General features: G+C 38.6%; 4 protein-coding genes across 6 annotated transcripts; 2 read left to right on the forward strand and 2 right to left on the reverse strand.

The window, feature by feature from the left end:
- Positions 1 to 25,124: 25,124 nt before the first annotated feature.
- LOC121900113 (cystathionine gamma-lyase-like) lies at positions 25,125 to 38,178 on the reverse strand. Its single transcript, XM_042416091.1, has 12 exons — positions 37,887 to 38,178; positions 35,253 to 35,334; positions 35,027 to 35,122; positions 34,745 to 34,854; positions 34,275 to 34,409; positions 34,088 to 34,145; positions 33,504 to 33,581; positions 32,565 to 32,717; positions 30,564 to 30,685; positions 29,795 to 29,847; positions 29,366 to 29,504; positions 25,125 to 26,410 (listed from the first exon to the last, which is right to left on the reverse strand). Exons 1-12 carry the CDS (start codon positions 38,154 to 38,156, stop codon positions 26,393 to 26,395), a joined length of 1,314 nt encoding a protein of 437 aa, XP_042272025.1. The 5' UTR covers positions 38,157 to 38,178; the 3' UTR covers positions 25,125 to 26,392.
- A 3,159-nt stretch (positions 38,179 to 41,337) lies between these two features.
- Positions 41,338 to 70,738, forward strand: ankrd13c (ankyrin repeat domain 13C). The gene is made up of 13 exons (XM_042416090.1): positions 41,338 to 42,064; positions 44,493 to 44,534; positions 51,131 to 51,235; positions 55,642 to 55,727; positions 57,539 to 57,584; positions 59,479 to 59,545; positions 60,831 to 60,975; positions 62,454 to 62,585; positions 63,473 to 63,634; positions 68,414 to 68,493; positions 68,844 to 68,942; positions 69,149 to 69,249; positions 69,401 to 70,738. Exons 1-13 carry the CDS (start codon positions 41,662 to 41,664, stop codon positions 69,529 to 69,531), a joined length of 1,599 nt encoding a protein of 532 aa, XP_042272024.1. The 5' UTR covers positions 41,338 to 41,661; the 3' UTR covers positions 69,532 to 70,738.
- Positions 70,739 to 72,695: 1,957 nt separating this feature from the next.
- srsf11 (serine and arginine rich splicing factor 11) lies at positions 72,696 to 81,239 on the reverse strand. 3 transcript variants are annotated; one of them, XM_042417091.1, is made up of 12 exons: positions 80,874 to 81,239; positions 79,447 to 79,580; positions 76,770 to 76,879; positions 75,690 to 75,779; positions 75,553 to 75,599; positions 75,332 to 75,465; positions 74,764 to 74,845; positions 74,513 to 74,626; positions 74,159 to 74,248; positions 73,887 to 73,958; positions 73,607 to 73,784; positions 72,696 to 73,489 (listed from the first exon to the last, which is right to left on the reverse strand). In XM_042417091.1, the coding sequence occupies exons 1-12, from the start codon at positions 80,993 to 80,995 to the stop codon at positions 73,283 to 73,285; spliced, it is 1,380 nt and encodes a 459-aa protein (XP_042273025.1). In that variant the 5' UTR covers positions 80,996 to 81,239; the 3' UTR covers positions 72,696 to 73,282. The 3 variants fall into 3 exon arrangements, with proteins under 3 accessions (XP_042273025.1, XP_042273026.1, XP_042273027.1); XM_042417092.1 differs by having other exon boundaries at positions 79,447 to 79,537; positions 80,874 to 80,962; XM_042417093.1 differs by lacking the exons at positions 79,447 to 79,580; positions 80,874 to 81,239 and adding an exon at positions 77,132 to 77,240.
- Positions 81,240 to 82,101: 862 nt separating this feature from the next.
- Positions 82,102 to 116,492, forward strand: xxylt1 (xyloside xylosyltransferase 1). The gene is made up of 6 exons (XM_042417207.1): positions 82,102 to 82,838; positions 82,928 to 83,010; positions 84,204 to 84,829; positions 93,242 to 93,389; positions 104,459 to 104,591; positions 115,712 to 116,492. Exons 3-6 carry the CDS (start codon positions 84,308 to 84,310, stop codon positions 116,106 to 116,108), a joined length of 1,200 nt encoding a protein of 399 aa, XP_042273141.1. The 5' UTR covers positions 82,102 to 82,838; positions 82,928 to 83,010; positions 84,204 to 84,307; the 3' UTR covers positions 116,109 to 116,492.
- Positions 116,493 to 144,179: the final 27,687 nt, after the last annotated feature.

Raw genomic sequence — 144,179 nt, forward strand, 5'->3', positions numbered from 1 at the left:
GTGTTTCAGCTGAGGTGTTTAACTTGGCCTTTGTCGACTAATTAATCTGCCATGCTTTCCAGTGAAGTGTGAATCATTTTTCATCTGACCATGATAATGTCAGACACTGTATTTTATGAATTACGTAACCTTAATAGATACAAAGATAATTAACTGATTACATTTTATATAAAACTCCAACCTCTTATTTTTCATTATTTCATCAGATAGTTTGTCATTTTACTACTGTTTTCCTCTGGTTCCTCCCCTACAGGTCACACCTCACATTGCTACTTAATTAACAACACACACTGATAATACATACAGATGAAGATTTATAATGAAAAACCTTTATTATCAACATTCACTTGCAGAAAAAAAACGTCTCCTGCAGCCATATTTTCTAACTTCTAACTGTCAAACTGCGGAAATAAAAAAAGACGCAAAGAAGCATGTAGATTTAGACTGAGTGTTAAATGATCACAGTTGATGCTTGAAGTGTCTTCTGGCAAATTGTCAACCACTACTGTGACACTAATAATCATTATGCTGTAATCTGCTGAGATGGAAAATGTGATTGAAAAGTGAGATTAGATGTCTTAATTCAGTCTGAGTGAACTTATAGAAAAACTGGGCAGCCAGAGCAAAAATAAAGCAACAGAATGCAACTGACTTTATGGAGCTGTAAGGAGTTGAATGTATTGCTCAGGATGCTCACTTCAAGAGGGCGGATGTTTGCCAACATGGGGGCTTGAACCCTGCTGCTCTTGTTGAAGGATTGTTGCACTACTTTCCTCTCTTCCCTGCTGCCATGTAAGAATGTTGGCAACTGTTCAAACAATGAATTACTACTGAGCACAGCTAGTCCTCTCCTGACAGCATGCTGAAGCCAATATGAAATGTGGACAGAAAAATCAGAAATGTAATGCTCCCTGGACCTGCAACAACAGCCCTGAGGAATAATAATAACATGAAGGAGCAGGCTGACTAAATCAAAATGTAATAAGATAGTCGGATGTTTGTGACAGTGCAGATGGGCAGTGACAGGTCAGAGAAAACAGCTGTATAAACATGATAGCCGTAACTCATCACTGATGCAACAGATCAGCTCAGATCTCAGAGGACCAGATAGCTTTGTCATGAACTTGAAAAAAGGCTAAAGTCAGACCACAAAAAAAAAAAAAAATGCTGTAGCCCTCAATTTGGTGTTTGGGCAGCAGGATGAGCAGAAACTACTTATTTAAAACATCCAAATTTAAGTCTCAGTATCACCCACTGCAATACTGGATTGGGTTTCTCCAGCTATTTGAAGTGTGTGTGTAAAACCCTTCCTTACTAAGAGCTTCTTAGTAAGTACCAGCTAGTTTAAAACTAGAGATTTACTAAATTTGGTTGCATCGTTAAAAAATGAGTAATGTTTTAGCGAGTAAATGTGTGAATCTGTCGCGAGGAAACATCTGTAGCACCATCAAATCAAAAGCAACAACAATTCATTAAAAAAGAGGCCAAATAATGTCTTAAACTTAACTGGCAATCCTGTGTAAATGTGTATATGAGGTTATACAAGGCTACATTTAAACTCAAGAACAGCTGGCGCGCCTTTGACAGAAGAAGCACTGAGTCCCTGAAACCAGGGGACTGCAACTGACCTCTGAGGGGGAAGAATAAAGAGAATATCTGTTCCGGGGATCAACAAACAGTCACATAAACATTATTTTTCCATGAGACTCAGTGTGTGGGATTTGCATGTTCTATTTCAGAAACAATATTTCATATTTAAACAGACACACACCAAGTCAGAGCTGCCAAAAACAGGCTTCAGTCTGACATAAATCCCTAACAGAGGACAATTAGCAGAACTTGTTAAGCAATAAGGAAGTGTTACTCATTTACTTTTCAAGCCAGTGTGGAGATTAAAACCATTCATCATCCACTAATAATTGACCTAAATATGTGGGACTGGCTTAAAACTTAAAACAGAATCATTTGAATTTCTCTGCACAGATGGTTCAATAAAGTCATCTAAAATTTTACTGCCTTTCATCAGTTTTTATGAGTCAAAACCTTTCACTGGACATGAAAATGCCTGCATGCCACTGAAGCCCTGATGTCACAAAGTGACAAGCTGCTTTCTAATTGCTTCATAGGGGGAGAAGTCATGGTCCCCAGTCAGCGGGGCCCTGGTCCAGGTTCAATTCTTGTCAACCAATCAGTTTGGGTAACTGACTAAACGTACTTTGTTGTGCTGCGGTTTCTATGGAAACTCGAGAATTATCTTCTCTGCACACCCAGGGTGGTTCCGATAAACCAGCTGCAACCCAGAGTTAATGCTATTTCCCCTCATTTGCAGCATGTTCTTTTCACAACTGCAATGAATGATTCACTGTTTGTGAAAGGGATTCTTATCTTCAGATTAAGCAACGCACTTTGCGGCTCTTTCAGCAGTCAAGAAAAGTCTGGCAACAGGGAACATTTGACAGATTCCACAGAGCGAGCAGTAAGATTTGACTATGAATGTTCCCATTTATTGCAGTAACAGCAGCATCATTGTAGTACCATTTACTGATATTCATCTATACAGTCAATAGAAACCATCCTGAGCTTAATGGAGGATGCTTATTCATTGTTGGACTTGAGCCCTGCATAGCAACTTCGCCTTGGCAACAAATGTTATGAGGACACAGCTCAGCCTTAGAGACGCTTAACACTTTGCAGCTTGTCAAAGCACACAGGGATGTGTGCCGGCTTCTTTAAAAATGGACCTGGGGTTTAATGGCGTGGCTAGTGCGATACATCCATAAAAGGTTGATATAGAAACTATCCACCCAAGTTGTAATAAAATGGCTTTCACACATCAAAGTTGACCGCCGTGCTGAATGGAGGGCAGGGTTTTCGATTACAGGGCATCAGGTATAAGGCTGTTAGTGACTCACCAGTTTCAGTAAATCATAAACCAATTACATTAAAACAGACGGCCAGCTCGGTGCAAGCAGGTCATTGGCTTTGGTTATTGTGTAACCATTAGCGGTCGACCACTGCTACTCTAGCCCCAGCAATCTCATCCTGTCTGAGCCTGTCACTGCAGTTACATGAAAGCTAAAATCAATACTAAGCGAGTCTATAGGACATAAATAAATAAATAGGAAAAATAAATAAATAAGCAGCACTGTAATTACACTGTCTACAACAGATGGGATTCATGTGGCATTTAAAAACAAAAGAGAATAGTTGCACACTCATCCATGACCAGTTCAATACAAATAAAACAGGAACTTTCTGATCTTTCATGAATGTGTGTAGCTCTTGATATTTCCAGGCATCTCTTTATTTTCTATCAGAGTTTTTCACAGTAAGTCAGTAAAAGGTCTCATGCTCCGAAACCTGAGACTGAACCGAATCCCAATGAGCCAATACTGGACCAAATGGAGGCTATAATTGCTTAAACTTGCCCATGACAGCAGAATCAGATAATTGCACAATGTGATGTATGACAAAAGGCTGCTTTGATTGATGAATATATATATATTGGACCACCTCCAATAGAAGCAAATTGTCCATGTTGGACACTGTAGTTAGGAGTTGTCGGCTTGTTTATACTCAATCCACTGTAGCTCTGGACCCAAATATTCCCTTTAGAGACTCTGATAAATTTCTTTAATTTTGTACTAAAAAATTGATGATATTTAGAATCAAATAATCTCGCCCTCACAACGCCTGGCTTTCAGTAGTATCTATCATCCAAATATGAAAGCAATTGCATTATCACTCATTAGCTCATCTTCCTGTTCCCTAAATATTGTCCCCGCAAAACAGCTCAAAGATGTTCCCTGGTGAAGGATTTATACCAAAACGTGTCAGTGGATGTGGGAAAACAAAACAAAATGTAGTTCTTTTCTTTTTTTTTAGCAGGATATTCACTGAAGGAGAAGCAAATGTGTTTCCTCCGATGTCTTAAATTCAGTTTTCCCTTGTATCTTATCACATGTAGAGCTGCAAGTTTGGCAAGAGTGTTGATTGATTAGCAACTACTCAGAACTATTTGGATAATAGATTAATAATTTAGGTAACATTCTCTTGTTTCAGCTTCTACAATGTGAGGATTTGATGCTTTCTTCTTTTTTATATAATTGTGAACTGAATATCTTTGGATTTTGGACTGTTGGGCAGGAAAAACAAGACATGATATAACGTTATCATGGACTTGTTACCTGTAGCTGTATTCCTAATCACTTTACTTTATTCATTTATTTGTCAGGAACAACACACATTACCATTAATATGATTTAGCAATCAGACTTAGAAACATCATGAAAAAAACTGATGTTTTACATCAAAAGAAACAAACAAGATGTGCAAAAAGCAGATAAAACAACATCAAAGTACACCTAAGGAGGAGTACACCATAAATGAATGGAAACCTGATAAAAAACCATTACAGAGCAAACACATAAAATCACATGAAACAATCTGAACACACACCCACGTACACTCCTAAAAGAACAAAACAAGCACACGTGGAAGCCAACATTAGACATCACATATGGCACACAGACTTCAGACACTGGATGGACACTGATGGACAGAGCAGGATGAAAATGTATAAAAATGTCATATCAGCACTGTTGCCTCTCCAGTAGCCAGATTTCCAACTTTCTAGCAAAAATACCACACGTTGTTAAGTCTGTCGAATCAGCTGGAACCACATGATGCTCAGAAAGAAAAGGCTGAATGGCCAAATGAACTTCACCACTATCGGTAGCTCTAGTGCGTCTCACAAATTCAGTCAAAATGTGTGTATGTATTAAGGTGTATGAGTATTTGTAGTGGTAGTATGCAGTCAATTATGTGTTCTTACTGATTCTACAGTAGTCATAAAGAGATTAGAGAAAAGTTTTATGGAGACCATCAGATAATTGGTATTCAACATTTTGCATTTGACTGATTTGTCCTTGAATTTAAATGTAAGACATTAATATGCTTGAAAGCTGCTTTTCTGCTGTAAATGTAAATGAGAACAAACATTTCAATGGACACGGCTGAAAGATCACAGAACTCAAGTAAACTAACAAACATGCAAATTTGATCGTCAATGATAGAGATTTTGCTCAAGGCTTATAGCTGATCAGCTAAACTGTGCAAGTTAGTTTGGCAAGAGTGCATTTTTCTTCCTCTTCTATTGATTGCGTTTGGCTTCACACCAATAACTCCACTCTTTACCACTTGCATTTTTCACATTTTAATTTCTCTCTTCACCATTTTTAAGATTCCTTGCTTCAAAAAAGAAATTTCTGTTAAATTCAGATTTAATACATTTTTATAAAAAAAAATGAATTTATTTATTTGTTTGCACATAAAAAATATTATAAAATATTATATTTGATTTGTACACAAAGATATCCACATATTATAAAATGACACTTAAATAAACTCAGGTATACATGAATTCAAACATGTCCTACCTCTTTCCTAAAAATCAAGGCAAGATAAACAGAATTACAGTAAATAATCCCGCTCTGTGTATAGTAACATAAACCCCCATGTTGAGGTTTACTAACTGCTTACTGCTCAGTTAAAGTCGTGCTGGGCCGAAGCACATGCTGCAGATCCATAATCAATTCTGACTCTAATGACTGTGAATGTTGTGGTGATTAGTGCTTTCCCCAAGACATTACCTGCCCACATAACAGATGGAGCTACTACAGCCATGAAAGTTCGAGCTCTTGTTTAAACAAATTAGACAAAGGCAAAACCTTGAATATTTTACTGTTCGTTGCACAGACGTGTTCATAAAATCATCCATATCAATGTTCCTGAGCCTGAGCTGGCCTACAGTTTCTACCAGATGGCTACAATCAGTCAAGGCAGGACCACATGAATGCAGCTGGAGTTTTATTGGCTTAACTGATGGGGGATAATAGTTGTTTTTGCTCAGTAAAAGGTTCCTGTTAATACTGTGGCTATTTATAGAGGAAAGATTTCAATAAACTGCAAGTCAGTAAGCAAACATGTTTTTATACAGTATCACCCTTCATTGATTTCACCAGTGAGCTTTACAGCTGCTTACACAAAGAGGGGAGCTGACATGTTTACACTGGCGATGAGTTAGTTTTTCATTTGGCCTTAGAATATTATATGATACTGGTGACAGCCTCGGGCCCTTTTCTATCACCATTTATTCTTTGGTGGGAAAAAAGTGTTTTGACAAAGCACACCAGTATAATTATGTGTAAACGGAGGACCAAAATTTAAGTTTAATAACATCTGTCAGTAGGTGAAATCTGAATTGTCTTGTGGAAATGAGCCATATTTCTGACATTAAATAAGAAATGGTTCAAAAGCAGTTTGAAAGAAGTGAGAAATCTTTTTAAACTTTTAGCTGTTCAACAGTTTTCATGCCAATTTCATGATGAAACTGCCTATTTAACATTTCGGATCATATAAAGCTTTTGTTAGTTAATTTACAGTAACCAACAAGTAGCTAATAAAAATCATATCTAGTGTTAGAATATAGATTTTTGACATTGCAATTGTCCATGAAAAGCTTGCCTGGTTGCTTTCTTCTTCTTGTCTCTTTATAAAATAGCTTTTCAAGTAAATTTCCAAATTTTTGACAAATACTAAGTTTGAAAAGCAACTTTGGAGCAAGTTGATCTGGCATTTCAGGAACTAAATAATAGCCCAATATATTATCTATATATTATATATTAATTATCATTTTCTATATCTGATGATATTTTTTTACACAACAAAAGACTGAAGATTAGAATTTAGTTTGTCAAAATGCACAGTGGATTGGCTTTGTATGTCACATCCACTGAAAAAATGTCAGTTTATGAGTTAACACACTTAACATTTTTGACACAATGTTCCACTATTGTGACTGATGGTGATGTTGACAACAGCAGCCTCTGTGTTATTAATGTGATAGTCACAGTGTCAGTGCCAGAAGAAGATTAATCTTGATACAGACCAGACACTTAAATGTCCTAATCTGGATGAATAGTCTATATTTATACATTTAAACAATTAAATAATGAGAACAAATAGACTTCACAGTTTTAACAGTTTTTACTTGAAATAAACTTTCTATAAATTAGTCTCCTTGACATTAAGAACATATTTTTCAAAGGGAACTCTAACCAGCAACATGCAAAGTCTGAATAGAGTCAGAATCACATAAAATAAGCATCACAAAAGCCACAAACCAAAGAGGAAGTTTAACTCCTGTTAAGTATTCTGTAGTTAACCAGATAAATATCAAATCAGCAGTTTCACCAGTTCGATTTCTATTTACATTTCCACCAAATTAAGTATCACTAACATCAGCCAAGTTCAGAAACCATACAGGACTTTCCACAAACAATTCAGTAATTAATTAATCGTGAACACCGTGGTACTCTTTTGTGAAATGCAAGTTTAAAAGATCAGAAATGTTAAACACAGCAAAATGTGCATTTGTGTTGGAGTCAATTGCATTTGTGTTGGAGTCAAATACTGTTACTGTATCATTTTTTAGGAAATAATGACAGAGATGCTGACTGATGTAGCCGAGGCTCCGCAGCAGCATAGTAATTTTGGGGGGAAATCTGCATCAGTCATCAGTTAATAAAATCTCTGCAGTTATTAAAAAAGAGTTTTGTCTAAAAAGTGACTTCCATATTCTCAGAAATCAATGTCAATAGAAAAGATGCAGACTGTGAATGTTTTTATGAGTCCCGAGTCTGATGAAAGCTTCTGTGGAGTCATAAAGCAGTAAGAGATAAATCTCACTGACTGACTGAATACAATGAACAATAGTTTGTAAAACTCCGAGTTAATTTTTACCCACCTGTGTTTAGATGACAAGGAGCATAAGGACACTATTAATTATCTCCAAACAATAATCCTCAGCTGACAATCACTTTCATTCAGTTAAGTGTGAGCTTCCCCAAAGAACATGTAGATCTTTTTAAGTGGATAATAAACAGATGGTTGTTATTTTGGTCGGGATGAGTCTCTGGAGGATAGCAGCTCAGAGTTTTAGTGAAACATTTCTCAGAAGCGGAGCTGTTTGCCAGATATAATCTCAGAGGTAAACTTGAACACACTGAGACTAACAACTGTAGTGTTTTAGAGAAGCGTAACCCTCATAATCCCTCACATCTGTGCATCACATTCAGATGGAGTCTGCTGGAGGTGGTTAGAGGACGGGCTGTGTTGCAGGTGCAGGTAATTGAGAGGATCTGACTCAAATTTGATTGCTCAGAGGAAGTTATGAATGAAGGAGGAGAGGAGAGAGCTTCATCGTGCATCTTCACACCTGATAGAAAGCACTCGGCTTTTTATTATATTAGCTGTCTCCTCTTAACAGCTTTTATTCAGGGATTTAGTTTGATATATTTCATTCAGAAAAAAAAACATTTGACTTCAACCAGGAATCACTTACAAGATTTGTGTCAGACAAAATTAGAGCAGCATGAGTTGGTGTTATTGAGCTACTCTTGGGGAAACTCCCTGCTGCAGTAATTGGATGTAACAGCATTTCAAATTCTGCTTTAATAGAATGAAGTTAGGAAATAAAGAGATGTGATATACACAGAGCACACTCAAAGGAGATGGAAGTAGGGCATTCAGTGAAATAATCAGCACAGTCAGAGCAGAAATGTCTGCTCATTAATGGATCTGCTGCTCTTGGTGTTTCTAGATAAGACATACACAAGAAATTATTTTTAGGCATATTGTAATAACTTGATTTTCACAGTTTAGACATTTTGCACATTGTTCAAAAAAAACAAAACAACTGAATTAATCAAATCAATTCAATATATTGCCAAGCCCTGAGTGGAACCAAATGAGTCTATATGAGTCCTGCATGTTGAAATTGGTGGTTGATGTTGTTTTAACAGCTGATAAATGTGTTGGCTGTATATATATACATATATATATCTGTGTATACTCCAGGTTTTATTCTATGCTGTCACTTGATTTTTATTTTTTTCTGAGTTTGTGTGGTGGTTTTGTACAAGGGTGGAACAAAGAATTCCTGCAAACCATCGATATCATGGCAGCAGGGTGTAATTATCGGATTTGCCGCTGGGTAGCATATGCCTACAGCTTGGTGAAACTAAAATTGGGACTGAAAGGGGGAGAAGATTCATGACTGTGGAAGAAATCCGGGAAGAAACGCAGGAGGCTCTGGACACGGTGACAAAAGATGACCACAGGAAATGTTTCTGGGAATGGAAGAAGTGTATTGCATCTCAAAGAGAGATGAAGGGATTAGGAAGGTATTACTGTGAGATTTATAATGACAGTTTTTTTAAAACAATTCCCCTCACATAGTTGCTGTCCTGTGAAATCATGTATCTTTAAACATTGACTTTTTAAGTGCTAAGAAAAGCAGCCCTGCTCTCCGCTTTGTGATTTTTTCAGGAAATCCAACAGGGTTTTAAATTGTTTATTTATCTTACAAAGGAAAATTTTATTACCTTGTGAGGCGGCTGGATTTGCAAGATCACGACATCATGAGATCACGCGAGAAGCCTTGTCAGGCTTCAAGTTGTGCACTTCAGAGGTTCAGACCAGTCAGCGTCCTATGAGGATTCTTGCGTGATCTCGTGATCTCACTAATCCAGCTGCCTCACAAGGTAAGACAATGACAGACAGATGGTTCATCCAATCACCTGCCAAGTATTTTGTGAAAGTCCCTGCCCTTTTCCAAACAGTTTGCAAGGACGACTTCTCAGATGGTTTTTACTATATGTTTTGTATTTAATGTTCAAACCTGTGTGTGTTCTGTTTCACCTGCCTGAAAGACAAATTTCCCCTTGAGGATAATAAATGTAATGTTTAGCTGAAAGAGAAAAATCTCCATTAAAACCTGTTCAGCATTAAAGAGAAATAATATGTAAAAAGTATATGAAAACAGTATCGATTCACTCAACACTTCACTCATGTCTTAGTTATCAAATTCAACCCAGAAGATGAAAAAACTAATATTTAAAAAGCATCATTCATCATCATCAGTCAGTTCACGGAGCATAAGGGAAAGATGTTTGCTTTTCACCCAGCATAAGCGCCAATCGGTACTCCTGGGCAAATTCAGCCATGTAACTTTAGTCAAAATATGAATAATTATGAATGTTGAATAATATGGACATCATAGGAGTTCCTTCAAAGGGAAGCCTGAAACTCAAAGGGGCTCCTCTATCTTCTCATTTCTTTATATCCCGCATGTCACAGTGTGAAAATTTTTATCAGGCTCTTCATGAGTCAGATTCGACAGGAACACCTCACCTCTTAATCCACAGCCGTGGTTAGTGGAGTGTCTTTGAAGTGTTGTTATATTCCCTGCACATCACATGCTCATCAAGGAGGAGCATTCCCCTGTGAAACACCAGAGTAGGGTCAGGCATGTTCATTCTCATCTATATGAAGTACAGGGGCTGCTTGGGTAAAATGTAATTACTGACTGAGTTCAATACGACACAGGAATGATGAAGAGCTGCTGATACTATGAGATCATGTATTTCTCACATAGTCTGAGTGACCAGAGGCCGGCTCAAGTCCTGAACAAAAATCAACTCCATGAAATGAAAGAATTCTCCAGTTTCCAATGAATTGCAGAGGCGGTGGTTGGTAAATCAGAATAAATTTATTTTCTGCCAGAAGACAAACATACAGCAGCTGCTTTCAAGCTCAGCACTTGGCCGGAGGTTGGACTCACTGGGGACTGTGGTGGAAAGATGCACACGGAGTAAGGTGCAGGCCATCCTGGACAACATCAGTGTCAGTCCCTCCACAACACCCTGGCAGGCCAGAGAAGCAGCTGCAGCGGACAGCTCATCTCGCTGCGCTGCAGGACTGAATGGTTCAAGAAATCCTTTGTCCCCACAGCCATCAGGCTTTACAACACCTCAGTCAATGCCAGGGGCTCATGAGATGGACTCTCTCCATAACCACCACCCTCACCCGCCATCCTTCAAGGACTATGTGGTTTTATTTATTTATTTATGACTCTTTGCTTTTAGATAATTTTGTTTTTAACTCTGTGCATGCTTCCTTACCTTCTTTAATTGTGTATCTATCTATCTATCTATCTATCTATCTATCTATCTATCTATCTATCTATCTATCTATCTATCTATTTATCTGTCTATCTTTTCTTCCATTTTAGCTGCGCATAACCTCGGTGCAGTCCCTCTGTGAATAAGAACAAATGCTATTTCACTGTTTAGTGCTTAAAAAGGGCTTATCAGTGAATAAGAGTCTACAGCCACTGAGGCTGTACTTGCTAGGTAAGAACCACATCTCGCAAGGACAAAGGAAGGCCTACATGTGGCCTTTGACCCCTTGACCTGTCCTGTTTACTCAAGATCCAGGATGTTATCTTATATGAGAATAAAAAGAAAGGAGTTGGCCTCCTAAAACACATTCTTTCTCTCAAGGACATGCACACATTCTCAACAGAGAAGATGATAATCCTTGCACATCTCTGCACATTAAAATGATAAGCCAATCCTTTGGTCTTTCATACTGCCTTTGGAAAAACGTCTTAGTAGTTGTCAACATGTTGTTGAATGCAACTTGTAGTTTGTGGTAATGCTATACTTGGTTACACAAAGTGTTTTCTAATATGTTGCCAATAATATGTGTTGGACAAAATATTAGAAACAACTTTCAGTATATTGCATTCCCAATCAAACAACAGCATAAAGAATGACTAAAAATGACCACAGAATTAAGTAAACAACAAAATCTTGTCATGGAAAATATCCATCAACTGGGCCAATAAGTCTTCTGTATCCCACAACACTTAAAAATCAAAATAATCCAACACTAAAAGAAACTCACTGAAACTGGCAAAATAGATTTACTGTGAACTGAGCAAAATGTAAGTAAACCAAGGCTGGTCCATGAAGTAGCACTGAAGCTCAGTCTCAATAACATTTACTTCTATACCCCATTCAACTCTACCTAGTGTGGAGCTCTTCCCATAAGCTCCTCTCACAATGTCGTCACTAACAACCTTGCAATATGTTACAGGATCAGTTTTATCTCAAAGAAGTGGTCACATAAGGATATTTATTTGGTAAGCTTCTGCTAATGAAGGCTGTGTTCATGGCCAGTCACATTGGCAACAGGTGCTGAAACCTTCAAGGATAAGTTCTGGCGTGTCATATGTCCCTGACTGACAATAATCTCCACATTGGTTAAAAAAAAAGCTACAGTGGTTACTAGTATGTGCTGTTCTCATGCGCTCAGAGTGGGGTGATACTGTTTAATCAAAGTTATGTGCACATGTTATATTCATACTCTCTTTGTATGGATGTCTATGACCTTTCCAAAAAACCAAACTGCTGCTTACTAAGTTTCTTTTCTACTGGGTCCTTTCACCATTATCAACTGTCAAGGCCTTCACACACAGCTGAACTCAGTCTCCATACATAGATTAAACACACGCAGTCACACAGTAGCATGATCAATGACTTGTATGATCATCTAATTATGACTGTCATGATTACTGACCTTTAATAGTTCATCATCATATGCATGTTAATCACTGTCATGATTGTTGACAAAAGAAAAATATTCCACAATCTGTAGTCTCAACACATTACACTATGTCTTGGCAGGGCTCTTTGTTTGCACTGAAAAACATCTTAGAGCGTTTTCTATTTTTTTGATACTTTCAGTGTTAATCTGTGCGGTGTGGGTGTAAAACATCTGCACCATGAAGCAGAGACAGTGTAGGCCACACAGTCAACTAGGTGGTTCATTACGTTTGTGAAAAAAATCCATCTGTTCTCAAGCCACCTGCCTGCGGAACAAGATTTTAATTAACAGCTAATTTATTTATTCGTCCGGGCTTTTTCTAGGAATAGTGACAATGTTTTATTACAGATGGCAATATGCTGTTTCCAAGCTTGACTCATAAACCTTTTGTAAAGTTTAAATGTGGTTAGTGACTCTGAGAGTACATGAAATTGTTTTACCTGGAAAAGGTCACACAGTGAGAATGCAAAGGGTAAAAATTGATGTGAAGGCCAAATATAAATGTGATATATAACGTTTAGGTTGTACAACACAGAGCTACTCACTGCAGCCGTAAGAAGAATTTACTACACAACCTGACTTAATGCACCCTACATTTTATGATATATTACTACATAAAGAGTATTATCTTTGACCTACAACAGAAAGTAAAAGACGAAGCAGGACGAGTTGGCAATTTATTACACCCTCACACTGTAATGGAAGAATTTGTGGAACAAATCATGTATAAACATGCTTCCTCTCGCCCGTAACAAACACTCCTCTCTGCTTCACTCGTGCACGGTCCAAGAGAATAAGCTGCACTCTTAATAGCATAGTAAATTGGTGTTGTCAAATGTTGTCAAGAATGCAAATTCAGCACTAATGGGGTGTGTCTTCCATCTTTGTAAAGTGGCCCTTTTTCATCATTATGCGCACGCAGTTAATAGCTCTTTGTGTAACAGAAATCGATCAAGATCTTAAAAGAGTCACTAGGTTAATGTGGAGGACGCATCATGTAAAACATTTATTATTCTGGTGAGCTAGGGTCAAAGAAAGTCCCAACATGATGATATCAATATCAACCTCCACCACCTCTTTAATATTCAAACCGTGTTTTTATATAGACACCACTTTCATGGCAAAGTATTGAATTGTTTGCTCACTCTTGTGTCCATAAACATCAAACCTATTTATTACAGTCATCAGTGCTGATTTCCTAAATTACTAAACTGAAATTACACTGATGCAGTCATTTAATTAAAGTGATTTGTTAATCTGCTCTTGTAAACAGCCATCTCTCTGAATACAGACGCACGTTTTCTTCGGTCTTAATGTAAATTCTGTGTTTACAGCTCTTTAGCGTCGCAGAATATCCATCTTCGCTGTTTGTCATGTTGCAAATCAACTGTTTCCAGTCGATTTTGTGTCCATTGATCTGGCAAGAGGGGACCACATTAACATAATCAATTATGCCATGTTCATTCATTACCTTAGGTTGGCTTTCATCCTTCAATATGACTTTGAAAAACTGTGACACCACCAAATAATCACCTGTGCAGTAGGCTTTTTTTAAAAATCTTATGATAGAAATATGTCAGTCTCACATCAGAGAGTGTCTACCGCTGTGCGAAATTATCTTGACTTCTATCAGAATAAATGAGAGTTATTCTAGTGCACTGCTTGCCTGCATATGAGACTGGTAAAAAAAAAAGAAAAAAAGGAAAACTGGAATATGCTTCTGTGATGTTGCAGAGCACTTTCATTTAGCCGCACCCTCTACAACAACAAATTCAACACCACTGCAGATCTGTCCGTTGTAGTAAAAGACCTCATAACTCAGATGTGCTCAGCAGGTCCAATTCTGCTCTATGATGCTGACTCGATTCCTGAAACTACCAGCCTGGCAGAGACATCGACCGTTTCACTTAACTTCAAATTATATATTATATTTACCGTAAAGAATGTCTATACTGAATGAACATGATTATATTCAATGCCAACATTTTTTATGCTCAGTGCCAACATTTTTAAAAGCATTTTTCTATATATCTGCACAGAAAGTATTGTGTTGCTGAGGCTGGGGAATAATTGCAGTTATGAAAAAACCATTGATTGTATGTCTGACATGATTTCAGAAGGTTGGTAATTGTCCAATATGAACATAACTCCTATACTGGGCTGAATGGAAACAGAATTTATTACTGTAAGACTTTTCAAGGTCTGCTGCCGCCCCCTCCATGTAAATATTAAAACATTTAAAGATAGAGTGGAGCAAAACAATCAATTTGGCGATAAAATCAGAAAAAGTATATAAAAGTAGCACTAAAGAGGAAATTAACAAGGAAATCTATATTTTATATATGAGGAATATACTGTTACACATACATCTATACCCACAAGTTTTTACAATATGTGCAAAATAAATGTAATACGCAAGTTATTGTGCAAAAAAGGAAAAACTTATGGTAGTAGTGGGAGTGCAGGTTGTTCAAAGGTATGTAATGTACATGAGCTTGAATGTGAAATCAGTAAACTGTACCGAGCTCATGTTAATCCACTTGCAGCCCCTCACTGCTGTTCAGAAGACTTTTATGACATAATATCATGTGCAGATAAATATTTTCTAACGATTGGGAACTTAGCTAGACGCTCTTCTCGGCTGCAGCAGCATGTCAAAACAAAGCACTATCCACCGTAGTCAATACATGTGTTAGAGCCAGTCAGTATGCACATGTCATTATTTGTCACCTGTATTGTTGTGCTTGTTGGGATCAGGACTCACATGTCCGAGGTCTGCTCTGACTCATGAGGCTGAAAGGTGTCTGCACGTTGTATTCAGGGGCTGTTTTCTTTCTTGCATTTCTGGATTCACTTTGAGTTGTGGGTTAATTTTATTCTCTTTGATGTTTTCTTTGGCTATTTTGATTTGCTGGGGATTCAATCATGTTGATGTGTGTCTTTACACATATAAATTTTATGGGACAAGACCCATCAAACGAGACTGTAGAGGACATAAGGCCACAATAAATCTACACCATCACTCACCAGCTGATGGAAATGTGACAGCATGAGTGTTTGACAGCAGGTTTATGTCTGATGGTATCGAGTACGCTTCTCATCTGCCAGCACAGATGTTTTTCCATGCAAACATTGCATAAATACAATTTTAAACTGTGACAAATTTTGAAGAATAAAGGCAAAGAAAATCAATAAAAAAAGAGAGAACATAAATTTGGACTGTTGCCGCAGCTACTTCAGTGCCAAAGCAAAACTATGACAATACTGGCTTTGAGTCAGATTCATTACTCTAAGTATGGAAAGACTGAAAAGCTGTGTCACTGTTTCAATCATCATTTTTTATCATTAGAGATGCAGCAGGGGGCATTTATTGATTCCCATTCCGATTCCTGTAATCACTAGCCCAAGACCAGCAGGATGAAATGTCTGAGCCTCATAAACATCAGTAGAGCTGATCCTCTTGTTCTCACTTAAAAGTGAAATGTGTGGAAACTCATTCGAGCAAACAGGTGAAGTCTGAGGCAGAGGGTGTCACTGTGTGCCAGTAAGCAGAGCCGTGAAGAGTGTCGTTCCAAGTGTTGGTTTGACTTTCCAAAAGTTTCATCACCTCCTTCCAAAATGTGTATCAGCTTTAAAGTGTAAACATCAGGAAACTATAATCATACATTGTATAAACTCTGCTAATATATAGTATAGTTTAATTTTATTTAATAAAATAGCAGATTGTCTGCTGCCTTGCCATGTGCTAAAATTAGAAAACGTCCTGAACACTGTAGATCATTGTTGTCAGTAGAAAAAGTGAACCACCAAAATGTCAGAAAGTGAGCATGTAGTTAAATCTGGCCTTTTCCTGTTAAGGCCTTGAATGCAAATGTTGAATTCTGAAAATTCAACAAATAATTTTTAAAGTCATCTGAGGCACAAAAATCAATCAGTAGCTGTTCTGTGTGCTGATGATCTGCCTCAGTAGACATGCAGGACGGACTGATGCAGGTTTCAAGATGAGCTATTCAGTGTCCTGAAAAACAGTCACAGTCAGTCAAAATACCATGTGACATATAGGGATGCTGCGGATGGGTGACAAATTACAGGAAAAACCCAACAAAGTGTCTCAGTTTACAGCCTCAGTGTGTCTTAGCATAGATTTTACGAGTCTCCGAACTCCACTGGTGGGATGAACACTAATTTTTAAAAAGATATTCCCTCATTTGGTCTATCACATCTGTCCAAAATCTCCCACAGGAGCCATATCATTCATGTCCTTTTCATACTCATCAAACCAACTTAACAACCAGTTCAGTGACCCCTTGTGAACGGAAGTGTTGACATTTGTTGTTTGTACAAGCATCTATTGAAGTTTTTCCTTTTTCACCATACTTTACCTTCACAACCCATTTGAAAGTTGTTGTTTTTTTCATTTTATTTCTAAAATTGTAGCAAAAGTATTATTTAACAACACATATTTAATACTGATAGGTTTAATCTTGGGCTTGATAATAACTAATTACAGTTAAAGAGGACAGAGGGAGAGAAGGAGAAGCTGCAGATGAAAAGAGAGTCTAAAAATATACTGTATATATTTCAGACTATTTAATCTCCAAGTACCTGCTGTTGTGGTAACTATAGTAACCTGAGCTATGCTGAAAATCTCTGCCAAGTTGCAGCTGTTGAAGGAATCGTTTTTCACTTTGGTTTTCTTGAAGGCTCAGATAGAGTGTGAAAGTTGAGTTTCCCTGTAGATCAGTGTGTATGTACCTTGACACCAGACAGCTGTTTTCACATGAATCTGCAGAAGAGAGGAAGTTTATCCGTGCTCATTGAAAATGTGAGTTTAAGGCGTGTGCATACATGTATGATTTTGTGACATCACAACTAGTTTGGAAGTCAATCATGGTCCAGTATGTAACTAACCCCAGTGGAAACTTGAAACCTCCAGTGCATAAACACTGAGAATGGACTTATTTGAGAATTGGGGGGGGGGGGTTAAGTGTTAACTAAGTAATTTAACTTTTATGTGGACAAACCATGTCAGACACAAATATTTATTTAAAGCAGAGTATTTCTATGTATCTTAAAAACATCTGGAGGGGATATTTAAGTTGTAGTGACCCAAACTGCTCATTTTATGTGCATGACCATCTGCAAATACACAATATGATTTTATTTTAGGAAATGTCGACATTATAAGATACAAGAAATGTAATTTTTACTGCACACCTGCACAGTTGATACTACATACCGAGTCTTGATACTTCTTTCACAGTGTACCAATACTTACAATACTAAACAGTAATAAAAATATGAGAATGACTTAAAGGATAAAAACGCCTCCATTCTGAGAAACCTGCCACTGTTGTTTCTGTTCCTATTTTTTCAATTCATTGTTTTTATTATTTATTTATCAATTTAATAATTTTTATTTATTTTCTTTTTCTTTTTCTTATATATTTTGTTCTATTTATTGCTATGACACAATTTTCATATACAACCATTTGGGTTTGTCATGTGCAGTATGAGTATGTGTTTGTATGTGTTTTCGGTCAGCCAGGTGCCTGGGTTTGCTCAGATTACAGGAAAAATCGAACACTTGTAAAATATGTATTTGTTCTGCTCCTCGTTCATATTCAGTAAAGAAAAACACAACCAATACACAGTGGAGTATCATTTCAATTTAATTCAATTATTTTGTAATCAAGGGGTTTAATTGACCTTTTTGGTGTACATACAATGACTCAACCTGCCTGAGTTGACCTGCTCTTATCCTCTAACACTGGTTTAATCAAGTTTTTCATTATGGTTTCAGCAGGTATAAAGTAGAAAGCAGCAGCACGCAACTTGCTGTGATGGGCTCCCAAATAAAAATGGCCATCAATGTGCTTGAGTCACAAAAACTATTTTTGTTACTAAAGCATATCCTCCCCCAAACATGAAGGCCCTTGGGTTTTTATCATTGTTTGGAAATGCCACAAACTGCATTCTTTTGGTTTTTCGTCATGTACTCAAAGTAGTTTCAGAGGAAGCATTGAAGAATTACACAGAATTTGGCTCCCGTGTCCCTGGCAAAGAGTTCAGCTCAGCATCAAGGTGCTTTCCTTCATCACAACACAACATCGTCTAAAGAGTGAATGTGTCTCAGCAGTGCGATGAAGAATAAAAGGAGCCTGACACTAGCCTAATGTCACATGAGTTTGTGACATTAATCAACGCTCCAGAAGCCAAAATAAATTTCTGCTTCATAAAAGACTTAAATGATTATTGGTCATCAAACAGCAACAGTCAAAGACAAGATGAGCTTAATTAATCACAGCAGAGACCAAAACATGCATTTGAGGAGTCAGAATGTTAATAGATGCAAGTAAAAATTATTTCGATTGACTGTTTCCCCGGATGGCAAAAAAAAAAATCAGTTTCAGCAGTTTCAGACTCCTGTGAGACAAGCTCAGCATGTTTTTGAGACTTGCAAAATGCCTGTGGGTGTACAACATAATCTAATACAATATAATATAATTACAATATAATAATCTCATTCCTTCTTCTTTTCTCTGCAGCTGTTGTTTTTTGTCCTCTCAATTTTCAGTTTAACTAATTTTGAAAAGGATACTTTCATATATTACCAAAATAACAGCGGTATTTTTATACTTTACACTTACATTTTTACAATATTTAAACTGTTGCAACTGTGATCAAAGAATGATCAAGTAGACATTTTGACTTATCGTAGTAGGAAAAGCACAAGTGTAACGCACAACATTAACAATGACTCTGTTATATTCAGGTGTCACTGTTAGCCATGACAGTGACCAGGACTCTGAAACTGAAGCAGCTAAATGGAAGTCACACATTGTTAATTTTATTATGTACACCTGTGCTTTTTCCACTGTGTCAAAATATCTGTAGTTCTGTTTTTGCTCTAATTGTATATTATAGTAGAGTTCCAGTTACATGTTTCTATATTTTCATCAATGGGAAGTTGAGGTTATTTTTGGGTCGTCCTCACACACCTCCACTCATTCGCGCCTGAGATGCCCTGTGCAGCCATCAATCCTTTGCTGTTAGCCTCTGTGGTAAGATGGCTGCTGAGAACAGGGCTCGACAGGCTCCACACCTCTTTCATTTTACTCTTCACACCACCGTCAGTGGTTTTAACCTGAATTTAACCAATTGCATTGTAGTGTAAATGTAGCTCCGTTCCTCTACACATGAAAAATAAATAATGTAAGCCAGTAAATGGGCGTTAACTGACATGCTCAAAGATGGAATCTGTCACATGCAGTCATCACAATTACCGAGATATTTTAAATATGGATTATAAGTGCAGATGTCATATTATATTGGTTATATTTACTGTACTCTCTCTATGTATTACATTTTAATATACTACTTGAGTGACATAATGCTGTTCTATTTATATAATTTCATGACGGAGTTCAGATCTTAGTTTGTCTTATTATAAACAGAACTTCATGCAGAGCTAAATTGAGCTGAAGTGTCATTATCAACAATTTTAAACAGTTGTCCATGTGTGCAGACTGTCCCCTTTTGAAAAACACTTAGAACTGTCATTTGTTCAACTAAACATTCATCACTATGTTTGTATTAGTGGCCTCAGTATCCAGTAACATGCTGCTTTTGTTGGCTGAGTCACAACAGTTTAAATGACTGAGGGTCAGACTCATCTGTGAGGACAGAGGGGGTGGGAGGCTGTGTGCTGCTGGCAACTTTTACTGTATATGATCCAGGTGGGATGTTTTTGTTCTTACAGGATGACGAATTTCGAACAGCGAAGACTTCTGGGAAACAAATGGAACATCGGATTGAGACTGATCCAGACTGTGAGGTGGAGAAGAAGCTCCTCTGTCTGTCCTATCAACAACACAACACACCACAGAGTGTGAATAATTGATACGATTCCTCACCTCGACAGGGTCAGGAGCAGGGAAAATATTCCCTCTAACTCAACCTACGGAGGCATCCATCTCCTCCATGTTAACACTGACAACTCATTTCCTTACAGAGGAGATACTTTACTCTACTCTCTAATTTGATGGACTCCTGACGGATCATGTACTCCCTGAGGAGGCAGCGTATGGCATATGGCATATTGATGACTCCTTAAAAAAATGCATAGATCCAATATATTCAGCAGACGGAGGGTAATCATGAGAATCAAGAGGCAATTTTCTGCTTGAGCTATTTCCATGCATGTATGCAGAGGACAGGGTGTCATGCTGTGCTGGTGCAGATTTTAGCCCGAAGTAAAAGAAACATGCAAATGTATTGACCTTTGCTTGACACAGTGAGAGTTTCAAAAGCCTCCACAACATTCATGGCTACAAAGCACCCTCACATAAATGCTCAGGGGTAAAAAGCTTACCAACACTAGCTACTTAAATAGACACAAAACCCCTGCATGCTCTTGTCATATAAATATGCATGACCCTTTATGAATTTTCAATATACAGTATCAAAAGTTTGGGAAAGGTACTGTCTATTGCCTTGCATGCTGTTGCAAAATCCTTCTCTTCTTTTTGTGTGTGGTGATTTCTTACTCCTGTGTCATTTCTACATTACATTTCCCAGAGAGTTTGCCCAGTACTATAATGAATGTGTATGATGTCTTAAAGGACAAAGCTGGTGATTCTTTCATATTTTTCTTATTGTCAACAAATCTCATATGAAGAGCCAAACCAGCGATGACTCAATCCTACTTACAAGTATTGTGCATGTATCCAAAGCCTGATATATCTTATTCCTCTGTCCGTTCGAAAACGATTAAAAACACAGCTGGTAAGCCACACAACTGCACTGGGTGACATGTTCCTTCACCCCGAAGACAATGATCATGTTAGTTTATTTAGAAACTGCTCCAAAGAGGAATAACAGCAATCATATTTTCACTCTCAGGAGAAAAGTTCCTTGTAAGGCAGAAGCCACTGTGCATTTGTTAAGAGTTTCATTAGCTTCATATCACAACCTCTTAACTTTGTCCTGAAGTTCTTAGAGAAATTTACAACGTAGCACAAAGTCAAGAGGTTGTGATATGTAGCATAAACAGCTAGCGAAGCTCTGTAAACTTTGCTTCTGAGTTAAAATGTGAATGTTATGATCTGTTACTAGTCTTTGGAGCCGTTTCTAAACAAACTACAGCAGCCATTGCCTTTGGGGCGAAGGAACATGTCACCCAGTGCAGCTGATTGATATGTTTTAATAGTTTTTCGAGACCTGAGCACAGAGGAATACCATATATCAGACTTTGGATACACACAATACTTAAGTAGGATCAATCATTGTTGGTTTTGGTAAATCCATTTGAACAGCCCTTGTAGTTCTTGAGTTGTTGTTGACATGCAGTTTTTATTGTTGGTTACTCTCCTAGTTCTTTTTTACTGTCCTGTCTTTTATAATGCTAACTGTGTACAGTGTGTATATAACATCCCTTCATTGTCATACATAGGTCTAAGGAGACTGTGTATGCTGTATATACTCTACATACATGCACATAAACCCACCTCTGTAAACAGAGTAACTTATTATCCATACAATATTTATTCAATCATTCTTTGCACTACCTACACTCTTGCTTGTTGTCTAGCGCTTGCCTGTATAAAATAGCTATATGTTTAAGTTTGCTGTTAATTGTTTATTATCTTTGTTTAGATGTTTGTCTGTTTTTGTGTTATGTAATTTGTTTTCTCTGTGTGTGAGGGTACTGCGAGCTACTTAGAACCAGAGACAAGTTCCTTGTTGTCATACTCGGCCATTAATGTTGAGTCTGACAGTTACTAAGCATGACTTTGAAATGCAAAAGGTCATTTTTGACGCTCAGAGGAAACTCATGCCAAAAATGTTTGAACTCAGCGCCTAATATGGATAGATGCGTCCATTAAATGGTGCATAAACACAATAGGATTGTCTATGTATATCTGTCTCCTGCTAGCGTCACTTGTAACATTAAAACATTGTTTTCTGCCTTTCGATGAGTACATTTGATTATACGTTCTGCCATGCAGGTACTAAATGGTTTTTCCCTTCCTGCCTTAACATCATTATATGTAATAGAGGGGCTTAGCAGTGTTTATACAGACAAATCCTCAGAAAGGAGTGAGTCATTCTCCGACCAAACTTCACACAATACCCAAATGGATAATTCTTCTATTTAAGAGTAATCTGCAGATATGATGGCCATTGACAGTCCATATTCACTGTCTTAGAAATTTCTTGAGAACTTTCTTTGTTTTCTAGACATCAAATGTAAGTTATTGACAGCTATGCTCCTCCATGTGTTGAATCCAACCATGTGTGTGTCTTTTTAATTATCTGTGTTTAAATCTATGTTTACAGTGTCTCAATGTGTGAGCTGACAGGGCTGACATTCTAGGCTGCAGGGCCATTTACACCAGGCGGCGGACACACTATAAAAATGAACATCAATGTGGAGATCTGTTACTATTAAGCTATATAACATGACACTGGACATGAGGTGTAATAGTCTGAAGGTCAGCTGCACTGGAGTCATTTTTTGTTTGGTTCATTTGGCCGTCTTATTCAATCAACTGCTTCTGTATTTTTTAAGTTTAAGGGCAAAGACATTAATTACATTAAAATTAAAGGACAATATGTCCCATTCAACAATATTTGGCTTTTGTGACAACAAGAACACACAAAAAGATCTGTACAGACATTATGACTGCAGGTATTCTTCACTGTAACTCTTGAATGGCCTTAGACACAGATGGGACTTTAATCAACCACAAAACAGGTTTATGTACCCTCATGTTTGCCCGCAGTTATTTACATGGACAATAAAACACATAGTACACACACACGTCATACTGTTGCCTCTCAGTCCCAGCTCTCTCCTCTCTAAAACAAACAGGTTAATGTGGGGGAAAGTTAATGGGTTCAGGGATCACTCATCATCTTATCAGGCAAAAACATCAACTATTCACGCTTGAGCAGATTCAGATTTACTTCACCAAACCAACAACTCCTGTAATATAGATGATTTAATGTTGCCGTTGGGTAAGTGGTCTAGAGACGTGTTATAAAAATAAACCATAGACCAAGAAGAAGTAAGATTTCATTTGATGATTTGCAGGTCAAAAAACATCTAAACGTCTAGGTTATAACTGGACTAAATGTGAGAGAACAATCTCACCACCACAAGGTCCATTTAGTAGCTGTGCTGGAGTTTTTGTTCGTATCACATTCATCAGCAGATAGAGTTTGTCCAGTTGTAATGGGGTTGCAGACTAAGTTTGGTCATAAGGTTCATGTGTTTTAGTCAAGTTTTAACAGTTTGTTTACATTTAGCAATTGTTCCAAAAGCATTTAAGAGACTATATTTCAGTGCCAACAACACCCTACAATATATTAAGTGAAATGCTGTTAAAATAACATTTTATATGTAACAAAAAGGGTAAAAAAAAACAGCTTTTCAACAAAATTTAATCAAATTTTAACCTAGATATCTCAATGTCTTTTGACCAGCAACTGACCAATAAGTGCTTACTGAGTTATGCAACACAATGAACGTTCAAAAGGTCATTCAAAGTAACAATATTTGCATTTTCTAATAACAGAAAATGCACACAGCAATTTTCCCTCCACGCTCCAGACTTCTTATCTACAGATTTGCTTATATGAGTGTCATCTGTGACTTCAGATGTGATGGAGAGCAGAAGTGGGGGTTTTTTTTCAAACAATGATGCAACAGTTTGAAACACGCATTTGAAGTCGCAAAAGCCACTTTATGTTTATATTGAAGACTTTTTTTTGCTCCACATCATTTGGCAGCGAATGTAACGTCATAGTCATATCAGCTAAACAAACACCAAAACTCCAAGTAGCCACAACATGACTCCTCATTCTCCCACTCAGTCGTGTCATCAGAGTGACTTTTTGTTCGTGTTTGAGACTGATCTGATGGATACATGTTATCCAAAAAAGGCTATGGCTGAGTGAAGGAAGCTGAAAAACCTGCGCTGAATGACGTTTTCCAATTAGACACAAACTCAGTGACACGATACCACAGCATGAGTCAAATCTATGAGCTGAATCTGAAACACCTCAGTACCAGCTCCTCCGGTCTTGTTTCCATTTTGACCACTTATTACCCCCCAATCTACTAACTGGACATGTCAGGGTTCATAAAGTCCTGTGAGGCGGCATGGTGGCGCAAAATTAAGACATCAGCCTGAACTTGTAAATTCAAACAGCTTTGGCAGAGCTTTGAAGGATTCTGAGACTTACGCAAAATCTGAATGGCTGATGCAGAAGCTCCTCAGAGGTGTAAAATCCATTACATGGTCGTAGGTAACAGGAAATTAAAGTTGCACTCAACCAAAACTTTAAAGATGATAATTGGTCTTCTACAGAGAACTGAAACCTTCAGTCTCCATGTGGAAATGTTATTGATGGTTTGGTCATTAGGATGGCAACTAGCTCATTTGACCCATCAGCTAAAACCTCCCATGTGCAGCTCACCGCTATCCGGGCTAAATTGAATGTGGCGTATTGACTCGCCACGGTTACGGATGCCGACTCACAATTACTCTGCTTGTGTTTGTACAGGAGGATGGTTGAGAGGAAGTGAGAGACGTGGAGACATATACTGCAAACTGATTTTAATGGATTTGTCGGTTACATAAACGACATTGATCATGAGTGCTCTATCTCAAATGAAGCGTGTACTTGAGCAGTGATGTGATACGTGACTAAAAGCGAGGAAACAGAAGAAGGGAGTACCTGAGTAAAACCTCTTCTCTGCACAAATAAAATCATGAGAGTCCTGACCTGGGAGAAATGCAGAGTTTGTCATCAACTCAAAAGCTTTGAGTTGAGTTCAAGAACACACAAACATTTTGTTGTTACTATAAAAAAAACCCATCATCATTGCTGGAAAACTGTACTCCAAATAAGGCGAGAGCATGTGTGTAACAAACACTCCTTTATTCTTGGCAAATATCCTGATTAGTCTCAAACAAGAGGAATTGGATTCTTCTCCTCTTCTTAACGAAGCACACATATAATTCTAGTCAAACAAAAACTTGTGCTTCTGCATATAATTACACATATTCTACTCATAATTTTTGAATGTGAGGATTATTTGTTCTTCATGTTACAAGGATATTCATCTAATGCTTCGAGAAAGTCCATAAAATCTGTAAGCAGATGGTGACAGGAAAGACAGAGAAAATATTTCTGACTTTTGGACAGTAGGTGGCAGCGTGATCTCTGTCAGAGTCTGGTTAGTCAGTCTTCTTATGATGATATATTCTCATTAATACATTGATACAGTACATATTTTACAGAGCAAAATATGCCAGTAAGAATTAGGAAATAAGGCAAGTACACTACAGCTGCAGATGTACTGAGGACATAATAGTGATATAAAAGTTCTCATTTGGAAGGCAGGTTCTGTGAATCAAATGAGGATACAGCCTGAAATACATGGTTGTTGTTGCTAGATTATATGGAAAATATTGTGTTTGGTGTTTTTTTTTTTCTGTAGAACTTCATTCAGTATCAGTCTTGACAGAACAGGACTTTTGTATCAATTTGCTTCATTAAAGCCCTCCTAACAAAACACAAACAAACATAAAAACAAAGCAAAACCTGCATACGATAAATAAGATTACAACCGATGTTCTAGTAAAATATGCATCAATAAGATTCTCAAGTAAAAATCGTGTTAATAATTACAGATAGCATGATTTGTATTTTTCAAGAACAAGTTGTTCCCTGATAGGTGAATCTATGCTGTTCATGTGTTGAACTGAGGTGCCGTACGTTGATCTGTGATGATTTCAAGTACCTCCGGTCTTCATTCTGACTTCAACTGATTCAGCTTCAGCCTCGAGGATGCCCTGAAGACTTTTCAGTTCTTCTTTGGATGCTATTAAAAGAAAACAGGCAAAGATAAAATTGACTAATGGAATCAATACTCAGTACGATGCACATCCAGGGAGCAACCGACAAACATGAGGCAACAGTTAGTAACACGCTACAATTTGAAAGGACACAAAGAAAAAAATAAATAAAAGGAGCGCTATCGATATCATAATTCTTTCTTTCTTTGCTTGATGAGCTGAGGCAGGATGCCAAAATATCTGCCATAAAAGCAAGTCAAAAGCAGATTAATGGAGGGCCCACAACAGAGAAAACCGGCCAATAAAACACCATAAATGCAGCATTTTACAGCAACAACATTATAAAATGGCACCCACCCATTGGAGAGCTCCACATGATTAACCAGCAGCCGAGTTTGTGATTCAAAACTAACCTCAGGATGAGGACACTTGACCGGAAATTAAACCGGCTTCCCCATTCTAACCTGCCGTCCCATCCAATTAAACGCTTCACCCATCAGAGGTGCCTTTTCCCGGGACTACAGACAGTCATTAGAGATATTTGTCTCCATTAAATTGCCATTTGCTACAGATGGGCAGCAGAGGATTTCAGAGACATTATCTGGATCCTGAGGAGAGGAGGTGCAGGCTGCTCTATAGGATACTGCTGCATGAGGTGGCAAACCAGGTTTTAGGAAATTGAAATTCCCTCCTGACGGTAATGTAGTAGGTGGGAACTAGAAGTGAATCATCTAAAACCAGCAAACTGGAGTTCTGTTAAAATGGTTTTAAGTTGGGTCTTCAAAAGGAAAATAGTAGCTAAATGAGCTGTTGCATTCTGCATTTGTTTCGTTTGTTTTTTTGTTCCTCATAGTGCATTTATGCGTAACATAAAATCTACCAGGAATCCTGATGATAAATGTTTCAAACAAAGATTCAATCCAAATTCTCTGTTTGATAAAGCCGCCATGTGCGAGCAAAGCAGAGCAGAAAGAGAGATGTAATAAAACCTCAGATGTCGACACCAGTCATCCGAGAGGAGAGAGATGTGATGAAAATGCCTGCCAAATCTGAGAAGAAATGGTGCACAGCACTGCACGGAGGTGAGAAACGACAAAAACTTAAAAGTGGATTCTGGGAACACTGCAGTACTTCTGATGAGTCATCTGTTACTCTCATAAGCAGAAATGCTTTGAAATTTTTCCACAGCAAAAAGCCTAAGAAAAAGAAAGCAGCTAATAAATCAACTTCATGCATTTTTCACTGAAGACATGAGGCGGCGAGAGTGTTCGTGTGAGTCTATAAACATGTTTCCAAACTTTAATCGGGCAACAGAAAAAAGACTTTAGATGATTATATATTAACAGTGTAAAATATCTGGGATTTGCTGAGCAAGTGCAAACGGATGAATATCCCCAGTGAGCGGCTCAGAGAAGGACTTTAACCCAGACCACAGCACACATACAGAAACCTCTTTCCACCAAGCAATCACAGTCTATGATGGATCTGACCATGCAGCAGGGAGAGAGGGTTTATGGGATGGATAGATGCGTCACAGCCCTCTACAAAGTGCACGGCATGAAACCACTGCATACCTAACTCAATCCTGGTCTGCAACCCTTCCTGGCCTGGCTCTCCCTAAATGTTCCCAAGACATTTCTCACTTCTTCTCCAGATGATTTGTCTTCATTATGACAGACGTGCCCAATTCTGCACAATACAAGTCAAATAAATAAATACAAATCCAATGATTTTTCCATTTTTTACTTTTTCTTTTTTTTTTGCACCGCTTGGAAATGTGCCTTACTAAAGTAAATGAGTACAGTTGTTGTCAGATGTTACCCATTTCATCATCACTTCCAATTTTTCCAAAGATGTTTTTCTAAAATTGTGGGTTTTTTTTACATTACATCTACATCATGAGAGCAGGTTGTGACTCACGTGACGTCCTGCACAAATTTGAGATTAGATATAACTTTGTACTTGTACAAGTACACAAAGCCACGGGTCCATTTATTCTCTGATTAATCATTAGCCACACGTGTGCCGCCTGCATGTGTTCTGTGGTGTGATGAATTCAAATTTCTGTTTGCCAGCTTCTCTATTTAGTATAAATAACACAGAAATTAAAATGTGCCCTCAGTATATCATGTATTTATGTATGGAGTAAGTTATAGTTATTCGAAAGCTTTGCACTCTGACTGACTTAGCACGTCCACAAAACTAGATTCTGCGATCAATCAGTCAATTAAGCAATGTGTATTCTGTCTATAGAGGATGAATGTGCAGCCAGGGGTTAGAAAGATATTGACATGATACTATAGCAGCTTATCCGTGGACATTTTACAAATTTCTAAAATGCAGCAGAATGATTTGAAAAACAGCTGTGGTATGAAATTTAAGGGGATTCGGTGTATTCAAACAAAACCACTGATGTTAACCTTTACTGAGCCAAATTATTTATCAGCTGCAGGGGAAGATAAAATGAGACTCCGAGTACACTTGTTAATCACCGTCTACCTTACATCTGTTGTGATCTTAATCTAAAAATCATAAAACAGTGGTGCATTTTCAGTGCGAAGCCTCTGTTAAACCTGAAATACAGCTAACTGGCTGCTGTCACCAAGTCACACACTGAAGTCCTTCACAGCCTGACAAACACTTATCAATTAGCAAAGCATTGATCAGAGAGCCTGACAATCTGATGCTTTAAAAAAGCCATAAACAGAAGTAACAGGGTACTGGGCAGCAAATTCCACTGTGCTATTAAAATCCAAGGCTTATAAGGTTATTCCTTATATACCAAAAGAAAGAAAACAAGCACTCTCCCTGCTCATTCTTGACTAATAAGTGTGCAGTAGATAAGACTAACTTTCTCAGTCCACTTGGTTCCTTATTTGGGGACAAAAGGAGACATTTTGGAGTTGATTTTGGCTAATAACAAACCATATTGTTTTTTCAGGATCTTTCTAGCAATTCAGTGTTGTTTGTCTGATACTTACAGCAGCTGCCAGTGCTTGCTCCAGGTCTTGAATGATATCAGCCTCATCCTCCAGTCCGACAGAGAGTCGGATCAGTGTATCACTGATCCCCAGGACAGTCCTCTCCTTTTCTGGCACTGATGCATGAGTCATAATTGCCCTAAATTATGATAGAGGACACATATGAGCCTTATGCTGAAAAACATCGTGATGTTTTAAAAGAGATTAGAACAAAGACATCATTATGGAAATGAAGTGTCTCAATTTAAGTTTGAGAAAGACTGAGAGGAATTTCTTCTTGATCTCTGCTGCCCTCTTGTGATTTCATTTGTAGCATTACAGCTTAAGTTACAGTAAATGAAAGTCAGTTTTAGTGCTGTTAAAGACCAAACACTGTGGTAAAATAATTTATGTTTAATACTAATAATAAAATTCTTCAGGGATACTTACGGGTGTTCTGCTAAACTTTCGTAACCACCAAGACTCTCAGCTATCGCAAACAACTGAAATAAGAAGACAACAGGAGACATTAGGTGATAGTGCAGTAAAGTACATAAATAGTGTGTAAACAAAGTCAAAATAGTTGAGAGAAATGAAAAATTAAGTCACAATAAGAAGATAAACAACTAACTACAGAAACTACACAGGCCAAGGTAACATTTCTTTCTTTCATTTTGTGGTTTGGATGATTTTCAAACATCCTGACAGCGAACATATGGAAGCGTTTTATTGACAGCAAAATACAATCTGGTCTTTGTTAGGTAACGTGAGCCAATTATAAATAATGAGGCATGATTGAGTTCAATAAAAAGCTGTTCATATCAACATGAAACTAAAATGACTAATTTGTTTGTTAAGGACATTGTTGTAAAGGTGAACCACTCGAATGCTTTTGGCACACACTCAAAGGCTTTGTTTGAGTGTAACTTCTGTTTTATTTCGGTCATAAAATTTTATCAAAGGATTATTAGTAATGATTAGTAATATTATAACCATAGCACCTTGTCCTTAGTAGAATATTTTAATTGTCATGTCCTGGCGCTCTTTATCTGTAAGATTAAAATGCCCTGAAGTGGGACTTGACTGGTTTTCTAAAGCATTCTTGTAATCTGTCATTTTACATAAGCCCTTCTGATCACAAGACGATCATGCACTTGCTAAACTCAAACTACAGTTTGTGACGGTTCAGTTTCAATAAAAAACGTTGCTGCCAAATTACTTTGAGGCTACTGAGGAAGATGGTGGCGTGCTCGAGGTTCCCCTTAATGTAGAAGGTGATCATCCCTGGACATCCGGTGCATTGCTTCTTCATCACTTCATACTGAGGGTGAGAGGGCAGGCCTACAACAAGAGAGGGGGGAAAAACCAGAACAAACTAGTCAGTCTAGTTGACAAATCCTGTAATAACCACCTATACTGAATTCAACTAACAAAAGCCGGGACACATGGGAGGTGTGCAGGTTTGAGCATGATTTGGTTTGTTTTGTTTTGCTTTGCTTGTTATTTTTAATTTACATGTTCAGACTTTGACGCTTTTTTGAAAGTGTGTCAAAGTGCACATTCCTGGGTTCCAAGTTAATTCCAAGTTAAATTTAATGCTTTTTAAAAGGACCAATGTGTAAGATTTAGTGGCATCTAGTGGTGAGGTTGCAAATTGCAACCAACTGAATATCCCTCCCCTCACCATCCCCTTCCAAGTGTGTTGGAGAACCAATGGTGGCCACAAAATTTGCAAAACAAAATTTAAAAAAAATGCAAAAGACTCCCTCTAGTGCCAGTGTTTGGTTTGTCCATTCTGAGCTACTGTAGAAACATGGCAGTGCACGATAGCGGGCGCCGTGGAAGAGGACCCCCTCCCTATGTAGATAAAAAGGGCTCATTCTGAGGTAGCGAAAACATGATTCTTATTTTCAGGTGATTATACACTGATTAAAAACAGATTTATGAATATTATATTTCATTTCTACTCAAGTCTGTTCCACTAAATGCCACTGAATTCTGCACACTGCACCTTTAACACCTTTTTAATACCAGATGGAATGAAATGTAATACCCATTTCAGAATAATACTGGTCAAAGTATGAACGTATGATGAAAAAACAGAAGGAATGATGTGGTTTAGAAAATTATAGTATTAGTATTATATCACATTTTTAAGTACTTCTAAGAGGTATATACTAATAATTCCTGGTAATATAATTAATCCATTAACGTGACCTGGACACAGAAAATTGGTGGAAGAAAGGTTTTTGCTAAAATTGACACTTGTCCATTAGTAACGTTTGCTACCAGAAAAAAAGATTAATCAGTTTCCCGCTGCACAGTCCACTGTCTGTTTCACTTGTAGTTTATAGATGTAGAACATCTCCTGACAGCCCGCAACCACATACAAAAAAAGTTCTAACCAAGGTTACCGTCTACAGCAGGCAAGGAAAAACTATTCAAGATTTTAATTTTAATGCCTTTTCAGACTTTCTTTAAACTGAATTTAATGCTTTTTAAGACTTTTCAAGACCTGCAAATACCCTGTATTCATTCCAAACATGCTTTGAGAAGTTTTTTCAAACTCTGGAGGGTTTACAACCATTCAAATCGATGCAGGTGTAGATGTAAGGTGTAGCTGCAGATGTAATCAGAAGAAACTACAAGGAACAACCCCAAAATGCAAGGGCAGTTATGAATGATTAGCAAACTTAAAAAAAAGATGAAAGAGGAGAGGTCAAAGTCTGAACTGAATTGTGCATTTAAAACACCTCTTCTTCATGTGTTCTTTGTAGGTATGAACATCAGAGTAAACTAGACCAAAGAGTGCTGATCAGTTCATTATGTTGAGTTTTAAGTTCTTTTCCCCTTTGACTCCCTTAAAACATTTGCAGTGTGATACTTGTGATCAAACGTTTGCTTATGAGCTCTGATTTTGAAACATTGGAAAAGCATATTATAACTATTCTGAAATGGGTTTACAATACCTGGTAACTAGATACCACTTTACATCTTTATGTACAAATAAGCACGAGAGGCCTCTCTTAGGCAATGTGAACTTAAATAACCCACAATAAGAATTGGATCAGCAGCAACTCTGTTCTCAGAGCAGTTCATTATTTGTAACAGTTTTATAGGTTAGCAATCGAGAGATAACGGGCATTTACTGATAGTATGCTGGTATGATAGGAGTAGTAAATAACAGCTATGTATATCAGACGTGTCTTGTTTATATTGCCTGGGAAGATGACGCGCTCCACCCTGGGGTCAGCCTCCAAAAACTTGGCAGCAGCCATGGCATTCTTGAAGTGCCGCTCCATCCGCAGATGTAGCGTCTTCAGTCCACGGTTACACAGGAAGCAGTCGAAGGGAGACGGTACACCGCCCAGTGCTGAACCAAGGCAAAATCCCATGAAAGAAACAAAAGAGGTTACAAAGCCTCCCAAAACCCGATCAGGCGAACAACAAATGCATAAACAAATACTTCATTCTGAAAAGGTTTTAAATTGGCAGAGAACATTGGCCGCACGAACATGTTTTGGTTGTTTAATGAGTGAATGTAGGTCAATTTGATTTAACCATATTGTGGCAGAGCAAGACAGTAAATGAATGTCTGACACAAGTCTAAACTCTGTGTCCTTAAATCACTGGTCAAAAACACCTGTCTGATTTTAAAGTCTGTTATTTTTCCAGACTGTTTGATCTAGATTAAAGATTCATGTTTGACTTTTGGACGTTGATTTTGACCTTTATCTGATACTGAGGGGGAAAAAACAGGACAGACTGAAGAGCTGACGCAGAGATCAATAGCTTTTGTTGGCATCTCATTTGCAAATCCTCAAACTGTATTTGAGAAGCGGGAGTCAGCAAATGTTTGGCTTTTTTGCTTCATAAAAATCACAATAAATCAATAATAAAGATTGTTGCTGATTCATTTTCAGTCAGTTGACTAATCGATTCAGCACTTGTCTACCGTATAACTGATTAAGTCTATCAACGCCACCATTCTGACCGAAACTTGGAATAATATAATAAGACTGATGAGTCCAATAAGACTCACTGATTCAGTGTGCAATCTGACGGATGCTGTTTCGCTGACATATTGTGTACCAAAAAATACATTTGTAGTAAACATTGCATCATCCTTGAGTTTGAACATGTTGTTCTTTCTACTCACCGTTCTGCAGAAATTTCAGTCGCTCGTACAGATCGTCCCTGTTTACTGAGACCAGACCCATAACCACATCACTGTGACCTGCCAATCAAATGACAGGAATAAGAGAAAGGTTTATATCCAAATTACAAGTAAATGTTTTCATTAGTACAAAGAAATATTGGGGCCACTCGTGAAAAAAAGAGATTTTGAAAATTAAGTATACCTTAAGAAAAAATCATTATGAGAACATAATATGATGAGAAAAATGTTATATTTCAACTGAATATAACAAAATTAAATGAACATTATGATTAAATGGGGTAGATTGGAACATGTGTGCACATATCAGCATTGTCTGACCGTCCATATATACAATTAGTATTTTTTCTTGCAAAGATATTGAGGATGACCCACCTCATCCCTCATTTTGACACTTTTATCACCCGTTTCCTCACCTAATTTTTACCAACCGTGGCCCCAAATACTGTGTTGCATCTTTGTAAATTGTGTGGCTTTGCTTTAATCACATTTAAGTGAAAGTTTTATGACAATTTTATGCGAGTAAAATGGAAAAACAAATGTGCTTGTGTTTGCACAGAACCTACCGTTCATGTATTTGGTGGCTGAATACATGCAGATATCTGCTCCCAAAGCCAAGGGTCGCTAAGAGAGAGTACAAGCAAAAACAAGTCAGTAACTTGTTTCTACATGAACTGGAATTTGATTGCAGGAAACGATTAAACTGCTGTTTCACAATCAAAGTTGCATGAACTGCACATCTGTCACTCTCACCTGGAAATAAGCAGACATAAAGGTGTTGTCCACTACTACCACTATGTCTTTGTTGTGCTCGTGGACCAAATCAGCACAGGTCTTGATGTCAACGACCTTCATCGTTGGGTTGGTGGGTGTCTCGATCCACACCAGCTGCACCAGGAAAGAGAAGACATAGTTTCAGTGTAGCAGAAAGATGATGCAAACACACACACACGCTACATCATATTAAAGCTAATGAGAGACAGCTCATATAACAGTGTATTTCCACAATCATTACAAAGTGCTGATTCACGGTGACTGCTTTAAGGGATAAGGGCACACCCAGTCATGCAACATTCCAGTAAATCCAGACTAGAAGGACTTTTTTCTGAATGAATAAATTCCCTATAAAATTATTAAATCTGTTGGAAGAGAGACCAGACTACAAACACAAAAGCTGTAGACAAACAACAAAGGGCACTTTAAAATATTGGTCTTGGACTTACTTTGGTGTTGGCCTTCAGAGCGGCCTTGAGCAGCTCTGGTTTTGTACAATCAGCAAAAGACACCTCCAGACCCATTTCAGTGGCAATTCTTTGGAAGTAGCGGTTTGTGCCTTGAAACAAAGAAAGTGAAACTAAGTCAGTGATGATTAAAAAATAAAAGACCGTGTGCTCTCACTTTCACACCAACCACCATTTTGTTTGAGTCAGTCACTTTTAGTGCATTTTCCTCAAATGGTGAACACCTCATGGCATACAGAGGCATCTCACTGGAGGGCAACTCACCTCCGTACACGTCATCCATGCAGACGATTCCATCTCCTGACTTGAGCATATGAGTGATGGTCACTGTGGATGCCAGGCCTGAGGCAAGAGCCAGGCCTGCAGGGGGAAAGCAAAAAAAAAAGCCATCAAGACAAAAAAAAAAACAACATTTGCATATCATTGGGCCAGAGGATTCTTAGCTTGGAAATGCTCGGCTACGGTTTGCTTACATCTCAGTCTTACTTACAATACTTTGCTCCATCCAAAGCTGCCACAGCCTTCTCCAGACAGTTTCTTGTAGGGTTTCCACTCCGGCTGTATTCAAACCCCTACATAAAAATATAATTATTACATTTCAGCGGCAAAAATCCACATTTATAACATAGTGTACTGTATTCAAACAACTTGAAGATGCAGACAGGTCGTTCTAAACACAAGAGTACATGAGTCAGAGTTAAGTTGCTCAGGACAGGAACAGGGAAAACGCCCCCTTCATACACAAATTAACTTGCCACAAATACAAACAGTTGTTAAAGTTTGTGTAATATTGGATTATCTGTTACTACAGTATGGACATGCACAAGTCTAAAGTTACTGACACTGAAGACAGTGAGAACCACCAATAAGAAACCAGTGAATGTGACATCGGAGACTGTATGAATGCATGTTGAAAATAACAGAGAGCGGTGAGGAAAGGTGGCCTCACCCAGTAATTTAACTCTTCACTGATGTATACAGTCTACTGTTACATTAGCTCACTGGTGGGAAAAAAATAAAAAGATTTAAACTGCGGTGGCAAGTATTTTGTCAGCACAAAATAAAAATGTGTGTTTTCTACAACTATCAGAGAGTGATTCACTAATTTGAACATAATTAAACAGTTTTTATTCTATTAAAATATAAGTAGGCAGGACTTTGTTACTGACTGTTTTTAAATGATTTGAACTTAATGCTTACACAATTATTACAGACACTTGTGCAACTCTAATCACACACATAATCATTAAATCTAGATATGTTTGGATACATGACGTGGACATTGGAGGCTGTTGCCTGCAGTAATATGAGGAGCTTGAATGGCCTTGAACCAAAGGTTTGTGTAGTTCTCTCTCTGCGGAAAACAAGACCGGCTGTAAATATACAGTAGCAAAGCAAATATATTAGTTAGTTGTTACTCTTCTAGTTGGATATGTTTATTCTTCATTGTATAATTTAGATCTGAACCAACAGCAGCCACTGCTGTCTTCTATTCAACATAAAAAAGGTAAAATAGGTATTCTGAACTTTCTATGAACGGTCTGCTCTGTGTGAAATGGAGGCATTGTGAGCTCAATCAGAATATTGTGGGGCCAAGCATAGAAAACAGGGTCAAAAGGTCAGTAGATCAGCAGGGGCGGTGAGTTTGGCTGTTTCTATTAATTTGGTTATTTAATTGAGGGAGCAGTTTTAGCTGTAAATGCTATACATATAATTCAAAATTAGTCAAATCAAAAGTTCGAAGTTCCTGGACTTTGACTATGTGAGAAAAATAGACACAAGAAAACCTAAAAAGAAACAGTGTAGTTTTGTAATCATTTGTGATATTTAGTCTGTTGTTGTAGAGCTCTGGTTGCCATATGTGCTTGTATGTGTCAGTTCTATAAAGGCTTTGCTAGGTTTCCTCTCCATTTATGCTGAATCCCGTATATGTGACTTGTTGTTTTGCCTGATTTTTGTTTGTTTGTTTCCTTGTAAAAGATCAACCTGGACAGCAATTGCAAAATAGTCTCTTGGATAAATCTAACACATTTCCATCATATTGATGTTAATTAATGTGTGTCATCCCTGATAAATAAGTAAATAAAGTAAAAAATTACTTCTTCTATCAACCACTCCTTTTAAGTGTTATCTAAGTGTCTGTTTAACAAAGCAGTTAAGACTTGTGATCTGTAGGCCAACCTTAACTATAATCATTGACAGAGACAAATGGCAGAGTTGAGAAACGTGGACAGCAAATAACGCCTGATGCCAAATAACACCTGTGATAAAACACAGAGGATACGATAGTGAGGAGGGGGCGAAATCTGTGTAGGTATCCTGCAGTGGTGGGGGTCGTTTCCACACATCAAGGGAGAAAAGGGGAAACAGAGTCAAGCTGTCACACTTAAAAAAAGATTCACTTCTGACTGAGTAAAAGGGGAACAACTTTGGCTGTTATCATTTGTTTGATATGAAACAGGTAGTGCATGAATATGACACGTGCTCCATCACACACACACAAGAAAGACTTAAAAGAGACCTAACATATCATATTCGAATATTTTGAAGATACCTGCACATATATGCATGTATATTATATACCTCTACATAAATTCCTATATTTTACATACCTGAACATAACTGTTTGTATATACAATACAGATCACTGTATAGTTACAGTATAGCAGTAGAGTTGTATAGTACAGACAATATACAGTATATACTAGACCTGCATTGTATAGAATATTACCAAGCCCTATATATTTATAGTATGGTCCTACATTTTAGCTTTAGTTTCAGTCTCTAGTTAAGGTTATTTTTCATAATTCTGTTGTTGTTTATTTACTTATTTGTGTGTCCTTAGATCTGATTTGAATGCTTTAACGTTGCAGTATCCACTTGGGATTAATAAGGTAGGCCTATATCGACTTTTCCACAGTCTCTCTTAATAAATATATAATATACTGTTTATATATCTAAAATATCTTCAAACAACAAACCAGGACGTGCATTTTAATCTATAGCCCATTTTGATCCTCGTGCAGGACGCTGCTAAAGTCGTGAATAGGGTCTGTTTCACGCACGTGCACCCCTCCTCATCCCCCCCAAGCCTTAAATAACTAAGGCGTTTCAGGCCACTTACTGCGTGGTTTCCCGGTCCGTGCTGCTTGAACGTGGTAGAAAGAGAAATCGGCGGCACTACAGCCATTGACTTCCACTGTTCCGGCTCCTGGCCGACGTGAATCGCGTCTGTGGCGAACGATTTAAAAGCCGAGCGGAAGCCGGCGAACACGTCGCTCGGCTCGCCTTGTTTGTGCTTTTGATCCATGGCGAAGCGCTCAGCGGTATGTGACACAAAGTGTAGCCGGGTTGAGTATGCATTACCGCTGTATGGGTAAAAGGGGAAAACCATTTAATGGAGCTGTGCGCTGCGCTCGTCGCCGCGAGCCAATCAGCGCTCATCAACAAGGAGAGGACGGCGCTGATTGGAGGTTCGTCATGGGCGTCCATCCCACGTGAGCGTGCACGTTGTTTGGCGTTCTTTGTCTATGTGTGTGTGTGTGTGTGTGTGTGTATGTGTGTGTGTGTGTGTGCCATACTGATGCAACGCTTCCTGTTGTTTGAGTCAGGGTACATACACTCTTTATCCCTCTGATTTATTTTATTACAAATGTTATTTATGACGCGAAATTATTTCTACTGAGTGTACAACAGTGAGAACAGGATTACAATTGTCATTTATGTAGTGAAATAAAGTCGAAATCCCATTGAAGTAACACAAAATTCAAGCTAATCTCTCACAACTCAATACCATACTCTGTTCTCATAGTTTTCATCTACAGCCCAAAATATGTGTTTTAGTTTTTAAATGATACATTGAATTTTGTGTAATTTGTTCCTCGTGGCACGCACAAGAGTTTGTGTTTCCAGTCTTGCGCCATAGGGGGAGGAAGTGCTCTGCGATGACTCAGTGCTACGCCTATCTGCTGCTTCACCCTCCCCAAACTCGTCTGGACTGAATTAACAGGTTTGATTCCCACAACCATCATTGATTCCTGCCCTGTGTGTCCGTGAAAAATACAGTCAAGTGACATAAATCACAAATCAAATCAGATAAGAACACACATTGAGGGAAAAAACAAACACAAAAGCCATAAATAATAATAATCAAACAAAATGAAATAAGATCCTGGAGACTAATATAAAAAAAAAAAAAAAAACAAAACACCTGCTTCTTCTCTAATATGTATTGAATATACACTCTACAATGGTAGTGACACAGTTACACACTGTGCATTTGTTGTGTAAGTGCATAGTGTTGTGTACTGTAAGTGCTGGGTTGATTATGAATAGATTAAAATATAATAAGCAGCAGAAAAGAAAAAAATAAATACTTTAGAGTTGTAATTTTGTACAATCATGTACTTGTCTGCAGGATCTGAAAAGTGCAAGCGAGCAACATGACAGTATTGGACAGATGGAGAAATGACAACAGATGGATTAGTAATGTAATGATAATCAGAACATATGTCCAAGTCAGCAGTCTTCTTTAGTTACAGGACCAAAAAAACATTGCATCTCATTATCTTGCTGTGTCTTGTGGAGACAAAGACCATTTCAAACATCACAGTGGATGTAGTGGATGTGATGTAGAGGGAACAAAATAATAAACTGAGAGATTAAAGGCCATTATGTTTATTTATCTTGTCTGACTATACCTTACTATGCAACCAGAAGACAGTAATTATCCACTATGTCTGGGTCCTCAAAATGTAAATTGAACTTTTATCCTTTTTAGCAATTTTCCCTCAGACATTGGTGCAATGTATTTTAATGTATTTATTTATACATTTTAATGCCCGAGAGAATGAACATGCATCAGTAGGCTACAGATATACAATATATTTAAATAACAAACGACTTTAAGATTGTTAGTAGCAGTAAAAGTAGTTAGTATACAGTATACTGTTTGAAGTAGTGGAAAATACTCAAGTGCAGTTTTGACATACTTATGACTTGAATATTTTTACTTTATGGTACTTAATTTCAGATATTGTACTTTTTACTTCACTGCAATTATCTGACTGCTGGAGTTACTAGTTTCTTTGTAGATTCAGATTTTACATAAAAAAAATGTGACCAACCTATAAAATATGAAACATTGTTACAGATTAAACTACCCAGCAGTATGTTAATATGTTAAATTTTATAGCCGCTACAGTTTTAAAATACTGCTTTCTGGTAATAATGATATCACATCAAATGTGCAATTCTGCAAAATCAGCACATTTACTTTTTAAACTTTAAGTGCATTTTGTTGATAATACTTTTGTACTTTTACTTAAGTGATCAGAATACTTCTTCTAACATTGTTTTCTTTACTAATTACAACTTTACATTCAGAACATAGGATTAATTTACTGGATTAAACTGCCCAACAGTATATCATGGAGTTAAATTAGTTACACCTCGCCCAGCTATAACAGTAAAATGTTGCTTACATGTTAGTTAATCAATAGTATTAATAATCCAGTAATTTAATATATCATAATATAACACTCACAGGAGCCATTTTCTGCATTAATAGCACTTTTACTTTTGATACTTGGAGGAAATTTCACTGATAAAACCAGTGTACTTTTACTTAGAGTAAGTAATTCTTAAACCATTGCCAAACCATCGACTGTATAAACAGTCAGTGGTGAAAGAAGTATTCAGATCCTTCACTTAAATAAAAGTATACCATATACAAGTATACAATACCACTATGTAAAAATACTTGATTATATAGACAAAACGTATGCATTCAGACTTTTACTTTAAAGCAAAAGTACAGTATTAAGGTATACAAAGTAAAAGTACTAACTATGCAGCATGGCCCCTTTCAGAGTGTTACATTATTATACTGTATATATAGTACTTTTTGATGCTTTGGTTTTTAATGTTGTAACTAGCTGAGGTGGAGCTAGTTTTGACTGCTTTGTTGGGTCAACTATTAAAAATGTTTTATAAAATTATCATATTGTATGTTGGCAAAGTAAGTAGTTATTATATACTGACCTGCTGACTGACTACAGTCCAACCAGACCCCTTAGGTCATCTGGCAGTTGTCATCTAATGGTACCCAGAATAAGATCCAAGTCCTCAGAGGGAGCTTCAGTTACTTTGTGCATGTGTGTATGTGTGTGTGCAACTGGACAACAGTTGTCTTTCTATTTTTTAATTTTACTATTATTATTTATGTGTGTGTGGGTGTGTGTATGTGTGTGCTTGATATGGTGTTCATTTTAATTGTTATATTTCTGTATTCTTAAACTATTTTATCATGGTGATCAATGACTTTTATGCAAACGTGAAGCACCTTGAACTGCCATTGTATATGAAAAGTGCTATACAACTAACTAAAATTGACTTGACTTATAGCTGTGGAATAATTGTTAATGGGGGTAAAATGTACAATATTTAAGTATAAAATATGTGAGCACTTATTATTGAGTACCTCAATTCTGTACTTCAATAAAGTACTAGTACTGTGGGTTGTACGAGTGGTAGTTAATGACCGTTAATAACCTCCCCTGAACTCTCGCGATACTACGAGGCGGAAGACATCAGCCGAATCTTCCGTACTACTCAACGGGAGCTGCTTATGTTGTGCAGCAACGAGCGGCAGTTTGGGGCGATAGGAGGAAAGTGAGCAGTTTGTTTTTGTAATTAACCACTGAACGAGAGCTGGTAGTTGTTCGTCCAAGAACGAAGTGCCGTTTTTGCCTTGTCCGGTGGAGGATTAAGTGTTTTTCATGTTGTGCAATTCCCAGTGTTTGCGTGAAGACTTCCAACTGGCGAATCGCATCAGTTCGCCCGGAGGGTCATCGTCAGCGACGACACCCTCTGCTCCGGTAACGTCAGCTGTTTAGAAAATGACCGGAGAGAAGGTCCGCTCCCTGCGCAAGGACCACAGGCCGAGCAAGGACGAGGATTTACTGGAGCCGGACGAAGAGGCTGCAACCGGGACGTTCGCCGCCTCCAAGACGAACAACAAGAGCAGAGCGAGTAAAATCTTCAGCAACCACAAGTTAAACAAGTCGGCATCCACACAGCAGCAGCAGCAACAACAGCAACAACAGCAGCAGAACCAACAGTCGCAGATTAATGCCAACACGAACACACTGTCCACATCGGATGTCATCGATGACAACAACAAAAACCCCATTATCCGAACCGGGCAGGACTTTCCGGTACACGAATGTGTGTTTAAAGGAGATGTCCGACGCCTGTCTTCGCTCATACGGACGCAGAATATCGCTCAGAAAGACGTCCATGGTGAGTCTAGCAGCTGCTTATCACATTAGGATCCCTCCAAAACCCATCTTGATCTACCAATTTCAAGGTCCAGTGAAGCTTAGTTTGAGATAATAGGCCATCAGTCTCCAGCAGCACTGAAGATAGGCGAGGCTTCTCCCTGCCGAGGCCTGCACCCTAACTTAAAACTGATTCCCAAATGTTCACCCCCCCCTTCAATAACTTCAAAGCCTGCTCCTTCATGTCAACATTACAAAAGGTGTGTAAGATTGATTGTTGATCAGAAGCTTTAGTGCCTTTTCCCATCTACAGAGCAGTGAAATTGGTCACAAAAACCTGCTCAGGTATGTCATCTTGGGATAAACACTCGACATAGTTGATGTGATAAGAATCATCTTTATCTGTATTGGCCAAGTATGTTTACACATATAAGGAATTTGACTCTGGCTTAGTGGCTCTCAATGTATTCACACACAATACAACACAACAGTCGTCAGAAAGATACACAAGGAATGTCTATAAACCGTTTCCGTGAACTGTAAACAGGATACAAATAGTGCAAAGATGTGAATAGTGCATGGAGTGCTGAGGGCCCATTGCAAAACATTGGGACTCCCAGATTGATAGCACCTATTCTGCAGGGCAAAGTCTGCTCAGATAACAGCAGTGTTTCCAAAGAAACCCTCCCACACTCACAAAACAACCAGATTATTTTGTTCCGGTTCATGTGCCGAAACAAAAGACAGCCTGTATTTGTGCTCAGTGTCAGAGCTGGAATGCGGTCTGTCTTCAAATCAAAGTGTTGACAAGGTGTATTACTACAAGGGTCAGGCAGGACGTTTGCCTCTGGTGGTGGAACTTGAACCTGTATTTTTCAAAGGTTCTGCCTGCCTTGATAAGGGTTGTTATGGCTCAGTGGTAGCAGTTTGTGTTTACTCACACATTAGTTCAGCTACCACTGGATACAGGCTGAAGCCCAACTGTCACATGATGTCAGTTAAAAGCAGTTAACTTGTTTACTCTCGGATTAACAGCCAGTGCAAGAGCAATGATTTACAGCTCTGTTCTTCATATTATTATTTTCATTGGCCCTAACAATTAATGGTAAAAAAAGCACTGATGCGCTTTTAAGAGGTCAGTTCACAAATCACAGAAACAAACTTTGCTAAATACATGTAGTTGTATCAAACCATCCAGATAATACTGGTATTATGGTCTGATGTTTTGAGCCATCCAATGTACAAGAGCTGCAACTATTGATTCATATTATTATTGTTTTAATTGGACTTTTTCTTTTTTTAAATTAATCAGCATCTATAAAATGTTTTCTAAGTGCTTTTTTTTATCTGACCAACTGTCAAAAACCGTAAGATATTCCATTTTCAATGATATAAAATAGAGAAAAAGCATAAAGTCTCATATTTGAGAAGCTGGAACAAGCTTCCCTGACTTACAACAATTAATTTATTATCAAAGTTGTTGAATGACTAATTGATAAATCAAGAAATGGTTTCAGCACTACAACATTTTTACCACTTTCTACCAACAAAATATTCCCAATGAAAACTGTTTACACTGAGGTCTGTGGTAAGCAGGACATTATTTCTGGAAAGACGCTTTGCTGTTAAGTCAAAGCTTTGAGTAATAAAAAACATATTCTATTTATCTCCGTTGAATTGGGTTGACAGCAGAAACCTAAGAGATGCATATTTAAAAACGTCAACAGAGAAAACTATCTGCACGGCTGGATACCACCAGTGGAAGATGAGAGAATATTTAGTGATTTAAGTGAACTGGCCCATTCACTGCTCCAGGTAGAGATTCAGTCACTTAAACTTGAACTTGAGAACTGGCTGTTGGTGTCTATGACACTCTATCTTTGCAGTTTATCATTGCATCCAGTGGGACCGCTAGCCGATGTCCTGCTTGTATTTTCCCCATCATCAGGGCTTCTACGAGGCAGGCCCTCTTTACTCTGGATGCTTGCCCTCTCTTCCCCCTGGAAGAGGAGCTCGAAGGAGCTGACCGGGCAGTTTGTCCTCCTCTTGACGGATTCTCCATTGCTTATGAGGCACATTTCACATCCTGGGAAGAAAACTGGTGCTTCTCCACAGTTGACGCAAATATTATTTTCCCTGAATGCATTTCTAGTGTAGCAACCCTAATCATTCATATCTGTGAACAAGCCATGTGCCTGCCTGTTAAAAGCTTGTTTTGGAGGTGCAGTAGGTTAATAGCCTGTTATATTGCTTGTCATGCTAGGAGAACACACAATAGGCATATACTTACCATATCATTTGGAATTTAGTGGGTTAGTCCTCCCTATTTAAACACCTAATTAACCCAAAGTGCGACAGTCCAAAAGAAAAAGGTGCTTATCATGGACTCTAATTTCATATTGTGGTTACTAAACGCTGCCCACAAATTCTGTTTTTCTCCCTTTTTTCAGGAAACACACCGCTGCATCTCGCTGTTATGATGGGGCACAAAGGTGAGTAATGTTAAAAAATGCTTCTCCAAGTGGTTTATTTTTGGTGCCTGTCTCTTGGGCTTTCTAAATGAATCACTGTTTGGGGCCTGTATGTATTTTGTTTGTGTATATTTCAGTTTATTTGCCTGTCAAGATGCTCATGCATGAATAAAGAGGTTATGTTTATGGATCTTGCGCCCGGCTAATTATCTGGATTGAGCAGGAAAAATAATTTTCTGCCTTTCTTACGGACATGCTCTCCTTCGCAGAGAATATTACAACATATTTAATTAGTGGGGATTAGATAATGATGACACTGCAAGAAATAGGATCCTTTCAGCGGCTCAAGTCTCTTTTTCTGATTGATGCATTTCTGACGGCTCAGAGAATAACAGTTTGAATCTGGCAAAGGAGGTAATGAGTTGAGAGAAGAGGTGTCATTTTCAGCTTTCATGATATTTACTTAAGATGCTATTATTAGTTTTCAGCTGGAGTCTCTCATGCTGTGCTGAAGAGGTTACTTTGTTATTTTTATAATTATTTCAGTCAGTTTGAATCAGTAGTGCAAAAGAGGAGGCGCAAAATGATGCTGGGACAACTATATCATCTGTTTTCTGAGTAGTTTCCCTAACAAATCATGGAAATGTTAACGTCAAACAAGTTGTGTATTTATGTAACACGCCCTAGAATAACATGGTGGTGATGGAGTACAAGGTGGATGTGTCACGATGTACTGTATCAAGGCTTTATAGCGGTTTTTACATTATTTTGTTTTCAGCTGAATCGCACTGGCTGGACTGAAAGCATGTGCATAAAATATTTACGCGCTGCCCCTTTGTGAGTCGATGCTTACATTTAATTTCGCAAGGAGACTGCAGAACATGCTATTGAAAAATTAATTCCCCTTTTTTTTCGCAGCAGGCTCCTGGCGAACAATTCAAGGATAGGGTTACTCGTTCCGCTTGTTCCCATTTGTGTACTGTCTGTCGTTGGAGCACAGGTTCCAATTGATTTCACATTTGCAAAGTTCAATTCCTGTCGCCAGAGTGTAGGCCCTGCCACTGCCTATTGGTAATTCAGCCGAGTGGAGTGCCGAAGTGTAGTGGCGGATGGGACGCTATGGAATTGATTGTGCTAATGAGGTTGCCAATCTCTTGCCTGAGTGGCTGCCCTTTCCTCCAGAGATGCTCAGGCCAGACAGGCTGAAGGCTACGACATGAGATCATAGTCTGGGTGTGGCTGCCTTGTTGGGATGGAAAGGACAAGAGGCTTTGTTTGTGTATATAGCCTTGTGTGTGCGTGTTGACCAGACTAGTAATGAAAGTGATGCATGTCAGGAGTCTTTTAGATTTAAGCTTTAACAGATGGACAGGTGGAAATCTGTACAACTGTATCTCTCCTTTCTAGAGAAAAAGAAGAGAGATCAATTATATCACTAAAAACAGCCAAGACGGAACATACCGTAGTTCAGCTTCCGCTACCATAACTGTATTTATAGATTTGCAACTGGTAGTAAGTGTAATACTGAGAGAGGAGCATAGTTTCACACTCACTACAGATGCAAGGCTAAATTAACACACACAAATTATATGAGATACAACAGCTCTTGTACAAATTTGGTGCATCAAGACATCCTTTTTAATCCCCATATATTCAGTCTTGTATGAAATGCTATCTCTGTTGTTATCACTTATATTACTACTATACTTTTTCTCTGGGGGATGTCAAAACAAATGTTTGAAAAAGTGGGAAATCAGTAACTGAAGAACCCAAATAAATGACAGAACAAATATCAGAAACCTGCCCATTGAATGTCATACATCAGTGATGCACATGTGATTGTACAACAGTGAATTTTTCCAATGAGTAAATATGCCACAACACGTCACTCTCTGACTCAGTACGAGCAACAGTGTTGCATTCTCTGGAAATAGAAACTTGCAGTACTCTAAATACCAAATTTCACACCCAGTTTTAGGCTGACACTGCTGTCCGAGGTACAAGATGAAGCCATTTTTCTGTTCCTGTTTCTTGTCATGTCTTCTTAAAGGACAGAAAAAACGTTTCTTTTTGTCCAGCGGTTGTGATATGTGTTCCCATGGCTATGAAGATAAAATCTATAATAATTTAAATTGGTTTCAGAGATAAAATCTAACAACCTAGTGAATGTTTGGAGCCAATGTGCTGGTCTGTCCGGGTTACTTCCTCTGAAACAGCACACATCAAGCACATGTTATCAGGTCATCACTAAAAAAAGGATCTGCTCGTCAAATAGAGAGAGGAGGAACTCAGAGTCTCATTATGTACATCGGCATAGGTTTTAGTCAGGGAAAAAATCATAACGTGAAAGAGTGACATTCAATAGTTTTCAGCTTTGCCTCAGAGACTGTGACAGTGTGATTCTTCCAACTCCTGTTTGATTTGGTTGCTGAGTGTGTGTGATCGATGGCGAGGAAGTGAGCAAAAAAAAGTAATTTTATAGATGCACTCAAAGTCGATCAGAGTGGGATGGTTGGGGTTTTAACTGCCCACAGAGCCTCTTGACAAATGCACCATCTGTAGCCACTGCACATAGTGTAGCATTAGATTAGCACTTTATTTCTCCAGCCTGCTCTGCCTCCCTCATTCTTCTGTTTGGTTTGTATGCGACTTGAGCAAGATCTTTGTACAGCTCCTGCACATGCAATCAACCCACAGGGAGACTTCTCTTCATCAATACTTTTACAACTGCATATCGGATCGAATCAGACAGCAAACCATGGCTAATGTTTTATAGGCTAAATATTAATGTATTGAGGCAGCCATCTTTGATTTGATTCAAATGAATACCCAGCAGCTGTTTCTTGTTGTTTCGTTGCCAACTTCCTGCAAGGAAAATAAAAAGAAAACACCATCAGAGCTGTATTTGACTTCATATTATAACTGTATGATACAGAGCTGAAACAACTAGTCAATGAATCAGTTAGACTAAACAAAAAACAACTTGTTTGGGCATTTTTACACCTATGTTGGTTAGTCGGCAGTAGAGTAGTGACAGGAAATGTGAGGAAAGAGAGATGGGGATGCAACAAAGGTCCCCAGTTAGACAACTCATGGATGTTGCGCTTTGTGGTCAGTGTCTTAACTGCTAATTGGCAACTGTTGACTGATAGTCGTTCAATTGTTTCAGTCACTTTTTAAGCAAAAATACCAAATATTCTGTGATTCTAACCTCTGAAATGTGAGGATTTTGCCATATATGTGAAGCCATATTTTGATATTTATTCAGTAAACGGAATATATTTGTTAGTTGGACAAAACAAGCAATGAATATGTCTCCTCAAGCTCTGGGGAATGATGATGGACATTTTGTAGACAAAATAATTGATCACTGAATCGAGTAAATAATCTGCAGATAAACTGATAATTAAATTAATGTTAGATACCCTTGTATCTAACAATTAATAGATGGTTATTAAAAAGACAATTACATCTGATTGACAAGAGCTGTGACACTGTTTACATAAACCAGTAGTTCAAAAATTTGAAACTGAAAATCCCAGACAGAGCTTTTTGTGAATATCAGTTTATTCTCAAAGCCAGGCACAGTCTACCGCTTGTACCGGAAAACGCCAAAAGCCAGACCAGAAGCTAGCAGTTCTGCAGCTCAGGACACATGGCGTGACTGTTCTCTCGATGGTTATGTAATGTATATCTTCTAAATGTTTTTTATTATTATTACACAATCATTGGATTTAGCAGGGTGATATATAGGTCAAAGGCTCTGGGGAATGGCTTACGTCAGACAGCAAGCACTTGGCCGCCAGTATTTTCTCGGCGTTAACCTCTGCTATCAGCTGCTGCATCCCTGAGCCCAGGCACAGATTAGACTAATGCATAAACACAGAGGTTTGCTGTTTTGTTTGCAGATGGGAGGCTCTTTGTGTGCCACTCTGCAGTTACAGCCACCCTGGTGCCAAAGCCGCTTCCGTATTTGATTAAAGCATGCAATATGGGCCATATCAGTCAATCTGTCTGAAGTGGTCAGCCTTTTGACAGTATTCAGCGTAGGGCTGGGCCGTATATTGATATCGATATCGTGATATGAGACTAGATATCATCTTAGATTTTGGATATCATAACATCGTGGTATGGCACAAGTGTTGTCTTTTTCCTGGTTTTAAAGGCTTTATTACAGTGAAGTGATGTAATTTTCTGAACTTACCAGACTGTTCTAGCTGTTCTATTATTTTACTTTACCTCCTTACTCATTATATCCACATTACTGATGATTATTTATCAAAAATCTCAAAATTGTGTAAATATTTTGTGAAAGCACCAATAGTCATCCCTACAATACTGTCACAATATCGATATGGTCCAGCCCTTATTCAGCATTTAACATGCAGATCGCGTCACAGAAATATAATGAGAATTCACGCATACAGACTAGTAATGGGCCAAGTCTTTGAAGTACAGCTGCTCCCCTGGTGTGAACACAATGACTTCCCAGTGGCCTGTCTTTGTTCATTTTGATTCTCTTTGCCGTGCCTTCCACCTTGAAGCCAGCAGTGCAGTGTTTAATGATAATGTGTTTTAAAAAACAGAAGACAGCCTGAATGCTTTAGGTACGGTCATAAAATGCCTTTTTATATTTCCGCAACTACACTCTCAGGATAGCCACGCTCCTCTTTGTTGTATGGTTAATATGTTTAATTAGGAAGCGTCTCAGGATGTATTTCTCTTTGTCATAAAAAATGTATGACACCCTGGCCTCTTTCTTGTTAATAAAACATAGTGTGTATGTAGATCAGAGAGGTGATGTGGTATTTTTGACCGTGTGACAATGTTCCTATGTGTTACTTTCTATTTTCAAATGGTAGAAGTCATTCTTTTCATCTCACAGGTTTAGTTTGGACACCAGGTTGGCTCTGCGAGGCAGGTTTTTATAACAGCGGCCGTACGGATGTCTAGCGGAGAAACAAGTCTGAACATGAGAGCAATAACCGGTTTGAATTTGTGCAGATGACTAACAGGGTTAACTCAAAGGCTTGCAATGAAAGACAGACTGTATTGAGAGCATCTATGCAGCTTTTGTCAGCCTAAATGCTCACTGAAAAAGCCGGTCAGACAACTGTAATAAAGCCCAAGTCCCTGCCCCATCGAGTGCGAGCCCTACATATCCACTCAGCGGCAGCGACTGTTAGCAGCTCCGCTTAGCTTATGCTTTGCATTTGGGCTGCTTGCTGCTCACAGGACTGTGACTGCTCCTGCTCAGCGCTGAGACAGAGCTGTACAGGCGCCAACATTATAATGAATGATGTCACGACAAAACTGACAGCTGAGCCGGAACAACAGGCTTCATTTTTGGCTGGCTGTAGTTTGTTGACAGGCTGCCCAGAGAGTGGAGGGATTTTGTACCGCACTTACTGCTGATCTCGCCATAGAGCAGGGATGAGGCTTTTTGGCTGTTTTCCCGTTGCTGGAACACAAGCACAGCTCTGAGGGTTACTCTACATAATACCAGGGGATGTCTTTTGTGAAGTTTGACTCCCCGTTCTCTAGCAGTAGAGATTCTAAAGTAGGATACAGTCTTGTATAACTGTAGGTCCCATATGGCCCTTTGGTTAATGGGTCAGCTATCATTTCAATCCCACACACAATCTGTCCCTTCATAAAACCAGGAATATATTTAAATCGTCCTTTTGATGCTATGAAAAAACATCTTCAATTTGTTTCATTATAGCCATCACCCCACACTTGCATCAGAATTTACTGCAGCGCTCATATACGATTGTCATAAATGCATCAGATTGAACAAAAAGCAGCAGCATTTGAGCAGAAACAGGCAGCACAGAAGAAAAAGTCAAGCTAGTAAAAGTGTAAGACCTCTATTTCGGGTTGGTTCTCCTCTAGAAGACAGTATTAGCCTGGAGTTAAAATTAGTTTCTAAGGCTTTTTGTCTGTTTGATGATGGGGCTCTGAGTATGAATTTAATGTCGCCATAGCAACATCAGGGCTCCTGACAGGAAACAGCTGATGGGAGATATGAAATGTTAACTCAGTATCAACTTACTAAAGCCCTTTATAGTAGCCTAAATAAAATAACTCCGTTACATTTGTTGTTATGAGAGTTTTGGGTGGGCAGTTTGCATCCAGTCTGTGTAGTAGACATGTAGCACCAGAAAAGATCATCAAACAGACAAGTGAGGACAGTCATAAACTTATTTATCCATTGGCGTTTTTTCCCTTTAATAACGGTCATTTTTGCTAAATGTCACATCTCTCTGTATGTCCATCTGTCCATCATATGCAGAGTGTTGTTTTGCACTGATAAACTAATTAAGCTTCTGGGTGGAATTAATTAATATTATTATTACTCTCTTTATTTAGTGAAAAATATATTGATATTGATTCACTGGTTACCTGTTTACCTGGTTTGTTTTGTTCTGTTTTAAAGCACAAATAAGTAAGATTATCGTTGTATCTCAGCTATTGTAACCTTTAATAAACCTGAGCTGTCTTGTAATTAATTTATCTTAGCTGTGATTCTCTACAATGCCAGTGCAATACAAATAAAGTTTTCATCATTTAAGTAATTATCGGTCTATTTGTCTGTCTGTCTGTTCCTCTTGCAGAGTGTGCCCATCTGCTGCTGGCCCACAATGCACCAGTGAAGGTGAAGAACGCTCAGGGATGGAGCCCCCTTGCAGAGGCCATTAGTTATGGAGACCGACAGATGAGTGAGTATCCGTGACTGGCGCTGGTGGTCATGGTGCGATGATGTTGGTCAGCCAACTCACTGAAAACAATGTGGCATCAACAGAGTTTCAGTTTTGGGTTTTCCTGTGTGGTAACTGAGAAAAAAGTCTGATCAACAGATGCAAATCAACAATTGCCTCTGCACATTCTTCCACACTGCTGCCTCCCAGCGAGACCATGACGCTGGCCTGCCTCCTTTGTCCCCGTGATAGTGGGGACATTCCTCAAGGCCCTCTGGCTTTTGTGCCCCGATGAAAAGCAATTCATTAGAGGTTTTTCTCTCTCCTCATAGGCTGATTATGCCCAAGCCCCCAGTCTCACCCATTTTCCGCCCATGTTTCGCCCATGCTCCAAAGCTCTGAAATTTTCAGAATTTTTTAGGAGTAATATCTTGATTTGAACACATCCACTATTACTAGTGACCAAATACAATTTCTCAACACTGGCGTTCCAAGTTTGAATAATTGAATAATGAATGTTCGGTAGTGAGTATTTACTTAATTGTATTCATAGTGCTTCATTTCACTTCATTTCCATCCTCTTTGTATTTGACATTTGTGAGGCCATATAGTATTTCGATAAATCTATTTTTACTTGATCGGTGCATTTTGTAAATTATCTATTTAAAGCTGTTGATGTGTTGATAATGAGAACAGGAAGACCTGAGGTTTCGCTCTATGTGGTGGAGCTTTTGGAGGCATTGAGATACTAAATAAGAATGTGTCATACTGAACTTCAACACTTCAGTACTGCTACAAAACTAAAGCCATGCCAAGATGTTGAAGAGCCCATGTTATCAGCTTTTATTGGCATATCACAGGTACAAGGAAATACTAGGCCTATATTTAAGCGAGTAAAAGAATTTAAAAAAGCAGGAGAGGAAAGATTTCCTCCAGGCAACTCCTCTAATTCAGTAAACTTAAAAAAAACCTTTGTGCTCTTTCAACAGTGTCATCATTGCCTGTCCTTTCGTTGTCTAAAATACTTCAGGATGTTAGCTGACAGGGTAGCACATCACCGCTGTGCAGGCCGCCGATGCTGTTAAGAATAGTAAATGTTAACCACTTAGTTTGGTGGTGTGTCCGCCATATTTTTTGCGGTAACTGACAAAAACAGATGCTGTGATATCACATGGAGACATTTGCAATGAAGCTACAATCAAGATGAATGGCAGGAAAAATGAGCTTTCTTTGAATGAACAGTTTGGGCATCTTTCTTCAATCATACAGAGAAGCAACATAAAGTGTCCCCATTGACTGCATCCTCTAATGCCACTCTCTAATACCACTTACCATACCTTCCCAGCAGATACAAGTGTCTTTATTGACCGAAGCCTCTAATGAACTCCTTAACACCACTTTATCTCAACGCTTACAACACCTTACCTCTTCTAGCTGCTGCTACAATTCCTATTCACTTGCTTGCTGCATTCATACATGCTGAATGGTAAAAAAGTAAAGAGAAAATTACAGTACTTTATAACAAAAAAATGAATGTAATGTAGTCTTATTATATGGTTGTATAACACTGTAGAAGTACCATGGAAGTTCATTTTTGACCTTGGATCAATATGTGAAACAAAACAATCTCAACTCAGTCTAATTTACAAGCCTTGTCAGAGCTTTCAAATACATCTCACAGTCAAACACTGTGAAAAAAATCTCATTGGAGGTTGTTTGGTGCCCCTATTGCCTTGTAGAATCACCATATTTGCACCAGGTGAGAAGCCAAACTAAGAGAGATTCACAGACTTTTATGCAGTGGTATTCTGGGAAAAAGCAAATTCAGCAAGACTATAACTGCGCCTCCCAGATCCGGGCCTGGGAGAGGAGTTTGCAGAGGACCGTCTGTTTATGTCTGCTGATTTAAGAGATCAGACAAGTGCAGTAGGTCAGTCTGCTGATCATCCGAATCAGCAGACAAGTATTAGGAGACAAGAGCTTGTGTTGCACCAAAGCAAAGAGAAGAGTCAGTTGTTGATATTTAACCCTCTTCACCTCCTTCAGTTCTCTAATGTCGCTCCAAAGTACAGGACAGGGCCTCTGTTGTGACAGCTCAGCTACAACATCTGACTCAGGAAACGGCTGAGTCTGCACGTTGTGCAAACAATCACACTTGGCCTCTTCTATATACATAATTTTACCCGACTGCCGTGATGACATCAGAGGAGAAAGGTACTAAAGGAAACTGTGACTATTTTTCCTACTCAGGGCAATGAATGTGAAGTCTTTCACAGGGTTATCCCAGCAGAACTCTGCAGAGCAGTTATTCATTATGAGCTGAGTCAGCTTCAGGAGCTCGTTTAAAGGCCGCCACAGTCATGTTGGTGTTTATTAGACGGTGGGGGGGGGACTGCTTCTCCATGTGGGTGGCAGACAGTAATGGGCTTGGTAGTTGGCTGTTGAATAAAGAACCAGACCTGAGGCTGGCTGCTGAAAAGTTCAGTTTGAGTTTAGCTAGGTAGAAGTAACAAAGTGCAATTATATTCCTTTTTAAAATGCTGTAACACCTCCTACAAAAATATTAGAGCAGATTGTGGTCTGTGTTAAAGAATAATGGAGGACATCGATGTCTGGAAAGGGTTGGATCCTCCACGCTAAAGCTTCACAAAATATTTTTTTCCTCCCCGATACATTTATACAGACATTTTGAACACAGCAGACATTAACAGCTACTTATGCTGCATGTGGTGTGTAAATGTGGCTTTTTATGTCTTGTAAAGTAATAATAATTGACCACACCTCAACAAGTTAAAGATATTTGAAACTATATGCACATAAGCCTGTTTACTGCTGCCTGCCTGCTTCTACCACAGTGACTCCACAGCATACCTGTGTCAATATTGACTGTTCTCAGATTCCTGGAGACCTGCCAGCAGCAGTTGTCCAGTTAGATCCAAGGACTAATTGTTGAATAGTAGCAGTTTGTGGTGATGTAAAGCCTGTTCACCCAACATTGTCCAAACTCTGTCTCTTTTCATCAGCGTGGAGGTGAAATTGCTAGGATCGCTCACCTAATTAATGCCAGAAAAGTGCCCTAATCAGTATCTGGGTGAATTAGCGCCAGCATGGAGAGTCACTTTGGTTTAGCATTGAAGCGGTCTGTGTCGGGTTCTCTGTCTGCATTGGCTGGGTGGTCCGTGGCCAGATGGTGAGACTGTACTCCTTTCCTTGTCCCGCTGAGAGGCGGCGAGGATCAGGAGGAACCCCATCCAGAGCTTGTCCACACTCATTAAGCAGCCGGGCCGCAAAGACACCCTCGTCCTGCAGCTGTGTCTGTGACAATTTGTGCATGTGTAGTTATGTGCATGTGCGTGTGTTACGTGTCTGTGCTCTCATTTGGCTTAGTCGTATCATCGAGCCCTGCCCCCCTCTGTGCGGGCTCATGAAGAACACCAGTTAGACAATATGAACAACATGTTTGTGTATGTTGACTAACCACATGGAGGTATGAGAGCACATGAGATAGTTAGGCTAATGATTATGCCATATGTCCACTATTGCCTTTAGTCCTATTGTATCTGCTGCTCCTTTAAATGTAGGGCGGTCTGTGTTGCCACGTTTGAATAATTTTATTACTGTTTCCATGACTTCATACATGGCACAGTCATATTGTCATTTAATCCTCTTCTGGCTTCATCAAAGCACCACAATTATGTCTACGAGCAACTGATGCTACCACTCCCTTATAAATGGCAAATAACATTTAAACAAATGCTGGCTAGTTGGGTGTGGATCCTTTTTTCTCTTAAGCTTCTTGCGTAAACAAGAGCAAGTCTCCTGCAGCCAATGGGCTAAAGAGCTGTGAATGCTTGTTAATCAGACTGTCATGGTTAGAAGTCTCCTGCGAGAATGCCTCTCCCCCAGGTCATTAAGGAGGTTATAGGCGCAGCTCATTAGCTGGCAGCTGTGTATCTCTCAGGCTTGTTCCCTTTGAACTTCCTGGAACGTTATCCCTGCAGACGTGTGTGTGCCAGGATTGGTCCAATGCTGCTGGGAGCGTCATCTGGCCCCAGGAAGCCAGGGTGTCTCTGAACCAGATGCCATTGTTACTGTAAACCGTGTGTTCTTTTAGCAGGTCTAATGTTGGTGGGATTTGCATTAAAAAAACTGTTCCTGATATAATGGTGCTGACCTACAGTACGTTCACACAGGTGTAACAATGTGTGAGGTGTAACAACCTCACAATGACACACCTGCGTCGTGGAGAAATTTGTTGTTGAATATTGTGAATAAATCTACTACATGCGGTTTTCATATTTCTTCACAAGAAGCTCTTCATCCAGAGCTTTATACACACAACAATTTACTACTTGGTTGTTGATGGTTTTGGTCTCACGTGTGTCTCTCTTAATCTCTCTTTTTCTCTTTGTTTCTGTGTCTTTTAGTCACGGCGCTGCTGAGGAAGCTTAAGCAACAGTCCAGGGAGAGTGTGGAGGACAAAAGGCCAAAGCTGCTGAAAGCCCTGAAAGAAGTACGTAGTCCTTACTTAGTTGTCTGCTCTGTTCTCTAATTGTGCCGCTCCTGTCATCTTAAGGTCGTTTGTTTTTTTCTGGTCATCAGATCTTCTTACTTTTCATTCTGCTCTTATCTTCTTTTTATCTCCTCTTTTCTCTCATGGTTCATTGTCCCATCTCTTTCTTTTCTGAGCTGAAAATACATCTTCTGTGTACTTCACTGCTCATCTCTCTCCTCTCCTCTCCTCTCCTCTCCTCTCCTCTCCTCTCCTCTCCTCTCCTCTCCTCTCCTTTCCTCTCCTCTCCTCTCCTCTCCTCTCCTCTCCTCTCCTCCCCTCCGCAAATAACTGTTGCCACAACAAAGTAGTGCCAGAAGGGACACACAAGCACATTATCAGCTGTCCAGAGTCAAAGATGTGTTGTTTAAGGCTAAATGAAGCCTCACAGTGCTTGTGTTGCAGCCTGGTATGACATCACATGTATATACACACATACACACACAAACAAACTGTAAACATGTAACTACTAACAGACATGTTGTTCAGAGCCACAATTATCCTTCTGCCATTCTTGTGGTTGTCTGCCTTGTATGATGTCACTAATTAATCACATACACACACGTGTAAATATTTGCACAGGCTGACATACATGCTTTTCATGAGGAGACTTTCTGACTAGTTGTAGCTTCATACCATGATGTTATGGAGGCGTAAGCATCTGGCGATTTTTAGCTTCCAGTTCTGTGTAGCAACACCACCCCCACAAGAGAGTCAGGGAGCAACTAAGCAGATGGGCAAATACAAGACCAAAAGAGGCAAACTATCTTAATACCCTGTGTATTTTTAAAGGTGCAGTATGTAGAATTTAGAGGCATCAACGGACTTGGCAGAAATGGAATATAATATTCATAAGTATGTTTTAATTAGTGTATAATCACCCGAAAATTTTGTTACCCTTAGAATGAGCCCTGTATATCTAGATAGGGAGTGGGTCCCCTTCCACAGAGGCCGCCTTGTTGCACCGCCATGTTTCTACAGTAGCCCAGAACGAACAAACCACACTCTGGCTCTAGAGAAGGCCTTTCGTGTTTTTCACAAGTTTTGCGGCCACTGTAGGTTCTCCCACACACTTGGAAGGGGAGGGTGAGGGGAGGGGTATTCAGTTAGTTTGCACTCTGCAACCTCACTGTTAGATGCCACTAAATCCTGCACACTGGTCCTTTAATTGTGCTTAAACAGGTCACTTAACAAAGGTCTGGTTTAGTGGCTGTCTGTCCTCAGGATTAAATGTAAACTGTAAAGTGTCTTGACAGTCTGTGTTTGATGTGACATGATGTGATCGTCCCTGGATGATGAGGCTGGAATATCAGAGATGATTTTTTTCTGCGTCATTGTCTCTCAGAGATTATAAAAGCTCACAAAACTGATGATCCCCCACCAGCGTGACATCATTACTGAAGGATGGGTTGAGACCACCACTGGTGACGATGAGTTCAGTAGATCCCAGCTTCATACCTCAGAGGACAATTAGGCTTTATTGAGTTGTGGCAGTCAGGCATGATTTGTTGTGGATGAGTCGGAAGCTCATGTTTAATCAGGTCCATTTAAACTGAAAAGCTTTGGCACACAATTCCAATTTTTATTCTGCAAGGTTGTCTGGTTTATTGTGTGTTAACCTTTTTCCAACATGATTTATTCCTGGTTACCCAAAAAACACCTTTTGCCACTATCAAATATATAGCATTTTTATCATGAATAGCTGCCTATCTCCACCTTTTCCACCCCTGTAGTTTTATGTGTAATTGAATTTTCTTTATCTCCATTTGCAGCTTGGAGACTTTTACTTGGAGCTTCACTGGGACTTCCAAAGTTGGGGTGAGTCAAGTTCCACCATCTGCTGTCTTATAATAGTGAGGCTGACAGAAAACATCTTTGTTTCACAGACATTATCCACTTTGGAAAATCACCATGTGTCCTCAGTAAAACCCGGGCCACACCGCCTACCTTGGCGGCTGCTGAACTGCTGCAGCTCGCACGCATGTGGTGTTCACACAGACAGCATTGCTGCTGCAGCGCTGCTACTGCCAGCCCTATCTTTCTACATTTAGTTTGCCTTTGATAATGTCCGTCAATAATAGAATGTTTCATTTCATTTCATTATAAATTTCACTTATGTTTAGTTTAGACAGAAAAATGTTGAGAAGCATTTGCTCAATTTAAAAAAAAAAAAAAAATATTAATAATAATAAAAATAAATAAATAAAAAATAGTAATCCCTCTTCACTTGGCCTTGCTCGGTTTAAAAGTTTAAAACTTTATCCTTTGCTCTGAATGCTCCGGAGGAAATACGGTGTATATAGTATGCATGTAGCCTCCGCTTTCTCCTCAATAACATGCAATTGCTAAAATGAAGAGAACCAGAGTTAACTTTTGCCGAAATGCAATCTGATGTCATGCTGTGGCCAATCACGTAAGCCAGTCGAAGACGCCCACGGGAAGAACTTTGTTTACTTGTTGACTTTGTTGTTGGCTTCCTGACTCATTTTAAAAAAAAGACGAGAGAAACAGAGAGAGAGAGTGTGAGCAAGCTGAGAGCATGAGAGAGAGAGAGAGAGAGAGCAGTGGTGGTCGAGCAAGCTAGAGAGTGAATGAAGAGAGGCAGCGTCGGTAGCGAGAACAAAGCAGTGAATCAGAGAAATAAAACGTTATTTTCTAACTGTTTCACGGTGGTTACTTTCTAAAGCACAAATAAATACGCTCACACCTCCACACAAACCTGCAGGAAGGTGCCGCATTGTCTGATTTGGTGTGAATGCAGCCTAAGGGTTTACACAAATAGAGGGATGTGTTACAGGAACATGTGACTCATCTGTCAGTGCCTGTCTGGTTAGTGAGTGTTTGTCAGCCTGTAGCCACTGTGGCACAAGGTGTTTACCTTGTCAACAGTCCTCCTGCTGGACATGAACTGACACACCATCTTCCAGTGTGGATGTGCTTCCTTTATGATTATGTCAGTGATATTTGGTAATAACATATATAACAAGTATGACAGTTGACTGACTAAATGTATACACAGATACTGGTGTTGAAGCATTTGCTTAGTCTGTACAAGTTCAGTCTCAGAGTGTGAGCCAGAACTGACTTCTGTGTATTCACTGTGTCTTTGTGAATTATTGACAAGGTGGACAAGATTATGTAATGGATGATAGTAAGTAAATGTAAACTAGTTGCATAACAGTGTAATTGTAATGGGAAATTTTGTAAAAAAAAAAAAAAGATTTTGATGTACTGACATACATCTAAAAACTACCCTATATTTGTAGGGTAGTAAGCTGAAATCTCTGATTTATGTCCTTAGAGGAGAATCCGGTTTAAACCACCACAGTCTCATGGATATATGCTCACGTCAGAGGGATTTCTGGCTCGGTACCCCTCCAGGCCTGTTTAGACTACATGTGGTACTCTGCTCCACTTGATTTTCTAACAGCTTTTTCTTAATACAGTCATTGACAGAATCATTTTGGACTATTAAAACCCCTTTGTCTTGTGTCTTGAGTTGTGCAATGGCGGAGCGGCAAAGGAAGTTTCTTGCTTTCAGTTACTTAACCTGGCGATGCCTGCAAGGTATTAAATATTTAGCTACACAGCTACACGTTATATAGCCCTCTAGTCTACAGTGCTATATGCTACTGAAGCTTTGAAGTGTGCTTTCTAAATTTAGGCACTTCCAGGCCGTTGTTTCACATGTACTTATCATTTCATGTTGCAGTGCCTTTGCTCTCCAGAATCCTGCCTTCAGATGCGTGTAAGATCTACAAGCAGGGTCTCAACATCAGGCAAGTCTTGTCAACAAATGTAATGCATTCAAATAAAATGTGTGATGTTTAAAGACAAGGAAATGCAATTCTATCTGCATTGTATCAATATATTTTGTAATTTTTATGTCAAAGTGAAAAAAGAAAACCATATGGAAACCCAGAGAAAACCTCTTTATTGAGGCACTTTGTTACTTTTAAGGCTTACCGGTTTATTTGTCATCTTGTGCTGCACACAACAGCGTTTTGCTCAATCTCTACCTCCCCTTTCTTTTTCTCATCCTAGTCTGGTTAACTAGAGTGTGAAATCAGTGCCGGGGACTATGAGGAAGCAGAAGCAGATCTATTACTTCTCTGCATCAGTTCGAATCAGAGCTCCATAGAAGGAGAGTTACTGTAGAGTCTAAAGTGCTGCCTAGCTCACTTACAAAGAGCGTCAGCAGAAATTCGTCACACTCTGACGCATGTTGACAAGCAGTCACAACAATGAATCTACTGCGGGAATCCACTTTGCTTGTTTCATGGCCTTGTAGGCAAAAAGCTAACACTAGGCAGCATTCAACAACCTTGAGGTTTAGCTCACATAGCTATGACACATGCACATACAGTACATTAACAATTTTTTTTTTTTTTATACAGTTTTTATAGTGTTATATGTTAGACAAACTAGGGCAGCCTGTATCCAGCACATACCCAAATATAGAAACCTCTGAGTATCATAACATATTACATCTATTTGAAGAATTCAGTACATAAGAGTGTGTCTGTGTCTCTGTGTGCTGTTCCTGTGCAAGATAGCCTTGATGTGGAGCTTGTCATTATTCTCTGAAACTGCTCCTGGCTGTCTAATTTGGTATTCAAAATGCCCTCTTATTATCCCGGAATTGCAGGGAGACAGAGAGAGTGAAAGAAAAAACACTGTCACAGCAAGTTCATTTACATTCTAGTGTTACAGTGCGTCAGTGCTGTCATACCTACCCATAGCACTTTCCATTTTGTGTCTGGTCTTCATAGATCAGTTATTCTCTTTGCTGTCATGCCTCATTCTAGGACTACCCACTTTGACTAAGTAAAAAAAAAAAATCTTGAAATGTGTTGTGTCTCTGGTGGCACTGATTACCATACACACTGTATCTAAACTTTCAAAGCAAAGGGGTGACATACATCACAGTTTTTGACGCTGCTTGTCTGTGGCCACAGTTTACCTTTGTTTCCTTTTTCTTGTTTGACTGTCTTCTCCTTTCATTTATCTGAAGTTACACTCCATCTGCTCTGTGTATGTGCATATGTGTGTGTCTGTGTGTAGGTTGGACACCACCCTCATAGACTTCACGGATATGAAGTGTCAGCGTGGTGACCTCAGTTTCATCTTCAACGGCAATGCCATCCCCTCCGAGTCTTTTGTTGTTTTGGACAATGAACAGAAAGTCTACCAGCGGATACACCACGAGGTATGTGACACACAATCTGATATGTAAAGCAAGACTGAAAGACAAAGACCTTCAGATTGTTATGTTTATTACAGCCCACAATATTTAAAGTCCAATTGAAATTAAGCTTCCTTTATTTGTCTACTACTGCGTACATATCTGCTCTGTAAATCACTTGTCCTGTGTCCGCCTTCGAGAAAAAAATAAGAAACGAAAAAGGGAGAAATGTATATTTAAATTTTTTTGATTTCATGATGGAGCCCCCTAGTTTGCATTATTTTGATAATATACCATTCCATCATCTGCTTACATAGCTGAAGACGTCATTTTGATACAGCAAATAAAATATTGCACAAAGCAATAACGTGGCATTCGATCATAGGCAGAGCAGATGGTCACACTGAGCCTGATAGCATCCTGCTACACAACACAAGAGCCACAGACTATCAACAACAACCCACATTAGCTTCCTTGCTCCTTCTCATCTGCTTAGCTGCAGCACATTAAACAGCATGTTAACATACTTAAAAATGTCACTTTGGTCCCGTTAGATGCTGGTTTGGTCACTGCTCTTCAAAGTCACTGTTGGCAACACAGTGTCTGTCCATGACTTGTAGCTACAGCAGTTTGCTTACTTTTTCTCTCTGTTCCTTACAATGTTACACTGGTAGCCTGCCATTTCTGATATTTTTTCAAATACTTTTTTTCTTTATTCTAATAATTGAATTGAATAATTGAAAAACATGTTGTCATTATTTTTTGACATTTTTGCAAAGAAGGAAGATTAAATGTGATTTCAGTTGGACTTTAAAACCATATGATCATTAACAAGGTCCATGATACCTTGGCGAGCACGAATGTTTTCAGTAAATGACATACAGAAATGTTCCCATTACAATAATTTTATCTGTACAAGTGGGAAAACCTGACCTCAGGGAAGAGCTAGATAAAAGGTCAGTGGGGTTAGCAATATCACTTGCAGCTTGCCTCTGTGGACCATGAAAATTTAAGTAGGTTTAAGGTATCTTGGTCTAAACCATTGTGTTGGATGGACCAAAACACAAAACTATGATTTGTTCCCAATAATAGTTAACAGTTTGGATTTGTTATCACGTTGTTGGTGGAGAATTAATACCGTACAAATGCCACAAGCTGGTAAGCCTTAACTGAGATGCTCAATTTTAAACATATAGTTAACTGCAAAAATACTAACACTGAAATCACTCATACTGTTGCTGAAAAACAGTCCTCTGGGGAAAAAAATGCTAAAAAATAGAAAGCATCCGCTGTGTGAATTTACAATCCAAGCTAACTGCTAGTAAAATTGTATCTCTGCTCTGTCTGATGTTGAAAGCCTGATTACATGCGTGCTTTGCAGCCTGTTCTCATGGCTTGTTATTATTGTTTGCGTGCCTCATGGAAATAAAGCAGCATGTCCGGCACTGTTTTAGATGTCATATTTCCAAGTCTGTGTTGACGCCTCTGATCTGTATTCTCAGGAGTCGGAGATGGAGACAGAGGAGGAAGTGGACATTCTGATGAGCAGCGATGTGTACTCAGCCACGCTCTCCACCAAGTCCATTACCTTCTCCAGGGCACAGACTGGCTGGCTGTTCAGAGAGGACAAGACGGTTGGTGTCAGCTGTTGTAGTTGTGATTGTTGGTATCAGGATATTATTAATCCTTTTAGAAACATGGCTCTGGGTGTTCACCTGGCAGTGGAATTTCTGGAATTTTGAGTGGCTTGAGTGGTGTGTTCCAGACGGGGAAAGTTTGGGAATTTGATAAATTCTCAGGGAAAGGCAGGAAATAGGAGGTTAACATTACACATGGATCATAACACAGATATATATATATATATATATATATATATATATATATATATATATATGAATGTATTTTACACATGTACACATCACTTTCAGTATATGTTGGTTTTCAGCTGGTCTATGTTAAAGGAAACCAGACTGTTGACCTTTTCTGACCTAAACACAACATAGACAAATGAAAAGGGATTCAATATTTAAAGATGATGGACATGCTCTGACCCTGCACTGTCTTATGGAAAGCCACAGAAATCTCATGGATCTCTGCACACTTACATTAATAAGAATAATAAATTCTTGATATTATGTGTTTTATGCTGGATATGTAAATGTTGTTTCTATTTGTCTTCATATTATCTGTCCAAATATGATTCTTGTTTGGGAAATACAGTTCAGTTATTCAATACCATAGACCTCCATTTTCTTGATGATATTTCCTGTGCTACATCTCCCATACCAAGCAGGAAAGACAGTAAATAAATCAGAGGAACAGTAGTGATAACCCCAGGAAGGAACCACAGGTGATAGGCTCAAGGTTAAAAACAACACAGACAGGGTAGGGGTCACGGAAGCAGTGAATGAGTTATGTGGGTATTGCTTTCTGTCCTCTCACTCCTTTGTCTTTTTGACACGTGTTAAAAGGGAAATTGGTGACTGAGCAGGAGGGACTTTTCTGTTTCTTCTATCTCCAGGAGCGCGTGGGAAACTTTCTGGCAGATTTCTACTCTGTGAATGGCCTGATGCTTGAGTCCAGGAAGAGACGGGAGCATCTGAGCGAGGAGGACATCTTGAGGAACAAAGCCATCATGGAGAGTCTGAGCAAAGGAGGAAACCTCATTGAGCAAAACTTTGAGGTGAGTCGGGTTTCGAATCTGGATGGTGGCCACTTGTCATTTCAGGAAGGTGATGCAATAGAGTAGTTTTGCATGATTCACAGTTCAAAAAAATCCTTATTTATCTTATACTGGCCCTTTATGCAGCCACTCAGTTCAGCCTCTGTCTCTTAACAGGCAGTCTTAGCTCCTGTCTTTTTAAGGCCCCCTTTTTCAAAGAGCCCACTCTGTTCTGACTGGCCAGTTTTCCAGGAGCCTGCTGAGGGGCAGCCGTATCAGTCATGTTATGTTACCGCTGATGAAAACCCAACATTCCCTGCTTTACTGCTTCATATTCAAAGCTTTTAAATGACTAAATAATGGGAGACTTTTATTGTGAAGAATTTACAGGAAATGAAAAATGTTCCTCATCAAATTAGCAGAGCTTTGTTAGCGGCACTAAAAATCAGTCGACACAACAAGATATGGACATATTTGGAGCTATTTGTTCAGCGGATCAGTTAGAAATAATGCAGGGAGGAATAGTACAAGCAGAAACAGCCACAGTGATGATGTTTGATGAAAATCTGCAGATGACCAGCACACCTCCAACAAGAAAACTACATATTTTACTTTATATTTACGTGCTATGCAATGGAAAAACACCATAGCGTGCCAGCTCGACTTGAGTCATGGCTCTGTGTGACTTCCCCCAAAACAATGGAAAAATGCCATGATGTTATCAGAGCAGAGCAGTGACTTCACGCTGTGCGTGAAGCAGATGACCATATAAACAAATCTGTCATGAGCCGATGTCGGCTCAAGCTGAAAGTAGAAAAAAACGATGGAAACCGAGCGTTCAGAGGAGTCTATAGCCGGTGCTTTTTGATCACAGGGATTACTTCTACATATGTTTACCTCATTATTTGACAATTTGACCACATTTATTATGAACAACCGACATTGTAATATTATATATATGACTGAAAATAAGGAAAAGCATAATAGGTCCCCTTTAAGGCTATCATCTAACATCAAGCATCACTTCACAACCATCCTACTACATATTGATAATGTAACATAACATGAGAACAGACATCCACCTTGATATCCTAGAGGAAAACATAGACAGAGTGCAGGAGTCAGTAAGCAGTACTGACTCCTGCACTCTGTCTTTGGTGTCTGCTTTAGGTTAAAAAAATACTATAATTTTTGACTTATTACCCTGTAATATTTTTTTTGTCACTTTGACTTATTTTAAAGGATTTAGTTTGACATTTTGGAAAATATGTTTATTTGTTGCCAGGCAACCACTGTGGACTCTAGGAAGTCACTGCGCCTGGCCAAGAAATCCACAATTTGTAGTTAGAACTTTCTTTTTTTTTGGTATGGATGAAATAAGCTAGATCTAATGTGTTAATTAAAAAGCTTAAGCTGGTAGGTGGACTTTGTTACCTTTGGACAGAAGCAGGCTGGCTGTTTCCAGTCTTTATGCTAAGCTAACCAGCTGCTGGCTGTAGCCTTATAATGGTATTGATCTTCTTACCTAAATTTTTGAAAGAAAGCAAATAAGCGTATTTATCAAAATGAACCAGTCCAATCCACCATGGATTGGACATTATGCCTTCCTGCACTGAAAGCTACTACTGACTGATTATTCAGTGTGAGGTACAAGTTCTACAAGTTTCATGCATTTATTCCAATTTACCTCATCTACATGTCCTCTTCTCAAGTTTTATTTTCTCTCAGGTTCTCATTTAATGATGAAGTTACATAGTGAGTCATCAAAAAAGATTGAACTGGTGTAGTTTTCAGTTGCCTTATGTTGGACTACTAACTGGGACAGATATTCACAGACAGCATGGATCTGTGTTTTTTTTCTCTGTATAATTACATAAAAAAGGCTTATACAGTGCAGTTGTACACCTCAAGCAAAAGTGCATATTTTAAGTTACTGTGTGGCTTACTGATAAGAACTTCTTAGCAAAAATGAGAACTAGTCGGAGCACTGCCTGCTCTGTTCATAAACATCCTGTTCTACCTGCAGCGTAACCACCAGCCCAGTCCTGAAACTGTCCTGTCCCGCTGGAACCTTGGGGTAGGACATGACTCTGAGACAAAATAAACCTCACAGTACTCACGGCTATATCTGTACAGAGATAAATCTTGTTGAAACAGCATGGACTTCCTGCCAGACTCCATCAATCAACTTTGCATGGTTTATTGAAAAATTCCTGTCTGACTCGCCACCGTTGTTCCTTTTGATGTTTTATTAGTTTCGGACATGAGACCAGAATGAAAACTTGTCCCAATCACTGTTGTATGTGACACAGGACTTACCCCCCTCCTCATCCACTATGCATGGATTTGACTCCCAGCACTGCCACCTAGTGGTGAAGGCTACAGAGCTGCACCTTGTTCACAGGGACGACTCTCCCGCCCGCCATCCCCTCACTACAGTATGTTCCAGAGTTTGCTTAGCAAGCCCTTGTCTAAACATAAAGCATAAAGCCAGTCACACAGTGAGGACAAAGCGTCTAAACAGTCAATGGATGCTTTTTAACTGCTCGGTTGTTTTTTGTCGACTCCCTCTTGTTTTGTGTCGGGCTTTGTCTCATCACATTGTTGTTTGTCAGTCTATTTACAGTCATTTGAATCAGTGCTCACACATGTTTAAAGTGAAAAAAGCCTGTGTTTTAGTGGGCACTGGTTTCTGCCTCCACCTCGGTGGAAAAATTATACATGGAAGTGGGCGAGAGGAAAATAACCAGCTGCTGTGACGTAGCTGTGTTTACCACAGCGAGGGAAAGCTGGCCTGTGGACACAGGGAAGCGTGGGGGGCTTCCGAACAGGGCTTGACACTATTGATCACACGGATGAAGCCTAAAACCCCTGGTGCCATGGACTGATGGAGGGGCGGGGCCAGCATACCAGCAGATAGGGCCTCCGCAAGCTGTGTGTATTCTGTCCTCGTCATAACAGCACGCCAGAGCTGGTAAACATAGTGTGAGAGCGGGCACTTTACAAGGCCACAGTCCATGGTGGTGAAAACACCAAAACATTTCTGTGAAGAGTGCAGTGTAGGCGGGAATGAAGGAAAGCAAAGATATTGTCTCCATTTTTATTCACACTTCATACGGCTGAGTCCTGGCACAATCAGGTGTCTCATCATCTCCATTTTTCCAGATTATTCTGCTCTAGTTGCCTTATTTAACCATGGCTTACAAAAGAGAGGTTAGCTGGTGTGATTCCAATCTTCTGAACCTCGATACTGCCAAGAGCTGGGAGTTCATTTTAGGAGAAAGTCAGTTTTAGGAAAAACAGGATGGATGATCCCAGCTGCAAGTCAGGGTCAACAACAACAGATTGTAAGAATCTGAAAATAAACGGACATTGTCAGAGAACACTTGGGGTTTATTTAAGAAGGCAGAGTCCAGATAATTTTCCACATTATCTGATGTGAGGAGAAAACTCCCAACATGTTTTTATCAGGTTGTTTTGGAGACAGTTCTCTCTTTGATGTTGCTTTGCTTGTTGGAAGAGTCACAGTGGATGATAAAATGATCAGGAAAGTTAGTTCTGATATTGGCCTGACCCCAGAGGCACTAGAGGTGAATCTGAGCAAAGGCAGAGAGAGAGAAAAAAAGACAAAGTTTCAGACTATTCTGCATTTTATTTATACATTATTTAGAATGATTGTTTTGAAGTTCACTCAGTGAATTACAGGTAAAGTTTAAACAGGTGTTTTGTTCCAGATGTCACATCTTTAAACACCTGGAAGTGAATCTAACAGTGAGGCTCGTGAAACTGATCCTGCTTTTAATTATAATTGATTATGTATCTTTCAGTATCTTAGTGTATGTCCTTACATGGACTTTATCTTAAAGCTTTGTCTGTGATAAAATATATTATATACCCTTTCTGATTCTTGAACATTTTCCTGCTTATTAGTGTTATTTTACTATTTTTATCGTACATGTTGTCTGTTTTCCTATGCTTCTGTCTTTTTGTCTCCAACTATTCCCTAGACTATTCCTTCAGCTCTTCACTGTAGGTGTGTTGTTTATGTAAATAAAACTACAAAATGCCTCTTGTTGTCTTGAGGCAGCAAACAAAGTAAACTGAAAAAGAAAGTAATAAAATAAAAGGTGAAATAGTTTCATCCAGAGAACCAGTTGTTCGTCCTCAGTTGGTAAATTTCCCACCATAGCGAACATTTTCCTTCATAATCTGTACAAATGAAGGAAAAGGTGCTGCCTCTCTTTTACTGCTTCTCTTTCTTACTGTTTACTGCTGTGTCCGTGTTGTAAACCTGTAAAGTGTGAATGCAGAAAGGATTAAGAGCAGAGACGCTGCTGTTCAGGGCAATATGTACAAAAGTGGGTCAAAGTACACTTGTGAAATGGTATCAGGTCTCATGTATTTGTCTCAAGAGATATTTAGTGGTGTACAGTCAGTGTTATTTGAGCTGCATTTTAATTCAGATACATTGTGTGTGAAGCAGAATAGGCCAGACAGGAGTCACTGAGTTTAGTGATGCATTGGGGCCCTCTAGTGGTGTAAACTGAGCATGTCATTGCATGTCAAGTGATAAAAATAAAATGTTAAAATAGATTGCACTTTTTTAACTGAGGTCTTCCTATGACTTCTGTCAGACTGGCAGGTGTTAGAAGTTTTTTTTTACCAACTGACAGCCCATTTTGTCTGCTGTCAATGTCACTGTGAACCTTTTTTTTTTAAATGTGTGTCCCTGCTGTGCTTTTGTCTAAAGTCTGATCTCAATGTATTCTCTTTTTTTTTTTTTACCTCTCTTCTCTTCAGCCTGCAAGGAGGCAATCTCTAACTCCCCCTTCACCAAACACTATATCCTGGGAAGAATACATCACTGCTGACAATGGAAAGTAGGTGTTTACACAAAGGAAGTCTTCACTTCCAGACTTTTAAAGGGGAAACCAGACCAGATGTTACTGTAATTAATACACGTATTCATGAAGGAAGGACTTAGATTTCAAAATGAGCCACATGAACGTTGTACAAAAATCTTCACGTGCAAACGTCTGCATATGCATGTCACAGAATGTTAAATTGTATTTTACAAGGTCAGGTGTTTGTTTTTCTGATAAGTTTGTTATAGTTTAGAAGAAAGAGTACGGATGACAGAAAGCAAAGTTGGAAGCTCCTTCTCAGTGAGCCGCCTTCATCTTGAGAAACTGTAATATTCTGACAGCTTGTTGTCGCTCTCTTCCCTCAGAGCACCTCATCTAGGAAGAGAGCTGGTCTGCAAAGAGAGCAAGAAGAACTTCAAAGCCACGATAGCCATGAGTCAAGACTTCCCTCTGGGCATTGAATCGTGAGTCTTCGCTTCAACTTGGCATCCAGATAGTTATTAAAAACCACACTGAATACAACATGTGACAAAATCTAACAAATGTTGTTTTATAACCAGTAAAATGATTTTGTATTGGTCTGAGCTGTAGTCAACATAACTTGCTACTTTTATGTTCTTTGATAGTTAATTCTTGTCTGTAACCATTTGTTTGATTTGTTCTCCTTCAGGTTATTGAATGTTCTGGAGGTGATCGCACCCTTCAAGCACTTTAATAAACTCAGGGAGTTTGTTCAGATGAAGCTCCCCCCCGGCTTTCCTGTCAAACTCGGTAAGCAGATTTTCATGTGGGGTCAGCAAACCAAATGAAATAATCTTTTATCTAAAATATGTAAAGAAATATAGAAATAAAACACAGACAAGTATCTCTCTAAGATATTTGAAAATGTAATTGCTAATTCCGCTTTTTCTCATCCCTGCAGACATCCCTGTCTTTCCCACGATCACAGCCACGGTGACATTTCAGGAGTTTCGCTATGATGAGTTTGACGAATCCATTTTTACCATTCCCAACGATTACAAAGAAGACCCCAGCCGCTTCCCTGACCTTTAACCTCTCGAGATGAAGATCCAACAGGACGCAAATGAGCAACAAGGCCACATTATGCTACAAAACAAACGTTTAATGCATAAGGAAAAACGGAGGGAAAAAACGGCAGTTTCTTGCCAGGTTATGGATTTACCCTGAATACACACGTGACTAAGACGATCAGAGCTGGTGAACATGACAAAAATGGCAGAGGTGTCAACATCCCTTAGCATTAATTAAGTGTTTTGAAGATTCTGAACGTCCCATCGGTGAAAAGTCATTGAAGTGAAATGAGTGACGGCAGTCAGGGTGTAAGTGCAGAAAAGACAACCAGTTCAGCTGATGCTATGTATTTAAGTATGTAAGTAATGTTCATAAAGGGACTGTGTTTAACTGACCTGTAGTAAAGCACTGACATTACTGTGTGAGGTGTTGCAGAGGAATTCCTCTAAAACTTACTTTTTAGGTTCTTTTTCCTGAGTACAGACATTTTCTGGAAAAAAAAATCTCAAGGTGCAAAAGATTTGAAGTCAGTAAGACATAAATTGTACATAATCGAACGTACACCTGTTAGACAGGTGTGTAGGAATCAATACTTTTTCACAGTTACTTAAATTCTTTGACATCAAATTTAGAAATGATCCCTAAAATGTACTCAGCACTGATAAAAAGTCCTTTAAAATGCACTAAACCGAAAATCCGTTTTGGTAAATGTTTTGTGAATTTGCTGCTTTTGTAGATGGAAAAACCTAAAAATCAGTTTTCATTGAATTCCGCTTTAACTCTGCACATTATAAAATCGTATGAGTGTGTGTTTGTAAGTATGATTTTCATGGGCATGGAGTAGCATCACTGAAATTTTGGGCACTATTTAGATCCACTACAGCTACTCTACATTCAGCCGAATTCGTAGACACTCACTTTGTGATAACTCAACCTTTAGTCCTACATTTGAAATATTATGGTTACTTTGAGGCAACGCTATAAATGCTGCAAATTTGTATGGTACCACAAAGTCCCTTTGTTTGTTCAAGTGTCCAAGCCTTTTGTTTCTTACTTCACCTTTGTAAACTGTGTAAAAAAACAACAAACTGTACAATCCTGCTAAAAGAAGTGAAAACTCTGGATTGTATAGTGAGTAGAAGTTAGGGAATTTGAATGATTACAACATTCATGCCATTTTTACACATAATAAAAACCAGGCTTTTCCCCTGCACAGTATGTAAATACATGTTTTTGCCTTTGTCTTTTACTTATTCTTTGTGTTGATGAGTTAAAGATGTTCTCTACAAAAGGAAGAGTTGTGGATTTTTTTTTTAAATGTAGCATCACATGAGTTAAATCCAGAGTTTATTGTAACATGGTGGCAGTTGCTAATTTTGTACATAGACCTGTGTTGTTTTTAAAGAAAGAAATTCTCTCTTAATTCTCCTGTCATTTTTTCCCTCACTTTATCTGACAAACCTTGTGAACCTCCTCCACATGTGTGGAAGAGACAATCATTTCCACAGTATGAAAAGCCTAAAGCACCAAGGTTCCTAAAAAAAAAAAGAAAAAAAAGAAAAAAAGTTCACTTCCTAAAAGGCCAGGATGGGTTGAAGTAGTCTTCACAGCTGCTGCTATGGGTCATGAGCTCTTAATTGTGCAGGATTGTTTGTTTTCTTGGCTTATACAACACTGGTGGTGGCTCAGTTTGTGTTCCTAAGTATTGCTCAGCACCCACTTGCTTATTTATATCCATATACAGTATCATAACCAACCAGTACATTTCATTTTCTCATATTACATTCCTTAGTAGTGGCTGGTGCTCGAGTGAATCAGCCGGATACGAGTTTAGAAACTCTCGCGAGACTTTTATATCCTGACCTTAACCTCGCGAGACTTCCTCCCTCCGGCTGATTCAACCTAGCACTTGACCTCAGTGATGGCTTTTGCAGCCACTGGAAGTGTGCCTCCTCGCAGATTTGCTTTACATTTTATTTTATGCTCTTTCTTGATTTCAGGTGCTTTAATTTTACATGTTTTCTATAGATAATTATTAACCCATCTACATGTCATTTGTACAGCAAAAACTGTAGTACAAGTCTGCAACACTATTTTCATATAAAATGTACTATAATAAAAATTCCACACATATTAAACAGAGTTTGGACTCCGTGTTTCTCACTTCTAGACTGATTCTGGTGGAAACCTTTCAACTTAAAGGACATTTCGACATTTTGTGGAAATACGCTAAATGCCCGTTAAATGTGAAGCTACTGTTAGCCGCCGTTAGCTTAGCACACAGTGTGGAAACTGGGGGGAAACTGCTAGCCTGGCTAGTCAATGGTCACAAAATCCGCCTATCATCACATTTAATCTTACACTTTGTCATGTTTAATCCGGACAAAAAGTCTAAGTGTAAAAACGACAATTCACCGTTTTAGAGGACTTTATGTAACAGAAAATATTTCAGCTTCAAGTAGTTGCCAAGCAACCACTGGAGACTCCAAGAAGTTACTGCATGGCCAAAAAAATAGTCCGAGTTGTGTTTTATCCTTTAATCTTATTGAACTCAATCAGAGAGCGAGTGAGCGTATTCCTCAAAGTGTTGGACATGTTCACATTTTATCAAGTCTGTCTTAAAAAAACAGTCAGGTGCCCTCATAAATATTGAGTTTTTTTCTTGCCATACTCACTCCTGTTCATAATGCACTTACAGTGTAAGTGAAAGAGGCCAAAATCCACAAGCTTCCTTATGTGCATAAATGTATTTAAGTTTATCTGAAGCTAATATGAAGCTACAGCCCTCCAAATTAGTAAACTCAAGTAAATATCTTTCAACGTTTCAGCCTTAAAAGTGCCAGTCCCTTTTTGTTAATATAGCTCAACAGGGAAACACTGTCCGAGGAAACACAAAGAAGGAATTTGATGTTAAAAAGACTGTAAATGTGGCAGATATCAACTTGATATGACTAACTCAGACTGCTGAAGCCACATATAAGCTTCAGATCAACTTTTAAATGCATCTTTGGACAAAATGACTGGATTTTGGTCCCCATCACTTACATTGACAGTGCAATTGAAGGGGATCTTTTAACAGCCAGTACAAAGGAATGATTACAGTGAGGAAAACCTCTTTCACTGTTCATATGGGCATCTGACTTTTTATGACTCATTATCTTTCAATAACTTGACATAACAAGAAGACAGTTTGACCCAATTTTATTAGTTTCCTTTGGAAAACCTATTGCAGACAAAGCATTGCAACAACACATCTCAATCTACAGTGTACATTTACAAAGGGTTGTAAGTAGGAAGGGCAGTTGCAACACGACTGGGTGCCGGACAGTTAAAGCAAAATGTTTTCCGCAACCTAACAAAAATAAACATGAAGCTGGTGCTGGGCGGTGACAGTCTGAGTGAGGAAAGGACTCGATCCCGACGAGTAAAATCTTTACAAAACACGGCGTTTCATTGGAAACAGCTGTGTATTCTACTGTCAGGAAGACAAACGTTTGAACACAAAGGCAACAAAAAGAAAATCAGGATCTTAAAAAAGTACAGCAATGACAGTTTAAAATCATGTCTCATGTTATTCATATTTTAGTCCTTGTTTTATCACATCTTTACAAAAATTATTGGACTGCTTTCCTTTTACCCCCTCCCCCACGTTTCTACAGTTAAGACAACAAACCTTTTTTACTTCGTGTGATCAGGCACAGACATTTTGTGGCCTATATTAAAAATATAAAAGAGAACAGTGGAAAGATAACGCGTCTGGTTCGGGATGTTCTTAATCGCTCATCTCCATGTCTTCCTGATGGTGATCGTCTCCGTTCAGTTTGGACTTTTTGGGGATTTGGACCTCGGCTCTCTCGATCTCCTCCTGGCCTTTTGGGGACGAGGCAGAGTCAGAGTCACTCTTCCTCTCGTCGTCCTCCTCCTCTCCTTCTTTTTCGCTGTCATAACCTTGTTCCTCTTCATCGTAATCCCGTGTCACCTGTCGCAAACAAAAGATGGTTAACGGATGAACAAATAACTGCGGGTTTAATTAAGGATGAGTTACATGTGTCCAACTGCATGGAGGTTTTTTAAAAAAAAAAAAGACCGAACAAACCTTCACGTCTCCTTTCTCGCTATCAGACTTGCGATCGCGGTCTCGCTCTTTGTCTTTGCTCTTCTTCTTCTTGCTGGTGGAGCGTTCTCTTTCGTCTCTGCTCCGGTCCCTGTCCTCCCTCCTCTCTCTATCTCGGTCCTTCTCGCGCTCCTTGTCCTTCTTTTTCTCCTTCTTGTGGCTGCACACATGAAAAATACATATTATTAGCTTTAATTACGGTACTCCCAACAAATTGTACTACTAATGTTGAATAGATGACGCCTTCCGTGTGACAACTCACCGTCTGGGTGATGGAGACCTGGACAGCTTCCTCCTGGGGGACCGAGATGCACTACGGCTTCGCCTGTGCCTCCTGAGACACAAGATAATAAAATTAAACTCTAATAAAAACACTTAACTCTTTTCATTTTGTTAAAGCATTGCATTTAAATTGGTCTACTACCATTTGAATCGATTAGCTCTTGTGAATATAGCGGAACATCACATTAACTGAGGGAAGTGCATCTGCTGTGGATCATGTATGTTCCTGCGTTTCATTATTATGACACTCACCGGCTAATGCTTCGAGACCTCCTGGCGCTGCTGTAGCTCTTCGGGGGCGTCTTTGACCTTTTCTTAGACTTTTCCTCCTTTCTCCTGTCCCTGTTTAAGACACAAGCGAGGTCAACAACATCAGGAAACAGCAGCACAACACAGGAAACAGGGGGAGCTGGATGTGCTGGCAGTGGTTGCGTGTGCATGTTTTTGCAAAGCTTTGTATATTCAGAAGGACAGCAGCACCATGGGGGGTTGTAAAAAAACAAACAACTATGGGTCTATTTCTGCAGCGTCGGCGAGTCCCCCTTCAAATAAATGAAAATAAAAGTCAGCTATTCTTGTTCTGAGGACAGTAGAGGAGATGCTGACCTAGATCTGCTGCGGCGGCTTCTATCTCGGGAGTGGGACCTCCTCCTTCGTGGGCTCTTGGACCTCCTCCTACTCCTGGAATGGGACCTCCGCCGAGACCTGCTTTTTGATCGCCTGCCAAAATCAAGATATAGCACATTTTTATTCAATTACTGCCAGAAACTGCTTTTAATGTTCATATTTTACATGAAGATAAACATAATAATTTATCTCACATCTGATGTTAATAGCAAAGAGGAAGTTGTTTTTACCTGTGTCTTGAGCGAGATCTGGAGCGCCTGCGTCGTGACCGTGAGCGAGATCGGGAATGTTTGCGCTTGTCGTCTTTCTTATCTGCAAAGACAAATGACATAAAGTTAAATATCTATTGTGTAGAAAAGACTTATTGCTCACTTAATGGAACAAATATTCCACAACTGGCTCAACACAATTCCTCTTACTGTTAATTAAAAGTCTAGAAGTCACCTCACTTAATATAAAATATGTCCTGTTAATGTGAATTTAAACATTAACGTCTCATTTTAATCTATTACAAACCATTAAATAAAAACTATCAACCTACAAACTTTTTAATTTGTTTAAAGAACTCAGTTGTGAACACCAGCAATACACCAGCAAGACTAAAACTTCCAAACTCATCTTTTCAAAATAACTACATTAACTACGAACATATTTAATGCTTTATTCAAAGCACAGAGAAGTGGTGCTGCTCGTAACTGCAAGATGAACGTCAACAGTCAGAATAAAATAACTGGTGGTGAAGGCAAAGTCCCCAAACTTGATTTCGCTGCAGGGGACACAAAGAAACAGAGTACTCACTTCCAGGTTCAATGGCTGCAGAAATGAGCGACTGGGCCTCTCGGACTCTCTTCATGGCCTCTTCAATCTCCTTGTTGGAGGCGTCGGTCTTCAACCCCGGATTCAAGTTGAGTCCGGCCGCTAATGGATTCAATCTGCAAGCGCCATCAATGATTTAGATGTTTCTCAAACCAATAAATAAAGCTCTAAGCCCACGGATGAGGATATGTATAGTTTCTTACTTGGGGTCCATGGACTGCATGAGCTTCAAGAAGTCTGCAGAAAGTGCCTGAAAGAGAAACGAGGAGAATATTATTACCAGAAAGCAATTTGGTTTGAAAATGCTTTTGATAATTAATGCAACTGATCAGGTTCTCACCTGGGGGTTCATGTTAGGTCCAGGCATTCCCATGGCAGCCATCTGCTCCATGTTGGGAGCTCCAAGACCTCCAAATGGTGTTCCTCCCATCTGAAATATTGAATACACACACTTAAAAAGGAGCCCTGTGGAGTTTCTGACCTCTAGTTGCTCTATTGAGCTGTTTTTTGTGAGCGTGTCCCTGTTTTGTTTGCACATGAATACGGTTGACGCGATACACAGTCCTGCCAATGGTTTCGCACTACTCCAGTGATCTACAGGTGGCTGTGATGAGCCAAGAAATGTGGCAATGTGCCTTAAAGGGCAGTGAAGAAGAAGACTGCAAGCTAGTACACTGGGATGGAAACAATGCAGTATTTAAAATCTTCTTTGCACATGTTTCATGAGGAAGGAAATGCATTTAACACTTGTGAGACCTCAAGGATTCACACGGCGTGTTCTGGGGAGTAACTTTCAGTGTAAACATAACTTGTTTGTTTACAAGGCAACTCCACAGAGGCTCTTTAAGATAAGACTGCAGTGCTTGATGAACAGCACCTGACACAGCACAGCTGACTGACTAATGATTTGTTGTGCTTTTTAAAAAGGCCTTTGGGTGTTTTTATTTGTAGGAGAAATCTTCAGCATGCTAGACCACATTGACAAAAGGCACGGGGCTCTAAATTAGGGCTGGGAGATATAGATGAAAAATCTATCAAGAAAAAATGTTTCATTTCAGTAGATATAGATAATTATTGATCATTTTTAATGACCTATTTTTAATAAAGACCAGGAGAAAAAAAGCTGAATTTAACTACTTTACTTTATCAAGGCACAGAGGTAATAATTTTATTGCTAACACGACAATGAAATATTCCTCACCGTCTACACTCACATTTTCTCACTCAATGCTGTTTATTATCATTCAGTATTTAATAGGCTCCCACACATTATGTTCAGTGCATCCAATTTCACTCTAAAGCTTCATCAGAAAATGTAATGCCCACATATATTGCCTAAGAACAAAGACATTTGCCAAAGAGAGCTAAATAAACATGAAAATACGTAATCCTTCAAGACAAACTTGATGTGAGAACTCACCGACGCCAAAGGATTGGGTGTTGGAAGAAGGCCTCCCCCAGGCATCATTCCTGCCACGGCATTGGCTGGAGCCAGCAGCGACATAGCTTTAGATTCATCAGGAATGACTCCTGGAGAAAAACAGCAGCATTTCAGTACGTGCTGGAAGCAAATGTCGACAACACTCAGACAAGACTTGCAGACAAGCCACCTCAGTCTATCTACTCTGTAGCAAAAACTAATAAAAATCCACTTTTTGTCTTGTCTGTAAATCTTGATCCCTGACTTTTTTTTTTTTTGTGAAAGTATGATTGTAGGATTAGCAGCTATGAGTTTAAAAGTCACAATACACACTGTGGTCAACACTGCCAAGATTTTATCACCTGTACTTGTTTTTTAAGTCATGAACCAAACGTAAGCAAGCACAGCCGGTTGTCCCGTGGGATGTGCTCTCAACTTTCATTAGATGTTTTATGAACAAGCGACTCGCGCCGGCTGCTTCGCTATAAAGCACACAAAAACATTGAGATACAGAAAACAAGTTCATGATTGGGGTGTAGACAGAAGGGTACATTTCAACATCACTTACCATTACCAATACAAAAACAGAAAAGGTTCAGTCATATTACCTTTTCTGGGCTTTTGGATACTTTGTACAATCCCACCACAAAAAAGAAAAAAACTAAACAAAAAAAAAAAAAAACTTACTTGGCAACCATATATAGTACTGCTAACCAAATACAGTACTGCTAGGTTTTAGCCAACAATATGCCACTATAAACACTAAACAATGTCAAAGATATACTGAACTAAACAATTATGGGCTATTCCCAGCAAAAGCCGTGATAAATTCATGAAAAATGTGCCCAAAGCTGAAGAAAAACCAAACAGTAAAATCAAAAGGGAAACTCTTATGGAGATGATGATCCATGGTTGTGCAATCTGAAAACAGGCTATTTTTAAATCTGACATATTCATATATTAAAAAGGAGAGAGAGAGGGAGAGAGAGAGAGAGAGACACACACACGCGCACACACACACACGCACAACAGAAAGGACACTTGAGAAACAGGATAAGGCTGCAGAAGACAAAACTGTTGGTGGCATTTTCAGCAGGGCCTGGTATATAGGGCTGGCTGAACCAGGAAAAAGAACTGTAAAACACAACAACAAAAGAAACACCACTGTTAACGTGAGATTCACTCAACCCTTGCAGAGTCATGTGTGGAGAGGGTCAATTTTTTAAAAAAAGCATTTTTTTACTGCAACATCAAGCAGAGCCTTAGGTCTACTTTTATCTCTCGTGTTAGTGAAAATTTGGGAATACAAATGCACAGTATAAAATACTACAAGGCTTTGGCACATGAAGCAGGTAAAAGCCAAAGACAGTTGTGTGCTTATCAAGATTAATAATCAACTCATATGCTTATTAACTTCCACAAAATCTGCTGAAAATAACTGTAGATGATGGCACACACCTTCAAACCCATTTTTAGCATGCACAGCTGATCAATTCATCTACCTTGCATGCTTTGTGATTGGTTTAGGGATGTCCCGATCAATTTTATTTTGTGCTCCTGGTATGAGCCATTTAATATTAGGGATCTGCCAGCACCAAACCCTGACCCAGTATTTATATTTTCCTTTATAATGACAGTTGCACAGTGCAAACTTAGCCTAACTCAGCCAACATTACTTTTTCAGAAAGTCAATACAGGTTTGATATGTTTGACAGCTGAACAGCTCTGCACTACGAAAACACAGCCAGACCCTTTACTCACAGGTGCTTTCACTTATTTACCTAACCTACCTCTCCTCCAGGCTGTGTGGGCATGGAAGTCTACTTGACGGACATCTTTCTTGCTGTAGGTGCATTAAAACCTATAAAACGTCACTAACATAGAGGCAAAGGTTGTTTTTTTTAACCTGCTCGCTGTTACATGCTGTCAGTGTGAAAACCATAAATTGAAACTACTGGCTGCAACTGATTGATTCAATAGGTTAAAAATAAACAAGGGATCAGGAATTGGTTCAGGCTTGACAATCAATTACAAAATGCATCTATCTGCCTCATTACCAATCCAGCACATCAGCTCGGGGCATCCCTAGTTTGGTGCATGCCTACTGATTGAAATACATTTATTAAAATTAAAAAAAAAAAAATATCCCTTTAACATGTGAGGAATTAAGACTGCCCTGCACCCTCTCCCCCACCCCCTCATTTTGCTTTAAGACTTGTGTGGCTCTTTTTTTTTTTTTTTTTTATAAAAAAGATGCCTTGAATAGAGAGAAAAAAAAAAATAAAGAGTTAATATTTTACTGCGGAACAAGAGAGAGAAGGGGCTTGCGAGCCTGGTGCCATTATTTTTTCTAATCTCCTGATGGCAGTAGAGGATCACTTTCAGCCAGCAAGGAAGGGGCTCTCTGCAAATGACTTGTCCACTATGAAAACCACAACACAAATAACAGAGAGAGAAGTTTACAGCTAGATTGCAAGACATGGACACAAATGTACATTTCCCTTTTACATACCTAGAAATGCCAAGCGCTGAAAAGCTTAGCTAATTTTGCTTGGTCAGAAAAAAACTCACAATGGCTCAGATAGTGTTTTGTAATGCTATTAAATACACCTACACATTGCGATGCATGTTCAGAGATAGCCATGTGAGAGAGACAAGAAAAAAAACAGACACCCACCTTCAGCAAAAGGGACCACAATCAAGGCTCTGTCCACGAAGACGGTGTTCGTCAGGTGTTGGGAAACTCCCACCGACTCAGACTCAAGGAACTTTACAAAACAGACACGTGAAGTCACAGGCAAGGGAGAGTCACTGGAAGAAAATACAGATATGTTGTGCAAAGAATACAAACAAGCACACCCTACATGCCTTCTTCAAACTGTTAGTATGTGTCCCGAGGGACAATTGAGTTAATAATGGATTATAAACCAGTCTCTCCTGCTTGCTCAATGTATCTCCTTAAGATAAAACAATGTCTCCTGATAAGTTCAATGTCTGACCTGTTTTTTGATCTTGCCCAACAAGCAGCCTATAACATTTCCTACCTGCATAGTGGCCAGGTCTTATTCGATTGAGGAAAATACAAGAGCAAAAAACAATTATTTCCTAACATAGTCAATGTTTGTGATAATGTCTGTTTTCATATATGAGCAATCAATATGATACATTTTCCCAAATACTGGACTAATTGTTTAGTCTATGAAATGTAAGAATGAAGTAACAAATGCCCTTCACAACTATCCAGAGTTCAAGTTGACCTCTTCATGTAGCCTGTTATGTCTAACAAGCAGTCCAAAACCCAAATATATGCAAACATAAGGCTGCAACAATCACTTTAGATTATTCTACAGATAATTGTTTAATTAATTGATTGAGCGATATGGTATGAAATGTCGCTTCTAATAATATCCCAAATTCAACAGTGATGTCTTCAAATTGCTAGTTTTATCTAACCAAACCCTGAAAAACAACGAATATATTTAATTTACAATGATATAACAAAAAGAGGAGCAGCTAAGCCTCACTTTTGACATACTGGGATCCAGAGATTAGGGGGCCTTTACACTGATTACTAATCTAAATTATTGATTGTCAAAATTGCAGCCGACTACATTTCTGTCTATTGATTAATCGACTGATAGTTCAACTCTGTATGATTTACAGTGTCGTAATAACCCTGAAAAGAAGCAAATCCACACACTGGAGAAACTGGAACAAACTATCATTACTGAAAAACATTTCATCAAGGTATTTGACTTATACAATTAAGTTAACCTAATCGTTAATTGAAACAGTTCGTAGTTTTCAGATAATCAACTATTCGACACTAGTTGTTTCAGCACTAGTTACATCCTGTCGTCTGTAGGAGAGAGGGGATTTAAATCTGGGCTAAATCACTCAGACATAACCACACAACAGGATAAAGTGTCCCTCATGTAGCACCATTAAGGGGAGTGACTGCTGCTGCACTCGTAAAGACGCGGGCAAACGTTAGCATTAGCATGCCGAGCCACGAGGCCTGCTCGACCATACAGGCCTCACGAAGAGCCCAGCGTGAACTTGGCAGGAAAAATGTTTCACTAACATATTGTCCAGAATACTCACTCAGGTGGAAACAGTTTGAGCTCCTCTATGTTTCCGAGGAATCCAAACAGAGTCCTCATTTGCTCGGACGTTGTGCTTGGCGAGACATTTGTCACCTGAATGACGTGCGTGTTGGAATTCATTTTCGCGAGTGCTAATCAAGCTAGCTAGCTTTGTGCTAGCGACGTGCCTGAATTTAAAACAAAAAAGACCGGCTAGGTAACGTTTACGAGGAAAACAACATTAGGCAAATGCAAAAACTAGCATCTTTGTTGTAGAAACCAGGTGGTTAGCTTGTGTAACGGACAAGAAGACAACGGCCGCGAGCAGAGAGCAACAATGCCGCTACCGAAAATGTCGTGACAGTGATGCTGCGTTCACGTGTTGTTAGTAAACTCGTACTCGTGAGTTTCACTGGAGCAAAAACAACGCGCCCCATTCAGGGCGGGTTCATTAAAAGATCCCTTCATAATGTAAGTGATGGATGCCAAAATCCACAAGCCTTATTGAGGGCAAAAATGTATTTAAAAGTTTATCTGAAGCTAATATGAAGCTTCAGTAGCCCAATTTTAAAACAAACTCCCCCTCAGTATCAGATCAGCTGAATCAGTGTCACAGTTTAAAAGCTTTTAAAAACCCACCTGTACAGACTGGCATTTGTATAATATTTCATAACGTCTACTCAAATGTTTTTATGTTGTTCTTTTTATATTTTATCTCTCTATGTTTGACTACTTCTTTACTGCATTTTCTGTGTATGTTGTTCCTTTAAATTGTTTGTTTTATTTCTCTATATTGGTTGTCTTTGCACCTATATTTTATGGTACTGTATTTTGTGAAGCACATTGTAACATTTTGAAAGGCACTATAGAAATAAAGTTTGTTATTATTATTATTATATTATAATTAAATTAGCTGAATAAAGTAATTACCATTCAACATTACAGTCTTTTTAGTGCCAAAGACCCTCTTTTTGTTACTATACTTGCACTGCAGCTCAACAGGGAAACACTGTCTGAGGAAACATAAAGAGGGAATCTAAAAGGAATTTAAAAATGCTAAAAAAGACTGTAAATGTGGTAGATATCAACTTGATGTGACTAACACAGACTGCTGAGGCCTCATATAAGCTTCAGATAAACTTTTAAATGCATTTTTGCACAAAATTACTGTATTTTGCCTTGGTGTTGTAGTGCATAACAGTCAAAAATATACACAAAATTAAGTAGTCCTAAATAAGAAATTTTCTGTAAAAAAAAAAAAAGTAAGTGAGAAGAGCTGCTACAAGTTTAAATTGAAGAGAATGAGATTAAATGTACAAAGTATTGTCCAGGAGTAAACAATATACAGTGTGCAATTAATAATAATAGTAATAATAGTGATAATACAAGTTGCATTGATGCAAGGCGCCATGTTAGATCAAAGATCACAGATTTGCGAATATAAAATTATGACTTTCAGTATTTATATGGGCGCACTAGACACAAAAAATGCAAACCTATGCTTTAAGCCATTTAAGTCTTTCTAAAGAATTAAAGAAGAGTTTTAATTCGTTTTCAAAAAGCTGACAATGTTGGAATTTTCGTTCACATGCCAAAATTACAAGCTCACTTATTTTCCAATAGTCCGTAAAGGCATCACGACTCGGAATACGGCTGAACCCAGAGTGGGTGTGGTCAAGGTTGCGTCACAGTATTTTGTTGCTAGGCTTCTAGCTTGCGGCTTCTCCAGAAAATCTCTACACCTGTTTTTTTCTTCTCGAAATAACACAGTCATGCAAACGTCGCGATAGTTTTATAACGACAGCGCTATGCACATATATACATTGGACATTTGTAAACAAACAAATGGTGCTTAGCCTCGCGCTTGGGTCAAACAAACACAGTGTTTAGTGTCGGAGGGCAGCTCGGCCATCCACATCTAGGCGCTAAAGCCGCTGCTTGCTAGCATCCCCGTAGCCAGCGTGTCAACAGGTTGCTGCAGTGTGTATGTTTGTTACTACAAATATTTCGATTATGTGAATTTCATCGTAATTATCGTACTATCAGTAAAACATACTGCCTCTTAAACTTCAGTAACTCGAGGCAGTCAAATCCCCCAAACAAGCTGTCAAGATGGACCTGCAGAGAGCTACATGACATGACATGACATGACACAAGTAAGTCCTCTTCATATGAAAACGTGGATTATATTTTCTATGCATGGTATATATTTATGGGCCTTTCTGTGTTTATGGTGCTATATTTATGTGAAGAACACACTGCATAAATGCAGAGTTCTCGGGAAATGAGTAACTTTAATTGCAAGTATGTTGCAAACAGCACAATCAAGACAGGAAACAACATGATGAAACACTTTCAACCATAACATTGTACTTTTTGGCTAGGCTAAAAACAATACCTAACATATCATTACAAGATTTGATTCGATATTTTTATGGATCTGCATAACACACCAAGCAAAGGAATAACATGTTAAAGCGAGAACACGTGTTTCCAACATGGTCCCAAGATGTTAAATGACATATTTAAAACATGTGACATAGCTACTCCATTAGTCTATAGACAGGAAATTAATCAGCAACTATTTGGATAATTGATTAATCATTTTAGTACATTTTAAAGCAGACACATCTGCTGGTTCCAGATTCTCTAAATGTCAAGATTGGCTGCTTTTCTCTGTTTTATATAATTGTACACTGAATATCTTTGGGGGGTTTTTTTTATTGGGGGTTAGACAAAACAAGACATTTTCACTATTATCTGACATTTTATAGACTAAATGATAATCGATAGTGAAAGTAATCATTAGTTGCAGACCTAAAATATGTAAACCAGAACTACATAAGTGCAAACTAAACCAAAAAAAATAAGTATCATCATCTAAACACCTAAATACAACAAAACACAAATAATAGTTCAAGTAAGAATTAATTAATTTACTAGAGCCCGACTGATACATCGGCCAACGATATTACCAGCTGATATCAAAAAAATGTGTGTTTCATAATGTGTGTGTATATATTCTGCATATATAAGATTGTCGTCATACATACAAAGAGAAAATTAGCAACATGCACCCTTTCATTTGCAACAATGATTGTGATTTTTAACCCCCAATTAAATAGAGACTAATTCAATTGGCTGTATTTGTTTATACCTGAGATGGGAAGTGCATTTATTCAAAATGTAATGTTATCAAGCATCAAATTTACCCGTGGATGTCAAACCAGAACCTTTTGTTATGTGACCACAAAGACAGTTTCCTTTTCAGTTTAAGAAAAGGTACAAGGAATGTTTTTTACACTTTTACCCAAGGCTTGGACTAAAATGAGTATTCTTTCTCTTGCAGGTGTATGTTGGCAACTAATCAAAAGTTACCCTGAACTGGAAGGGCACAAAATGGTGAAAGTTTTCCCATTTACACCTCCATTCTCATGACATGAACAGGAAGATATGGGCATCCTAAGACTGGTAGCCAGAATCATGGGTAGGATCAGTACTTTCAGATCCTATCAGTTTGTGCTGCTCCTGGCTGCTGCACTTGCTGTTGTAGCTTTTTACTACTTTGGCTCAGAGAAGCAGAACTTCTCCAGCACCACCAAGAGGATCAAGCAGACTCAAGCGAGCCACAACAGCAACAGAAATGATGCGGACCTAACCGTGGACACCAGGCTCTCACACCCGCCTGGATCTGAGGAGCAAGAGCGGGACGTAGGAGGAGAGAGTGAAGGTTTTAGCAAAGGGGACAGCGAGGACGTTGAGCAACGCTACCATGCACTCATGATGTTCACCAAGGTGGACAAAAGTCGGAGCCTGCAGGACAAGTTCAGGGTGGCCATGTTGTCGATGGTGAAGCACAGTCACTTCCTGGAGGGAGAGGTGCTGGTGCTTCATTTTGTGAGCGATCAGGCCAGTCAAGAACTGGGAGAGAGGATGCTGCAGGAATTTCTCCTAGACGCAACATTCAAGTATGAGGTAGGCAGTGTGGATACCCAAAAAAATATCTTATATATTTGACTGTATGATGGAAGTTTAGTTTAAAAAACATTCCCGTTTCTTTGTGTTTAGATCATTTAAATGTCTAGTCTTAGGCTACAGAGAAAAATAGTTAATTTATTGATGATAAGTAAGGACCGAACACAACGAATGTACAACAAATTGGTATTAATAGTAAGATTTTTGTAGTGACACACAACCGCAAATATGTCTGTAAGACTATTTGTGATGGTTTATTGTTGTATTTGTCTTGCATTTTTTGGGTGGGCTGATTAAAAACATTCTACATGTGGAAAACTCTGAGGATTATTCACCTACTTTTGGCCTGTTATTCAATTTTTAAGGTCCAAATTTGTCATTACACCAGCACTGTTTTTTCCTTTGTTTTTGAGTGTGGTATACATGTGTATAACATCTTCGAGAGGTAGTTGCAGCTCCAAATTGGTTACATAGAAATGATGATAGATTATAAAAATATTTAGTTTGCTTTTATATTGGATATAACAAACAAATTTAAACATTTCAGTCTTTGCAGTTTCAGGTTCAAACCCATATTAATCAGTGGTTATAGGTGGTCTATAAATTCAACACATGGGGGCAGTGTGGCCCTGCCAAACTATTCCCTGACCAATGGGGATATCCCTCCCCTACTGTGGTCTCTCTGCCCCATAACAAGGATTATATCCCCTCTCTGTCACACTGGTTCATATAGTGTCATGCCCTGTTTTCCTTCTTTTGTATACTTCACAGAGCACAAGATCACAAATTTGTTCACAAACTAGTTATCCTGCCTCAAATCCTCCTCACCAGCCAGTCTTTTTCTCCCAGGAATATATCTCATCATCTATAGCATCTTGTGTGGATGTTACAGCTCTGTATTAGTTTAGGCTGACCCTGTGCCTGCTTGTGGTTAGAGTTTTGCTCAGCTTGGTGTCTTGGCAGTTCTGAGCCAGTGGGTCAGATTTGTTCCTGTTCATTTCACTCTCTGTACTCAGACTTCTGGGAGCACAGCTGAAGTGTGTAATGTGAAGTACTGCGAGACCTGCAGCACTAATATAAAATGGATCCTTTGTGCTACCAGGTGATGGACAGGACCAGACAAGGTCTCTTTCTCAAAGAGACTAAACTGGCACGCAGAGATTATCCCCCACCCAACCCTGTAATGTAATACTCAGCCAACACGAATAATTGCTCTGTGTGCAACAGATGAAGTTAGTCAAGATAAAAAACATATGTGAATATGTGGTCGATAATTAATGGCACTCTATTTTCATTAATGTTTAGCCAGAAGTACATCAAATAAGGTGTAATTTAGCAGCAGAGTGTTGCTATGGAGATACAGTGTAATGGTGTGATATTATAAGTTCATGAGCAGATCAACCTGAGGCTATGGTGCTACTTCTTATTTGTTATGTACTCACAGTGCATTGTAGTTTATGTGTACATAGCAGAGCCTGACCAATACTGGAGTTAACAAAATCTGATAATCATGTATTGGCTGATATTTGTTCTTAAAGGGGACGTATCATGCATATCAATATTCTGGGGCTCTACTGGTATGTTTTTGCATGATTTACAGTTAAAAAAAACTCCTTATTTATCTTATACTGGCTCTTTATTAGGGTTGCTCCTAATGACTAAGCTCTCCTGTCAATTAAACAGAAATTTAAATTAAGACTAGTCGACTAGTCTAAAAGTAAGAAAACACTCAGAAATTGTCAAAATTGAGCACAATTTAATCGATAAGGTTAAACATTGTCCAAAAAAATATTGTGTGTATTTAAGAGCCATTTGAAACTGTTAATCACATTCTTCAATAACCAAATCGTATTTTAAATGCCGCTGAAATGTGTACATTATGAACATTGCACATTATCTTACAAAACATGACAACAACTCACTAAATAAAAGTAAACATATATAACAGCAATAATAGGTCTACAGATCAACGTGACGTTTGATTAACAGTTTTACTTTTCAACAGCGGCATGCTGTTGGCAATCAGCTTCAAACAGCAGGTGCACACGCACAACATGGTAAGCCTGCTTACTTGACTGTTGAAAGATTTTTGTTCAGCGAAATCAACATGTCATCATGTTCGGTGAAAGGCAAGACCCCTCAGTCGATTTAACAGTAAGTCCAGCAGCTATAAAAAGTCCCAGCTGGCAAAGATGTTGCAGGCACACAGAGATTGCATTTTCCTGCACCACCACACGATCTTAGTTAGGTGGGCCAGCCCCGGCTAGTGGTGGGTGGCTGCGTAACCTCTTAGATGCAACAGTTAACTGGCATTGTACATTAGGAAAATATTAATTAGTTTAACCAACTAGTATTTCTGGTGCTAAGTAGCAAGGGTAGCAAAGTTTAATCAACAGGGCAACTAATCTCGCACATCTCTACTCTTTATGCAGCCGTTTTAGCTCCGGTCTCTTTAAGGCCCCTCTCTGTTCTGATTGGCCAGCTTCTGGAAGCTGCCCCACGGCAGACTTCTGGTGGCTCGGGATGCTACGGAAACAGACAATAGTAGTAGGATTTCACTGCTTTTTCTCATTCTTTACACAAAATGGAAACTTCTCAAATACATCCGTACATATTCGAGCAATCCCAAAATATTTGAGTGGACAACATGTGCAACCCATAAAACAATCTTAGCAACAACCTTAGCAACCAAGGCCGGCCATTTGTGAGCATGAACTAATCTGATGTCATCACCGATGAGGAAATAGTGGTAACATGGTAAACGAAGCATTTAGAGAAGGCTGAAGTCTGGGCTTTTGCCTTTTCACATATGTTCACCTCAAGTTTTGGACCTTTGACCATGTCTAACATGGACATTTGACATTATAACATGACATGTCCCCTAAAGCCTTTTTATTATGGACATTTTACAGTCGAAAAACAAACATGTTTTTTGTCTGGGGTGGAGAAATATTTGCAGATATGTCTGTGGTGAGCTCAAATGGGATGATGATATTGGCGATGCTGATATAACAGTTGGGTACTAGTTAGTACATATTGGCCTTGGGAAACAGGTTTTCATAACTCTCTTACACAACTCTGTGCTTTGAAAAAAAACACCAAACTTTCATGCTCCATAAATTCAAACTGTACCCAGATTGTACCTGCAGGCTGCACACAGTGGTTTTATCATTCTCGCGGTGTCATTCCAGACCACTGGTTTTGAACATGTTTTGAGATAATGAATCATAAAAAATTAGTGCTGCCACCACTGAAACAAGTACAGTCACTCTCTCCTCTTCCTCTCCTGACGTGCACACACACAAAAACAACGTCCTGCCAGAGTTACAGATGGGTAGGGACTCCCTGGGGTCTGACCGAGGCAGTGTAGCCTATATGAACATCTTGACATCCTTGTCTGCTCATCCAGGGCCACATTCCTTTTAATTATTTGCAAGAGTTGTGCAAGCAATAGTTATGCAAGAGTTTTAGCTTCCATCACGTCCCAACAAATTCAATGAACGAATCGACATTCACAACCAACAGCCTGCAGAGTCACACTGCCTAAAGGCTGTGCTCATTACTGCTGACCATCTTTCACACACTCCATATGACACATACTTGAGCCTGGAGGAGTGTCTTATCTAGTAGTAATGACCGAGCAAGAATTAAGCCGAGTGAGTGACGTGATTCCTTGTCTCTTGCATGCAGGATTTTTATTGAGGAGTGTATGAATATCATGTAACTGACAATAGGGAAAAAGCTGTCAGCTGTGTGGATTCAGAACCTCACTTTTTGAGCAGAAAATTGTTAATTTCTCCTTTTCTGCCCAGAGATCCTCAAAAAATTGGTGTCTTGCTAACAGGGAGGGACTGTGTGCAGATGTTCTGACTTTGATTTGTTAGCTCTCACCGTATTTTCCACTGTCCTTTTTAGATCACTGGATGTGTGCAATTTATGGGTGATTTTTATTCAGAAACATGACCACACACGGACACTAAATGTTGCTGATGATGGGGGAAATGAATGTCTAAATAAAATGATAGTGTTGTTTTAAAGTTACGTACATAAACAGCCTTCTCTAGTAATATTTGTCGTTTGTATTTGATTGTACACTGGCCGAAAGTTTGTGACTTCCCATCCTCTGTTTAGCAGAAAGCCACAAGAGTCAAAAAAGGAAATTTTGTTCAGTGCTGGCATCTCTTCAAAAAGCAGCACAACTTGCCAGCGACTGCCAAACATGTCCAGTCTCGCAAATCAACTTTGTGCAGCTAGTTTTTAGGGGTTTTTTTGTGAGCTATTAATATTGTTAGGCCACAACCACTGGATGCCAAATCTATGATTACTATAACAGAGCAGAACAGCACTTTATTATTATTGGATAAATTATGTTGTTATTGTAATATTGTTGTTGCTATTTACACTTGAGAGTGTGTCCAAAAAATCCATGCTCTTTGATAAATCTGGGGCAGGGTGAGGGGTTGCAGAGTAAATAGTGTGTAAGCAAATATGTTCTAATCTAATTGCATCCTTTAAACATCAAATCCCATTCTGTTTAAAACAATCAGCAGCCCAGCGGCTCAGGTTGAGGGTTTATTTTGCAGTGTTTGGCTTCTGGGGAAGGGAGGCTCCCTAATCTGTCCTCTACAAACCACATGTCCCAAATACAAAACAATAACAAGAACTTTGGTTCTTAAAGTTGCTGCTACTTTAAAACATCAGAGCTTGAACCATCTCAGTTTTCAAGGCTGGTTAGATGTAAAACTCTGGTTCTGGTCTGTGTATTTGTACAATGCTGCTCAATGTTTGAATTAGATGCCTTTCATCAAGTGCAAAAACATCTCGAAGCATTAACCTAGTTTAAAAAAATGTAGTAAGCCGTCAGAAGTAATTGACACCTGATTTTGACATAGTCTTTAGATAAAAATGTACATTAATTTTAAAGGTTCAATGTTTAAGAATTGGCCAGATGCCCCGGCCCCCATCCTTCTCCCAAAATGCATCACTCCACCACCATTATCACTCGCTGTATAAAGCATAAAGCTTACTGTTTACAGTGAATCTGTGCCGTGGTGTTGTCAAGATATCAAAATGCTATGGAGACAATAGAGACAGTGGTAAGTTACAAAAGAGCTGCACAGATCAGAACGCAGTTGCACCATGGAGATAAGTTGTGACATAACTCTTAAGTAATAACTTAATAGTTACATACATGCCTCTAGGGTAGGTGTAAATCATAAAATATTTTCACTAATGAAAAAAACAGCAGTTTTTCTGCCACACAGCATCATTTTTTCATTAACTGCAGTGGAGTTATTGATAGTTAATGTTCCAACTTACGATGTGCTACGATGCCAAATGGCTCATGCCAGCTTTCACATAGCTGGTGTATCCCAGTGCAGTACATCGGATCAGCTGACATGACCATGACTATAGTGTGTGATTCCACAGATACATGCAGGTCATTAAATAAGACTTTCCATTAACACAGTAATTATTTTGTTTGTCCATTTCTCCTTCATATTATCTTTTAGTTTTTATTTGTTGATGAAAAATGTAATACATTTATTATTTTTTAAATGTTACTTTTTGTTTGTGTTTAGTCTTTTTTTGTCACGAAAAAAAGGTCAACAAATATTTTTTGTCACAGTTTTCTTTGACTAAATTCATTATGTTAACTGTCTGTTATTCACATTACAAAAGAAAATCTGCCACATTCACCGGCATGTCACTTTAGCGTTGCAGCAGAAGAGAGTCGGGTGAGCTTCCCAAATATACTGTATTCATGAAAAAGTTCAGCCAGTATGTATTAGACTAAAGGATGCAATTGTGTGGTCAATCAGACGTCTAAGCCATAGAAATATTTCCACATACGCCTCTACCAGACACTGATAAGCTTGGGCCAGTGTACAGCACCTAGTCTTGTTCTTTCAGTAATTATCCATCGTACTGTGTGTCTGAAAAGGCAAAGAGTAAGACTCCTTTGTAACCTTGTAACCAGCATGTCAAATGTGGGAATCATTTGAGTAAACTGTGATCAATGTTAACAAATATTTAAAGCAAATCGACCTAAACTTTTTCTAAGACTTTGGTGCATTATTGATTGTGGCACAGCTGTGGAAAGTAATAAACATATGGTTTCGCTGAGATTTCTCCATTAATTATTCATGGGTAATAAGTCTATGAAATATTCAAGAACCTTCCAGAAATACACACACTAAAAAGTGGAATTAGGATTTTCTTAACTTTCTCTATCTATAATGATTGTCTCTCTTTGGTTTGTCTGTTGGTGTGTATTGGTTAACCGTGGGTTTGTCTTAATTAAAACACAGAGAGGGTTAGTTTTTGTTTTTTTGTATTTTCTTATTTTACAGAGAAAAAACAGAGTAGAAAAAAAGTGGAAATGAGACCCCCATGATGTAGTGAACAGAAATTAATATTAGTGTTATGATGCAGCTTAACCACAGTAAGTTATTTAGGAGGAGTTAAGAAAATCTAATAAATACATGAAATTTAAATGTGTCCATTGCAGTTGTAATGACTGAGCATTATTTATCAGGCTTTATCAGGAAATATTACTTATATTACACAATGATTTTTGTGGCATTAGATGAACAGCAGCACTGATTTTGACCCAGGGTTTACCTTAACCTGCCAGGGATCATTAAATCATGTTTGTCCATCGAGGCACATGGATCTGTTTTATAATATGACAGCCATATTGTCCAGGTTGTATCTGAAGCCTCTAACGTACACACTTACTGATGCCAGGATTAAACAGTAAAGGCCTCTGGAATACTGTTTCAAACAGGCATATTTAGTTTTTCTGCTGCTGGAAAGCTTTAATGATAATCTGTGCTTACTGTATTTTTTTTTTTTTTTAAATCCTCTTTCAATAATCTGAAGAGATATCTACTGTACATGATCAGAGCAGAAACTGCTATGTGGGATTTAAGGCTCACACGTGCAGCACTGAGTGAAACGTAGACAAGAGAAGTATTGAAAATCCTTTAAAATGACGCAAGGCAACGTGTTAAAATACAACATTTTGTTGTGTACCCTATTTTTCCTAAAACAACATGGTTCTCTCTACCAATTGCTGACAGTAAAAGGGTATTCACAAGGTTGCAAAAGTCAAGTAGTCGTCTGTAGAAGTCTGTAGGCGAATGTCCACTTCAAATTGCCCACTAAATGTTTATGGTAAAGTCTGTCTGTAAGGCTTTTCGTTTTTGGTTTGTATCGATTTTCAAAGAAAACATATTTTCACAAGTAGATGGGTTTCAATGGATTTTCAATCAGTTTTGTTTGAAAAAAGTATTATCCGTGCACTCTAACTTTAGCGCACATCACAACTAGTCATAATTTGGGAATAAGTATTGGTGTTTTACAATCACGGAGCTCCTGATGGGGTCTCTACCTGTCCTGACTCAGAAGGCCTTGGATTCTGTGGTTGAATGGGAACAGGAGTTTTCACTGGTAATGAACAGAGCTAAGACCATGGCCATGGAAATAAGTGCCAGGAGAGAGGACAACATCCCCTGTCCTCCGTCTCCGACCGTTTCTGGACAAAACATGAGTACAGTGTCCACCTATAAACTGCTCGGAGTTCAGATATCACCTGATTTGTTATGGGATGCTCTCAAAGGACACAGCCAAGGATCCATTACCTCAATGTTGCCAATAGAGCTGGTCTACTTCGTGACGTTCTAAAACAAATATACCTGACTCTCATTCATCCAAACCTTGAGTACGCCAGCTCAGTTTGGGTTGGGCTGACAAACAGCATCTCTGAGGAGCTGGAGAGGGTGCAAAAATGATGCTGCAGTATCATTGGCATTCTTTCTTCTTCTCTTCCATCACTGAGTGAAAGGCATGATGAGGCCACCGTGTGCACTGTCACCAACATACTCAAGAACAGTTCACCCAGTTTCCTGCCTCCAGCCTCAACACCCACTTACTCACTTTGTCGGCGCAGGGAATTCGTAGTGCCCACAAGTATTACCGAAAGACATGAACATTCCTCTGTTCCTCAAATTACCTATTTATCTTAAGGTTTATGCTCTTAAATTCATGCTCTGCTTAAGATGTTGATTGCTGTTATGTTTGATGCATTTGGAGATTCAAACTGTTATGCTACTGTACACTACCTTGTCAAACTTTAATAAATGAAACTTGGGAAATAAAGATATTAATGAGGTTGATGTTTGTTTAAAGCAGTTTAATAAACACTTGAAAATATGATGTAACTGTAATGTAGCCTTTATAATCAGGGTAAACACAAATTTAAGCCATACTACAATAACCAAAGGCTCAGATGATATGTACCAATAGTCTTATAAAATTATATTTTTACTATATCCATATATCGCCAGCTCTTCTGCAATTATGAAGTTGCTGGTCTAATATAATGCCTTTGTGTTGATCTCCATGCAGGTGTTGTTCCATGACGTGGTGGCCCTCACACAGAAGCTGTTCCCTATCGTGGAGGCCATGCAGAAGCACTTCAGCGCTGGCTCTGGAGCTTACTACAGCGACGCTATCTTCTTCCTGTCTGTAGCCATGCATCACATCATGCCTGAAAGTAAGAGCAGCACGTTTTCTCACATTTCTAAGTCAGTTATTTAACTTCTGATTTAGCTCACTAAAATCGCTTTGACTGGCTAGAGTATCATCTTGTCTGAAGAGTCCAAAGGTGACCGTTAATAGGGGTTGGTAAATTGTTTTGAATGACTTTTAATGAGTCACCCAAATCACAAAGTAACTGATTTTCTCACTTACCCCTAGTGGTAGCTATCCATGCAGAAAGTTATATTATATCTGTTTCTGGGATTTCTGCAGCCATCCCAAAATAATGAATGGAATTTCATTTTTGTTCCTCAAACCATTGAAAAACGACATTGACAGTATTTTGTGTGTTTCTCAACTGATCATAATTCAAAGTATGTTAAGAAAATTTTAATGACTTATATTTGATTGATATTAAGCATTTTTCAGTGTATTGAAAGCCTGTCAACCAACATGAGAGTGATAGTCTGCTCCAGTCCTGTGTTTTAAAATGTATTAATAGATCAAGAATTTTGCCTTAAAGTTTCAATATGTCACTTTCTGTGGAGAGAAAATAATGATGCATATCAGATACCATAAGTTCATTTAGGTAATATGAAAAATCTGCAGTGTTTCAGTGATTAACTTACCTGTTACTACTACTTTTGGCTAAAAAGGAGTCTAGCCAAAGAAATGCCTATTTTTACATAACTTTGCATATCTTCCGCCTCGATTCTCTGGCAGAACTGTGAGTGTTTCCATTTCACTCAGTTGCTCACCTCTCTATCCCGTCACCACTGGTGCACAGCTGGAAAAGTCAGCATGGGGAGGTATCTAACAGACACGTGGCGTGCTGTAGAGGCCCTGGGGAGTTCGGAAGGAAGGATGTGCTCAGTCGCTGTTGCACACATTAGTGCCCTCTGTGTGGGTGCTGCCTGATGGCAGCGATCTCCACTGTTGTTCATTGTTGTGGCTCACTTCAGTGGATGTGCAGCATGGGGCATCATTCCACAAATCAACCAATCAATTAGGCTTTGGGGTTTGGATCAATAGTCACTAAAGTCTCAGTCTTGCAGACAGCATGAAACCTTCCCACTGACAGTTTTTAAACTGTGACTCAGGGTGCACAGTGGGTATGATGTGAATGGTTGGGATCATCACGTTTTTGTTGTTAGAACTTTAAGGTAGGGATTAGGGCTGCAACTAATGATTATTTTCATTATTGATTAATCTGTCAATTATTTTCTCGATTAATTGACTAGTTGTTTGGTCTAAAAATGTCAGAAAATGGTGAAAAACATTGGTCCTTGTTTCCCAAAGTTCAAGATGACATCCTCAAAGATATTCAGTTTACTGTCATAGAGGACTAAAGAAACCAGAAAATATTCACATTTGTGAAGCTGGAACCATTACTCACAACGATTAATTGATTATCAAAATAGCTGGCAATTAATTTAATAGTTGGCAACTAACTAATTAATTGACTAGTAGTTGCAGCCCTAGTAGGGATTAAGGCATAATAAATGAAACATTAAATGGGGGGGGGGGGGGTAATATTAGTAAAATGTTTTATTTGAGTTTCTTTTGAATCAAACAGGTTTCATATTACTGAGAGTCTGATTCAGTGTTTTGAGCCGGAAGATGAGTTTTTCCATTTTATTACCTTTTCAGCAAAGAAAAATAATGTGTAGGCTTGACAACCCATGTGGTCGAAGTTTTCTTTAATGATTTCTATAGCACATCAAGTACGCTATTTACATTACACAGGAAAGTAGGATATGACTTAAGGAGCAGAAGAAGAAAATTGTGATGAAAAAGATGAAAGATAAGGATGATAAATAAAAGATTCAGCCTGGGGGGAAATGCTCGAGTGTGTGGTTGTCTCACTCAGCTGTCAATTCTGAGAAGTAACTTATGGTGGAGCACAGAGTTGTTTTGACAGCTAGATTTTAAAACATGTTTTCAATATGTTGGTGTTTTTCATCCAAAATATGTTTGCCCATCACCTGGTATTTTTCTTGAGAGCAGTCCCCTCCTGCGTGAACCGGAGGTGTGTCTGGGTCTGTTGCAGTCTCACGTTGTGTGCCGGAAATGCTTATTGATCAATCACACGTGCCGACCACTCCGTCCAAGTGGTCACACATTTCTATTTAAAGAAGGCTTTTATCTAGAAAGGGCATAATGTGGTTGTCTTCACAGAGCGAGTCGGGGTATATGGTGCACAGTCACACAATCATCAGTTTTTTCACATTATCCCTTCTCTGATTTAACTGAAAGACCTTCTTCATTCAGCAAGTCACATGGCAGATGATTGTTTATGATTAATGACACACTGAAAACAAAAGTGATATCCACAGATATAAATAGCAGCTGCAAGTGGGAGGGATAGAAATTTAACATCCCCTAACTTGTGAAGTGGGAGATGTTATGATTTCAGCGAGTTTAATTTAGTTGTCAAAAGAGAGAGGAAGGAGAAGAAATTGCCTGTATGTTGGGATCAGTGTTAAGCCAGCCACAAAGCCTAAAAAGGAAAGTGTTTGCTCAGGATATACAGGAAATTAATATTATTTGAGAGGTGTTTATTTTATTATTATTAGACCTATAGAGACTAGACTCAGATAAATATTTTTATTTTATAAGCTTAATAGAGGTGAGGATCATTGGGAAAATTCTGGTCCAGTACCATCAGAATACCTCGCTTATAATAACAATAGTATCACAACACAAACAGTTCCTTGATACATGATATTCTATTGCAAGGCAGACATTGACCATAAAGCCTTAAATGGAAAAGATTTTTTTCTAGTAAGTAAGGCTCAAACATAATTAAACTTTATTTATTTAGTTTATTAGGAAGGGCTGCCAGTGTCCGTTCTATAGACAGTTAAGATGAACTCGGACCAAAGTGCAGAGAGATTTTTTAGTATTGACTACACGCAGCCATAAAATGTCCAAAGGTTAAACCGCAAGAAAGCAGATTATTAAATATATCTGTATTAAAAGAGGGAAATACCTCAGTATTCCAACTGAATGTATCACAATAGAAGTGCCAGTGTATCAGTAACATATCTTAACATATTGTGATATTAATTATTATTATTTAGTGTTAGCAAACTTGTTTGTTTTACTGGAAAACCATTTAAAGCCGCAGTGCAGGACTTTTGTCTCCCCCTTCTGGCAGTGAGAATAACAACAAAAATACTGTTGACGTGCTTGCATCATAGGCTCAGCTGTAGCCTAAACCGCTGCTACCGTTGCAGCTTTAAAATGGAGGATAAATTGCTTTGAGTGTCACACAACCCCTGCAAAATGACTCATTTCACTATCAGAATTTGATCCATTCGGTCCGATAACGTTTGGAAAGCCTAGAAGGAGCCGCACATTTCAATGATTTTATTGTCCTTCGAGTTAGCAGAGAGATAACCGGCATTCATGCATTCATCTGGCCAGCGCAGGAATGTCAAACTTGACACCAGATTCAAAACTCTGGTGTACTACTAAATACAGAGAGGTTTATTCGTTGGGCAATGTCTTGAATATAACAGACTTAGATTTATATGTAAAATTTCTGAACTACAGGTTTAAATATATATATTTGACAGTGTTTAACAAGAACGTAACTGTGTAAATTCTCCCATTGCAACATGCTTACAAACCATAATGAAAGCAGTCATGTTAACCAGTGGTTCTCAACCTTTTTACTGGTTACTGGACCACCTGCATGTTTTGAGCGGGCTTGGTCCAGTATTTTGAGCCTTGTTAAGAAATGAAGGGTTTCTGTCCATTGAAACCGATACAAGAAGTGTTAAGTTTGTATTAACAGTGTAATGCAGTAACTTTAACAGGGCAAACAGGTGGATCAAAACGAGGCTTTGTACTAAAATACGACCAATTATACTTATCAAACAGAGGGAATTAGAAATAAAGACCTAGCTTCTACAATCAAGGTAAATAAAAGCCCCAGTCAATATTTGAGGAAATATAGTATGTCTGTAAAGGCCATAGGATCTTTTTAAAATGTATATTTTTTTTATTATTCCATGGACTACTACGGGTCCGCGCACCCTCAGTTGAAAAACGATGTAAAGAACTGACTTTAAAAGAGAACTCTATTTTCACACCATCTGTTGTTGGCTGATAGGAAATGAAATTGCACAATGGAAATCTGTCGTAATTCATGATGACGCTCCTAAGAAACACTGTTTTATTTAGTGGAGAGATGTTCCATGTTTTTACCCTCTAGAGGAATCACCATGCCGACTTGAGTCTCCTACAAAACTCAACCTTTATTTTCCACATAATGTCGATCTCCTCAGAGTCTATGGCACACCTAACAGGTTAAACTGCCCTTTTAACACCCCATCAGTGGGCCCTCTGGAAAGATGGTAAGAAGGGGGGTCCTCCCAAAATACAATTCACTACCTCATTAAAAAACAAGTGAGGAAGAGAGAGAGTGGGGAGCATAAAAGCAGTGCTAAATGTAACCGAAACACATTAATTGGTCTGTATTTCATTGTAGTTACTAAATAAAAAATAAAACTCTGTAACACTCAGGTCAGTGGTCAGATAGTAGATTTCATGCTGAATGCTGAGATGTAATTGTCCACAGTGGAAGACTCTGCCACAGTGTCAAAAATATTGAGCATGTTTAATTTGTGGGGCTTCTCTCCAGAGTCATTTGTATTGCTCAGAACTGTGGGATGTTGATTGCTCCACAGCAGGTGATGGTGTGTATTCTGGCTAGTTACTCTGGGACCAGAATAGCCCAACTGGAATGGCTAGCGGGAAGTCGTCTAGGAATGGCACTGCTAATGTGTGAATTGCTTTGCTAAAGTGAGAAATATGATACCTGGAGGTGAGGTAGGAGTTGATCTGTTAGTTGTCACACAGGCCTAAAATCACAGAGCAGTAGGGCTGTAGTCAACCAAAGAAAATCTTGGTCAACTAAAATTGTATATAATCTTCAACTAATCGATTAGTCGCACGGGAGAGGAGGGGAGGGGGGTGGGGGGGGCGGGCGGCAACGAGGTAACGGGACAGAGTGCACAGTAAACTCAGCAGCCACACATTTCTCTGTTCTATATTTCTCTGTTTTGTGTCTTCAGGTTAGGCTAACCCATTTTTGCTAACCCCCTTTACTTTTCCAGCATTTGGGGAAACAACAGACGTGACTTTTTAGCATTTATTAACCGACACACTGTAGTCTGTACTGTACATTTACTGCCAGACTGACAACTTACTACTAACCTTTTCCTCTGCTCCGCTCGCATCCACAGTCATTTCTCTGCCCCTCGCTCTTTCCCACTAGCTACGCAAACATACTCCTTAATGGAGCCACGCTACCAGTAGTTTCCCAGGCAACGACACAGAGGTCGACTCACATACCGGAACAGCGCTGCACAGAGACTCCCAAATGCTATCAAATATCAAATATTAAAAAATATTTGTTTTGGCCTGGCGGGGTTCTCGTTGTGTCATTATGGGGAAACACAGATTCAGTAAACGCTCAGTAAACGTTGAGTACAGTTAGACCCAGCAGTCTCCATTAGGTTGGGCGAGTTCAAAGTTGTTAAAACAACTGGGGTGTTTTAAATACACCCCCGTTTTCACAGGTAATTTGTAGTCTGTCCTTCCCGCTGCAGGAAATAATGGATTACTCCTGGAAAGCTATTGATGTAGCACTTTTCTCCTTATGAAAATAACACGGAGATTATTCGACCAATGAGAATTTAGTCGAACGAGAGCATGTCGACCAACTAATCGACCAGTCGACCAGCAGACTACAGCCCTACAGAGCAGATAGGTTTCAAGAATGCTGAACCATTGTGGTTGTTTTTTGGTTTTATCTCTGGCCTTGTAACTTTCAAGATAAAGAATCTGTGGTCTTGGTTATCTCTTAAGTTGTAACGAAGTCCAGTTTTCAACAATTTAAATAAAAGTTGCTGGAGACCTTAAAGGAATAACATTGTGCTCACCTTGTATTTCTGTTGTCCCTTTTTAGAGGATATTCCTGCTATTATCATACCTTCCTGCCTCTCCAGAGCAAATAACACAGCACTAATAACCCTTCCCCATGGATTTATTGGTATAAGATAACAGGCTTGGGTTGGATGTGACTTGGATAGCAGAGTGGACCAGAGTAGAGCTGAATATAAATGTCTTTACTTTGCCTCATTAGTAGGCTGGTGGACAAAACAAGCGGAGTGAAACACCGTAGCCACTACACCTGCTACGTTTGTGCTCTCGGTGATGCAACTGTAGTACATTTTGCAGTTATAATTGATTTAAAATGTGTCACTTTGTAATCACATTACTTGGTTTCATTGGAGTCACTGATGTCTGGAAGGCTACTTAAACTGTTTATATGATTGGACAGGGGTCTTGCTATCCTAGCTAGCTAGTGATACTGTCTCTGGTGTAACTGAAGCAGATCTGTTTACTGTATCAAGATCAATAACCTCCTTGCAAAGTGTCCACGGCATGTATTAAAAAGGTATGGTTTTACTTTTGATTATCAGAGACTAACACTTACTCATTAAAGTAGTCAAAACAAACGCATATGAAATATTTTAAAAAGGATTCTAAAAAGTGTTTGAAAACATAATTTGGATAACAATTTATTGATTTTTATTTAATGATTTGTGCACGATCTGAAGCTCATTCGTGTTTGTTCGTTTTTCTCTTCACTTTCTTTTCCTGGAAACATTTTCTGAAAAGCGCTCGTGACAAGATGACCCTGCCTGACAGTTCTCAGTAAACACTTTCTTTTTTGCAGCAGGAAACACATCAACTTTTAGAAGCATGGGAACATAATGTGGGTGAAAATGAATTTCATGTGATCGTCTGCGTCAAAAAAAACCCAGGGTGTTTTCCAGTGAATGCTGGTAAAAGCAGAAAACAATGACCCTTACAAAAAGGCTGTAAGTGCTCACATCAAGACTGATATTAGGGCTTAATGAGGTTGACCCACTTCTTCCTGAAAAAAAAAAGTGGTGTTAGATAACAGTATCTCTGTTGTTTTGTTGCTGCCGTTGAATTGAGGTGTAGTCATATAGGACTATGTGATCTGACCAGAGCTTCAGGCAAGCTCTAAGCCACCATAACGACATTATTCCTCTAATAAATGTACAACACCCTCACACCTTGCCTGTGACCAGTACAACATAAGAAACTAAAAGGCTGAGATCAATTTAAACTCCAATGATTTCTATTTATCCCCTTTGTTCAATAGCAGTTGGAAATAATGAAAGAAACTATCAATTTCATGGTTTCATGGTTGGTCACAGAGAGGCTCATTGTTCTCCAAACATACTATAAAAAGTTGAGGAGTTATTGGAATAAAACAGTGCAACATGTAGAGCTAAAATGATTAGTTAACTTTGAAGCAAAAGTGCCACAATTTCGCAGGTTCCAGACGCTAAAATGTGAATATTTTGTTGGTTTTCTCAGTGCTTTACTATAGGAAATTGAATAGTGGAAGAAATGAAGAATAAATCCAGATGAAAGTCAATTTAAACAATCCACAACTTTAAAAAAATCCAGGTATTTTTCAGTAAACATTTCCAAAAACTGAAAACCATGTTTCACTAATTTTCATCTGTAAATAGTCATTGAGTATAAAAAGAAAATTAATTGATACTGTAGCTGACACCCCAAAAAACATTGTCTGAGCAAGTGAAACAAACATACAAATTTAATTATTTGATTTATGTGCGTAATGTTGTTTGATATCTGCTAAATCAGGGTTGTTGTAGATGTGTTTATCTGTGGTAAACAGTTCAATTTTAAGTGAAAAAATAATATTTGACAATCTATTTTGACATTGTTCATTTCTGTGGGAGGAAAAAAATTCTAAACACTGACAAGTAAACATTATGTACAACAATAGTATCAATGCAACAAATGTAACAAACTTTAGGATGATAACTACAGTACAGAGCAGGTAAAACCTTGACCAGTCAACACTGACTGGCTGCACCACAGAATGACGAAATGACGAAAGCGGCTCCATTTCACCAAAAGACCTGATGCCTTGATTTCTCAATTTTCACATCACCTCCTTTAATATCTGCTGTGGGAGGAAATGAAGGAGGTGGAACGGATGTAAGTGGGGGAAGCAAGGAGACAAATGAGAGAACATTTCTTTGTCTCTTTTCTTTCTCCGGAGGCTCACACTGTCTATATACAATGCAAACTGTCTGTCATAGTCTGAAGTACTAATACACTAGTTGACAATTACTTCAGAATCTGTCTTGTACTTTTTTTCAAAATAATTATTTTCCCTCTATCCTTCAGTTGATCATAAAGTGGTTCAATAATGCATATGTGCATTTTTTAAGCAATGGATTGATTTTGTCACATAAGGTGCTCTGTGAGCATCAGTGCAACATGTTAACTAACAAGCCTACAATTCACTTTTACCCTAAAATAAACACATATTTCGAGAAAAGGTGCGTGAGAAAATCAAGACAGTTGAAGATGTGCAAATTATCTGGTAGCTATCTGTTGCAGTTGCTACCAGAGTCCCACTACAGTCATGTCAAAACGAAACATGTATGAGGAATGTGTGACAATGTACTCTGACGCAAGTAGCTTTAGCTGTGGTGTAAAAAAAAAAAAAAAAGGATACCTACAGACATCATTGACTAGTCTCTGTCCTTCTGATGAGAAAATCCAGTGATTGCAGGACTTTTGTACATAGGCATATTATCTATCCATACAGCTGAGAGGGGTGGCTTTAATACAACAGGGAAAACACTGGATTTATGATCTGTAATCCTAAACAGCAAGCATTTCACCCAAAACAGCATCCAAAAGCTGTAATACAGCTGTTGTGATAAAGTGGAGTAATAATCTACATTTAAATCAGCCTATTAAAACCACAATCATAATCATAATATAATGTGATATAACACCGCTCAGGCCTACTTTCACCTTCACAGGACTTTGTGGTGAGTCATTGATCCAACATTAAACTCACCTCATCACAATGTTGTAACAACTTAAGACCCTCTTCCTGTTAGTTAAGCCCTGTTAGTACAAACAAACAGCGCTGACCACTCGGAGATTACTCTTCCGAGCCCCTCTCTGTTGCCACAGTACATGAAGGCATTGTGATGGGCAGCTTCCTTGTTTGGAGAGCACAGAAAACAGGTTGTTGCTCTTTTGCTGAGTACTCTTTTTCCATCACTTGTTTCAACAGAAACCGGCATTCGAATATCTGCAGCACAAACTTTTAAACCGGCCAAGATCCCCTCAGACTTTTACCCTTTATCGTTCAGCATTTCGGTCGGGTTTGTTGAGACCAAGATTGTGATTCATTTCCAAATACAGGCTGTTAGTTTGTGATGTCTGGCCCCTTCAAATCCGGTCCTGCATTGGACTTAGCCCGTCTATTTTTACCCTAATATGAGACTAAACAATAGGCTACTGGGGAGCCTCAGGATTCAGTTTTTAGCTGGAAATACAGGACATCAAATTATAGGAGCAAGTCAGCATTGCGGTGTTGTTTTCTAATGACTTAAGCAGCATTGAGGTACATTGGGAAACTGTAATGCATTATGTTTTCAGCATAAATATGGTACTTAACCATCAACTAGACGAATGAACCCACAGCTCATGTAACACCAGTTTGCTGGCGTTTATTAGGAAATTCTAGATAAAGATGAAGATAAATGTGCCAGCAAAGGCGGAGAAAAAGACTGCAGGCTAGTAAACATGGATGTAAACAATACTATTTGATGAGGAAGGAAATACATTCCACATGCTTGTTAGACCTCAAGGATAGGATGTAAACATAACTTTTGTTTGTTTACAAGAAAATTCCACAGGGTACCTTTAAGTTTATTTTTCAAGTGTAGCTTCTTTGATTTCCTTCAAATAAAACCCTCCTCATTACATCCTAGATTGACAATGCAATGCAAATAACAACATCACATTTTATGCGGTCCCTCTGCGCTGTATCACACATTTTGTGCTGCCATAATTGCACTAAATGAAATGTAAAATATAGATGTAAAATATAGATGTGAGCCATATTTGAAGGTTTATTGTGTTTGCACAAGGATGTGATTTTCTAGGAGTTGTGTAGTCAGGTAAATGTAATTTAATCTAACAGCTGCTGGATCCCAAAAAGGCTTTGATGAGCTGAAAAACAAACTGATAATGTTGATTTGAGCTCTGAAGGTTGATGATGCAGACAACACATGCAGTGCAGTATTTTTAAGTGCACCCATCTTTTGTACTGTTGTACTAATCCCGCAGTTGTTTGTCAATTAACCTTGGTTGCCAATGAATGTTTACTGCTGTTGAACTAGAGGCCGTCATCTTTGACAGAACCTCTCAAGCTGATAATTATGTTGTGTCCATGGCACACCATTCCTGAGTATTTTCCATCCTTTCATCACCATGCCAACAAGCAAAACATAGGAAGTTGAAACAATGAACAGATGAAGACCTGAATATCCTGGTTACTGTTGTTACAATTTCATCCACAAACAAGTTCAGTATTAATCATTCACAGTCTGTACAGTCACAGCTGTGAAACATTTTACAACCATGTTTAACTTTCTGTATATTTCCTCCCACAATTTACAGACATTCTCATGGGATTTCTGTTTTCAGGTCAACAGTAAAATCACATAAAGTAACAGACAAATTCGCAGAACAAATGTATGCACATGTTAAGCTTTTCAGGGGTCTAGTCAGACTCTGCTCTTATTTGCTGCAGTATTTCTTGAAGGACTCTTAGAAGTAATTAAGCAGGCAGTCAAGCACTGGATGAAGTACTAGTGGTCAGTGAAAATGGCCAATTTGCACAGTTGCTCAGAAGTACGTTTCTTGGGATGAATTGAAAAATGGGGAACTCATTTCAGTCATTCATTAAACTTGGTTAAAAAACAATTTATTATAAATTCACATGTCTCTAACAATGGTTTTTGGCAAACCATAAAAATCCTCAAGTAAGTCTGCAAGTCTTGATTAAAAACATGTATTCTGACTGATGGAATTACTTTTAATTTTCTCAGTGCAGTGATGGTTTGATGCTGCCTTACCCATGTGTTGTATATGTGGTGATTTTTCTATAACGGATTGCTCTTCTTTCAGGCCTGGAGCGTATAGTGCAGCTTGACCTGGACCTGAAATACAGAACCAACATCAGGGACCTCTTCCAAGAATTTGATCGCTTTACTTCCGGAGCGGTAATAGGCATCACCAGAGAGATGCAGCCAGTCTACAGGTAGGCAATGTGGAACAACACCTCAGCTTTTAGTGATGCCAATTTGTCAGGGATGTACCAAATACTAAAATTATGAGCTAATAACTGAGAGCACTGAACCAATCTATTGCTTTTAGATCTTCGTGTTAAATGTTTTGGTGCTCCAGGTTTTTAAAGTTGAGATGAAATGAAAATGCCTTTTTAACCCTTTTAGATCACATCCCTGTCATATTCTGCACCTATTTAACAATATATCCCAGAAAAAAAAAAAAAAAAAATCTATTTCTTTGTATTCTTATATCCAATCACATTTTCCTCCTGTAAAATAAAATATGACGTGTACTTACATAGTCTTGAACCCATCAATTTCAACCAATATCATGACATCTACCCATCAATCAGTCTTCAACTTTTAGCAGCACAGAGCTAAGATTCATTACGACACGCCCACTTTTCAACATTAAAATCAAATTCCTCCCAACCTGTCTCTCCTGTTTCACTCGTAAATACATCACAATATGGAAGTTAGACATCATCTGGACTTTAGGCGCCATGCAGTGTCAAGATGTTCTGTGGCTATGATTTGATCGAGGACCGGCATCTGACAATCGGTAAAAATTAATCACTAACTATTTCTTATAATCAGTTAATTGTTTTGAGTCATTTGTAAGAAAAAAAATACAAAAATTCTCTCATTCTAGCTTCTTAAATGTGAATATTTTCTGGTTTCTTTAGTCCTCTATGATAGTAAACTGAATATCTTTGGGTAATGGACTGTTGATCAAGACAAAACAAAACATTTGAGGTGGCACCTTTGGCTCTTGGAAACAGTGATCAACATTTTACGATTAATCAAGAGTTTTTCTTGATTAATCAATAATGACAATTTCATTCACTTTCCTCAACCCCAGATGGATTTAAGTTTTTCTAGGCCTCACTTGTACATTCACAGTCATTTCTTTCTCACAGTAGAAAGGATATGGAAGCCCTGAGAGGCAAGTGAGAAAAAAAATTCTGGTGATCCATTTTCTAAGTCTGATCTAAATTGTTTTCTCTCCTGTGTTTATGACTTTAGAACAGGGGAAAAAAGGTTTTGCCAGGTGAAATCTTTTTTTGTCAGGGTCATTTTTAAGTGTTTGTTGTTGTGATACTCATTTCGGCCACAAAAGGCTGAAGTGCACCACTACCCCACGTTCTAAAAGGACTAAAAGCACTCATGTTTTCTTCCAGGTGAGTTTTAATTTCTCCATTAACTCTAAACACAAGGTACATATATTGTGTGTTAGCATCTTATGCAACATTACTGTCATTTCTTTCTTTTGGCTAGAAATGTATTTTTAATTTGTATTTTGCGGCAAAGTTCTGGTAGCATTTGGTAAACAGTTGAACGTGGTAAAAAGTGTGAAACCTTTGGTTTCCATTGTTTGCTGCCAGTTTGCAACACAATTCTGTTCATGGCCTTTTTTTTTTTTTTTTTTACATTTCTCTGGCAAACACTTGTTGCAACATTCAGGTTAACATAAAACATAAATACAATGCTGCATTTTATAAACACTTGCACTTCAACATCTAAAGTTTAGATTCTAAACATATATAATCATGTATAGTCAATTAAAAACAACAGACAACATATATATCATTATACATGTTCATTAATTGATCATATTACACAAGCTTTTAGGTATTTTATAACATTTGAATGCAATATGCAATTCATTAAAAAGGTAAGAAATAAAACTAGGGATATTTAAGGGAAGTGGGAACACTGCAGCATGGGAAACGGCAATAAAAAAAAAGTGGTGATGGTATGTACTGCAAATGAAAAAATTCAACACTTTTCCAATGAAAAACATATGACATATTATCATATCATCTGACAAATGACAAATTATTTGACCATGAGAATTAGGTTGAGCAACAGACATTTCAGATAAAACTGAATTCTTGTACACTGAAAACATCCCTGTGTTAAGTCATGGGGTGTAAGGATTGTGAAGAACGAACCACCTACAGTGTTTTCAAAATCATAGGCACTCTTGTTTTAGGATGAAGTGAGAAGGCCTGAAAGATGGACCAAGTAATGGACTGTGGTTTGTGCTCAAATAATTGGTAAAGTGGTATAATAAAGCATTCCTGCTTGATATTTTACTTTCCATGGGTGCCATTAATTCTGGAGCAGTAAATAGATAATGTATTTTGGATATCTTCATCTTCATTTAATGATTCAGTTAAATTAAATTACTCCAATCTGCAATAATATTATATCATATATCATGGCAAACAAAGGGAAGGGAAAAATCCACTACTTAAAGTGAGAAGCATAATTATAATGCATTGACAGAGTGAGCTAAAACTGGGTCTTTGCACATTGTACAATCATTCCTGTGTTTCACCTAAAAGTATTCATGAGGTAAGATGAACAACATGTTCTTATTTTCTCTCTGAGCACTTTCATCTGCCAACAAAATCAAGTTTAGCTCACTGCTCCAATATGCTTGGATTGCTTGGGTCATATTTTATAACACCTTACCTACGCACAGCTGATCAGGTTTGAATTTTTTCCCCAGTGTGTAGGTCTCATTCTGTCCTCTGTGAACCAAGACAGCATCATTCAGAGTCATAGTTGCTGTTACTGAAGTATTTTATTCATCAAATAGATAAACAAAGCTCATTAACCTTACATGGCCTCCTCCATCGACGTGGCTTATATCTCTAGGAAAGAATTGTTGGACCCATATATCAAATGGACTTTCATCTGACATATTAAACAAACAAAAATGAACTGACTGGCCTCATTGGTTCTCAAAGTGGGGTACAGGGACTCCCAGGGGTCCTTGAGGGGGTTCCAAAGGGACGTTTTACTCTCTCCATGGTTATCTTCCCTACAGTATAGGCAGTTATGACTTTCTCTAATAAATCATATCTAACAACTATCTTCTCACCCAGGGGTCCCTTATATATTTTGATAACTTATTGATCCCCACACCCATACTGCTTTTTATTCTTACTTTGAGTTACCATTTGCTCTTTTTTGGATGTGTAGAGGCTGATCTGGACAGTCAGAACCATGTGCTCATGTGAGCCACGGGGTACTAAAGACTGAAGGAAGATGGTGCCTTTGGTTCTTGAGAGCTCACTTCATGTGTTTGTGGCTTTTTATGATAGAGACTGTATTCTTTTGAGTCCCAGCCTCTTTCCTATCAGACAAGAGTATGGTTTTTACTGGACAAGACCCTTTAAAGATTATTACAAGATTATTTAAACCCATGATGATCTACATACTGTATAAAATCATAGGTCTGGACTCGGAGTGCCTCTCCATTATAAATCAGATGAATGTTACTCTTATATAAAATTAACTAGCTACAAACCACTCAGAGCCTGGCAGCATAGAGCCTGAGTGCAAGATGGTGATCAATAGTAGCAGATTTAAAGTCACTTGAGCAAGATTGTGCAACACAGACAGTATGATGTGATGTTTTCATGAATACACTGTTTTGAGTCCTTTATGCCAGATGAATAAGTGAGAATTTGGCATGATCTACGTAGAGAGACACATCTAATCAGGAAATGTTTTGTCCTCATCCTGTGATTCAGATGTGTCTCCTGTCTCTTTATTGCTGTCTGGAGTAATTAAACAATCTGCTCATCCTCCAAAGTGACTAAGCCGGCAACACAGTGATAGGATCCATAAAACCTTCTCTAATGGTCTGTGATATTTTCCCTTCAATGTCAGGTTCTTAAGAAAGTTGACGTCAGTGAACCCACTTTTACCTCAGGCTTTGGCACCCATCTGTGGCACTGCAGAGCTTCAGACCAAACTCCTCCATTCTCTCATCCTCAGCCCTGCACAACAGTTCAAAAGACAGAACAGGACTCCTTCTCAGACCATTGTTTTTCTACTCAATAAACATACCTCACACCTCAGCAATGTTCACACAAAAAGGAAGTGTGTGTGGAAGTGTCACAAGTTAACTTCAAATGTTTGGTCAGGTTCTTATTCTTGTTTGCTTGTTGTTTGATCAGCTCTATTTGCTGATCTAAATCAAACTTTGCCATTTTTAAAGTGACATGTCTTTATAATTTTTTTGTTTAATTAATGCAAAGTTCTTGTGTGGCTGCTGGTGTTAAGATAACATGAACCAGTGAGAGTTATGACTTCACCAGTCATCAAGAAGTTTGGCACATTTTGTTAAATGGGAAAAAGTTTGTACAGTTAAGATAAACTTGTGGCTCTGTTGGCACACTCAATCTTTTTTTTTTTTATCAATCTGGAAAGTTGTTGAGTAAGAAGTTTTGGGAATAGGTACATATCAAGTTTCCGTAGTATCCTCCTCTATTCGGCTGTCCTATCAGCCTGTCTTTATCATATTTACTTTTTGTCAGAGGCGTCTGATTAAGATAAGAAACACACTGACCATGTTTATCCACTCCATCATAGCAACAACTGTTATCCATTCTTTTACCTTTTTAGTGGGAATAAGGGTGTGTGTGTGTGTGTGTGTGTGTGTGTTTGCGCACGTAAACAAGGGACTTCAACTTTCGAGCTCTTTGTTCGTCAGCTGATTTTTCCGTTCCTCTCCAAGATAGTAAAACAAACATACCAGGTCCGTTTAGACTACTTCACTGTTTTCCATCTAGCATCAAAACAGGACGTTAGGACGTGTGTGTGTGTGTGTGTGAGTGAGACAGAGAGAGAGAGAGAGGGTAGTGAGGACTATGTGAGGCAAGGTCAGGTGGGAGGTTTTATGTAGCAGCTGCTTACTGGAATAAACATGCAGCCAGGTGGTTTCCTCTGGGGTTTTTAAAGACTGTGTGAATGAAACAATGAATCAGACTCTGTGAAACATAGTTTCCAACCTTTTACTTTTTCTAAAATGTTTTCTTCATGTCGTTCACCAGCAGCCTTATCTATCAGTGTCTTCTGTATCTGTAAATGTGTGTCTGCGTGTAAATTTTCTTTTATAATTTTTGAATTAACAGCTGCTGACACTGGTGAAATGTTTGAAGGAGTTACAATTTCATTGCAACCAAGTGCATGTGATAGAGTGTGATAATTGTACAAATGTGACATCATCGCTCAAATAAATTGTAAGTGCATTCGCATCTTATGACTTACGATATCTCGCTCCAGTGAAAAGAGAATCTTTGATCTAAAGGAGTAACCTGCTATTATTATAATGACATTAACATTTCAAGTTCTCTAATGTTACATAAAAACAGACACCATACAAACATATAACATGGTGTCTGTTTTCATGATTTGGTGGATGACATTCAATTCAATTTATTTCAATTTTATTTATATAGCACCAAATCAGAGCAAAAGTTATCTCAGTGCACTTTTCATATCGAACAGGTCTAGACCATACTCTTTAATTTAGTATATATATGACATGGTTGTCATAGTGTAATGAAGTTGGTATGGCTACAAGAGTGTGTACGTGACAGTAAAGCTAGGTCTGCCTAACTGTAAACGGTGATGTCAGGTTGCTGCGTAAGTTATTTTGGAAGTGAAGCTATGGTTTTCCTGGCAGGCTCTGGTAGGCATCGGCATCTACAAACAGATTTGTATCTGTCCTGCCTCTGAAGTATTGCTGCTCAGCATTGTAATAAACTGGGGGAAGCCCCTGTTAATGTTGTTCCTGTGAGCTCAGGCTCATACATTTAAATCACTCTGCAGCTTAGCAGATCGTGCCATTTGTCATGAACAGCCTCATTTGGTGAAATTTAAAGGATGTCAACAAAGTCCTTGTTGCAGCTGGTTCCAGGTCTTTTGTACACAAGCATTGGTATGTGAGAGTCTAGAGTCTGCAACAGTATGAAGGTCAACTCTTTCTACCAGTGTATATGACTGATTTCAGAGTTTTGAAGCACATTCCAGTACCAGCAATCGATTTTTTTTTTTCCTACTCTTTTTTTTAAAAAAGGAAATTAAGTGATGGCAGCAGTTTGTGGTTTACGTCACAGAGGCTCTCAAGGTTATTGCTTTTTATCCAGTCAGTAGTGGTGTCTTTGCTTGGCTATAATAAGTGAAGTAATAAGAAAACCAAATGAAAACCCTGAAGATCAGCTTGGTGTCTCCACATGTCAGGTGCAGTTTCTGGATATAAATCCAAGTGTTCAATGCAAAATGAAATGTGTAGTATTGACTGTGTGTGAGTGGCATCAACAGTATTGGCCTGAATATAAGACATGCTTTGATTTTCTTTTTTCTCCTAAAAATGATGTTAGAAAAGGTCAGGCTTGTATTATATGTGAGGACGAGACAATTACAGCTGTTCGAAATGGGGGTGTCGTTTTACAATCAGTGTTATCTTTTATTTAGGGTGGTACAGTAGTAGAAAAGAGAAAGAGGTGAACTCCATCTGTGCATCCCAAAACAAACTAGCATTGATAGATTTTCAGTATATTAAATGTTTTATTTAGAATATAATCCAAGCAGAGTAAACAATTGAGAAACAAATCGGTTATTGACTTGTTAGCCCACTGAGCTGGCTCGTTAGCTGTTAGCAAGCAGGCTTTGTACTATTCTAATTTTGAAACTTGGTATTAGCGGGCCATTGTGTGAATCCTCTCTACTGGAGTGTTTTCCTGTGTTGAGTGGAGAGAGCTCTCAGCTCCCACTCTGTTTGGGTGTTAATGGACAGAGCATTATGCAGGAGAACACGTCCTCCCACCAGCCGCATTCAGAACACATCCTGCCACTGAAAAGTTCATTATTGGGGAAAAAAAAAAAAAAAAAACGCCACATGCCTTTTCCCTGCAGCTGCATTTGTAATGTTTTAAAACCCAAGAGACAAGACCCACTTACATAAGTGTCACAGTCAAAACCTCAAACACACACAATGCGAGACATTAGCCAGAAGCAAGTCACTCTGTCTTTATGCTTTGTGTGCTGGTTGTGAGTCTGTGTTGTATGATACATCCCACATGTTCTCTGTGCTCTGAGATGGTATCAAATGTTGATTGTGAAATTGTTATAATGGTTGCATATCTTGGTGTTTTACTGAGGGATGGCTCAGAGCTTTGAAGTAGTCTCACTGTGACATTTCTGTCTATCTTTGTTCTGATCAAAATGAGGTTTTTTTAACAGGTAGATGTGATGTTCTTGAAGAGATTACACCATCAAATAATTTCATAACTCAAGGGAGGAGATGTAATAAACTAGAATAAACCCAGTTTTATAAGGTGTGTAATAATTGAATTGGTCATTGGTTTTTATGATCCTGTAAATTTAGAGCGGCAGCATTTCAGAGTTTCTTGTTTCAAGGCCGCTCAGTGCTGGAATTTTCTTCAATATACCTTCTCTAGGTTGCCAAACTACTCTGTGATGAAAAGGACCAGACGTTTCATTCGTGCACACGTGAACCAGACTCCCCTCTGTCAGTGAGTGTTTTACGCAGCTTTCAAAGAGCAGGCTGTTTCTTGTCCTGAACAAAGTGAAAGGCACATTTGGTTGGGATTGCAGTACACAGTGTCCCCGTCACCTGCTAATGCTTTTCATTCTTTCGGGAGTGAGAAAGACACTTCACTTTGAAAGCTTGGCAGTGGAAATTGGAGGCAGGAGACAATGTTTCTGTGAGCTAGCAAAGCAGGAGAAGAGGTACTTGTAGTAGCATTGATCTAAGCTAAGAGGTTATATGTCTAGTTTGACTGAGGCTGGTTTGAGTGTACGGGTACAAAATAAGTCATTGTGACAGAACAGAGCTGCATTCTGTCCCAGTCGCTCAAATCTGACAATCTCTCAAAGGCACGAGTGACCGGTTTGATTGAGAACTGAAGAAAGAGAAACATGACGGTTAAAAAGAAATGATTGCATGCGCAGTATACATCGAAGTTAACCTGTGTTGTTTCTATGACATCTTTCCAAACTCTATTCAGGCTTCTTGTTACTTGAAATTAGGATCAAAATATCATAGGTATTTGATATACATGTAAGAGAGCTGAGCTAGTAACTATAAACATGTGCTTCTCTGCATTAAGCCTGTTGTTCTTCTGTAAATAGTTCCTGATGTTCTTTATGTAAGAAGCTGACTGGAGATATTTTCATGTGTATTTGATGCAGCTGATGTATATTAATGACCTCACTGAAATGCAAGTTTTTCTGACTGTTAACACATTTTTAAAAACAAAGCGTGCAATAGCATCTATTTTCAATATGTACATTTCAAATTCACTCGGGACATAATATATATCACTCAGGGGTCGTAAAGAAAGTGTCTGACATGAAAACGTTTTCTAATACTACGTCGAGGTGCAGGTCTCTGTCCATCATCATCAAACGTTATGCAGCAAATTTTGTTTTTGTCTAGTTATCTGTTGACAGTGAAAACAGTAAATCAGCCTCATGACACCATCAATGTACTAAGCTCTTTGAGAGTACGGTAGCGCTTAGTTTGAACAAATTATTGCTTGTAGGTAAGTTTCCAGGGGAGTCACATTAGTCTTGGCATTAGTCTAGACTTGTTTTTTAATTAGAGCCTGACTGATAAATCAGCAGTTTGTTCACCAGAAAGCACTGACAAGTTTATTTTTCAACTGTAAAATGTCCCATTCAGTTCATATATTAGGCTAAATTCTAAAAAAAAAAATGTTTATGTGATGTCTGTGTTGTTTAATAAAATCAGTGCATACATTTCTATCTGAGTTTTTAAACTGTCAAATATCCATCTCTAACAGTCTCAAAATCCAGTATTGGTTGGACTATAGTTTTATATTTTAACTTTGCTGTAATCTAGATTAAAACTAAACTTCCAAGTCGTCTTTAGACAGTCTGAATGGGAAAAAAAAATCTCAATAAGGGTGTTAATTAAAAGCTTAGCTGCAGTATTTTTTATACAAATTCTGTATAAATAGAAATATATAAAATGTCAATTAACAAAAAAAATCAACTGTCACATTTCCTAATTGCATTTGCCTTTGATAACAGCTTTACTGTCTGTCATGTCTCATCACCAGTATGTTGTTATTTATACTAACAGCATACTGGTTGTACATAATAGATACAGAGTTCCTGCTCAGAGGACAAAAACATACAAAGTCTCTTTTGTTTGCACAGCAATTGGTAGCCTGAATTTGCACATGTTATCTCTGCACCTGAGCACTTTATGTATTTGGCATTGAGCAGTTTTTTGCTCTGTCTTCATTTTGAAGTGATCTCACATTGTACTGTTTGTCCCTTTGATCTGTCTAGATTGTTGCATTATGTGATTGTTTTTTATGATGAATGTGGTTTTTTTATGTATCTGGCTGCAACCACATTTCCCCTGGTGGGATAATAAAGTTTGACTTGACTTGACTTTATAATTTATGGCCATCAAATGCTACACTGTCATGTAAAAAAAAAAAAAAAAGACAGAAAGACAGAATGGAAAAGTCTGTGTAAATGTTCCCTCTCTGACGTTGTTCAGTCTGAATGTGTCTCAGGGCACGTACACCCAGTTTATGTCTTCAGAAATGACAAATGCTCCACAAGGGCTTAACGTCCCTAGCTACCAAACCAGCAGACTGTATGAAACTGTGTGGACAAGCGCAGTTGAGCTCCAGCTGCTGGATATAGGTCAGTAATAATATCAAAGTATGACTCAGAGAATCCGCTGCTCCCAGTAGATTCAATCAAGCTGCATAGAGACAGAGAGAGAAAGAGGTATCCTGTACAACAAGAACAGTATAATTGTTTTACATGATTTTCCCACATGTGTTTATCTGCACCGAGAGGCCAGACAGAGTGCAGCTAATTTAATTTCACCAATTTAGTCATGTGAGTTAAAGGGTGATTTTGTGTTATTTGACAAAACTTTTCTGTCATATATGGCCATGTGTTTAAAGTTGGAACATTTCTCCATTAATATTTAATCTACAGAAGGCTTGGCCAGTAATAAGAATAATATAAATTCTCCGGAGTGTGTGCGCACATGCATGGAACAAAGAAATTCCCATTCATCGTTGTGTTTGGTAGAGTTGACCCTTCATTGCACTGGCTGTTGGAACAAAACGCTCTTTTCCATACACTAACTTTCTGAACTCTTCACCCGCTGCATAGAGGCTCATGGTCTCCATAGACTTGATATAAGTATAAAAAAAACAGCACCATGTAAGAAAATGACAGATGTAGATATGACCCTGTTTGTTTTTTTTCTGTTTGTTATTGGTCCCATGTGGATTTTGTCTTTTCTTCCTCAAAGAAAAACAATTCATACAAGTTGTGTTTATGAAGGATTGAATGTTGTTCAGGTACCCCAACACTCAGCTTAAAAGCCGTACTGTCCCAACTTTGGTAAAAATCAAACCAAATATCCCTTCCTACTTTGGCATCACACAACTTTGGGAATAAGATAATATTAATGAATCCCATAAAGGGTGTGCTGTGCATAAAGATGTTTATTGAATGAAGCTTTATGTGTCATTTACTTTACTACTTGAGTGTTGGTATGCTGGCAGAACAGGGTGCTGAGTTGGCATGAGCCTCTGGCACTCCTGGACCTGCTCTCTTCCTGTTTTGGCCGCTTTGCTGTTTGTTCAGCAAATGTGAACTTAAACAGAGTTGCCCCTCAGTTTTATAAATGCAGCAGCCCAAACATACATATGAGTTCCAGTCTGTGCAGAGGGATGAATTCAGATTTAGAAAGATATTGCTTTTAATCATCAACCCAAAAAAGTGTGTTTTACACAGACAAATGTATCACACATGGTTCCTGATTTAGGGCTGAAACTAACGATTATTTTCATGATCGATTAATTTGCATATTATTTTCTTGATTAATTAATTGTTCAAAGGGAACCTATTATGTTCATTTTCAGGTCTATTTTTATTCTGGGACTCCACTAGAATAGCTTTGCATGATTCATAGTCCAAAAAAACTCCTTATTTATCTTATACTGGCCCTTTATGCAGCCCCTCAGTTCAGCCTCTGTCTCTAACAGGCAGTCTTAGTTCCTGTATGTTTAAGGCCCCCCTCCCGATGAGCCCACTCTGTTCTGATTGGTTAGCTTCAGCAAGCCTAACAAGGGGCAGCCGTGTCAGAGTCATGTTTGACTTGCCATAATTTGCTGATTGGGATGGACACTTAGTTCATAGTATTTGACGAACTCATGTTGACTGACCCACAGCTGACACCTCTTTTCTTCTCCGCACACAGACACACATTCTGGCAGTATCGTAAGGAGAACCCTGAGACTAGAGTGGGTGAGCCTCCTCCTGAGGGCCTCCCTGGCTTCAACAGTGGTGTGATGTTATTGGACCTAGGTGCAATGAGGACCTCAGCTCTCTACAACCAGCTGCTGAAGCCCAGCAACGTGGCCAAACTAGCCGACCAGTACCGCTTCAGGGGCCACCTCGGGGACCAGGACTTCTTCACCATGATCGGCATGGAGCATCCTGAACTGTTTTATTCCCTGGCCTGTGGATGGAACCGACAGCTGTGCACCTGGTGGAGGGACCACGGATACGGAGATGTGTTTCAATTGTATTATCGCTGCGACGGGCCCGTCTATATCTACCACGGGAACTGTAACAGCCCCATTCCAGACGACTGACGGAGGGACTGGACTGCTGCTCTTTTTCCTGCTAATTTAGGAGGGAAATTTAGACTTTTTTTAGCCATTTCCCTCCTTGACCATTATCATCTCTGTATTCACAGACTCTGCCTCCTGCTGGTCAAGGGGCTACTGAGTTACCCTCTTATACACACTTGCTTACATGTATGGTGTTCATCTGTGTTATCCTAGAATAATGAACTCACTGTCAACATCAAGTTTTTTTAAAAAAAAAAAAGTTTTATATATTATTTGATTTCAATAAATTTTGTATTTGTTTTGAGGCGAATCCAAAAGACCACTAGCCATGTTTTACACAAAATGGTGTAAGCTATTTTTAGCCATTAATTCAAATCAAGAGAAATATTATATGAGATGAATTATGTGTCAATAAGTGTGTTTATTGGTCTCTATAAACAAACAATTCTTACTTTTTTTTAGCTCACTCTGTCTCAAGCACCACAAGGTTTCAGTCAGTGGCCCAAGTCCACCTTGCACCACCTTTATCTTCCTGAAACACCGCACCAGTTGAGGGCTAATCTGTTGCCATTTACTTCCCACCTCCGTAGCGTGCGGATGACAGAGTGGGGTTTGTTTACCACCAGTGACCTCCATCTTTCTGGAGCCACTTGGGCACAGGGCACAACACATTCCCACAGATCTTTTCAAACACATCTTTCTGTAGGTGTGATGGTGGAGAAAAAACACATCCGGAGGCTGGAGGAGGAGGAGGAGGAGGAGGAGGAGGAGGAGGAGGAAGGTGTCAAGGAGATAATGATGAGACTGATAGCTGTTGTTCATGCCCTGCATTTGCAGTTCAGCAAACTCTCGTCTTCAGAAGGAGTCAAGCAGCAAGGAGCTTGACTGCAGACACTGACCCACTTTTGAGTTTTCTTGCTGTGCTCACTGAACTGACACTCGAATTCAAAGAAATGTCAACACTCAATATTCATCTGTCAGGAAATTGTCTGAGGTGATTCACACTTAAACACACACACACTCACACACACACACGCACATGAAGAAGCAGCTGAATGTCCTGCACCATCAGTGGAGTCAAAGAAAGGTTACTGGAGACACTTGAGAATAAACATTATTCCAAATCAATAAGCTTCCCTTGAATTCACCCCGAAGCTCATAAATGTTTCTCCACCTCTCTCAGAACATCACTCCATAGTCTCCATAGCTCTGACACAACTTGTTAGCTTGAAAAAGAGACATTTGAGAGTAAATCTTGAAAAACAGCTTTCATTCTCAATTCCTGATTGCACTTTACAACACATGCTTTATCATCAAGGGTTTTGTTGACTAGACATGGTTGAGATGGTTGGATTTATTTTACTGTTTACTGCTTAGATGTTTAGTTTTGTTGTTTTTTTTCAGACTATACCAATGATTTGGACATTTTGGCCCATTAACTATTATTTTTTCGGTTGTTTTTTTTCTTCAGGCAGCCATGTTTCCATTCCTTTCAGGACATTAAGAAAATGAATGGGTACATAGTAATGTAGTGTCGCAGTTTCAATGTCCCAGAAAGCGTCGACATCTGCAGAAATCTACAGACATGGACATTTTAACAAGGACTAAATCAATTTGACCACACCTTAGATTAAAAACTCACACATATCCTCCCGTTAAAGTGTCTTTTAATGCAAGTACAGTTTGTCTCTGCTCATAACTGCTTTACCACTTTTACAAATGCAAAACAAATTAAATGCAATAAATTGTTCAAAGTGATGGGTTACTGATCTTAAGTACATTTAAGTTTATGCTAGTTAACTTTCATTGTGGAGTTAAAAGAACTGAAACCAGTGGCTGTATGGAAGATAGGAAACCAATCTAAAAACTATTGCTGTGGTTAGAAGTCATGTAAAATATTAGAAACTTGTAGCTAATGGGCTAAAAATGTAAAATCATTGGTATCATCCTTTAATTGTCTTTTTTTGTGTTTTGTCAGCTGCTTTTCCATGTGCACCATATGCATCCATTACAAGTATTGTGTGTTACTCTCATCCCTTTTAAACACATACCTGTGTATGACATGGGTTAATAAATATAAGTGGAGATTAGAGCTGCAACGATTAGTCGAGTAATTCATTAGTCGATCGACAGAAAATTAATATGCTATTTTGGTAATCCAATAATTGTTTTAGACATTTTTTTTAAGCAAATAGGCCCAAAAAGTTTGACATAAACGTTGACAATGAGAAATTATAACAAGCATTTTCACTATTTTCTGACATTTTATTGACAAAATGATTAATTAAATGAGAAAATAATCTGCAGTTTTATTGATAATGAAAATAATCAATAGTTGCAGCCCTAATGGAGATATATGATGGTGGACAATGTGAATGATCTGATGTATCTTGATTGATGTTGTAAAGACAGTAACCCTATAGTTACCATAGTAACCCACGTTCATCCCTTCACACCAGCAGCAAACACACTTTTCCAGGTTGTTGCTTTGATGTGTGATATGACTGTTCTGTATCAATACGTTGAATGTTGGAGTGATATCTTTAAAGGGCTAATGAATGTGAAAATGTGAAATGAAAATGATCCATCTCGCAAATTAAAAATCCCTCAACAACTGGAAAGATTAGAAAGCTGCTGTGTTCAGTGTTGAGGACTCAAGGTGACATGTGTCTCATTGACATAAAGCAGTCTCACATGAAGGAAATGATTTTTTAAAAAATGCTTTGTTGAATGTTTAAACTGAATGACCTCTCATAAATGAGCTTCCTGTGACACAAATACAGTAAACCACTTTGCTCAGATGTTTGTCTCTATTTTGAAATTTTGTTTCCTTTGTATTTTCAGTTTTGCGAAATAAATTATATGATACTTTACCATTGGTGATACCGTTTTATGTAAAACATGAATGCACAAATTAAACAGTTTAATAGTTTTTAGTCATTTAAGGGTTTGAATGAGGTGGTAAAAATCGATGTATATTAATGGGGCGCCCCCACATTTCTCATAACACGTGTCTGTGTTCTTGTTTGTTACATGCTCAACATGACCTATTTCTGTCACTCAAATGTACCAACACTGCAAGCTAACGCTCCAGAAAAAGACATCAATCAGCCATGACCCCTGAATGTGCTGACATTAAGATAACCATTTTATCTGAAACTAAAATGTGTCTTATATCAAGATATGCTGGAAGATGATGTTTTGTTTCCACAATGAAATCAGATTTTTCTATTGAAACAAATAAGTCCTATATTCTTGTTTTATGTCCTTGTAACATTCATTCTTTTGTTTGATTGGTATTTTCTGGTACAACAGATGAGGCAGGTAGATGCATTTTAGATGCTTTTTTTTTATTACCAGTTTCATCTAACAGCAGATAGTTTCCCGGACCGAGTGAATAAAGAGGCACCTAAAACGTGCAAATTTGTACAGTCTTTTTGTCAACCATGATGCTCATATATATATCAGTCATCATGAAAGTCTGCACAAATAAACCCTAATGGCCACTCTCATAATTATCCAGGATATTTAGGCATTTTAGCACAGGTAAACAAAGTCTCACACTTAGAGCTGCAACAATTAATGAACAATTAAATGATTAATCGATTAGTTGGTAGACAGAAAATTAATCAATTATTTTGATGATTAAGTAATCTTTTTAATCTTTTTATAGGCAAAAATGATGGTTGCAGCTTCTCAAATGTGAGGATATGAGGCTTGTCTGTGTCATACATGATTTTAAACTGAATATCTTTGGATTTTGGACTGTTGGTTGGAGAAAACAAGACATTTGAAGATACCACCACAAGCTCTAAGAAATTTTCACTATTTTCTGACATTTTATCGATAAAATGATTTATTTTTTCGAGAAAATAATCAGCAGATGAATCAATAATACAAATAAAATTTTAAAAAGTTGCAGCCCTACTTATAATAAAATTTACTTTATACCACAAGTGTTGCTGGACACTGTTCAGACTTTTTTTCCTTCTCAGAGCAACAGAATTTCAAGCGTTCATCCCATATTACAAAAACAGACTGCACCTTTAACAGCAGCTTTTCCAAGTCTGGTAAAAGTTCTGATATACAAGAAGAAAATTATATTGGATGTGCATAATAACCCTGGGCTTATTAGCCTATTAGTGTGCTGTGATTTCTAAAATCCTTCAGCCTGGATTCAAACACTTTGAGCACATTTACCTTCAGGGTGAGCAGCAGAAACAGCAGGCTGGTATAGATTTGATAACAGCAGCAGTGCTGATGCCTCATCCAAGAAACACAAACAGCTCAATTAGTGAGACTCTGAGTGCTTCTCTGCATCCTTGTTTCCTGCAGACTTACAGCGGAGACAAAACATTACAGATTATGTTGTAGCTGCTAATCAGAGATGACTCATTAAATCAGCTCTGCATTCAATGCCAGCAGAAACATCACATGATGATGCCCCTACAGAGATGCAATCAAAGTGAGCAGCACATGGATACAGTACGTTGAGGAGTCGACACTTGTGTGGCACAAAGTGACCTATTGACCTATTTTCTGTAAATTACTTGGAGGTGCATACTAAAAGATTTCTGTGCTCAGTGTCTCTACCTATGAGAGACTGGAAATATATTTCACTTTGTCATCTTAAAGAGCTTCATATTTCTGACAATGTCTTGCTTTTGACATACAGAAACTCTCTACTACCATCCTTTGGCACTGCTGGCAGACAGCAACAACTCTACAGTAATCGCATCTTGAAACGCAAGAAAGAGTCTACAATGAAAGCTTTAAATAGAAAAATGACTATCATACACATTCTTGAGGCTGGTTTGAATAACTCAAGTCTCTTCTAATCTATTCTGGAGATACTTCTGCTGACACCCACAGATTCAACAAGTATATCAAACCACTTTTATTAGCACAGGACGTTTTGTTTTTTTCTTTTTATACCATCAGACACGAGTAACAGACTAATGCATTTGAGAAGCAAAGCGATCCTGCACCTGACATGTTTACATCAGTATGTCGAAGCCATGACAGCTTATTTCATTCCCTCCCTCACTCAGCGTTCAAACTGACAGTCTGATAAAAAAAAATGTGAGCACACAGAACGTTCAGTATAAACATGATATTACGATAACATACAAGGACACAAACATTAAATAGTTCAAACTGCTAGCTCGTGTTGAGAGCTGCTTTGGCAGAAAGTGTAAACTAATTGAAATTCCACAGACTCGGCTGACAGTCGGTCCAATTTGGACATTCAGACCATGTCAAATCAGAAATATATTGCCTTCTTTGGTTCTTAGACACATTTTTCTGGCAGGGGCTTTTCATGATCTGTGTGACAAAGTGTAAGTAAATTAATTTGGCAGTACATGTACTATACATACAGTAAATATGTGGTTTGCATGTGTATTTGTACCTTTATGTGTGTGTAACTGGCACAGTGCTTCACTGGACAAAATGTAGGCCAGTATATCTCTCCCTCTCTCTCTCTCTTACTTTCTCTGCGTCTCTCCCCCACCATCCTCTCGTACAGACACTGGGCAGTCTGCCCACTAGGAGACTGAACAATGAGAGGCCTTCATCCATCTTTACACATTGCTCACATCTCTGTTTGAGTTTGTGTTAGTGCTCTACAATCCTCGCCTCTGTTGCATCCTCAGGATCATTTTTGGAACAGAAAATAAATATAAATATTCTTGCTTGTTGCTTCGCTCGGAATTAGATTAAGAGATTATAATGTTTGTGTGTTCAGTGCAGTTACAGGTCTTTGACACGTTTAGGCTAGTTTAGCTCAAAGGCTGGAAACAGCTACACTTGCTGAAAGCTGCCTTCAGTATAGTCCTCTGTACATCTTGTTTACAGTATTTGGATAGCAGTTATATATGTTACTGTTTCTTGATCAAGCTGGGAACAACAGTTGAGAAGTCACTTTCATAACACTGAACAAAAAGCTAGCTCACAAGATACAACCATTTAGAAGTTGTTGAAAGCTGTTTTTTGTTTTTTTTAACTTTGTAATGGAGGCTAGCTGTTTCCCTCTGCTTCCAGTCTTGTGCTAAGCTAGGCTAAGCACACCTTTTCCAGATCTGTCTCTGTAGTGGATGGACAAAGACAAAGTTGATCTTTTCAGCTCATACTGGGTTTAAGGGTATTTACATACATTGATAGATCATAATCTCTTATAAATAAACAAACAACAACAAAAAACATGATTTTAAGCACATGGATTTTTTTTTTCACACTAAAGCCCCATTTGGACTGGATTTATTTGTGCAGGGGAGGTGGGATGATTTAACATTAGCTGCGCTGGTCAGTGATTTTTTATGTGGGTCATATTTCACCTCCTCTCCTGTAGCATCAAGAGCCACAAATTACCTTCTGCTTTTAGCTCACTGTAATTTTATTTTCTTCTTTCATAAACTTTAATTTGAGATGTCACTGTTTTTTTCTCTCGTTTGGTGAGATGTCTTTATATGTCATTTTTGGGTTTTTCAGCACAATCCTATTTTACTCCTTTAATGCATTAGGGGGTTTTTTGTGTCATGTTATTTGTGCAAATAAATAAACTACATCCTGTTTGGAATAAGGTCCTTGTTCCAAACAAAGTGTATCTCTGAGTTTTTTTCCACAGGAAGAGCTGCTTTTCATTCTACAGTAGGGGAGAACGGGGTAAATAGAGCCAGTGGGTAAAATGAGTCACCCCCTTTATCTAGGTAACCATAAGCAAAATTAATCATGTGACCACAAATTAAGAAAGAATAGTTCACATTACTCAGTCCATCTTGGACTCAAGCACATGGAGAGAGTGGTCAGCAAAACAGAGCAAAAAAAAGATTTTTGTCATGCCAAGTGAATTCATCATGTTACTAAAGTTATCAGGCTTGTATCTTAATTAAAAAAGATAAGTTTTGGACATTATTACATGTTAATTTAAGTCAGTGTCAGCTACAAAACAAGGTCATAAACTTAGCATAATTTTGGCCACTGTGTGAAATAGTTTTGCCAAAATGGAGGTTGTGGGGTAAAATGTGCCAGTGATGTTGGGGCAAGTTGGGTCAATGGATCAATTTACTCCCAAAATTATTCCCTGATATTCTAGAGACTAGAGACACTGTTCATGTTTGATCCCTGTTACAAGTGCTACAATGTTGATGAATAAATACCTAATTGTTGACTAATGTTAAATTTAAGCCACAAACAAACATGCAGTACATACAGACAGGTGACAAATTAAAGGAAAAGCTGCCATAAAGTGTCTTAGTAAGGTGTTGGGCCACCACATGCTGCCCGAACAGCTTCAATACACTTTGGCATTGATTCTTAAAGTCTCTGAACTCTTCTGGAGGGACGAATACCATTCTTCAAAAAGATATTTCCTCATTTGGTGTTTTGATGATGGTGGTGGAGAGCGCTGTCTAACACCTCAGTCCAAAATCTCCCATAGGTGTTCAATTGGGATGAGATCTGGTGACTGTGAAGGTCATAGCAAAGGATTCACATCATTTTCATGCTCATCAAACCATTCAGTGACCCCTCATGCCCTATGAATGGGGGCATTGTTATCCTGGAAGAGACCACTCCCATCAGGATAGAAATGTTTCATCATAGAATAAAGGTCATCACTCACAACAACTTTGTATTGATTAGCAGTGACCCTTCCCTCTAAGGGGACAAGTGGACCCAAACCATGCCGGCAAAATGCCCCCCACAGCATAACAGAGCCACCGGATCCCCTCACTGTAGGGGTCAAGCATTCAGACCTGGACTGGTTTTTTCTTTAATGTGTCACCGTCTGTATACACAAAAGCACATTTACATACACATTCTTTCTGCAACTAACACACAAAGAACACACTTTAATCTTTACTGAAAATGTTTAGGTAACATGTTGAACAACAAGACACAAACATATGTTTTTACTTAAAAGTACAAGTTTTTGCCTTTGTTAAATTGATGGCATTAATAAAGTTCAAAATTATTTTTAATTTTATGATTAATTTGTTTGATTTTGTGTAATTTTTACATCAGTATATAATGGTAGCACTATTTACCCCATCCCTATGCTCATTTTACCCCTACCTTGGGGTAAGTTGTGCCATTGGACTAACTTTTTTTGATGGCTCATTGTTCTTAAACCATAATAATTATATATGATAACTTGTTTTAATCTCCATGGGTACACAACAACCTGAGGTATATATAGTAATTATTATTTGAAACAAATACACTTTCATTTTGCAGTAAAATTATCATATGTAAAAAGTGGCTCATGTTACCCCGTTCTCCCCTACTGTATTTTATCTGCTCAGTATGAAATTTGACTTTTGTGTGAAAATAAAGGAAGTCGAAAATGTTTTTGCTAATCTGATAGATAGAAACATGTTAATGCCAACATGCAGTATTGGCCCATTTGGGAAAAAATACAACAATGGAAAAAATTAAAGCCATCAGGAGAGCAAGACCCTGTAAGATCATGTTAACTTCAGGCATGTAGGTACTGGTATTCTCTTGACTAGTCCTGCTGAATGTCCATATCTAATACACACCACATTCTGTAATTTAGCAATGGTTAAAACAGTTAGAAAAAGTTTATTTAACAAGATTAGTTAAATTACCAAGGAACACAGTGAATATTTCATACCCCACCTATAATTTAAATGGGCCTTTAGTCTGTTGTAATTTATTAGTGAAGATTTAAAGGAGAAAAATGTGAACAAAGTGGAACCTGAAACATACTTCCTCTTGTGCTGTGTTCATTTTCCCCAAGTATAATACCTGAAATGTAAGTGGAAATTCTACCCTCAGTGTTTTCTCCACACATTTTGGCCAGTAAAGGCTAATAGAGAGACAATCTCAAAAGACACGGAAGTGATTGGCTTTATTTGCTCCACATAATCTCCAACATCTTGTACCTTGATATTTTTTCTTTGCCGGTGTTATCTTGTAATATTTTTCCATCCGTATTCTCTCCAAGATAAAGATCAAGTTGTTTTCCACTGTTGCTCATTAATCTCTTCCTGTTCATCCACCGATAACACAATATTTTCCTCTTTCTCACACTTTTCTTTTGTATGTAATGTATCATTTCCTTTAAAGTTTTCCACTCCCTCATTTCCTACCTGAATCTGATTCATATGCTGAGGTAAACATTTTAATGATTTCTAACTCTAGCCCATCTGGGCTCTCTGTTCTTATTGTTAATAGCAAACTTATGAAAGTTTATACAGCCACTGTGATATTTTCTGTTAATATTATGCGCTGTATTCAGCTGTGGTCTGATCCCCCTGGTGCTGTGTGTCCTGTACCGATGCCTCTGACTCACCTTTACATAGTTAGTATGCATGAAAATGTTTCACTCAGGGGACGACCACAAAAGCTGCTCAACTCTTATCATTTTACCGACAACTCAATAGTCTGCCAACAACGGCCGACCTCAAGGTGAGCATCAGCATGAAGAAACAATGAATGCTGCTGCTCACACATTAAAAGCTATCTGATTCTCAAAAGGTAGATTTTTGGTGCAGTATCACGTTAAACAGAATAAAACCTTCACACGAGAACAGCACAAAAAGGGCAACATACTGTATGCAAATGGAATGTCTCTGTTTCTGTTTTTCATTTGTTCCTGTCCTCAAATCCAAGCGTTTGCATATGCATAAAGGGACACAAATTAAAATGCACTCACACACACCACCGCCATCTGTGCTCTTCAGAGATTGCTGTTTTCCACCTCTCAGTGTCAGAACAGCTGTAACTTATAAACAAGAGGGAAGATTATGATGACAGCAGAGGGTCATTTTGTGAATCATCAGTGGGTGAAACATAAGCTAAAATGGCACCGCTCGAAACTGGGCCACTGGCTGTCAGCATCGTATCTGCAGAGACTGTCCTCCCAAGAAAAACAGCAGGATCAGCCCTTTATGCAAGTGCCCCAAAACAACTTATATTTACATTTTTTAAAAACCATGACCTTGATCGTCACCTCACCTAGCCACACTGTTAGTATTGTGACTATGACAACAAAGGTCTGGTAACCTTGAAGAAGTAGTTTACCTAAACCTAACCAAGTGGTTTTTGTGCCTAAACCTACCCAGACTTTAATGTCATCACAGCATAAAACGTATTTATTTTTTAACTGTGATTTATAACAGTTTTGTAAGGCACAGATAACTGATGTCGTCCTGCCGATTCTTGCTGATAAGGGCGTCAGATTGAAAAAAGCTTGTATGTGCTGCTCTGGAGTTTTTGGACCAACAACATATTTTGTTGTTAAATTTGGTGAACTAAACAATATGCTTGAATCATGTGTGATTTTGAAATGTAGCTTATGAATAGATGCTCTTATTCATTATTCAATTGCAACAATAGAATATTAGCCTGAAATCTGTAGATGAACAATACTAACAATGAAGAATATATGGTGTAAGCCCTGGCTATACATTAAACAAAATACTTTTACCAATACCAACAAGAACAGCAGTTGAAAGTCAGGAGGACTGAAAAACCTTTTCTTTTTTTCCAATCACACTATTTTCAACCCTAAATGGCAATTCTAATATGAACTCCTTTACTCTAAATTTATGCTGCGCTAGGTTAAACATGTCCTGACATCTGACTCTGGATTTAAGGTTTTAGAGAACATTAAACAAATTTTCAGTCCATAATCCATTCAAAAATAAATAAATAAATAAATAAAATCACATGACCTGTTTACACTAGCCCTGGCATAATTTTTTCAGTGTAGGTTTGGAAGTTCAGTAGAGCGTTTTAAATTTAGGTACTGCTTAAGATGTTACTTCAAAATATAGTTTGACAATTTAAAAATATGCTTCTTCTTCTTCTTGCCAGGAGATAGATGAGAAGTGTGATACCACACCAGTAAGCCAAATTCTTTTTCCTAGGATGGTGAAGTCATTACCCGCCCTACTCTGCCTCTGATTGGCTAGTACTTGTTGCCTTCATGGGTTGGGTTGATTAGGTTTTGGCATGAGGAGGGAGATTGATTAGGGTTAAGGTAAGAATATAAGGGTAAGCCAATCAAATCAACAGGAAATGACCCCCAAATGATTTGTAGATGCAGACAGATGCAGTTAATATGAAGCTAATTGTATCCATTTTATCTGACTGATATACTTCTTTTATTGAATTCTAATCTCATATTTCTGGATATTTCCACTTCGGTGTGCATTATTCTTTCTCATAATTTTTACTGTTTCTAAGTCTTGGTGGTTGTCAACTCTTTTAGTGCTTAATGATAATCTCTCTCTTATGTATAATGCAACAGCATGTTGTAAATACACAGTGTATACAAGTAAAGTATCAACCTGCACTGTGGATTCAGTGTAAGTACATTATGTAACATGGAGATTTTCACAGACTATAGTTGAAAGTGTAAATGAGATTTCCATAGATTGAACACAGTGTGGAATAAAGCCAATTTAAAACAATGCGTTACCAATGGCCTCAAAGGGATTATGTACGTATGGTGCAATTTAAGTACAGGAACAGGAAGTACGACAACTGTTGAGACATGTAAGCCTGTTTTTGTATGTTCAGGTTTTAAGATAAACTATGTGAGATCAGGTGGGTACGGAACATGGATTTGGGAGGTGCGTCACAAACCACAGGGTACGTGCTGTCTAACAATGAACAGATGGTAGGATATACGAACAGACTGTCTCAAGAGCTACACCCAGACATATTACAGCAGTTTATTTACAAGATACGGAATCACAATGCCTTCTAGGAGGATGCAAACTGTGAACACTGGCCGGGAGGCTGACCCATATAATATATGGCTCTTTCTATCAGAAATTAGGTCTCTGTGTCGCCCTACTTCAAAGTCCATGGGGAGAAATGTCCACGCTAACGTCTAATCTTGTATTCAGCTCCAGAATCTGATATAAAGTCTGAGGTGGTGAGCTATTCTTATGATGGGGTGTGTTTGATTGAACTTGTCTCCAGTTTAGTGCAGTTCACTCACTTTATCCGCCGCATAAAAAAAGTTATTTAAAATGAGTCAAGAGACATTAACTTGTTGCAGTAATTTGTAATGTCTTCAGTCAGTCAACTCGCCATAACTCTCATTGACAGAATTTTTTTTTTTTAACATTTTTAGATTGATAATGAGTAAATGACTGATAAAAATGTACACTTTTTGTGTCAACTCAAGCTTTTAAAACTTGTGTCATGACACCTGTACCAGCAATTATTCAAATTTCAATATTAATTTGAATTCTTAAATTAATAGGTTCCCTTTAATTAATTAATCTGTCCCTCAAATTAAGTTACTAAGCTGTTGTGGCAGTGGGTAATGAAGTTACCGGTTGCCGTGGCTACTCCAGACAGTCAGGGAGGAGAGTTAGCAACAGGCTAGTTGGTATATTTAGTATAAAGGTGCCCTCATACTGAATTATTACCATAAAATTAATATTATCACCCTCATTTGTACAAACCCTTTCTCATATAGTTAATTATACTTAATTAGACAATATTTCATTAGCTACTTTATTCATTTTCCTCCATCAATTGCTCATTAATCAGCTGCTTGGCTACCAGCTGACAAGTTACATCAAATCATAGTAATGCAGGTATACAGTATGACCATTATGAACCATTACTAACCCTAACCCTAACCTTAACCCTGAAACTTCTCACTACTACTCTGCTGATACACTCATAATATCTCTTTATTTTACTAAGATTTATTGTTTACATATGTATTTTTAAGTGTGGGATTGGCTCTTCAAGCAGAATCCTCATTGCTGCTCGGCTTCTTTGAGAGCTCCCTCCCTCTTCTCCACCAAGTCTAACTGTATTTGTTACAGTAAACATGGTCAGTTCCTTGAAGCAAGTGTCTCTGATTGAATGTCCAGTTCAATCAGCTGCCAGTCACACACATGCTGCTGTGTAACGTTAATGTGCTGCAAAATACATAGTGAAAGGTGTCAGGTCATGGACAACCTCAATGGGCTGCTTGGATGCTGCTCAGTACAGTTGTATTTTGATTTTGGACTGAAATCTGTGGATGTACTTTGAGATTTAGCATTCAAACACAACATTGTGGAATCTTTCACATCCCTTACACATAATTTCTGGGATGATAGATCTTTTCATTTGAAGTAAACGCAATTCTCTTGGAGAGTAAAACGTTCGGCTCAAAAGTAAACAAAGTGTCCCACTGAGGTTTTGCAGTGATTAATAAGCCGTTGTGCGTCAGAGCGCACCAGATGAAACATATCTTCTCACTGTGCTTAGATGAAATAATTGCATCTATCTGCACAAATATGTGATTTGTGATCATTAAAATAAGAAATAAAATATATTTGCAGCTTTCACACATGCCACTGATGATAATTGATTAGTTAATCTACTTCTTCCACCTTTGGTTTGTCTGTATTCTCAAGTAGTGACTGAGCAGAAAATTCAAGTAAAAAAAATCAATCATCAAAGAACCAAATTAGATTGCAGCAGTCAAAGTGGGCCATCTTCTCTTCTGTTAAGTCAATATCTTTGATTATTAGACACTACAGAGACTTTGTAGTGGCTGAGAGAGATGTAGCTCAGCTGGAAAATGGCAAAGTAAGTATTTTATAGCTAAAAGCAGGAGTCAAGTGATCTTGTTTGGTCTTGAATAATCTTGACTTACATAACTTTAATATGACATCAAGGTGTAAACAAATCAAGTCTCAGATGAGTGATGAAACATCTTCGAGACCAAACAGCATGTCCAGTTTCCTTTGAAAGAGTGAGACCTCTCATTTTTTTATGGTTGTATATCGAGTTAATCCAAGGTGTGTGTATGTGCTGTGAAAATGACATCTATGTCCAGAGATTTTGTTCCATAATGGTTGCAGTCCCCTGCGTTTTCAGTGTTTTATGTGCCAGTTACCTGACGAGACATTAATGGTGACCCCTTTTTGTGGTATTTGTTGGTGATATGACGTTGGATTCTTATTGAGGTCACACAGATAGCTCCTGGCTGGATCATAAGATGGCATTTATTGGAGTTCATAGGAAGAGCTGACCAGCAGGTGTGTGTGCTAAAGGATGATGGAGCTTACAAAACCACTTCCCTGTGCCTGTGCTGATTTAATAATACAGTGACAACCCATAAGTCTTGTTCCAATATACAATGGAGCTATCACATACATGCATACACACTCTGGTATAAACAATCCATACACGCGCACACACACACACACACACACACACACACACACAAACACACAAACACAGGCATACACATACATATACCCACATAGCTTTTACCTTACATAAGCCGATTGATGGAAATACCCCAGAGACTGAGAGGAAAACCAGAGGGAAAGGCTGCGATAATGAAGCCTTGTTATATCCCTCCATTCTGTTGCCGTTGTGTCAGGCCACAAGACAGACAGCATACCACATAAGTAGGTCAGTGTGCTACAGTACATGCAACAGGCTAGCAGTGGAGAAGCTCCAGTGGTGATTAACAGCCACTCGGACCATGTCACTGCATACATTACAAGGGATGGTGACATACTTTATAATAAGATGTAAGTTCTGAGGTCACATGTAGGAGACCTTCTGTGGAAGATTCATCTGTGATCATCGATTCACTGTTCAATCAATTCAGGAATTAAATTTTTTTCCCTGCAATTAAAAATTAGAAATGTTTCACCCTGAGCTGCAGCATGGTGGAGGTGGAGACTGTCAGCTAGAAACCTTCAAGCGTCATGACGGCGAGCAGCTGCCGTGCTGAAGGCACTGAACTCCCACCAGTTCCAGCAGTGCTGTTCTGCTGTTGACCCTTTACCTCTGACTCCCAGCACAAAGGCTATTAGACCATCACAAATCAATAAAATAGATGTAAGAGCCTTGTTGGTTTCTGGTAAACGTAATACAAGAATGTCACTGGCAGTTATATTTGATAAAAGAAGGGACACATTAAATCACACACATCTACAAATGTTAAGTAGAGTAAAAGATGCGTGAGTCATATTATCAACAAACCAATGAAATAAACTTGGTGTGTCGGTCCAACATTTCAGTCCAGAGTGAAATATCTAACCTATTAGTCAGTCATACAATTTAAAGTCATGGTCCCCAGAGGATGAAAATTTATGTGTTTGGTGACACCAAGTCAAAATCTCCAACTCTTAACAGGATATCCTCTAAAACTAACGTCTAAAATTCCCACAAGCCTTGTTGTGAAGAGCAGAGCAGGTGTACCCAAAAACAGGAGAACGCAGGCAACAGGAACATGAGGAATAAATCTTTATTCAAGGCTCAGGAACAGGATACAGAAGTGCAGGCAGGCAAAACAGAACAGAACAGAACAAAGGATCCAACATGACTGAACTGAAACACAGGACTGATAAAATACTAACTGAACTAACGAGGAGATGAGGTGCAGGTGGGGAGATGGGCTTAGAAGCTCAAGTGAGTGAAGTGAGGTGATGAAACAAGAGAACAGACAGGGAGCCGACAGGCTGAAGGAAACACAGGGAGCAGGGCTGATGAGACAGATGCAGGACAGGTGTGTAGAAGGGCAGAGGGAAAAGCAGGCTAGGGAGGAACACAGGAGGAAAAACACAGAGCAACAGAAAACCAAAAGCCCAGAAACACAATCTGACACACATAAAACAACCACAGAATACACATGAATACAATTCAAATACACAAGCAACACTACAACCTCTCTTATCTGTAATAAACAGAAAACCAAAAACCCTTTTAATAATTGAGACTGAGTATAAGATGTATGAGTACAGACTGGAATGAAAACAAAGACAGACTAACTAATAGGCAACTTAAATAATTATCATACCAGATAGTCTCTTTTTAAAAGGTCCAACTCAAATAAACCTTCTCCCACACAGTCCAGTCTAAACAAACAAGGAGAAAAGTCTGAGGGCCTCTGGAGGACTGGTGGAGAATGGCAGCCAGGGACATGGAGCCAGACTGTGACAAGCCTCAGCTGCACTTTGAAATTAATGCTAAAATAACATGCTAATATGCTACCATTAGCATTCCAGCATTGAAACTATGATGTAAACATGCTACATATTAGCATATTACCATTACTTCCTAAATGTTAACATCTTAAATATGCATGTTAACATGCTAATCCTTGTATGTTATTCTAACTGCTATTGTTGGCATGCTAATGTAACATTTCAGTTCCAGGCACAGCTGAGCTACATACATCTGAGGCGGACAGTTTAGACTGATGTTAGTGAGTCTGACATGTCCTCAGATGGCCACTCTACACTTCATAATTCTCTTTTATTTGGATGACTCTGTAATACTCTTTTTCCTTTACAACTTTTTTCCTGTTAAATATTGAGCATTAAAGCCTCACGGGGCACCTAGCATGACTATAAAGAACTTATTATCTTTTAGCTGTTGAATCAGGCACACTGAGTGAATATCAATCAATCCACAAATCAATTATCAATTCCTGGACAAGAACCTGAGTGCAAAACACACAGCGTCGCCATGGCAACGAGCACACTGTAACTTCTCAACAAAAAACTCCTCTCTATCTATTGGCAACATCATTATACGCCACCACCAAATGACTACATGCCCTGCAGGCAGTCTGCGTGTCCATGGCTCTGTCCTCATTCCTTGGCCCAGATGGCCAATGTCCACACCCTGTGTCTCCGTCAAAGCAGTGGTGGTGACTCACTGGCATTTATGAGAGAAGTCAAAGCCTCCTTAGTTGATGCACAAGCTGTTCTAAAACTGATATCTCTGACAGGGAGGCATTTTAATCACAAGTTGCTTATACATACTGGACATCAACATGGAAAGCATGACAGTGTTAGCGATGGATTGACAGGAGGGGACGTGATGATCCTGATGAACTCTGTACTTAAACCTGAAGACTAAACGTGATGGCAACAGTTGTTAAAGTCATTACTTGTTTGGATAAAGCTACTGTACAATTTACAAGCATTTTACAAATGGCAGAAATTATACAGTATGCTATGTTATGCATAAATAACAAATTTCTGCTTCAATTATATAAATTGTAAATGCATGTATGTGGTACAACATATCTATATCTATCTATCTATCTATCTATCTATCTATCTATCTATCTATATATATATGCTCCATGATGGTTCACAGTAAGTATCAAGGCAGTGTGGTGTTTTCATGGCCAAGTCAAGGAAACATCCATATGAATGTTGATGGACATATTGGCTGCTGAATGAGAGAATGTTATAGCCTTTTATGTACAAGGAAAGCCTTTATTCTGTATCCACGACCTCTAAATTCACATTCATGAACCACTTTCAGTCGTCCACAGAAGGGAGCAACAGCACTCAGTGACATTAGAATGAGGACTTTCTCAATAACTCTACCTTTAGCTCTCCATACAGGCAATAATTACTTACCTTGAGCGGGAAACCCACTCAAGTCTCTTGCCTTGTGGGCTGCTCATGTGTCGACAATCAACGGTAATGGAAATTGTTTTGACACACGCTGTGAGCTCAAAGTCTCTTCTTCTAGATTGTAAGACATTCAGTAGTAGTCAATATGAAGCCAATGCAAAGTGGTAAAGGTATAGTGCACTGGTGAAGTGCAGTATATAATGGCGCTCTGAACACTCACTTTCAAGATATTAGTGTTTGTAAAAGAATCAATATTAAGCTGAGTGCTTGCATAGTCTTGAATGTGCCTGAGAAGCCAATTTTTTTAAAATATCTGACTTTCTTCATGTAAGATGAGGGCAGCTGTGGCTCAGGAGGTGGAGCGGGTTGTCCACTAATCAGGGGATTGGTGGTTCAAGCCTTGGGCAAGATATTGAACCCCAAATTGCTCCTGGAGGCTGTGCCATTGGTGTGTAAGTGTGTGTGTGTGTGTGAATGATTAGAAATAACTCCTGATGAGCAGGCACATTGCATGGCAGCCTCTGCCATCAGCGTGTGAATGGGTGAATGTGACATGTAGAGTAAAGTGCTTTGAGTGGTCGGAAGACTAGACAGGCGCTATATAAATGCTATCCATTTACCATTTACTTGATGCTATATATTCTATCTTACTTAAAGGGGACATATCATGCACATTTCTATATTTCTATATTTTTAATCTGGGGCTCTGCTGCAATATTTTTGCATGATTCTCAGTTGAAAAAACTCTTATTTATCTTATACTGGCTTGTTATGCAACCCATGAGTTCACCCTCTGTCTGAAACAGGCCATTTTAGCTCCTGTCTCTTTAAGGCTCCCCTCCTGATGAACTTACTCTGTCCTGATTGGTGAGTTTCCGGAAGCTGCATTTCAGATGACTTCTGGTGCCTCGGGAGGCCACGTCAACAAACCATATCGTAAACTTTAGTAGTAGGATTTCACTACTTTTTCCTATTCTTTACTCGAAATGTCAACCTTTATACATCTGTACATGTTCAGGCTTATGGAGCTATTTCCCTATCTTTATTCAAGAGCATGGTATATCAGTTTGAGAGCATAATTTATTGATTTCATGTTCAGATTTTGTAATTTGTCCCTCAAAACCCTGCCCTCACACTCAAATAGCCTCTGCTTGCACTTAGATTTGCTCTGTTTCTGCTCAAATTGTGTGCTTGCACTCAAATATAATGCAACAACCCTGTCAAAATCACCCAACCAATAGAAGACCAGGTTTAGTGTTGACCAATGAAATGATCCCTGCCTCCTTGCGAGCGTGTTCGCTTTACTTCTTAGAGCGTCCCGTACGGGCGGGTACTCTTTAACTGGGTTCATCCACTCCCGCCCTCCAGGGCTTTATAAAATGTACTTCCCTTGCTTTATTTATGACTTTTGGAATAAAAGGATGATTCATTTATACACCAGCACCCGTGATTTTTACTATAGTAGCTGCATACAGTATTATAGTAGCCACATGGCACAGTGCCCGCCTGTTGGTGTGCTGGAGGAGAAAACAATGTCACCTTCATCATAAACGTTTCTATGGTTACGCCCGTGCGAGAAGGCAAAATGGTCGCTTGAACTTAATTTTTTATATGAAAAATTGAAGTGATAAGCGTTACAAGGACCCGCAGTTGTAGTTTTCCATCAATGTAGTTTTCTCAGGCTGGTTAGCAGCTCCTCCATCCGAACTGCTGCTAGTGCAAAGGTACTGACACAGTTAGCTTAGCCTGTTAGCCTGTTAAATTATGCTCTCAAATTGAGAGGGGGGGAAATAGCTGAATACAGGCTGAAATCCGATCCGAAATCTGAGTGGACAACACAAACAACACATGGAAAAACCTTAGCAACAAGCTTAGCAACAAAGGCTATGGAACAGACAGCTGTTTATGGGGATGCACGACAATCTGACGTTAGCTTGTTGGCAAGGTAGAGAAAAAATATAGCAAACGAAGCGTTCAGAGCAGATTGAAGCCTGGACTACGGGCTACTTTCTACATGTGTTAACCTCAAGTTTTGGAACTTTGACCATTTTTAACATAGATATCCAACATCATAACAGTATATAAATCACAGAAAATCACAATAAGCATGATATGCCCCCTTTAATGTGTACAGTAATTGGAATATTGGTTATTTTTAAGATGCACAAACAGTTGCCTATTTATTCTTCCAGCAGATACAAAGCAACATTAACATTAATTTGAAGTTGTGTTTTTGTCGACCTCACAAATGTCCAATGTTCACTCTCTCTCTAGCTCTAATTTGGTCTCCAACAACTCCTAATGGATATATACGTCTGTTTAGCTGCTAAATGCTCCACTATGTTCATCAGCTAGCTGCTAACTTTGTCTGTCTGTTGTTTGGTGCTGGGCAGGGAGTGTATGGTGGGTATATTAGAGCTTTTTGGCTAAAAACAAGTGCCTGCTACAGCAGTAAATGAGGTTGAAAAACCAAACCAATGAACTGAAAGATGCTAGAACACTCCACATGATTATTTGGTGCAATTTTAACTACTTTTTTATTAACTTTGCTTTTTATCTGTTCATCTTCTGTTTTTCTCTGTTTTTCTCTCTCTTGTGTATGGCTGGTCCTGCATACAATTACTGATGACTAAGTGCTTGTGTCATATTCAGTGACCTTAATAATATGCTGCTAATGGGCAGCGGAGGAAAACTTACTGGCATACAAATGAAAACAAAATCTTGCACTCTTTGCTCCCTCTTGTATTTACATTACTCAGACACAAACACAGACAGAAAAACACCCACATCTGGACCTTTACATCAGGACATGAAATTAAATGAAGTTGTTTAAGTCCTCAGCTACAAAATTGGTATCAGCGAACTCGTACAGACATCAGTCACATTGAAATTAATTACCAATCATGTTCAATCAAGACAATTGAGGAGTTTTTATACCCTAACAAGCTCTTATTCTCACTTGTCTGTAGTTCTACATCCTCAAATAAATAAATAATAAATCTTTATACATCCTTAAGTGTGTGTGGCAGAATTAATTACATGCAAAAAGTGTTCATCCCATCATACACATACATCTACACATTTCCATGGAGACACACACACACACACACACACACCTGAATGTGGCAGAACATTGCCCTGACTAAGTGATCTACAGAACCAGTCAAAGGTTTGGACCCACTTTCTCATTCAAGTGAATGCAAATGCAAAAAAAACAACAACATTTTGTATTTAAGTTTGTCCAGAATGATCCTGAACAATCTGGCCTTATTTTTTTATTTTGTCTGGTTTATGGGGCAAATCTTTGTCTGAGTAAAGCTTGTTTATGAATCTGAAACACTATTTTAAGGTAAGTGCTCAGCCCACAGCAATTTTTTTTTACTCTATCGTGGGTCACTGAGTGGGGTTACACAATAATGTAGGTCACTTAAGATGGTTTGTTATCTCACGGGAGTATTTTAATGTTGAAAACACGTGCCCTTTATGAGGAAAGAATTAGGGATTTAATTATGAATACTGGGTATAGAGGAGAAAGGCCACGAGTGACATCAAAGCTGTAAATGACGCAGAGAGAGGAAAAAAAGGCGAACGAGGAAAAATGAGGAGGGTGTGTGCAGGTGAGCAGCTGACTGATTAAAATCTCTCGTGGTCAGGCTGAAGATAAGCAGATGCAAACAAAAACGCTTGTGTGAGGAATGTATACACACACATACACACAACCGGATGTAAAAGCTACAAAATAAATTAATTTCTCCTGGCAGACGGGAGACGGAAGGGGCGTTTTGTTGATGCGGCTGGTGAAAAGCCTCCACAAGTTTGACCCACATTCTGTATCCAAACAACACACAGGTGCTCCTACTGTTCCAATCTCACTCCTCTTTCTCTCTTTGTGTTTACTTCTTTTCTCACAGATGAGCCCGCTGTGTGAAAAGAGGGATGACTAATGAAAATTACTTCTCTCCCTCAGGTGTGGGTGCTTCAGAAAGCAGCGAGGTGCCGCGCAAAATACTGACACTTCTTTAAATGTTCAGCTATTTCATCAGCGGTACGTACAGTTCTGGGAATATTTTGCTCCATGTTGCATAAAAGCGTTGTTTGAATTAAAAGTAGCTGTGGTGATGGAGCAATGAATTGTTTGTTCAATTTAAATTCAGCCTTGCTTTCCGCCACCTTGTGAATAAGCCTTGTGTGCATAGACTCACATAGTCAAGGCTACCTGTTTGAACTCAAGTGAACCCAATGGGGATTTCATGTAACTTGCTTTGACACAGGTGACCTTGTTGTATATGAGGAATTCAGATCACATGCTGTTCGCGTTTTGAGGCAACAGAGAGTGTCCTTGTCCAAGTTTTTCTCCTGTGCTTTTATTGGTCAGATGGTATGTGTGTGTGTGTGTGTGTGTGTGTTTGTGTCTCAAATCTTAATATGAATCCACCCTGACATGCACGTGGCATCGCACATTCTTCAAAGATCTTACACACAACACGGACTTGCCTTATACCTGCAGTCACGTTCCAGCTTTCCTCGACAGACTTAACATTTACCACTAATGCGTTTGTCATAATAATGACTCATACTGATGGTAATGTGAAATAGTACCTGAGGCGAACCGCAGCTGACCAGCTGCTGTGTTGCAGGTACAGTTAGCCTGTGCCATCCCATCTCCATCAGCAAGACAGTAATTTGATGTAATTTGCTGATTTAATCATCTTTGCAAAACAGCACTATTTGTCTGAAATTAGAAAACTTGTTATTGTTGTCTGGTAAATTTCAGGCCTCTGACAAAAGGGTAAATATCAGATTATGTTATTTAATAATTTCTATTCTGTGCTGTATTTGTCTTTATTGTGTTTCAGTCCGCTTACTGTTGTGATAAGGTCATGAACCACAAGATTTCCTGCAGAAAGTGAGATAAAAAGGACGACTACGTGAAAAATAAGTCTTGGTGAGTAATCCAAACTATAATAATCCTGTCTCAAGGGCTCAAGGTTAACATTTTAACATTTGGTATAAACTAATCTGCATGAAAAAAATCCACCAAAGGATATATGGTTATCAACGCTGTCCTGCTTCAACTTGCTAAAAATCTTTAAAATCTGTTGATATTACAAGCAGTCATTGAAATATTTTTCTACTTTTTTTTTTCTATTTTTCTACTTTTTAAGCCTTTTTGAAGCACTCAGGGTTATTTTAAAAATGTCTTTATAGTGAAGACAGCACCAGCTGTCAGTGGCAGTGAATTAAAAGGTGTGGGTGGTGATGGAGGATACTGAAAATATATTCCAGCTCTCTCTCTCTCTCTCTCTCTCTCTCTCTCTCTCTCTCTCTCTCTCTCTCTCTCTCTCTCTCTCTCTCTCTCTCTCTGTTGTCTGTTTCTTTGGTGTGTGTGTGCTCAATTTTAGGCTTAACAATCCAATTATCCATCTATACACATCTGATCACTACTACTACATTTTCTCTTTCTGTCTGTGTCTTTTTAAATCTGCTCATTTTTAAGTGAGCTTTATGCATTTGTTTCAGAATGACAAATCTGGTTTCAACATGATCTGGATCTCACCAATCTTTACATTTAAGTCTGTTGAATCTGATATTACACTTTACCACACATTCTAATTAGTCTTAATTTTGCTTTAAAGACAAATAATATATTATTTAATAATATATAATATAATATTTTAACAAGACTGAGAGTGATTAAGTGTTCATGAAAACATATTTTTAATACCTCTACATAACTTTAACTCTCGCCCTGATATTGACCTAACTGTATGTTATCATTGAAAAGAGTAATGGATATTTTAGTAATAGTTTCATGATGAAAAAGGGATAAAATCATATGTATTTTTTTTATTTTTCGCTCTCAGGTTCAAATGAATGACATATAGGTGAAGGATGGCATGTTTTCATCTTGCAGGGCAGTTTTAGCCACTAAACAGCACTCAGATGTACAGATGACACAGGCAGCTTTTTTATATGACCGAGAGTGGAGGCGATGTTTAGGGACATCTGTTGATAATCATGATTTAATCTCATGACAGTCCCCATGTTTGATGCCTCGAAACACTCAAACTAATTCTCACAAGGACAGTGATACAACCAGCCAGCCACCGTCCCGCCCTCCCTCATGGCGGTGCCACTTCCTCCGTCTGCCACGGAGAAGCTGCCAGTTCAGCGCTGGCATGATGTCCCCTCCAGCAGCCCGGACCACCCCCTCATCTCTGCTGTGACTTCTGCTGGTGTGACACCAGCAACAGCAACTCTATTTTACTATGACTAGTACACACGCATACACACTGTCCCACAAATACCATATGCGCTAATGCATACACACGTGTTTATGAGTATGTGTTGCAGCCATGTGTGGATGAACAGGTGAAGAGTTAAAATACATTTGCCAGAGTTAGTGATCTCAAACTTATTGGAGCTACTGAGATGTACACACACATAGGTATTAGTGTAAATGGCCTAATATCATATGATTTTTAAAAAAAGAAAAAAGTTAACGTCTAAGAAACAATGGCAGAAAAAAAACCCTCAATAAATACAATAAGATACAGCAACATAAACCTTTCACATAATGACTTTACTGACATTTCAGCTTCCATGCCCTCTGAGAAAATACATTTGTGTGCACATAATTTCGTGTTCACTAATGGGATATGATACGTTACTTTTGTATGTAATTTTTCATGTAATTTTATGGAGATTAACATACAGGACAGATTTAAATTTCAGAGGGAGACAAGAGAGGACAATTTATATGAAAAAATCCCAAACATCTTTTTCTAGGCACACACTGTACATGAATGCACATGCTCTGAAATGCAAACACCAAGTACACAGCTGTTGCACAAACCCACAAATGTATATATGCTCACAACACACACACACACACACACACACACACACACACACACACACACACACACGCCTTCATCTACAACCATGTCTACAACACACTGAGACTGCAGTTAACGGGGTGATGGTGTTTGGCTCTTCTTGGAATTGCAAATGAATGCTGCTGTGCTTCCAGTTAATTGTGTTATGTAACTTTGGTCACGGCTCATTATTTTTTAGCTATCACTGCAGGGGGAGTTTGATTTATCAATGCCAGTTTGCTCGCAGCTGCTCTCGTTCCAGTCCGTGCCAGCTCTGTGGTTTGGGCTACAGGCCTCGGTATCAGAAGGCGGCAGAACACGATGTTTTGTTGTTGTGTGTGTTGTCATTTGTCATCCTCACTTAGCCTGTACAGCAAAGTTCTCTGCTCGCTGTGCTCTGGCAGGGCTGAGTGGCCATTTGCTTGAGACAGGCATTGTTTCAAGTGGGCTATATTCTGAGGATTGACAGAAATGAGACATCAGTGTGAGTCCTCCCTTCACCTGATTGGACAAACAACTCGGTTACTGGGCTATCATTAGCTATCACTCATCTTGCTTTTATACTCTGTAATCAGGTTTAGAATTAAGTTGAAGCGACAAAAAGGCTGTAAAGTTGTCATGTTTCATTTTATATACAGCAGCTAGTTTAAATTGTTATTCATGAAGTTTGTGAGACAGATAGAGAAAGATTAACATTTACCCACATTAAAAAAAAACAGAAACCTGAAAAATGGATACCAGTAAGACAAAAGAATGTATCCATCCTCATCACTGCATCTGTAAACTTAGGTAAAAAAGCACAAAACATCCACATACCTACAGAAAATATCTGAGATAAGATAAGATAACTGAGCTATGGGACTGAGCCAAATGGATGTACAGCACTCAGGCGTGCAATAAACTCAGCTACACTGTACATTATGTTCTGTTCACACAGTGCTGAAAATAGGCTACAGTCATCCTGTGGGCCACCTATAGGAGGCACTGCTGCACTCCAAGGGGAGCATTTCTATTGCTCATGAAATGGAGCAATCGACACATGCTGTAAACTCTCCTCCTCTCACCCCAGCTGCTCCCAATACCAACATGAGGTGCATGCAGAGCACTTGTTTTAAATGTTGCTGAGTAAAGAGGACTTGATAAAGTGCATGTAAACTGGAGCCCAACCCAGAGTTTTGCAGCACAAGAGCAGCGGCTTGTCACTCCTTTATCACAATTAGCCTCTGCAAGACACTTCAGGTCAAACTTTGGTTACATTTTGTAACCCTTTTGTGTCTTAAAGCAATGTTTTCTGATTACACACTTTGACACTTTGTGGCACACACTGTAAAATACAATGTAGAGGCTGCAAGTCTTCACAGCGATGGTCCTGATTGTTCACTGTAAATACTCTTAAGCTCCAAATGAAAGTGGTTGTGATTATTTTTTCCAATTGTTACACATAGTTGGGTTTCAGAGTGATGTCATTGTGATATAAAATGAACCAGACTGACTAAAAGCTTGAGGGAAGATAAACTGGAGGAGTTGTTTGTGTGCCATGAACTGAACAAATCCCAAAAGTCCAAGTGGAAAGTGTTCAATATTCCAAGATATACACTTCCATTTCAGCTCAGAGAGCATAGTAAGCTTTTTGCATCTTGAGATTTTTTTTTCATTTTCATCTTTATTGGACAGTTCATATTGAAGAGGTAGACAGAAAATGAGGAGAGAGAGAAGGGGGTATGACGGCTAGAATCAAAGTGAGGATGGTGCGGTTATGTGGCGTTCACTGTAACCGTTCACCTACTGAGACTCTGCAGAGTCTTGGATTGTTATAAGAACGTGGGTCGATTTTCAAATGCCTGTTTTAATGTATGTCATTCAACTACACATACTGAAGCAGGACAAAGACAAGATAAATGCATGCATGTGCACTTCTTTTGTCATGCTGTAGTTGACCTACACCCATATTTTAATGATGTCTGCCTTTCTATGATTGATCGTGTTTCTGAATGCTACTGTATTGAACAGTTGACCAACCACAGGATTGTTTAATCCATGGATACACACTGTGATCCTCTGTCCTCCCCCAGTCTTTTTCCATAACCCTCTTTTCTATTATACATTTAATCATCTGTTTACCTTTGTTTGAGGGTCTGTGCTTTTATCTGTCGCTCACACTCTGCTCTGTGAAGTTAACACACTGACATACATTTCTGAATTGATGACCTACATTCACATCTCCGAGCTTCCATCACTCGCTATAGCAGCCTCCCCCTCTGCTTCTTCATCTCTCTCCGTCTCCCTCTCTCATCCTCTTCCACTTTCTCACACTGTTGCTGATATTCAGTCACCCTTTGATTTTTATCTGTGGCTGCCTCATTATTTGTTTGAAGTGTTTGCTTTATTAATATTTTTTAACAGTTTTCTTCTTTTCCTGCCTTTCCTTTTTTCGTATGTGGGAGCACATGTGCATGTATACCATGTATGCTTTTTTAATCTTAGATGTTTCCATACATGCTGCAGGATTCAATAATTTTTCTTATATTAGTTTCACAATGGAGAACATTTGGGGGGAAAAAAATCAAGATTTTTTTATCCTTGGAAATAAAAAAGTGGGAGTTGTATTATATTCAAGAACTAGACATTTACATATTCACAGCAGCAGATGTTATCTTCGCTTGGAGCGTTTGCTTTCTTTCAGAGGATGAGATGAGAAGACTGATGATCAATATCATGTCTGTGGATGAAGTACAGAGCTGGATTCAGGATGTGGAGGGGAAGCAGGGAAAAAATAGCCAGCCTGGCTCGATGGAAAATATGTCTACCAACATCCCTTAAATAGTTTCAGCAAGTAACTCCCCCTAAAATCACTAACTGTTACTCACATTCGTCTGTTTTAGTACAGATTAAACACACAAGATTCAATGTGTTAATTAGTGAGATTCAGAGGTGTTGGTGCATCCAGTCTTTATGCTAAGCTAGGCTAACCAATTGCCTGTTTACTCATCCAGCCGAGGGGATCGTTACCATTGAAGGTGTGTTTCTGGCAACTTGACCAAGATAAGTCAAATAATTACTCTCCTTTTAGCTCTGTTTTGGTCTCCACCATGTCCTGTGAACAAATCTGAGAAATGCTCCACTTCACCAGCTAGTCACTATTTGCCATTTGTTGCTGGGCTGCAAACAGCTGTCTGCTGCTGTTGAGATCAGGGTTGATGAGAGATATTGAGACCTTACCATACAGTAAATGTAATCAAAACAATGAGCTAAAACAGGCCTAAAAGCTGCAGATATGGGTGATCATTCACAGTTGATTTGTCACTGCCTTTTTTAAAATTATATGCTATCATTTCATTGAGTGTTAATATAAAATACATTGATTAAAGAAGAGCTGCAACTTTCTCGATTGATTGATTAGTCATTTTGTTTATAAAATGTCAGAAAATGAAGCTGGAACTGGCAAATATTTGGCTTTTTAAAAAAAAAAAAAAACAACCCAAACAATTATTAATATTATTCGATTTTTAGAATAGTTGCCAATTAATTTTCTGTCGATCGACTAATTGATTCATTGATGAATTGTTGCAGCTCTAGATTAAAGCAAGTTAAACTTAATGTTACTCTTTGAAAATATTTCAGGACAAGTAAAAGTCCTATGGAGACATTACATTTATGCGTTACCCAGGCTACTTAAAAATCGACATATCATTTGTACTCTGCGTTATATCTAGTAAATACAGTATATCATCATATAAATGTAGTGGAGTAAAAAGTGCAATATTTCCAGCTGAAATGTAGCAAAGTCAACTCTCTTTCCACCTAAAGCCAGCAAAAGATCTCACCTGAGATTT

Source organism: Thunnus maccoyii, chromosome 7, assembly GCF_910596095.1.
Source record: "Thunnus maccoyii chromosome 7, fThuMac1.1, whole genome shotgun sequence".
In the NCBI taxonomy this organism is placed as follows: domain Eukaryota; kingdom Metazoa; phylum Chordata; class Actinopteri; order Scombriformes; family Scombridae; genus Thunnus; species Thunnus maccoyii.

What these genes read in the sequence shown, in the direction of transcription:
- LOC121900113 (XM_042416091.1), bottom strand. Translation starts at nt 38,156, where the DNA reads ATGGTTTTCCCCTTTTACCCATACAGCGGTAATGCATACTCAACCCGG. An exon ending in ACGGACCGGGAAACCACGCA is followed by an intron (nt 35,335 to 37,886) that starts GTAAGTGGCCTG and finishes ATTTTTATGTAG; the next exon opens with GGGTTTGAATACAGCCGGAG. An exon ending in TTATGTCTGCTTATTTCCAG is followed by an intron (nt 34,146 to 34,274) that starts GTGAGAGTGACA and finishes ACTCTCTCTTAG; the next exon opens with CGACCCTTGGCTTTGGGAGC.
- ankrd13c (XM_042416090.1), top strand. Translation starts at nt 41,662, where the DNA reads ATGACCGGAGAGAAGGTCCGCTCCCTGCGCAAGGACCACAGGCCGAGC. An exon ending in TGTTATGATGGGGCACAAAG is followed by an intron (nt 44,535 to 51,130) that starts GTGAGTAATGTT and finishes TTCCTCTTGCAG; the next exon opens with AGTGTGCCCATCTGCTGCTG. An exon ending in CTGGGACTTCCAAAGTTGGG is followed by an intron (nt 57,585 to 59,478) that starts GTGAGTCAAGTT and finishes TTCATGTTGCAG; the next exon opens with TGCCTTTGCTCTCCAGAATC.
- srsf11 (XM_042417091.1), bottom strand. Translation starts at nt 80,995, where the DNA reads ATGAATTCCAACACGCACGTCATTCAGGTGACAAATGTCTCGCCAAGC. An exon ending in TGTGGTCCCTTTTGCTGAAG is followed by an intron (nt 76,880 to 79,446) that starts GTGGGTGTCTGT and finishes GTTTTTCTCCAG; the next exon opens with GAGTCATTCCTGATGAATCT. An exon ending in AGCCGCCGCAGCAGATCTAG is followed by an intron (nt 74,249 to 74,512) that starts GTCAGCATCTCC and finishes TGTCTTAAACAG; the next exon opens with GGACAGGAGAAAGGAGGAAA.
- xxylt1 (XM_042417207.1), top strand. Translation starts at nt 84,308, where the DNA reads ATGGGCATCCTAAGACTGGTAGCCAGAATCATGGGTAGGATCAGTACT. An exon ending in ACGCAACATTCAAGTATGAG is followed by an intron (nt 84,830 to 93,241) that starts GTAGGCAGTGTG and finishes ATCTCCATGCAG; the next exon opens with GTGTTGTTCCATGACGTGGT. An exon ending in GAGATGCAGCCAGTCTACAG is followed by an intron (nt 104,592 to 115,711) that starts GTAGGCAATGTG and finishes CTCCGCACACAG; the next exon opens with ACACACATTCTGGCAGTATC.